We start from the raw sequence: 140,193 nt of genomic DNA, 5'->3' as shown, positions 1-140,193 counted from the left end.
ATACATATATGTAGTTGGTTTGTTTACACACAGAAAGATAAACTAGAAACTTTTCTAAGCTGAGGCTGCTATTTGTGACTCTAAGTGACACAATTTTGTACCCAAAGAAGGAGCAGAATTCCATTCGCGTGGGTGGAGGAATTTTATCGCTGCTGAGTAAACTTGAAAGAAATGACAGAAAACAAGAGGGAAATGTGTATTTTCATAATTTCCCCAAAAAAGAGAAGTTCGCGTTTTGTGAAGTTACAGACACTGACAGAAAGGTGCTCTAATAGGTTTATTCACATCTCGATAACCCAGATGTTCAGACACTGCACAGGCATCGCACACGTTGCTGATATGAGTGTAAGTTGGTACAGACGCTCTGCAGGGTGATGTGCCAGTATCCATCAACATTTCAAAAGCACACGCTCTTTAATCCAGCAGTCTCTCTCCTAGAATTTATTCTCTATGTATTCTTGCCATGTGAAATGACTGAGTAAAAGGCTATGCCTTGCAGCATTGTTTGCAGAAGACTGGAAACAATCTTCAAAGTCCATCAGTGAGGGATTATATATATATAAAGTCATATATACATATAGAGGTATACAAATAGATATAATTATTTATATAATTTATATATACCTCTATATTTATATAACTATACATTATAATATTACAATATACAATATTAAATTTCTATATACCATAGGTATTTATATTTACAGAGATGCATTATATGTGGTATATATTATTATATATATTATATATATGGTATAGTGTTCCAGAACAAGAATACTGTAGAATGCGCTAGGCCAGCAGAAAGAATGAGGCTAGGTATACGCGTGGACTGTCAAGTTCAGGTGGAGGGGCTGGGTGCACGTGCCCATGTCACAGCGCCGCTTGCCCTCCTCACCCATCCCCCCCTCCCACCCCTCTGCCCCCTTTCTACAGAGTGACCTCTGTAAACTACATGGGCAGACTCCCTTGGTCTCTGGCGCAGGTTGGGTTCAGCCCTCGGGGCACAGGGAGGGAAGAGAGCCAGGTCTTTAGGCCCTGCCTCCTCCCTGGGTTGCTCCAGCTGGCTTTGTCATTCACCCTGAGTCCCCCAGCTCAACTGTTGCTGACCCTGGTTACTGCATCTCCTTGGGCTTCTCCTAGGTCCTGCCCACACTTTTATAAGCAGGCCGTTCGATAAACTCAACTCAAATGACTCATATCTATGTGCACCACCTGTTTTCTGTCAGGACTCTGATACAGTATTTAGCACTTACATAAAAAAAATTTGCAAGTTGGGGAGATTGGGGGGCATGCACTTATGCATGCTAACAGCTCTGGAAAGCTGCACAGAACCTGCTAACGGTGGTGCCTCTAGGAAGTGGCGGCTTGGGTCAGGGAGCAGGATAGAGGGAAATTATCTTATTGTATACTTTTTTTTTCCTTCTGAATTTTGTACTATAAGCATGTATTACTCAAAAAATAATTTTTGTGAATTTTTAAAATGAATTTGACATGTAAAATTGCAGGTGTAAGGTGTGCACTGTACTACTCTGATGCGTTTATATATTGTAACATGACTGCGATGTAGCACTAATGATCACATTACATATTTATAGTATTATAATATCATATTGTCTATTCCTTATACTGTGTATTAGATCTTTATGGCTTGTTTACTAGCTGTTTCGAGTTTGTACCCGTAAATACCCTCACCCTGGGGCTTCCCTGTTGGCTCAGTGGTAAAGAATCCATCTGCCAATGCAGGAGACATGAGTTCGATCTCTAGTCCAGGAAGATCCCATGTGCCTCTGAGCAACTAAGCCTGTGCTCCACAACAAGAGAAGCCACCGAAATGAGAAGCTGGAGCACCACAGCTAGAGAGTAGCCGCTGTTCGCCGCGACTAGAAATAAGCCCAGGCACCGACAAAGACTTAGTGCAGCCAAAATTAAAATAAAAACCCACCCTCACCCTTAGCATCCCCCATCCCCTGGTCACCACCATTTACTCTCTGTTTTTTTTTTCCTGGTTTAACTGTCTTAGATGTCACATGTAAGTGATGTTATGTAGTACCTGTCTCTGCCGGACTTATCTCGCTTAGCATAAAATACTCAGAGTCCATCCACATTGTCACAAATGGAGGATATCTTCCTTTCTCATGGCTGAATATCAAAATAAATTTTAATTTTTTAGAAGATAACTTAAAAAAGCAAGACTGCAGGGGGGCAAGGTGCTAGAAGGCGTCACAGGCAGCTGTCCCTGCTCACCTAGAGCCTTCCTTCTGTAGGAACGGCTGCCTCTGCTGGCAGACACTCCAAGCTGCCAACCGAAGAGAGAAGAAAGGAAGGGAAAGAAGAAGGGAAGGAGGCACAGTTAGCAGGCTTCTTCCACTCTATACTACAGACAAGAGGCGCAATGTTTTAAGAAAAATTGACACATTAACTCTTAATGCATTTTCTGATGCTTATTGGCAGGCAAGAGGTTCAAGACACGGGCAGGAATTTCCCAACCCCCATCAGCGTGTGTGTTGGCCACACCTTGTCCACCCCCTGTGGAGATCAGAGTCACAGTGACCAGGACAGAGTCTGCTTGGGACATTCAAGTAAGCCCACTCTTCAGTCCTTCTCTGGCTTCCCTGCCACCCCCTCTACCAGCCTTGGTCTGTCTGAGTCACAGCGACAGAGCAGGGCGTCAGGCCGAGGGGCCCTGTCCACCTGCTCCGGGCAGGGTTCCCCCTCCTCCCACGCCTCCACTGTGGCCTGCCCTTTACTCAGCAAGTTCCTATTTTTATCACACTCATTATGCTGCAGGGCTCTTCATTTTCATCTCATTGTTGGTGGGGTCATCCGGAGACTTTGTCACCCAGGAGACAGGGAGGGAGGCTGCACTCTCTGCTCCTCTCCGGGCGTGGCCAAGTTGTCATCTGACAGCGCACAGTGGTCTGTCTTTTCTGGTTGTAGGATGACCACCAGAGCCATTGGCTGTTCCAGCTCTTCCTCTTTCCAGAGTGTCTGGTTCAGTCGAGGTTCCCTGAATTGGTCCTTCCCTGCTTATCCAGAAAGGGAGAAATGTATCTTTATTTTATAGGCAGATATATAATTGATAGAGAAAACAACATCCATACAAGCCCTTGGTGTGAATCATTCAGAGGAGAAAAATGTCTAGAGGTAACTGACTGCAGTATTAGGAGCATGTGGAATAGAAACACGCCTGCCCTGAAGAACAGGTGTCTCTGCCACTTCCGAGGGCCGGGGCTAGAAGAGGAGTCCCCAGAGCACATTTGCATAAAGACTCCTGGTACTTTTGCCCCAGACTGCACCGCAGCAACTGGAAAAACATTAGGATCTCAAGCAGGTGACCACAGGGAAAAGGAGGGAGTGAGGCACTGCTGTTGAGAGGAACTGGTGCTCTGCCTCTCTCCAGCACGGTTTCTATCTGAGGGTGCTGCCCCAACTCTCTCCCTCACACTAATGCGCTCCTGTGGCAGGGACCAGGGCCCCAGCCCCCACACCTGTACCTTTCCTCATGTGGCATCTCTGCTGGAGCTGCTCCTTCTCATCCTTTGAAACCCCACCACAGATGTCACTTTAGGGAACCCTTCCGGGACCCCTGCCCTCTGCCCCTCAGGCAAAGTTCAACATGCTTTCCTCTGAAATTTCTAGGATTGCTATGGTTGGTTTTCCACGGCCTGATTCTCCCACTGCTTTTGTATCGCCAGACTTTGCTGGGTGCCTGATGCACAGGACACAGATTTGTTGAATAGTACTGGACCCAGAATGATAATTAGAGATGATTATGTAAAGGGCCTGATGACTGATGGCTTGCTTTGTGCCAGGCACTGTGCTGAGAACTTCCCGGGCACGCTCCCCCTTAATCCTCACCACCACCCAAGAGGTGGGTGCTATTACTTCCCATTCTGCAGAGGCAGAGACTAAATGAGGGTAAGTAACACAGTCAAGACCACGCAGGTAGAAACTGATAGAAACTCAACTTCAATCCAAGTGTGTCTAATTCCATAGCATCTGCTCATTTCTTAAGCTTTTGAAACTCAGAAATAATACCTGAATGTGGTAAGGAATAAAAACAATCCAAACTCCATTAAAGGATAAAAAGTAAGCCATTCTGCTACCTGGATCAGCAGTCCCATTCCCCGAACCAGCTGCTCTTGTCAACTTTCTTCTCCTTCCAAAAGTAGTCTCTGCATACAACCCCCTATGGATTTGCCCTCACTGCACACACAGTAGCACACTCTATACACTGTGCTGCACACTTGATTTTTCCCCTTTTCATTGTTACCTTGGAGATTGTTCCATTATCGGTAGTTACAAATCTATGCCCTTTTTAAAAAAAAAAAAACCAAAAACAGAGCAGTCCATAAATGGATATACCATAATTTATTTAATCCTCCCCTGTTAATGATGTTGTGTTGAGGGGCATTTAGGTGGTTTCCTGCCTTTTGCTATTGTACATGGGGCTATAAAGTGTATTCTTGTCCATAAGTCTCAACACAAGTTACATTACTTTACATATAAATTCTTGGTCCTTCTGGACTTTTTGGCAAAATGAATGGGGTAGAGACCCAGTACAGATGTTGACCATTTCGCTCGACTATGGTCAGTTATCTCTCCTGAGACATAGTAGGTGCTCGTAAATGGTTATCAGGATAATTACAGCAGCATCCACTGGAGCATGCCATGAAGGTATGTTTATTGAATCTACGAGCATGCAGTTAATTGACATGACGCATTAAGGATGGCTACCTGGAAGCCTTGTAACTGTCAGAATGACTAAGTCCTAATAGTCACTTTCACCCATCAGATGAATGAGTTTGCAAAACCTCCTAAGAGCAGGTTTTGACATGAGGAGGGGCGAAAGACATCACATAGGTACAGTGATGGGTTGCACCAAACAGTGATGAGCCAGGAAAAGAAGCTTCTGATGACAAATTCTGGGTGAATTGACTGAGACCTGTCTCATGGAATGGTTCGGAAGAACCACTGCAGGCTAAGTGGGTCAGCTGAGGGCTGGAAGGAATGGAGGTATGTACTCGTGCTAAGTGAGGTGATGAGCAAAGAAGCAAGGCCATACAGGAGTCAGATCAGAGTGCTGAACGCAGAACTGATCCTTTGGTTATGTGAGAGTATACAGGGCTTATGGTGGGCAGTTAGAAGCTTGTGATCTGTGCTTGGTGGATAGAAGATGGAAGATGCCATGAGAGAGAAAGGTAATGCCATCAACCATAAAGACTGGCTGAGGGAGATGCTCTCTTATCCAAGATGGGTGGAGGTGCTGATCCCACCAGCTGGGGATCCCCGGGAGATGCAGATGAATTGCTCCGGGGTGAGATAGCCACTCTCCAGATAAGATAGCCACTTCCTACACAGTGGAAGAGTAGGCCAGGGGCTGCTCCTCAGCACTAGAGTTGATGGAAAGAAGCAAAGCCCCTGCTGGACAGATGCGGAAGCATCTACAGAGAAAGGCAGAAGGAGAAGGGGATGACAGAGGATGAGATGGTTGGATGGCATCACTGACTCAATGGACACAAGTTTGAGCAAACTCCAGAAGACAGAGGACAGGGAAGCCTGGTGTGCTGCAGTCCACGGGGTTGCAAAGAGTTGGACATGACTTAGTGACTGAACAAGTCATGTTCCCAAGCACTGTATGAGGACTTGGTAATAAGAATCAAAATAACAGCTGCAACCTACCATAAACCAGGCCCTAGTGTTAATTCATCTAATTCTCATCCCAGCCTTACAAGTTTATACCCATTTTGCACATGAGAAAAATGAGTCACGCAGAGCTTGACCCTCCAGAACTGGAGTCATGTAACTTGCATCTACTATCAAAATTTGGTTATGAGTTTAGTCCTAACAGTTGCTCTTAGAGACCATCTGCTGTCTATCCCCTAAGATGTAGCCTTCACAAGGATAGCTCCCAGTAGGACAAGCAGCCCTTAAGTCATGTCTGTGACTTTCCTTATCCCCTCCAGGAGCAGAGAGATCTCAGGACCACTCTGCTCCTCCCAGCCCTTCGGGATGAGGCCTGGTGTAGAGACACAAGCTGATTCTCTGAATAACCCAACCATGGAATATGGGAGTAAGAGTGCTGGGCTGGGAGTGAGGAAGCCCAGGGCCAGGGGACAGACAGAATGGAGAGAGAGCCTGGGAGGAAGGAAGGAAGGAGATGGGCAAGGCTTCTGAGCTTGTTCAGAAAAGTAGCCAGCTCCGGGCTGAACACAGAGGTCATGGGACCCCCATGTGTCTGGCAGGCTTCAGCAGGCATCAGGCAAGTGCCGAGGACAAGCAGGGAGGGGAGGGCCGGCCTCAGGCCTCAGGCCTCATACCACAAACATCTCACCATCAGCAAAGCCAGGATGCCCCAACACGGGAATCCGAGAGCTTCATGTCAACCTGGCAGCAAGCTGTCTCCACCCTGTTGGGCGGGATGGGGTAGTTTCTACAGAGAAGCACTTGTTTAGCCCTGAGACATCTCCTAGGGTGGAGATGTCTCCTAGATCTCACCCTAGATGTCTCCTAGGGTGAGAAAGCTGTTTCCTCCTTCTCACCCCCACCCCCCACCCACAGCCAGACAGATCTGCTCTGGTCTGGCTTTGTTACAGCTTCAGACACATATGAACTTGCCTGGCTGGGGATAAACACAGCATGGAGTCAATAAAAGAATGATTCTGACTGCCTTCGGTAGCCCCAAACCTCAACACCACCAGCCACAGGCCCACCATCACACCCATCCCTCGCTCACTGCTCACAGAGAAGGCAGTGAATAGTCAGGCCATCTCCTTTCATCAACCACACTTGTGACAATCATAATGTCCCCAGGCCTCTGTCCTTGCTCTGGTCTGTGAGGTACTTTGGAGCTCTCCTTCCAGCCCCCACAGGTTGTCATGGTGCCTGCTGCTCAGACTTTTCATTGGACAGAGCTGTGCAGACTGTCTCCATGGCAATAAAAAGGATCTGTGGAGAAACTATGCTGGCCTTGGAAATTAACTCACAGGAACACTCCTGGGAAATAAGCTCCTCTTAGGGGGTCAGGAGACAGTCCCCTCCTGAAGACGCAGTTTCTCAGCCGTTTCACTGGCCTGGGGAGCCTGGCTCTGTAATGGCCGTGCCACCATCCTTGTCTACTCTCCAGCCACAGAGGATGGCAGCTCCAGGTTTCTGGCTGCATCAGTAAAGACTACAAGTCAGGGGACTTCCCTGCGGTCCAGTGGCTAAAACTGTTCACTCCCAATGCAGGGGCCCTGGCTTCGACCCCTGGTCAGGAAACTAGATCCCACGTGCCAAAACTAAAGATTCTGTGTGCCTCAACTAAGACCTGGTGTAGCTAAATAAATAAATGTTAGGGAAAAAAAAAACCCTGCAAGTCAGGAGAGTACGGTTGAGATAGAGAACAACTTTGCCCTTCTTAGGGTCCACAGATAGCGTCCCTGCCCACCCCACTTCTCCTGGGTTGCACCCCTCCATCCTCCCCACATGACGGGACATGGGTTCTCCCTGCTAAGATACGAGCTGATACAGCTGGAGACGCTCTCTCCTCTCTGCCCAGATACCTGTGTATTATCCCAGAACCTTTGATAACAAAACAAACACAGACCTCTGCTGGTCCACTCCGGTCTTTCTCTGCCCTGTGTCTGCATCTTTCTCTTCGGCCTTTCATACCCAGCATCTTGGCTTTTGTACTGTTCAGGTTCACAGTCCAACAGGGAGGGCACTAGGGTTCTTTGAAATGCCTAGTCCCTTTCAAAACCAACACTCGCCCACCTGGAATCGAGCTGAGCTAGGTTGAGATGGCCTACATCAGGTCCCTAACCCCTTACCTCTCCCCAACACTACCTGCTTTCACAGAAGGATCAGAAGCCGATTCACACTTGAAGGTGACTAATAACAGACTGAAGTGTATCATCTCAGGGAGATCAGAAGTTAAATTGGGAGGAATGAGTTCCTATGTGGAATTTTAGGATTTTCAAGGAAGAGTTTCAAAGAGTAGAGTTTGGACTTCACTCTTAGAAAGGAAAAAAAGAGAAACTATATGGATTTTCTTGTCTCCAAAGCATTTCTTTGTACTTGGTGACTCACCTGGATGATAAAGGAAATTTGTTTTGTCTTACCTGCTATCTGTAAAGCCAGAAAAAGTGATTTCTTATAAAATCTTGCCACACTGGGGACTTCCCTGGTGGTCCAGTGATTAAGACTCCTAGCTTCAATGCAGAGGGCTCAGGTTCCATCCCTGATCGGGGAACTGAGATCCCACATGCCACATTCTGTGGACAAAATATAAAAATTGAAAACTAATCCTGCCACACTTGAGCTAGGCATGGTGTCCCCGTGGAGGACTTTGCCTCCACGGTCTAGTGTGATGATGTCCTTCCCAGCAGTCCAGAGTGCCGCCTTGTACCCACCACCTCTGATAGAGCAGCCCACAGTGAGCTTGGCCAGGTTCTGGTAAGGGCACCCTTCCTGGCTTGCAGCTGGCCATCTTCTCATTGTGTCCTCCCACGGCAGAGAGAAAAAGAGATCTCGTATCTCTTTTATAAGAGCACTAATTCCAGCATGAAGGGCCCACCTTTGTGACCTCATCTAACCCAAATTACCTCCCAAAGGTCCAGTCTCCAAACACCATCACACTGGGGTGAGAGTTCCAACACACGACTATTGGGGGAGGCACACAAACCTTCCATCCATCTCCCTGTTCAAACCCAGAAGCTGCTGCCCTGGAAAAGAGAACTTCCTGGGGAACATCAGTGCAAGAGGTAACGGGCCAAGACTACCTGGCACAGGACTTTCTTGAGATAAGCTCGGAATGAGGACCAGGAACCCGATTCAGGGACCACTTCTCCTGAACAGCCCATCACATTGTCAAGCTCCTCACCGTCCATGGGACTGTTTCCTCATCTGTAAAATGACAGAGGAGAGGAAAGGTGGGGTAAACCAGATCTTTTGTATGACATTTTCTATTTTCCTTGATTCTGGGGTACAGATGTTGCCAAGGCAGGTGATAAGCAGGTTTCAACCTCTTTTGGAAAAGATAAGAGACCAGGTGCACTGGAGAGAAGCCAGCAAATTCGGCAAGAAAAACACAGCCTCTGACAAGCAAGTGGCTTGGGTTTTGTAAATCCTCAGGGAGCCACACCTCCCCACACCTGCTTCAGTTCTTAACTACCATCAAGTGAAGCAAGGCAGGAGGGTGAAATGTTTGACGTGGAGTTAGATGATGAATGTCAGGAGACTGGGGAAGAGAAGGAAGGAGTTAGAGGAGAATGACAGACACAGATCCATCTAATGTGGGCAGTTGGGGTCTGTTCTGAAGTTGGGTGGTGGGGGTGATGGTTTCTTTTGCTTGGCACCCCATACTCCTTCCTGGTGCCTGTTAAAAGGAGCCAGCTGTACTCTCAATAAGCTATTTAATTGGCCAATGGGACCATGTGCTTTAAGTGATAAAATCTGACCCAGGACACTCAAGACCCAAAATGCCCAGTGCTCTGGTCAGGATTCCTATCAAGGTATCCAGGTACTAGCCCCAATCCCCCGCCATCTCAGTCCCACACCTGGAGCACATCAGGTCACCAAGGCCCCAGCCTCACCATCAACATTTTCTGTCCATTGTCTCCAGAAGCTGGGTCACCAGAAATGAGACAAAAGGAAGCTCTGTCTTCCTCCCCTGCCAGGTCTTCACATTCTAAACTGTCCTGATTTTTACTCAGGGAAAAGTAAAGGGAATTGTTAATATGTAAATTTCACTGTATTAAATGTTGCATTTAAACGATTCTGGGTTTTTTTGACAAGTTGTTCAACAACATTCAGTTGTTGAAAGACCCCAGCCCAGCTCTCTTTGTGTGTAATGAGTTTATTCAGACCTTCCTTTCTCATCTTCCTTCCCTGCCTCCTCATATTTTTTTTTAATTTATTTATTTTAATTGAAGGATAATTGCTTTACAGTATTGCATTGGTTTCTACCAAACACCAACATGAATCAGCCATAAATTTATCCATGTCCCCTCCCACATGAACATCCCTCCCACCTCCCTCCTCACTCCACTCCTCTGGGTTGTTGCTGAGCCCTGGTTTGAGTTCCCTGGTCATACAGCAAATTCCCACTGACACTCTATTTTACACATGATAATATATGTTTCCATGTAATTCTCTCCATTCATCCCACCCTCTCCTTCGTCCCCACAGCCCAAGCCATGTTCATAAGTCTGTTCTCAATGTCTGCGTCTCCATTACTGCTCTGCAAATATCTCCTCAACCTTTTAATCCTCTGGTTTCTTCTGGGAATCCCATGGGACAGTCACGTGGACCACTCAAACCATTAACCACAGATATGAGATCTGGCAGCTCTAAAGCCTCTAGTGAAAATTTCTGAAGGCTGTCACTTGGGGGAAGTGGACTAATTGCTATTTGGGGAAGAGGAGAGATTGTGTTTCTCCCTGGGGCCTCAGTGGAGCAATGGTTGAGTGTTTTGTCCCTGAAACATACTTGAGACCACAGATGGTTACTTCCTGGAGACCGGAGGTAGACACTTGTGTGCCCTGACTCACCCCTCTTGCCTTCCTCCTGATTTCTGACATGAGTATGTGGATTGCGCCTGTGGGTCTTGACTTGTCACACTGCAGAAAGCATCTTCCTCTGATTGGAAGAATGAGAGTGTTGATAAACCCGGTATAGCCCTCAGTGGATAGGAGATGAAACACTCGGGTAAACATTCTGCCTACCAGCCTTAGGGTGGACACTTCCAGTCTGAGAGGCATTCTCCACTCTCCTTGGAAAGTTGGGGGTGATGGGGGGAAGGAGTCTGTGCCAGGAATGACACCCATCACTACACACCCCTGTATGGGCTTTCCTTGCTTCCATGATCACTCATCACTCACTCCCTCGTCCTGCTTCCTCCCATCTCCTGTCCAAAAGCCCTTGTCACTGTTTTCAAAAGAAGCCAAACTAAGACAGATCTGAAGAGAGAAGTGGACTGACAGAACCTGGCCATCACTTTGTCATGGAGGGTGGTTGAGAGACAGATGTGGATTCAAAATCTCAGCCTTGCCTTTTACAAGCTACATGTATTTAGACAGATTAACCTCTGGAGCCGTCAGCAACTGGAAAACATCAAAGATTGATGATAAAATGATCAGCAAAGGGAGTCATTTTACTCACTGGGATTCATAGGGACCCATCCTGCAGAAGAACAGCATCTATTGACTTGCAATGACTAAGGCAGTGGAGACTCTAAGCGGAGTCCAGCCAGGGCACACGCAACAGCCCCATCCAGCAAGGCTCCCCCAGTCCCTCCCCGACCTCCACATGGTGTCCCATCCCTAAGGAAGCCCAAGGGCACACTATGGCCTCTAGCCTTAGTTCTGAACCTTTTCCTTGATCACTCCTGTCCTCCATTCCTATTCTATTCCCAATCTTTCATTTATTCTGTTAATAAACTAATGTTTTGGACTTCCCTGCTGGTCCAGTGGTTAAAACTCAGCACTGCCAATTCAGGGGGCGTGTGTTCGATTCCTGGTTGGGGAAATAATATCCCACATGCTGCATGGTGTGGCTAAAAGATTGAAATAAAAATGAATATGAGGAGGAAAATTTTTTTAAAAAAACTATAAAAGAGTGGGGCTTTCCTGATGGCTCAGGGATAACCTGCCTGCCAGTGCAGGAGACACAAGTTTGATCCCTGATCCAGGAAGAGCCCACATGCCATGGAGCAACTAAGTCCATGCTCTACAACTATTAAAGCCTGTGGTCTAGAGTCCAGGAACCACAACTACCAAATCTTGCGCCCTGGAGCCCGTGCTCTGCAGCAAGAGAAGCCACTGCAAAGAGAAGCCTGTGCACTGCGACTGGAGGAGCCCCACCAGCAATGAAAACCCGGTGCAGCCAAAAATAAACTATTTTAAGAAAAAACTATAAAGGAGTATTTTAAATAAAATAATGTTTGGCCCACTGCTTAATCGACCAAAAGGAGCATTCCCTTTAGGTGAAAGGGTCATGCAACTTCTTGGTAAATCTGACCCAGGATCTGCACCACACAGCAGATTTTTACCCTCACCCCACAGAACCCAGCCTCCATGAAAACTCGGGTAATGGACTCTTTAGCCCAGGTACACTGCCTCAGGCCAGCCAGGGACTGCCTCTTCTGCTCCAGTGCTGCGCCAGGACTGTCCAGCTAGGCACTGGCCCTCAAGCTGCCTCCTGCCTGTAAGTTCAGCCCCACGAGTGGGACCTGGGCAGAGGCAGCCAGGGATGTCAGCACAGGGGTGAATGTGGCATTATAGGGGACAAGGGACCGACCACCACAGTAGTCTGGGGTAAAAACAAGAGAAAAATGACCAGAGGCTACAACTTATGCCACTTTTTATTCCCAAGGGGCCCCACATCCAAACAAGACAGAGAACCCTCAGGCTGGAAGGGCGTCACCCCTGTTTATCATAACCCTCACCTGTGACCATCTCAGGACACCCCAGAATTCCTCTTTGCCCTAAGAGTTCTTTCCAGATCTTTCTTAAGGGTTCCGAGAGGAAGAGGTTAACCTGAAATGTATAAATGCTCCCAGGTAGACAAAATGCTCCCAGGTGGAGTCACTTATGCCAAGCCTCAGGGCCAGAGTCTGACCCATCCTGAGGACCTCCCTCCCACATCTGTAGGAGCTGCAAGCTAACTAGTCCCCACCCCACCCCACTCCGCCTTCCCTCCCAAACAGGCTTCATGCCTTCTCCTCCCCAGGCCCCCCAGCACACAAATATCTGCAGAACAGCAGGAACTCTCTGATGTGCCAAACTCGGTGGCTTTCTGTTTTTCACTTATTAGTCAGGATGAAAGCATCTCATACCACCTCAAGGGCTGTTGGGAACCAAATAAATACTGAGGTGGTTTATTCTCAGGAAGCACTTGGGTCTGGTTATCCACAATCCACGGCCTCTGGCTGGAAACTTGACCTGAGGAGGACTCTGGGGGGAATGGATGGAGAGACCCAAAGAGTCCAGCCCCTGTTCTCACCCAACCCGGGCAGCTGCCTTTCCCGCAGCCCCTGTCCCCTTGTGAGGCAACGAGGTGAGAGCCAGGTGAGTGGTGGACACGAGGGCTGGTCCTTCTCTCTGCCCTTCCGCCTCTCACAGCCGTCTCCACACTAGGGACACTCCCTCATCCCACAGCGCTCTTGAGGGAGCCTCATCTCACAGGCAACTTGAGCCCAGGCTGGGCTTTTCCAGACAGAAGAAGGGGCAAGGGCCATAGATCAAGTGCCGACCCTCCCTCTGCATCCCTACCCTTTCTTCTGCCCTCTCCCTCAGCCCTTCCCATCCCTGAGGTCTTTCCACCAGAGATACACACCAACAGCCACACACACAAATCCCCTCTCTGAGCATTTCCTTATTGGAAGCCAAGTTCCCTTCTCTCTCTTGAATCCCTGCCTCCTGCACATGGGACTTTTCTCAATGACAGCCATCCCCACTGCTACCCTGGCAGTCAGCACCTTCCCTCACTCACTGCAGGAGGCAAGGGGTCAGCAGCCCTGACTCTGCTGTCAGGCTCCTATTGTCTACCTCCTCTCTGCGGCCTCTCTCTCCCGGGAGGCCCCCTGCACCACTCTCAGTCTCTCCCCTGCAGGCCTGCAGGGCACTGGCTTGGCTTGCCGGCGACTGTCCTCCCCTGCCTCAGCCCGTTCAGAGTGTGGAAGACAGTCTTGGAGCTGGAGATCCAATGGCAAGATTCTGCCCTTGGCCCTGGCTACTAAAGGGCTGGGGGACACCCCACCGAGTCCCCTCTCTGGGCCTGGCCTTCTCATGGAACCATTCTGTCCTACCCTGCCTGTCTGCATCTTCCCAGCATAACCACCCCCTGAGGCCCCAGTTCTTCCAGGTCTGTTAACCTACTCTGCAAGGACTGAAGCCTTTGGCCCAGAGACTTACATACTTTTGGTTCACTGGTAAATTCTGACTCCCAACTTCTGAGCCCTCAGTCAGGCTGCTGCAGGTGGCACCCTGCCCTGAACCTGCGGCCCGGAACTGTCCCAACCCCAGGGAGACTTCATGGCTTTTTCCTAAGTGACAGTAGTCGTAAAGGTGTCTTGATCTTCATAGCGAATCTCTTTCAACTACACCTGAGTTTATGTTAATAAGCAACTTGGAAAACACCTAAGGATGGGGGCTGGTTGCCAGGGGAACCAATCATGTGATTAGAGGGCTGGAACTTTCATCCCCATCCCCTTGATCTCTGGGGAGAGGAGAGTGATTGGAGGTTGAATAAATTGCCATTGGTCAATGATTTAATCAATCATGCCTGTGCAATGAAGCTTCATAAAAACACAAAGGTCAGGATTCAGAGAACTCCTGGGTTGGTGAACACATGGAGATCTGGGAACAGCGGTGCCTGAAGAGGTCAAGAAAGCTCTGCACTCTTTTCCATACCTTATTTTTTTTTTAATATTTGTTTATTTATTTGGCTGTGTTGGGTCATAGTTGCTGTGCACAGGCTTAGTTGCCTCAAGGCATGTGGATCTTAATTCCCTGATCGGGGATTGAACCTATGTTCCCTCCATTGGAAGGCAGATTCTTAACCACTGGACCACCAGGGAAGTCCTTCTGTCCCTTACTTTGCCCTGTGCACCTCTGCGGAGCTCTGTGAATCTGAAGAGGGTGCATGCTTGGGGAAGGGATGGAGGAGAGGTGGGCGGGGTAGGAGACGAGAGATTTCCCAGTCAGTCGGAGACAAGGGCGTCTGCCTGAGGGTGGTGCACAAACGGGACCGCGGATAAGATGAGCAAGGAGAAATTCCCCTCACCATACAGTGCCCCCCCCCCATATTTTTTAATTGCATTCCATTGAAAGCAGAGCAGCTTGTTTTGTGAGCATTTCACCTCTGTGGTGTCAGAAATGATGGGGGACAATTTCTGTCCCGTAGCCAGAGTTGTTTGTAGAGCATCAAGCCCTTGGAGGACAGGAGGGCAGCAGAGAAGGTAAGGCGGACCATCATCGAGTGTGCTCAGCTTCACGAGGGAAGATTGCACACAGTTCCGAGAAGAGGCATGATCCCATGAACCGAGATGCTAAAAGGGAAAACGACTCAGGAGGGTTAGTAGACTGTCAGCAATGAAATCTCAGTTACAGACTCACAAATGAGCCTTTGGAGGCATTAAGGAAGCTGAAGAGACTGGGGAGGCCACAGGGAGCTCGGATTTCAGGTCATCTCTGAGGATGGAGGCAAGGGCACTTGGCCAAGGGCAGATACACAGGAGGGACCAGTCTGAGAAGGGTGTTGGCAGAGCACAGAGAACTAGGGAGGCAGAAGGCAAACTCTGACCAGTGCATAGGCAGAGGGGGACGATAACAATGACAGAACAATTGTGACCTCATCATAGTCCATCTGGCTTATCAGAGGGGCTAAGGGGCAAACCCCTCGAGTGAACAGAACATAGTTGTAGGAGAATAACAAAGCCAGAGATGGACCTCAAGGCATTTTACAAGGTCTCTCACGGACCCAGGTGAGCCAAGTGGCAGGACGGCTAGGTGGACTGTAGTGGGTTGGAACGCCTGAGCTTATGCAAGGCTGGGGGCAGGTCTAATGCAAGATCCGTCTGAGAGACACTGAGAATCCCTTGTCTAAAAAAGGTGGAGAATCTTAGTGTCAGGTACAGTCACCAAGGAGGACCACAATCACCAATGTATGTCCCCACCAAAGGATGTGAAAAACATAAATTGTTGGCAGAGAGCGGACACCTGTTCTTGACTCTTACCAAGAGCAGAGACTTAATCCACAACTCTACCCACGGAGGATGGAACAGGGCCTAGCACAGAGCAAGCCCTTGAAAAATATTTGCTAAATGAATAAATGCAAAAGACATGAGAAAGGAGAGCAGAGAGTATAGGAACCAGCTTTAAAAGCCAGAAAGGATCATCATGGCACATTCCCAGGGACACGTGGTTTGTGCCTGCTTTTACAGGTCTCAGTGGGGAGTGCCTCAGACCTCTTGCCAACTCCCAGGGGCAGCCTCTCACCTGTCCCCCATCTTCTCACTGATCCCCAGGGTGCTCCCTACCAACAGGCTGACCACTGCATTGCACACCAGGAAGTCAATGCCCCCGCAGTGCTCCACAGCAGGGTGGCATGTAAGGCTGGGTGAGCTGGAGATGGCTTGAGCAGGCCTTGCCCTCCCAGAGCAGTCCAGTCAGTGAAAGGGGCGTCGAGACAAAGCTTGTTAATTAGATACCGTCTCCAGTAGGAATGGTGTCAAGGCTCTGTGAGAACCAAACTCAATGAAGGTAAGTGCCTCGGAGAGGCCCAGGCCAGGCTCTCTGGAGCCAAGGTCCTCAGGGGAGGAAAGTCCTATCCAGGAGCCCTCTGGGGGATGAGGATGGGGGAATCCCTTTAGAGCTCTCTTCAACCATAGATCTCCCAGCTTGGGTGGGAGTGAGGCCCTCCCATCAACAGGCCCCGTTACAGAGTGCCAGCGTGAGCAGTGAGGTGGGCTTAGTTAGATCGTGAGCAGTCATGGTCTCAGGCCACATTCCAGGGCCTCCAAGCCCCCATCCCAGTCCCTGCCTCCCCACTCGCCCCCAGGGCTGAGCAACGAGGGGAAGGCTCTTCACGTTCTCCTCTCTGTGTCCTTCCACCTCCATGGCCTATTACTGTAGCCACCAGCCGCTCCTGATCTCTGCCATCCCCTGGGGCACATGGTGCCCGTCATGCTCAGCCCCTCGCCCTTCAGCTCTGCCACCGCCTAGTCCATGTTCTGCTGCCAGACACTGAATCATGGTGAATCTGATCCTGTGGCCGAGATGGAAGGAACAAGGTAGCCCCAGATCCCTGCTACCATTCTCCTTTCCCCTCTGAAAATCAACAAAGCCATGCCCTGCCCCGCAGCCCTGAGGTCCTTTTGTGGTAAGGATCCCTGTGAGGGGTCAGGACCCACGGGACAATGGGGCGCTCACCCATTGGACACCCATGGTCAGTGGACGCCGTGACCATGGCTACCCAACTGGCCAGGATGCACTTTTGTTTTCTTCCTCTGATGCTACATTGTCCAGAGAGCTCAGCAGAGGATGGAACAACCTCTGAGGGACCCAGGCCACTGCTTGGAGCATGGTGGCCAGTGACTGGCCTGCTCCCTGCTAAACTCTACCCTGGGGGAAAGAATCAAAAACTTAACACTTATTACCCCCAGCTCCTCCAGACAGACAAGGGCCAGCAGCAGAGTGTAAAATCAACAGGTGAGCCTCAGGCCAGGGAAACTTTTCTGAAAATTTCCTGTTTATAAAAGGGGCAAATTAGAATGGGAGACCCAGAATTCGGTAGACAAGGCTATTTTCCTATTCAGTCCATAAACAAGCACTGAGCACCTGCAATGTGTCAGGTACCAGGCAATAGACGTCATGACCCTGGTGAACCATGCCCTCTGATCCCCATCCATGGTGCTTCCCAGTAGGGTGAGGATGCAAGATACCAAACCAATAATTATACCAATCATCAATTTTAATGAGCTGCTAATGGTTGAAAAAACAGAATTCAATGAAACTCTCAGTCAAAGCTGGAGAGAATACAAGCACAATCACTTTGGAAAATGGTTCGGCGCTGCCCAGGGAATTTGAACAGACAGCCCTCTGATTCTGCACTTTCACAGCACAAGAGGGTGGTCATGTGTGCACCACGAGCCTGCACACGAGCGTTCACAGCAACACGCTTTGTGATAGCCTCAAACTGGAACCAAGCCTAAACGTCCATTAATGGTAGAGTAGACAAATTGGGTTGCACTTATGTACCAGAATACTACACAGCAATGAAAATTAATGAACTGAAGCTACATACTGAACAGCATATATGAATCTTAAAAAAAAATAAATAAAAGATATCCTTGAGGGAAAGAAATCAGACACAAAATCATCCATTATTATGTGATTGTATATACATGAGTTTCAAAAGCAGTCAAAACCCCTCTGTGTTGTTTAAGAATGCAAACAGGTGGTAAAATTGCACAGAAAACAACAGTACACAAAAGTCAGGACAGTGAATATTCCTCGGGTAAAAGGAAGGTTACAACTGGGGAAGGGCAAATCTTGTGGCTCCTGGGGTGCTGGTTGCGTTCCACTGTGTGACTATGGTGTCAGTTATGATATATGTGACTTGAGGGAGGGATAATTAAGGAATTTGGGATTAACAGACACACACTACTGTGTATAACATAGATCAACAACAAGGACCTACTGTACAGCATAGGGAACGATATTCAATATCTTATAATAACCTATAACAGGAACTTCCCTGGCGGTCCAATGGTTAAGATTCTGTGATTCCACTGAAGGACTACAAATTCAGCCCCTGGAAGAGGAACTGAGATCCCACATGGTTCCACATATTGCACTGCAAGGCTAAAAAAAAAAAGCCCAGCTCCTCCGCACAGACAAGGCCAGCAGTAAAGAATGAAGGAAAAGAATCTGAAAAAATAATATATGGAACTGAATCATTTTGCTGTACACCTGAAACACTGCAAATCAGTTATACTTCAATAAAAATGTTTAATCAAAAATATAAAAATAAATAAAATTTTTTAAAAAGAATATACCCCCACAAGAAAAAAAAGATACATGTGTCTTGTGTGTGTATATATAGTATATATATGTGTGTGTGTGTGTGTATGCATTCATATACACTTTTATGTATTTATTATATTTCACAATCAAAATGTTTAAAAAGTTAAGATTATCTACTCATGGTAAATTTTTAAATTCAAGCAGTTCAAAGCTAACTCATAAACTAAATCTCCCAGTTCTCTTCTTGGAGGCAAACATCCCAGTGTCTCAAACACTTTCTCAGAGATGTTCTGTGTAAAGGGCTTTGTTTGGAACAACAAGCTTTTGTGTATAAACATTCGATCCACAAAGGGTTTCCTGGGAGCATCCTGCCAGGCAGTGGAGGAAGCAGAGGATCAGTGGGCTCCTTGAGGGCAGCTCCACTTGCTTCCTCTCTGGGCCCGAGATCCCTGCCAGGCCTGAAGCCAGGGGTGCTTGGTCAGGCCAACTCAGTACAGGGTGCCTGGCTCCTTTCTGCTCAGGCTGGGAGAACCGTCACTAGGGAGACTGCAGAAAACAGGACCTGGAAGATGAAGGGGGTCTGATGAGGGAAGTAGCTGGATGGGTGCTCTAGTCCAGGGGCACAGATTGAGAGGCAGAGCAGAGGGGTGTGAATGTCCATGGTGGCTGGGACAGAGTAGGGTCCTGTCTGTGCCAGGGGAGCAGAGAACGAGGGACCCTTGACTGAGAAAGCTGGCTGTGGTTCCCAATGCCTGCGTGATGACTCCACCAGGCTGTGCTGAAGTGAAGCTATCTGAAGGGCAGCTGTGGGAAGCCCAGGCCAGTCAAAGCAGCCCCAAGCCAGACTGGTGTGGAGACCCATGCTCCACGGAAACACTCAGAAAGGAAAGAGGTGTGCCACCCTAGCTATGCACAAGCTGAGAACTGGCATGGGAGAATCACGTATTCCCAGTTCCCCGTGAACTGGAAATACATCAGGGATGCTTGCCTAGGGGACCCGCTTTCCCTCCAACCTCCAATTTCCTAGCTCCACATTAGTGTGAGACGAGGCTCCTGCTTCCCCCAGCATGAGATTCCATTTGCTTGCTGAGGAGCACTGTCCCTTCTTGAATCTAGGATTTGATTAGCTTCCTGCTAAGGGAGATGGGGAAGGCATGGTTGGAGCAAGGGACTGTCAAGGACACTCAGGGACTTGGGGTATACTTTTGGGGTATGGAGAGTCAGGGAGCTGAAGAGAGGCAAGCTCTGGCAGCTCTGAGTCCAGGGGCCAACAAACATACCCTTTCAGGAGGCTCTGGTGTGGGCTGACTCTGTCCACAGACCCCTCATCTGTTCCAGACCTGCTCTGGCCACTCCATCACAAGGGACTCTGGTTACTAAGCAACCCCTGCCGTACCTACTGCATTTCCCCTCGTTCCTTAGCAACCCTTGCATAACCCAGTTCCTTGGAGTTAGGGGTTGGTATCTATACATGATAAGTGAATGGGTGCTGCTCAGGAATAGTGGAGAAATTTCAGAGTAAATATCAGTTTACGTCAGTGTCATAATGCAGGTGATCAAATGGTCTGCTTTGGCAAGGAAGGCCTTGATAGTCAATTTTGGTCTCTCTTCTGGTACCATACTTCCAAAAACACCCTTTGCAGGTCCTAGATCTCCTTGCTTTTTTTGTTGTTGTTGTTGTTAAATCCCAGCTGCTTTCACTCTGCTCTCTCTCTCTTCTCTGCAAGGTCATAATACAGTCTTTCTTTTGAGGGGATGAGGGGTTTCAGGTTCTGATGGTTCTACCTTTCCTAAACAGGACAACAGATTCTAAATGTTGTTCTGACCCCTGGGGGACTCCTCTCCCCTGCAGCTGCGATCACAGGTTAACCCCATCGTGTGCCAGGGGAAATCACTCTCCTTGGCAGGGAGGGCAGCAGGAAAAAGAGGATTCGCATTTTGTCGGGGCAGGACACCCCCTGCTGGAAGGCTGGTTTTATAGCACCTCAGGGAAACAGGTCCCATTGCTCAGCAAGTCTGCAGCTTCCAGCACTTCTTACCAAGCCTTCAACTTGCAGCAAAGTAGTTTGCGGGAAAGCTGCCCTACTTGTAAGGAAAAGCAGCTCCAGGAAAGACTGGTGAGACCTCCTCTATCTCCTTTGGTTCCCTTTCCTGTTCAAGTTCCCCTAGATCAAGGCCTGAGATTGAGTGACTTCCATGGGCTCAGACTCTGGCAATTTCTCCCTTCATTCTCACTCATCTTCACTCTGAAGCACAGGTCCTGGGAACCTAGAGTGGCCTCTGAGCCTGGCACTGCCCACTCTGATTCCCCTTCCCATGCAGATCAGTTCAGATGCCCAAATGTGGAGGATGGGAAGCCAAATAGACATACCCTCAATCTAGTCCCAAGTGGAGGTGGATGGCCTTCACTGATGGGACCAAAGAGAGAAGAGAGTGGTAAAGGAAAGAAAACAAAGACTAGGGAAAGATGCCCGGTCATTAGAAACATTGATAATCAGGAGAGAGAAACGAGGGACATGTCAACAAAAGCTGCGTGATCTTGGGCATTTATTCCTCTCTGACTCCATCGGCACCTTGATAAGAACTAAGTTAGGTGGTCCTAAGGGCTGTGACTGACGCACTAAGCGCGGCCGAGAGGAGCTACCCCACGTCCGAGGTCAGGGGCAGAAGCCAGGAGGACCCCATGCCCAAAGGGTGGCGGCCAAGAGGAGTTACCCCGCGTCCGAGGTCAGGGGCGGCGGCCGGAAGGAGCTACCCCACACCCGAGGCCAGGGGCAGCAGCCGGGAGGACCAACCCCACGTCCAAGGAGCCATGGCTGCGTGGGCGCAGGAGGGCCTAGAGGAGCTATCCCACGTTGAAGGTCAGGAAGGGCGGCGGTGAGGAGATACCCCTCGTCCAAGGTAAGGAGCAATGGCTGCGCTTTGCTGGAGCAGCCATGAAGAGATACCCCACGCCCAAGGTAAGAGAAATCCAAGTAAGATGCAAGAGGGCATCAGAGGGCAGACACACTGAAACCATACTCACAGAAAATTAGTCAATCTAATCACACTAGAACCACAGCCTTGTCTAACTCAATGAAACTAAGCCATGACTGTGGGGCAACCCAAGACAGGCGAGTCATGGTGGAGAGATCTGACAGAATGTGGTCCACTGGAGAAGGGAATGGCAAACCACTTCAGTATTCTTGCCTTGAGAACCCCATGAACAGTATGAAAAGGCAAAATGATAGGATACTGAAAGAGGAACTCCCCAGGTCAGTAGGGGCCCAATATGCTACCGGAGATCAGTGGAGAAATAACTCCAGAAAGAACGAAGGGATGGAGCCAAAGCAAAAACAATACCCAGCTGTGGATGTGACTGGTGATAGAAACAAGGCCCGATGCTGTAAAAAGCAATATTGCAAAGGAACCTGGAATGTCAGGTCCATGAATCAAGGCAAATTGGAAGTGGTCAAACAAGAGATGACAAGAGTGAATGTCGACATTCTAGGAATCAGCGAACTAAAATGGACTGGAATGGGTGAATTAAACTCAGATGACCATTATATCTACTATTGTGGACAAGAATCTCTTAGAAGAAATGGAGTAGCCATCATGGTCAACAAAAGAGTCCGAAATGCAGTACTTGGATGCAATCTCAAAAATGACAGAATGATTTCTGTTCGTTTCCAAGGCAAACCGTTCAATATCACGGTAATCCAAGTCTAAGCCCCAGCCAGTAACACTGAAGAAGCTGAAGTTGAACAGTTCTATGAAGACCTACAAGACCTTTTAGAACACCCAAAAAAGATGTCCTTTTCATTATAGGGGACTGGAATGCAAAAGTAGGAAGTCAAGAAACACCTGGAGTAACAGGCAAATTTGGCCTTGGAATACGGAATGAAGCAGGGCAAAGACTAATAGAGTTTTGCCAAGAAAATGCACTGGTCATAGCAAACACCCTCTTCCAACAACACAAGAGAACACTCTACACATGGAAGTCACCAGATGGTCAACACCGAAATCAGATTGATTATATTCTTTGCAGCCAAAGATGGAGAAGCTCTATACAGTCAACAAAAACAAGACCGGGAGCTGACTGTGGCTCAGATCATGAATTCCTTATTGCCAAATTCAGACTGAAATTAAAGAAAGTAGGGAAAACCACTAGACCATTCAGGTATGACCTAAATCAAATCCCTTATGATTATACAGTGGAATTGAGAAATAGATTTAAGGGCCTAGATCTGATAGACAGAGTGCCTGATGAACTATGGACTGAGGTTCCTGACATTGTACAGGAGACAGGGATCAAGACCATCCCCATGGAAAAGAAATGCAAAAAAGCAAAATGGCTGTCTGGGGAGGCCTTACAAACAGCTGTGAAAAGAAGAGAAGCGAAAAGCAAAGGAGAAAAGGAAAGATATAAGCATCTGAATGCAGAGTTCCAAGGAATAGCAGATGAGATAAGAAAGCCTTCCTCAGCGATCAATGCAAAGAAATAGAGGAAAACAACAGAATGGGAAAGACTAGAGATCTCTTCAAGAAAATTAAAGATACCAAGGGAACATTTCATGCAAAGATGGGCTCGATAAAGGACAGAAATGGTATGGACCTAACAGAAGCAGAAGATATTAAGAAGAGGTGGCAAGAATACACAGAAGAACTGTACAAAAAAGATCTTCACAACCCAGATAATCACGATGGTGTGATCACTGACCTAGAGCCAGACATCTGGAATGTGAAGTCAAGTGGGCCTACAAACAAAGCTAGTGGAGGTGATGGAATTCCAGTTGAGCTATTTCAAATCCTGAAAGATGATGCTGTGAAAGTGCTGCACTCAATATGCCAGCAAATTTGGAAAACTCAGCAGTGGCCACAGGACTGGAAAAGGTCAGTTTTCATGCCAATCCCAAAGAAAGGACATGCCAAAGAATGCTCAAACTACCGCACAATTGCACTCATCTCACACGCTAGTAAAGTAATGCTCAAAATTCTCCAAGCCAGGCTTCAGCAATATGTGAACCGTGAACTTCCTGATGTTCAAGCTGGTGTTAGAAAAGGCAGAGGAATCAGAGATCAAATTGCCAACATCCGCTAGATCATGGAAAAAGCAAGAGAGTTCCAGAAAAACATCTATTTCTGCTTTATTGACTATGCCAAAGCCTTTGACTGTGTGGATCACAATAAACTGTGGAAAATTCTGAAAGAGATGGGAATACCAGAACACCTGATCTGCCTCTTGAGAAACCTGTATGCAGGTCAGGAATCAACAGTTAGAACTGGACATGGAACAACAGACTGGTTTCAAATAGGAAAAGGAGTATGTCAAGGCTGTATATTGTCACCCTGCTTATTTAACTTCTATGCAGAGTACATCATGAGAAACGCTGGACTGGAAGAAACACAAGCTGGAATCAAGATTGCCGGGAGAAATATCAATAACCTCAGATATGCAGATGACACCACCCTTATGGCAGAAAGTGAAGAGGAACTAAAAAGCCTCTTGATGAAAGTGAAAGTGGAGAGTGAAAAAGTTGGCTTAAAGCTCAACATTCAGAAAACGAAGATCATGGCATCCGGTCCCATTACTTCATGGGAAATAGATGGGGAAACAGTGGAAACAGTGTCAGACTTTATTTTTGGGGGGCTCCAAAATCACTGCAGATGGTGACTGTAGCCGCAAAATTAAAAGACGTTTACTCCTTGGAAGGAAAGTTATGACCAACCTAGATAACATATTCAAAAGCAGAGACATTACTTTGCCAACAAAGGTTCATCTAGTCAAGGCTATGGTTTTTCCTGTGGTCATGTATGGATGTGAGAGTTGGACTGTGAAGAAGGCTGAGTGCCAAAGAATTGATGCTTTTGAACTGTGGTGTTGGAGAAGACTCTTGAGAGTCCCTTGGACTGCAAGGAGATCCAACCAGTCCATTCTGAAGGAGATCAGCCCTGGGATTTCTTTGGAAGGAATGATGCTAAAGCTGAAACTCCAGTACTTTGGCCACCTCATGCGAAGAGTGACTCATTGGAAAAGACTCTGATGCTGGGAGGGATTGGGGCCAGGAGGAGAAGAGGATGATGGAGGATGAGATGGCTGGATGGCATCGCTGACTCGGTGGACGTGAGTCTCAGTGAACTCCGGGAGTTGGTGATGGACAGGGAGGCCTGGCGTGCTGCAATTCATGGGGTTGCAAAAAGTCGGACACGACTGAGCAACTGAACTGAACTGAAGGGCTGTGACAGTCCCAAGAGCTTTGTTATGAGAATCAGAGAAGAAATCAAGATTGAGCTGCAGATAGAGCCAGGGAGAAAGAAGCCCCAGCACAAAAATTAAAAAGGAATGAAGTGGACAGTTCTGGCATCACAGACCCCAACCTGGGCACAACATTCCTGCCCTGAGCTGAGGTGAGGCCAGCTCAGCCTTACCCTTCCTGGGCTGTGCTTCTGTCTGTCCTGAACATGGGTCAGGGTCTCCTCTGCTGTGGAGTCTGCAATTAAGTGCAAAGATGTGAGCAGGCAGCAGGCTGGGTTTCAGGCACTGCTGATTCTATCAGAGGAGCTAAAGGATGCATGGACTTTACAGCTCTAGAATTAAGATTGGTGTACAGTAGAAACTAACACAACACTGAAAAGCAACTGTATGAAAAAAAAAGAAAGATAGAAGTGAGAAAAGCTCACCCCCACGGCTAGAGAAGAAGCTTGGGGAGGGCGACCTTGGGGGAGTACAGAAAGCATTTGTCTAATATTCTGCAGAGTACTGCACAGACCACTTACCAATGACCCAGTCCTTCCAGGCCAGCTGTCCCCAGACTCTCACAAACAACAGAAACGGACAGATCTGTGCATCCAAGCAGACTCCAGACCCCACACTGGGCAGGGGTGGGGTGGGAGGAGTGAATGGCGGTATGGGCAGCCTACAGATTCATCTGGCTGGGGACGCAGAGCCGAGTACAAAGTAAGCCCCAAAGAGAGACCATGGGCCTCAGTCCTAAGGCCAGGGATCCCACCCTTCCCCACTAGCTTGGGCCCCTGTAGTTTCCCAAGACTACTGGCTACAGAGCGGCAGGTGCTGTCACTCAAGCTGTCACCTGGGCCCAAATATTTAATGAGCACACTTCATGCTAAGCACTGTGTCAAGTACTGAGAATATCAAAATACTGAAGACAGAGTCCCACCCTCGATAAGCTTACAGTTTATTGGAGGAGCCAATAACTTACAGTTTATTGGAGGAGTGCTTTGTACTGCACGGCAAGGGAAGGAGGTTTGAGACTCAACCTAGAACCCAAGGATATTTCAGAGGAGGTACCCAGGCAATTGGATAAATTGTTCTGGCACTCAGGAGCACAAGCTAGCGATCAGAAGAACGATTTGCGAACTTTTGATCATAGGTAGAAGCAGTCTCGTAAAATGGATGAGATATCCCAAGGAAGTGAATCAAATGGAAAGAGAGGACAGCCAAATTTGGTATGTGGTTGCCCGCCTCTGAGAGGGTCCCAGGGATCCTGGTGGGCTGGTCTTCTCAACCTTGTTTAGTCCCCTCCCACATAATGCCAGGCTTAGCAGAAGTCACGGCATGTCACCTCTGAGGGTAGGATATATTAACCTGAGTGTTCGTCTTGGGCCCTCGCCATTTGTTTCTTTCCCTCCTGGATTAGTCCTGGCTACCGTGTTGTGAGCAACCTGATGGCAAGACCACATGGCAAGGAACAGAGGGTGCCAACAACCACACTGCCTGGGAGCAAACCTCTTAGCCTGAGTTTTGAGATGCCCAGCTGGCAGCTTAACTACAGCCCTACTAGACACCCTGAGCCAGAGCCCCCGGCTATACTTCTCTCATTCCTGTCTCTCACAACCTGTGAGATAATAAATTTTGAAACTGCTAAGTGTTAGGGTAATCTGCTATGCAGTAACAGATAACTAGTACAGGAAACTTGGAGAAATTTAGCTCATTGAAGAGACAGAACAGAAAATTCTAAAATATAATATTTTAAAAAATAATGTAGTCACAGTTAAAACAGTGTTGTATTGATACATGGATAAACAACTCAAAGGAACAGAAAGGAAAGTTCAGAAAGAGATACATTATGTAAAGCAATTATCCTTCAATTAAAAAAATAAGGTGGAAAAAATTTTTTAAAAAGGAAGAGATAAAAACACATTTGAGAATTTAATATATTATAAAGGTGGCATTTTGAATCAGTGAGAAAAAAGATCACGTGTATAAATAAATGATGTTGAGACAACTGGGTAGCTCTCTGGGGAAAAAAGAAATTAAATTAGATCTGTGTCTTTCACACCACACACCAAAATATATATCAGATGGATCAAATATTTCAATATTAAAAAAATGAGACCATAAATATAAAAAATCATAGTAATTTTTTTTTTTACTTCTACATGGGGAAAAAACTACCTAAGCCAAGGCAAAATAAAAGTCCAATTTACATAAAGTTCTAAAACAGACAAAGCTAATATATAGTGATAGAAATCAGATCAATGGTTGTCTGAGTGTAGGGACACAAAGGAATTTTCTAAGGTGGTGGAAATGTTCTGCATCTCAATTGCTGAAACTCCAATACTTTGGCCACCTGATGCCAACCCATTGGAAAAGACTCTGATGCTGGGAAAAATTGAGAGCAGGAGAAGGATGACAGAGGATGAGATGGCATCACCAACTCAGTGGACATGAGTTTGAGCAAACTCCAGGAGATGGTGAAGGACAGGGAAGCCTGATGTGCTGCAGTCCATGGGGTCACAAAGAGTCGGACATGACTGAGCGACTGAACAACAGAGAGAGAGAGAGATGCTGCAATGTGCAGCTTATGGAATCTTAGTTCCCCAGCCAGGGATTAAACCTAGGCCCCAGCAGTGAAAGCACCAAGTCCTAACCACCGGACCAACCACCAGGGAATTCCCTATAAAATATATTTAAAGGACACCAGTAATATAGGGAACATTCTTCTAGCAACCGTCTAAAAAAGACAAATAAAGCAAAAGTTCTCCATTAGTAAGCCACCAAATTCCCGTGTACTTCCCCAGAATAACCACAGTTAACAGTACGTACTTCTAGAACTTTTTTATGTGCTTACATATATATATATATATATATACACATATATATACACATATATATATAAGTACAGAATATGTAGAGTTGTTTTGTGTGTTTGTATGTATCATATTACAAATGCTACTTCATTGTTCTTTTTAAAAATAATTTTATCTATTTATTTATGTAGTTTATTTGGGGCTGTGCTGGGTCTTGGTTGCTGTGGGAGTTTTTATCTGGTTGCGGTGCTCAGGCTTCATTTTGTGGTGGCTTCATTGCAGAGCACAGGCTCTAGACTTCAGTAGTTGTGGCTCCCAGGCTCTGGAGCACAGGCTCAATAGCTGTGGCGCATGAGCTGAGCTGCTCTGCAGGTGGCATGTGGGGTCTTCCCAGATCATGGATCAAACCTGTGTCCCCTGCAATGGCAGAAGGATTCTTTACGACCACCCACCAGGGAAGCCCTATCGCATCGCTCTTGTTACATGACAGTGCATACAGATCTACCTCACAGCTTTTTAAAAGCTACATAATATTCCACAGAACAAATACTACCCTAGTTTAGCAGATCTCAGAGTGTGGTCTGGGAACCCTTTAGGGGATCCTTTCAGGGGGCCTATAAGATCAAAATTATTTTCATGACAGTAAGACATTATCTGCCTTCTGCACTCTCACTCCCTCAAAAATACACAGTGGAGTTTTCCAGGGGCTCCACAACACATGATGACGTCATGGCTCTGACAGCTAATGAAATACGTACGTGTACTTCTAATATTTTCCAAAATGTTCTAAAGCAGTAGATTTGGGGTAAAAAATATGTGCATTTCCAAGAGATGAACTCAGCTTGTTCTTGAACTTCTACTGTGTTATTCCTCACTAACTTCAATTGTACCTGCTTTAATTTCTGTATGATTGTACAATATTGTTATTCTGAAATTCTGATGTTTTCCTTGGACCCATGCGGAAACACAAGAAATAAGTACACTTTATTTTGTTCTGTAATAATATTTTTAATGTTTTTCAAAAACCTTTCTAAAATTTGTCATTTTGTGGGACTTCCCTGGCTGTCTAGTGGTTAAGACTCTGAGCTTCCACTGCAGGGGGCATGGGTTCAATGACTGATCTGGGAGCTAAGATTTCACATGCTGCTAGGTGTGACCAAGAAAAGTTTTTTAACTTAAAATAATAATAAAAATCTGTAATTGTATCTAAAATTCATACTTTGAAATGTTACAATATTTTATTCTAACACACATCATCACTTCTTTATATGTTTCTTATGTTCAAGAATTTGCCATTGGCTTAAAAAAGACAGATTAGAAGACTTGCTTCTTCAACCCACAGTTGCACCATTCGTGTCTAAAAATACTGGAAAAGATGAAACTGACATGTCAGAGTTCTCTGAGTAGCTAAAAGGAACAATAGATTCCAAAGTAATTCGGCAAAATTAAGAAACAAAAATATAATGAAAGTTATATTTCCCTCAACTATATAGATACCAATAGTTTATTTTATTATGTCTTATGCAACAGAACATTTTGAATAGTATTATAGCATTAGGTATACTGCAGCATCATTATGAGACTAATTGCTCAGAGTTTAGAGAAAAAGGAATTGCCTATTTTAAATGTAGATATGTTGAGTTCTTTAAAAGCTAAAAATTGTTTCTTTCAGCCCTTCAAAGAGGAAATGAAAAAGTTACTGAAGCATCATACAGGATAAGTTATCGCATTGCATTCACTGGAGAAGGGCACACAATAGCTGAGAGATAATAAAGCCTCGTACCTTGACATCACTGAGCACCTGCTGGATGAAAAGTCATGAAAGAAATCTGAGTGCTGCCACTTAACAACAATACAGTCACTCGTCAAATTAAAGATTTAGCAGCAAATATGAAGACTGAGTTAATCTCGTCTGAAGAATTGTCCTTTTGCTTCATAAATGAATGAATCAACATACATAGGAGAAACATGTTGTTTTCTTGTATCCATCTCATGTCAGCACTAACTAACCATTAAAGATCTTCTTTATGTGAATACTTGGCAGCAAACAAAAGTAGTGGTGAATTCTCAGTGCTGACTTCTTGAATCTCGTGGTTTCTCCTGAAGCAGTTGCTTTTATATTTAGTTGCTGGCCCTTACCTTAGCACAAATAAAACAGTGGCACAAAACTGTCATTAAGTTCTTCACTGCACATACTTGCGGTTTAGGAAAAAATGCCAACTTCACATAAGATTATTTCATTAAGTCTTAACCTTTTAAAGAATATGTGGTACATACATATATGTACAATGGAATATTACTCAACCCTGAAAAAGAATGAAATAATGCCATTTACAGCAACATGGGTGGACCTAAAGATTATCATACTAAGTAAAGCAAGTCAGAGAAAGACAAATATCAGATGATATCACTCATATGTGGAATCTATGATACAAATGAACTTATTCACAAAACAGAAATAGACTCACAGACAAAGAAAGCAAACATGATTATCAAAGAGGAAAAGGGTGGGGATAAATTTGGAATTTGGGATTAACAGATACACACTACTGTGTATAAAATAGATAAACAAGAAGGACCTACTGTATGGCACAGGGAACTATATCCAGGATCTTGTAATAACCTATAATGGAAAAGAATCTGAAAGGAATAGAGATAGACATGCATGTATATGTAACTGAATCACTTTGTTGTACACCTTAAACACTGCAAATCAACTATACTTCAATTAAAAAAAACTAGTTAGCACACACACAAAAACCTTGATCCTTGAGAACACATCTTTTTATCATTTTTGTGAAGACATGGAACAACAGACGGTTTCCAAATAGGAAAAGGAGTACGTCAAGGCTGTATATTATCACCATGCTTATTTAACTTATATGCAGAGTGCATCATGAGAAACACTGGGCTGGAAGAAGCACAAGCTGAAATCAAGATTGCCGGGAAAAATATCAATAACCTCAGATATGCAGATGCTGCTGCTGCTGCTAAGTCGCTTCAGTCGTGTCTGACTCTGTGCGACCCCATAGACAGCAGCCCACCAGGTTCCCCCGTCCCTGGGATTCTCCAGGCAAGAACACTGGAGTGGGTTGCCATTTCCTTCTCCAATGCATGAAAGTGAAAAGTGAAAGTGAAGTCGCTCAGTCATGTCTGACTCTTAGCGACCCCATGGACTGCAGCCTACCAGGCTCCTCCGTCCATGGGATTTTCCAGGCAAGAGTACTGGAGTGGGGTGCCACTGCCTTCTCTGATATACAGATGACACCACCCTTATGGCAGAAAGTGAAGAGAACTAAAGAGCCTCTTGATGAAAGTGAAGAAGAGAGTGAAAAAGTTGGCTTAAAGCTCAACATTCAGAAAACAAAGATCTGGCATCCACTCCCATCACTTCATGGGAAATAAATGGAGAAACAGTGGAAACAGTGTCAGACTTTATTTTGGGGGGCTCCAAAATCACTGCAGATGGTGACTGCAGCCATGAAATTAAAAGACACTTACTCCTTGAAAGGAAAGTTATGACCAACCTAGACAGCATATTGAAAAGCAGAGACATTACTTTGCCAACAAAGGTCCGTCTAATCAAGGCTATGGTTTTTCCAGTAGTCATGTATGAATGTGAGAGTTGGACTATAAAGAAAGCTGAGCACTAAAGAATTGATGCTTTTGAACTGTGGTGTTGGAGAAGAGTCTTGAGAGTCCCTTGGACTGCAAGGACATCCAGCCAGTCCATCCTAAAGGAAATCAGTCCTGAATGTTCATTGGAAGGACTGATGTTGAAGCTGAAATTCCAGTACTTTGGCCACCTGATGCAAAGAGCTGACTCATTTGAAAAGACCCTGATGCTGGGAAAGATTGAGGGCAGGAGGAGAAGGGGACGACAGAGGATGAGATGGTTGGATGGTATCACCGACTCAATGGACATGAGTTTGAGTAAACTCCGGGACTTGGTGATAGACAGGGAGGCCTGGCGTGCTGCAGTCCATGGGGTCGCAAAGAATCGGACATGACTGAGCAACTGAACTGAACTGAACTGTGAAGAAATGGGAAGTATACATAAAACATTGCTGCTGCATGCTGAAGAACAATGGTTATCTCAAGGAAAAGCACTTGTGCAGTCATCTGAGACAGAAACTGAACTGTCCACTTTCTTCGTGTAGCACTATTTTACTGGAAAGAATGACTGATAGGCAAACTATGATTATTTATATTGGGATATTTGGCAGGTATTTTCTCAAAAATAAACAAAGGAGACTGTCACTTCAAGGAACATAAGTGACAATACTTGCTGCCATTCACACAATTTGAATTTTCCAACAAAAATTAGAATTGTAGGAAATCTGCATCTGCCATCCTGAATTTAACAACTGCCTGACACTATAAGAGTTTTCCAATAAGATCCATATTGATATTAATAAATGTGATTTTTAGTATTGTGCAATAAAATATATCAGTGTTTGGAGGGGTATGCATAGCTCAGTGAACCAAAATTTTCCAGAAGACCAACACATGATGTTACGGCATCACACATAGGTGAATGATCCACTCAAAGTATAAGATAGATCAAAGAATTTTAATATAACAGAGCTGAAAAATGTGTTGATATGGTTTCACATTCCACACTGAAACTAAGCTTTAAGAAAACTACCAGTTTCCCTGGTGGTCCAGTAGTAAGAATCCACCTTCCAATGCAGGAGACTCAGGTTCCATCCATGGTCAGGGAACTAAGATCCCACATGAGGGCAACTAACCCCGAGCACCACAACTGGAGAAAAGCCTACACGCTGCAAGGAAGACCCAGTGCAGCCCAAATAAAGTAAAATTAAAAAAAAAAGAAACTATCAGTTGTCAAGTGTTGCTGTAGTATGAAAGAGAAATACTCACAATTATCTGAGAAAGCTGATACTCCTCTCTTTCCAACTGTGTACCTATGAGTCCAGATATGCTTCATCTACTTCCATCAAAACAGCATATTATAACAGAGTAAATGCAGAAGCAGGTATGAGATGCTAGCTGTCTATTATTAAGCCTGACATTAAAGAGGCTTGTAGAAATGTACAATAATGCCACTTTTCTCACTATATTTTTGCCTTAGAAAGTATAGCTATTTTTCATTTAACATGGTATTTATGAAAAAATGCCTGGTGCAGCCACCATGGAAAACAGTGTAGAAGTTCCTCAAGAAATTAAAAATAGAACTACCATTTCATCCAGGAATTCTGCTTCTGGGTAAATATCCAAAGGAAATAAAACAATTATCTTTTTAAAAATATTTTAATTGAAGGATAATATAACTGTTATCTTGAAAAAAGTATCTGTACTGTCACGTTCATTGCAGTATTATTTACAATAGCCAAGGTATGGAAACAATCTAAATATCTGTCAATGGATAGATGGATCAAGAAAATGTGATATATATGTATAGTATGGGATTTCCTCGTAGATCAGTCGGTAAATAATCTGCCCGCAATGCAGGAGACCTAGGTTCAATTTCTGGTCAGGGAAATCCCTGGAGAAGGAAGTGGCAACCCACTCCAGTATTCTTGCCTGGATAATCCCATGGACAGAGGAGCCTGGCGGGCCACACTCCATGAAATCACAAGAGTCAGACACAACTTAGTAACTAAACCACCACCACCGTGTATATTATATATACACGCAATATTTTAGCCTTAAAAAAAAAGAAAACTATAGTTTAATAAAAAGTTGTTTTAAAAAAAGAAAGAGAAAGAAATATTGTCGTTTGTGACAGCATGGATGAACCTGGAGGGCATTATGCCTAGTGAAATAGCCAGACACAGAAAGACAAATACTCCATGGTATCACTTACATGTGGAATCTAAAAAGAAAAGTCAAACTCATAGAAACAGTAAAAAAAAAGTCTTTTCCAAGGCTGGGGAGTAGGGGAAATAGGGAAAGATTGGTAAAAGGGTACATTTTCAATTATAAGATGAAAAGTTCTGAGGATCTAATATATGTATAAAATGGTGGCTAGAGTTGATAAACGCTACGTTGTATAATTGAAATTTGCTAAGAGAGTAGGGAGAAGGCAGTGGCACCCCACTCCAGTACTCTTGCCTGGAAAATCCCATGGACGCAGGAGCCTGGTAGGCTGCAGTCCATGGGGTCGCTAAGAGTCGGACACGACTGAATGACTTCACTTTCACTTTTAACTTTCATGCATTGGAGAAGGAAATGGCAACCCACTCTAGTATTCTTGCCTGGAGAATCCCAGGGACAGGGAAGCCTGATGGGCTGCCGTCTATGGGGTCGCACAGAGTCGGACACAATTGAAGCGACTTAGCAGCAGCAGCAGCAAGAGAGTAGAACTTAAATGTTCTCACCAAAAAAAGTTAATTATGTGAGGTGATGGATGTGTTAACTCAATGGGGAGAATCCTTGCACAATGTATACATATATCAAATCATCACATTGTACACTTTAAATATATCTTACAAATCTTTTATCAGTTATAACTCAATAAAGCTGAAATGTTATATATATGAACATATAATGGGTTTTAATGAATAAGTTAAAATTTCTCAGCTTTAATTTCTATTACAGTAAATTTTGGGACTTCCCAGGTGGTGCCAGTGATAAAGAACATGCCTGCCTATGTAGGAGACACAAGAGATGTGGGTTCAACCCTTAGATCAGGAAGATTCCCCTGGAGAAGGGGATGGCAACCCACTCCAGTATTCTTGCCTGGAGAATCCCATTGACAGAGGAGCCTGGTGGGCTACAGTGCATGGGGTCGCAAAGAGTTGGACATGACTTAGAGACTAAACAACAACCTGCCTGAGACTTCCCAAGGCTACTTCGCATCAGCCTTCCTGCCCCCAGCCTCAGATCTGAGAAGCCCACTCCACAATCTTCCGGGCAGAGCAGTAGCCCTGTGACAGTCCTGGGGTGGAGGGAAACCTGGGCAGAGAGTAGGCCCTTGACAGCTCCTCTCAGATTCCCACCACCCTGTTTCTGCCCCAAGGAAAATTTCTCAGAGGGCAGGCTCCCTACACAGCCACCAGTTCCTGCTATCCCGCCAAGGACGAAAAGCTCCCCGCTCCTCCCCTGGGAGACTCTACCCTCACTAACGGTCTATTAATCCCTATCTATATCCAAGGCCTCTCCAGTTGAGCACAGGTCAGGCTCCTGGAAATTATAGGTTGGTTTAAGGAGAAGATTGATAGTGTGTCCTCCAAGGCTGCATACCAAGGACATTCCAGACAAAGCATTTGACCCCCATCCTCCTCTTTCCTGAGAATATATTCTCCCTGTCAGTCCTAAATATTGCCTCAACAAACTGTTGCCGAGTCATAAATTATTTTTCTCACTGACGTTCATCTCACAACATAATACACAGAACGTCCCAGGACTCTGCTCACATCCTGAGCTCCCTCCTGCCCTCCCAGCCTCAGCATCTCATCTCCCTCCTGGGTTTCCAGCTCCAGGCGTATTCATGAAGTTGGCCATTCCCTAAACCTCACGTGGTACACAAAAATTAATTCAAAATAGCACACAGATTTAAAAGTAAAACATAAAACTATAAAACTTAAAGAAGAAAACATACAGTAATCTTCCTTAGCCTGTTAATATGATAAATTACATGGACTGATGTTTGAACATTGAATGAGCTTTGCGTCTTGGTTGATTATGACGTATAATGGTTTTTGCTGCTGCTGCTGCTAAGTCACTTCAGTCATGTCTGACTCTGTGCGACCCCATAGACGGCAGCCCACCAGGCTCCCCCGTCCCTGGGATTCTCCAGGCAAGAACACTGGAGTGGGTTGCCATTTCCTTCTCCGATGCATGAAAGTTAAAAGTAAAAGTGAAGTCGCTCAGTCGTGTCTGACTCTTAGCAACCCCATGGACTGCAGCCTACCAGGCTCCTCCGTCCATGGGATTTTCCAGGCAAGAGTGCTGGAGTGGGGTGTCATTGCCTTCTCCGATAATGGTTTTTAGGCATTGCTAAATTCTATTTGCTAAAATTTCATTAATATTTTTCTATTTGTGTATCTATATTCATGAGGGTTCTTTTTTCAACATTTATTTATTTGGCTGTGCCAGGCTGTGGCACGTGGGATCTTGGCTCTCTGTTGTGGCATGTGGGATCTAGTTCCCTGACCTAGGATCAAACCCAGCTCCCCGCATTAGGAGCACAGAGTCTTAGCCAGGAAAGTCCCTCATGAGGGTAACTGGATTGTCGTTTTCTTTTTCTTTTCTTTTTTCTTCCTATGTTCCGTCTGGTTTCAGTATCAAGATAATCTCTTTATTAAAGAAGTTGGGAAGTTTTCTTTCCTTTTCCATTTTCTGGAAAAGATTATGTAAGACTGGTCAAATCTACTTAGCATACTTCAAAAGGAACAGGAGTTCTTCCTTCCTTTCTTTTTTCTTTCACAATGGCAATGATTACCTGGAGGAGGCAAACCACTCGTCTACTCTGAGGTTCAACTATGACCTGTTTGTTTTTATATTTCTATAATACTAGTATAGCTTTTACTATGTGCCAGGGACTATTCCAAGTATTTTGTAAATATTAATTCTTTAACCCTCATATAACCATTTAAGGTAGATACCATAATCATTCCTACTTCACAGAAGAGAAAACTGAGGCACCAGATAAATACAGTAACTTGCACAAGGTCACCAGCCACTACAGGCATACCTCAGAGATACGGCAGGTTTGGTCTCAGAGGGGTGACAACTTTCCCAAAGACACACAAAGTGTATGTACAGGCTCCAGCACCCTCTCTGATAACTGTGCTGCTTGGGAAAGAGCTCCCTGCAGGATAGTCAGCGCCCACCTGCCCACGCAAAGGTCTGCCTGCCGACCAAAGAAGCGGGGTCTGAGGTAAAGCGAAGATGGTTACTGGAAAGTTAAATGTTGAGCGACTTCACCTCCCTTTTCAGGGGCCCCAGGCCTCCTGCCCTTCCCACCGTAAAGCCAGCACATCCCAAACTCATTTGATAATGGTTTTCAATAGCATGAAAGCATGCTAGAGAAGCCTCTCTCCCTCAACGGCTAGAGGCTTGAGCCAGCCTCTAGTGCCTCCTGCCTTCTTTGTCTCCCTCCCACCAGCATTTCCTCTCCTTTTTGCACCAAATTCCTGCATCAGAGTCTGGCATAAGGAACAGTCCCCAGCTCCCACTAAAGTTCCACAGCAGCCCTCACCCACCTCCCCTTCACTGGCTGCCTCCTCCTCTCCTGGGTGGCAATTTGACTGAAGTAGCTTGAGCTCTGACTTTTAGAACAAATCCAGATGACCAGGCTCTGGTAGCCCAGTGGGACCTGGGAAGGGACTGGTAGTCCCCGGGGCCGTGTGACAGCCTCTGGGCTCTAACTGCACCTTGTCAGGCTTTGCTTAACCCTGGAATGGAGCCCCGGGAGGCCTAGGGATGGGGTGAGGGAAAAACTACTGCAAACAACACGAGGGCGGAAACCCCAGGGCCACCCTAAGAACAGAGTCCCGTGTTCTGCTAGGAGAGCTGTCCAGAAGCCGGTGAAAGTGTGATGGACGGGGCTGTTCAAGGGGGAAGCTCACAGAGACAAAGGCCCAGAAATCAAATCTGAACTGAGGCAAAAGCCGAGGGCCTGGCGTGTCATTGGCCAAAATGAAAACTGGCAGACTCTCTCCTGAGTTGTTCAGGGCCCTCCTGGGAAGGGTTTGGGGCAAATCCTTCCCGTCCACAGCCTGACGTCACCACTGTCACCGGTGTCTGAAGGCCAGAAATAGAAATGAGACACTTGGCCTTCTCATGTGCTTAATCTAATGCTTGATTTATTAAAGAGGAGACAGTGGCCTTTGGCGGTGGAAGCCTTACTAGGCATTGGAGCTGCTGGATGTGGCATGTGGGTCCTTATATTCATGTTGCTCCTCCATGATGCTTTCTGTCACACCACAAGGTCAGCCACTCCCTCACTCCCACCCTAGGACTTTGCTCTGGCAGGGGAGGGGCTGCTAAATACTAGGGCAATAAAAGCCTCCTGAGTCTCATTTTCCTGTACTTAGCACAGGGACACAGTGGTGGATAAAGTGAAGGGAAGCCCAGCTCCAAGGATGGGATTATGATCTTATATATATCCCCCAGGTGATGAATGTCCAGTCACTCTGAGCATATTCAGGGCAGCTCCTGCCCTTGCTTAAACAGCACTCACTCAAGCAGGGAGGGACCTGCAAGATTCCAGTGGGCAGAAGGACAGCACAAGAGTGGTCTGGAGCATGAAGTCACAATGACAGACCTAAAGATACAAAGGAATAATAGGCTCACCGCAACACCAGCCACCACAGGCCTTGAAGCCAGGTTAACAAATGGGAATCATCACTCCTCCCATCCATGGGACAGGAGCAGGAGTGCTCCCAGAACTGAGGGCAGAGGTGAGGGAGGAATCGAGCTGTTAGGCAGATATTCCCACAGGGTGACAAAGCCACAAGGAAAAAGAGCTGAGAAACTGGGACAGGTCTTTCCAGGTGGGGAGAAAGCTATGGATGTGATTGGGGTCATTAGGAGGAAGCTGACTGCCCTCCTCACCCAGTCCATCCCCCATCAAGGGCAGTGTTTGGGGGAATCTGCATGGAAAAGTCTACAAAAAGGCAATGTATGCAGTGGCTAGAAAAACAGGCTTCAGGGACTTTCCTGATGGTCCAGTAGCTGGGACTCGGTGCTTTTACTGTTGGGGCCAGGGTTCAATCCCCGGTAGGGAACTAGGATCCTGCAAGCCCCAAGGTGTGGCCATAACAGAAAACATTTGCAAACAAACAAACAAAAAACCCACAAGCTTTAGACACCAAAGAAACTGTTCTAAAGGTGGCTCAGTGGTAAAGAATCTGCCTGCCAGAGCAGGAGATGCAAGAGACTTGCGTTGGATCCTTGCATTGGGAAGAGCCCCTGGAGAAGGAAATGGCAAATCTCTGCAGTATTCACACCTAGGAAATCCCATGGACAGAGAAGCCTAGAGGGCTATAGTCCATGGGCTACAGACACTAAGCATGCATGCTTGCTTACTTGCTAGGCTTAGTAGCTATATGGCCTAGGGCAGTGATTCTCTAAGTGCCTTCCTTGGTCCAACACTGTTAGCCTTACCCAGGAACTTAGGAGAAATGCAGATTCTTGGGCCACATCCCAGCCTTCTGGATCACACTCTGGGGGTGAGGTCCCACTCACTGTTTGATCAAGCACTCCGGCTGATTCTACTGCATGCCAGAGTTTGAGAATTGCTAACCTAGGACAGTTACCAATCCCTCTAAGGCACAGTTGTTCTCATTGGAAAAGTGAAGATAATAGTGCCTACTTCATAAGGTTACTGTGAGGATTAAATAAGATACTGCAAATACAGAACTTGGCCCAGAACTTGGTAAGCCTTCCGTGAATGTCAGTTATTTAGTACTATCATCTCCCAGCTATTCTGCAAAACGAAGGGAACCCAGGGCTTAGTGTTGCCCTCTTCCTGGGCCACCTCGTCAGTGTCATTTTCAAGCATCCAGTGCTAACAGGAAGATACCTAGCGCACCTCCCTCTCAGGGGGGTGTTCACTGTGTGCTGAGGGAAGGGAAGGGACTGGGAGGCCACCTGCTTCAGGTCCCAGCCAGGGAGCTCAGCTGTGTGTGGGCTTCCCTTTGTATGTCCCACACCAGGGGACCACGGACACACTGGCTGCTCCATCCTCACTGAAGGGTAAAAATCAACTTCTCCAAGCCTCACATCAGCCTGCACCACCACCACCTCTTCCAGAGTTAATAGAAAACTGTGACTCAAATAACGGATTAGATAGATAAATGTGCTGGTGCAGAGATGCTTTTAGTTGAAACATGAGGAGGGGAGGCTTTTCACAGTGTGAACGCCCTTGCTCTCCCACCTAACGCTAGTGCAAGGGCACATCCTGGTCTCTATGGTTACCAAGAGCAGCCTCGTCCAGGAGGACCAGAGGGTAAACAGCAGGAACTGAGTCCATGGTTGCCACAGCGGGAAGAAGGGATCCCACAAAGGCAAGGGAGGAAAGGGTGGGGCCATTTTCCACCAGCTCCAAGGGGCAGGATGAGAAGCCTCTTAACCTGAAAATGAATTTCACAGAGAAGGATATTTCCCTGCATTTATTCCTGGCACACTGTGTTTTGAACAGTTGTTCCCATTTTTCTTCGAAGATGTCACTTAAAATTTTTTTTTTCAATTTTTCTATTTTCATCAGAGAGAAAGAGTCAAGTAGATGTGAATCTGTCTTTAACACATGCTAATTCTCCGTTTAATAAGGAAATTCTGTGGGAAGTAGCAGTTGCAGCTGCAAGAGGTGAAATTCCACCCTGGAAAATAAGATGGGGGAGCACAACTGAGTCCAGAGTGAACATCAGAAACTGAGACACCTGAAGCAGAATGCCAAGTATTCACACACATGCGATGACCGTAGTTTAAGGTCTCCACCCTCTACCTCCTGCTGTTCGGGCAGTTGCCCAAAAGGAATGTGGGGAATGATTGGATTGGCTGTATCCTCAGGTTATCTTCATGTACAAATATAAACCCTTATTATGAGTTAAAACAGGATACTAGTGTGGGATTTAGGAAGGCACAGGGGTTTTTTTCCCCTTCATATCTGATATGCCGGATGACTCTGGCCTTGAATCTCAGCTTCTCCACGCCCCCAGCTCCTCCCTCTGCTGTAGGGCCAGCCTGCCCTGCTCTGAGAATCTCCAGGATCAGAATCCCACCTCCCATCCACACATGCACGGGGCTAGGACTCAGAGCAAGCTGTGATGAAACAAGGCACAGACCAGTGCTGTAGCAGAATGGAACCTGGCTGGTTTCTTTGCCTATTGGGCATCTTACCCTGCCACCTCCCATGGCTCAGAGGTACGGGCTCCAAGACCAACGACCTGGAAGATACCCAGGCCTTTCTTCCCCTGATCCTCTGATCCCCACACCAGTCATTTAAAGCATACAAACATGTGCTCCTCAGTGTGAGGCAGGGTACCTCAGTGTGCACCCAAATCTAAGTCAGCCCTAATGACAGCCTGTTATCCCCTCTCCTTCCCATCCCACACCGGGAAAAACTTAGGTTCTTTTTCTCAGCTCCACTGGATGATGTTGAAGGCGCAATCCCACAGCATAACCCCCAGGACCACCCCTCTTTCCAACACCAAGCTGCTCCCTTCACAGCCACCATAGGAAGCAAATGAGCTTAGGAGGGATGAGGGGTACCAGATGATGCTGGACTTTGCCAGGCATAGATCCCTTCAACAGAATCTGAAGTTCTTGTCCTCTCCCACAGGGGAAAAATGGATATCCAGGCCCCATTTGCCCATGTTCAGAGGATTCACAGTCCCTGAAGGCCCATCCTTGGGTCTTTTAGTCCATAGACTTTGGGTTAAAAATCCCTGCTCTGTAGAGAACCCAACCCCACAGAGAGTGTGGGAAAAGAAACAGAAATAAGGTCTTAAACACCCTTTCCCTTCTTGGCAAGCCAAAGCCAGGAGCAGGGAGAGGCAGGAGGAGTGGCCACACAGGGAAAGACAGCATCCTGAACATTCTAGAATCATGATCTGATGAGCAGGGGAAGCTTTGTGTCCCAACAGCTGTGGCCAGACAGAGGTAATGCAGTGTCTGGACCCTGGCCATTCTTACCCTCTCTCCCACCATGGGGATCTCTGGCCCCATCCTGACCCCTGGTGGCTGCCAATGGGATGAGGCGAGAGAGCTTCCCAAGCTCCCCTCTGCCCCGTGGGGGTTGGAAGGGGAAGCAACATTGGAAGATGAACTTCCAAGCCTACAGGCCCCTGCTGGTGTCCCCAGGAGACATCAGCATGTTTCTCAGGGTGCTTCAGGGGGTTGACTCAACTACAGTGCCTTCTCAGTCTAAGTCTGGCAATCAAACAAATGTACATGAAAAAAAGCATTTTTCACCTGTCAAGTTGGCCAAAGGAGTGTGTGTGTGTGTGTGTGTGGGTGTGTGTGGGTGTGTGTGTGAGAGAGAGAGAGAGAGAGAGAGAGAGAGAGACTGAAAGAGGAAATAGACAAAACAGGCTCTATCTTGAAAGCAGGACTCCATGTTGGGCCAGACCATGGACTTTGAGCTATATGCCCAGTATCTATGGAAACCACACACAAACCAGAAAACCAGGCCCCAGGGCTCTTCCCTAGACTCTCCTTAGCCTAAAAGAATACGCTAATTATCTGTGTAACTGATTAGAATCATACATTCTATTATACTTATTGGAGTATGACCACAGGCCTATTGATAATTGCCCACTGTTAACTACCTAGGCTTAAGGCATATGAATCATGGTTAACTTTGATTGTATCTTTGTTCAGATTAGTTTCAGGGAATTTGGGGAGGTGGGTTTGGGCACATACACTTAGGGTATATAAGGTTTTCACAAAAACTGGCTGGGGTCCTTGGCTAAGAGGAGACTCTGCCTTGGGCCCACCGGTGTAATAAACTGCACTCTACTATCTGCACTGTCTTTCTGAGTGAGTCTGTTTCCCGGAACACGTGGCTACAACATGACAAATACATGAAGGCAATAAGACCAGCATTCTCATGCACAACTGGTGAGAGTACAAATTTGTGCAACCTTTCTAGAAGTGATTCTAGCCAAATAAATCCAAAATCTTACCAAGTGTTTCTATCTTCTGGTCCAGTAATTCTGGGAAATTCAAGAAATCAACAGACTGAAATAACATGATGCCTGGGTTTTGAAATAAATAGAAAACAAGATTAGCCAAAAGTGGTAACTGTTGAAGTTGGGGGATGGGCATATAGGAGTTTTCTATTCTATTTTTTGTTTATCTTGGTATAGGCTTGAAATTTTCTGTGATAAAACTTTATATGTATTTTTGGTCACACCATGCAACTTGCAGAATCTTAGTTCCCAGACCAAGGATTGAACCCAGGCCACTGCAGTGAAAGCACCAAGTCCTAACCACTGGACTTCCAGGGAATTCTCAAAACATTTTTTAAGAAAAGCATCAGAAATGCAAGGATTTGTATAAAAGGTGTTAATCTGGGGGAATTGCCTGGTGGGCCAGTGGTTAGGAGTCTGCATTTTCAATGCCAACAGAGTGGGTTCAAACCTTGGTTAGGGAGCAAGAATCCCACAAGCCTTGTGGCATGGTCAAAAGAAAAAAATTGATGTTAATATTTAATAATAAAAACTATAAATAGCATAAATGTGCTATGCTAGAATGGTTCAACAATTTATGTTGCATCCAAACAGTGAAATATTACACAGTCATTAAAAATTCAAGGATGTTTTAATGATATGAAAAATTGCTTACAGTGTAATGCAAAGCAAATAAGTTGGATACAAAATTGTTTATGCAGTATTTAAATAATTATGTTAAATAAAAAATGCACAGAAGAGAAGACAGTATGAAAACATTAATACACTTGATTGCTAGTCATGCAATGACTATGGGTGATTTTTACTCTTGATACTGTGCTTTTGTATTTCTACATGTTTAACTTTAATAGGCCCCCAAAATTGCATTTGTTAAAATAATACTCTCTTGAGAGTCTGACAGATATTCAACTCTAGCTGCTGCCATATATTAGCTGTGCAACACTGAGCTAACCTCTGGGTCTCAGATTCCTCACCTATAAAACTGGCATAATGCCACCTATTTTTCAAGCCCCATTTACTGGGCATTTACTATGTACAAGGCACTAGACCAAGTGGTTTTGCCTCTCTGTATAATCACACGTGCTACTCATACATGATCATTTCAATCTTCACAATAAGCTGAAGTGTAGGTTAGGGTGTTCCCATTTTAGAAATACACAAACTGCAGCTCGGAAAAGTTAGGGACTGTGCTCAGCTTTACCCAGCTAGCCGGCAGTAGAGTCAGGGTTCAGACGGAGGCCTGTCCGTCTTTGCCAGCCCAGTTCTTGGCCTCCTGTCTGGGCTGCTCAAAGTTACAGTTTTGTCATGAGGATTGAATGAAGTAACACAGGTGGAAGACCACCCACAGTGGGGCTCCAAGTCCAGAGCTGCTTCATTTCGTATTGGTTCCCATTTCTACGACCCTCCAGGCCTTAGTAAATTGTGACAGAACAAACCATTGCAACCTCCAAAGGAAAAAAAAGGCATCTTGACCCTAAAAGAAGGGTTATAGGATCTGTAGAGACAGACCAGGGAGGGGCTGGAAAACTGCCTTTCAGGGCAATATGAGGGTCTACGACTGTGTGTGCCCCGCAGTTTCCAGGGTAGTCCTGCCAGGGACTTCATCAGACGATACCTTGATTTGCAGCTTAGAATTCAGTACTGAGTCACCCTGCCAATAAGCATTGCTCCCCACTTTTCACTTACCCTGCCACCATTCCTCCCTAAAACACAGGGCACAAGTATCCCCAGACCCATAGTTTTGTTTTTCTCTTCTTGTTTCCTACCCCACTTTTTTTTTTTTGGAGAAAAGGGGGATCTTAGGGTCTGAATAGTACCGTGTGCTGTGTGGAGAAGGAAGGCCTTAATATCTAGGGGTGAGTGATGCAATGCAGTTGAGCCTATTTCACAACTCCCTTCTGGATTCATCTTCAATGCTCTTTCCCTAGGGAGCCAGCGAAAGTTAGGCTATTCTCTATTTCTACCCCTAGTTCATGGTAACATGAACTACTCTAGAATTGCTTGTTAGTTGTCTGTCTTCTCTACTAGATAAGCTTCATGAGGGCAGGCACCACACTGTTCACCACTGGATCTGTCTCCCCTGCAACATGCCTGATACATCATAAACTATGTACTTGTCTCTCCATTCAGCAAGAAAGAAAGGGAGAGAGAGGGGAAGGGAGGACCTCTCCATCAGCAGCCTTGTCCCAAGTAGACCCACAGTTGCCCCATTCCGTGCTAAGCTCTTAGATGTGGTCCCAACCCTGAAGGCTTAACATGTTTCTCCAACCTCATATCCACCTTTAGAAAAACAACGTGCAAGAGAAATTTCCTTTTATTCCAAACTTCATGCTCTTTTACCTCAGTACTCAAAATGGATCTCCTGAGTTTAAGGGCAGATTCCAAGTACAAGGGATTCCTGGGAGGAATTATTCCTGGGAGGCTCAAAAGGCATCTCAAGTCTGTCCTAATCCTAGTTCTGCCACCTCTGCTGTGTGACCTTGGGTAAGTGATCTCCCCTCAAACCCTGGCTGGGCCTTGTTCTCTTCTCTGTAAAATGATAGGGTAGACCAGAACTTGTATGAAAATGAAAGCACTTGAGAGAATTCCCTGGCATCCAGTAGTTAGGACTCAGCGCTCTTGCTGCTGGGGCCCTGGGTTCAATCCCTGGTCCAGGATCTAAGATCCTGAAAGCAGCCAAAAAAAAAAAAAAAAAGAAGAAAAGCATTCATTTGCAGTTGACTCTCTACCCTGTTGTGGGTAACTGGACAGCTTTCTCCTTCCTAATGCTTAGGGGCAGGGTAGATTCAGTGTCTGAGTAAGCTGAGGAGAGGAAAGATGTGCCTACTTCTGTCTGTAAACTGGAAGACCCAGGCTGTGTGGCCCCTCTGGTCAGGGAGCCTCAGGGAGCAGTGGAAGGCTGAAGGGGACCTTGCCACAATAAAGCACCCCCCAAAAAAACACGTCATTGCCTCTAGGTTTGCAAAAGAGAAGACTCCAAACACCCAGGTTCTTCGTGGCACCACCCAAGCAAGACCCCTGTTCCTTATTTAAAAACAATGCACGCCCTCATGCCTGCCCTTCCCCTCCCTGGGAAGAACCCAGGGAGAAACAGTTGGAGGGGGTGGAGAATTGTGCAGCCAGGCCTCCTGGCAGGGCCCCATTTCAAGCTCGCTCAGAAAGCGCAGGTGCAGAGCCTCTCGGTCCACTGCAGCGGTTTCTTAGGGAGGACAGTGGACTTGGTGGACACAGGCGTCCAGGCCCAAAGGCTTCCTGACTTCAGTCCAAGCAGCTGGCAGGTTCATCCTTCTCTCCAGGGCCCCACAAACACCACTTCCGGCCCTCCAGCCCCTGCTTGGGCTCCTCCTGCCTAGATGTCTCCCCAGGCCCGCCCTCCCCGTGCAGAGCTTTCTCCTTCCCTCACAACCCTTATTTCACTCTCTCAGTCTCCATATCTATTTCTTCTCCCTCCTTCTCCTCCTCCCCTGCCTCTCTTCTGCTTGCCATCCCTCACCAGCCCCGGAATGGGTCTCCCTCCCCTTCTCCCTCTCCGACAGAATCTCCCCCCGCCTTAGCTCTCATCCCTGCACCTCTTTCTTTGTATTCTTCTCGCCCTCTCCCGGCCCCGCCAGCATCTCTCCTCCCCCGGCTGGCTTCGGCCTCCCCCAGCCTCCCCATCTTCAGCTCAGTCTCCTCCCCCTGGCTCCTCTCCCCTCCCCTCAGCCTCACCCCACTCCCAGCCTGCACCCCAAGGTTTCTTTTCACCCTGTGGGGCTCGGTGCCTCTCTTCGTCCACTCTACTGGCCTCCTCCCTCAGCGCAGGTAGAGCAGGCACCCATCCTTTCCTGCCCCGCCCCCAACGCTAACACCGCCGCTGCCTCTTCAGCCCGGTCTCCTCCTCTCCCCACCCTCTCCTCTCTTCTCTCTGCCGCTTTAAATCTGCCTGGCCCAGCCTCCCCCGCGATGCTGGGAGGGAGCAAACATTGATTTGTGCTGGGATGGAATCAGAATTTTGATTTTTTCCCCCCTCTCCCAACCATAAGAAGAAAATAATAAAAGCACCCCCTCTTGATAGCCCCCTCTTTCTTCCCATCCAGCTCCCAGCTCCTCTTCCTTATCTCCATCCAAGGCAGATTTTTTTTCCCCTACACTGTTCTCATCTCTCCCTACCCCTGCCACTGCCTCGCGCCCCCTCCCTCCACCGCCTGCTCCTCCAGCTGGGGAGAGAGGGGACTCTCTCCTGCGGCTCCCCCACCTTGGCTCTTTGGGTTGGAGCAGTCTCTCCGGAAGGGGAGGGGGCTTGGCTTGTCTGGGCGAGGTGGGAGTGGAGGTCTCCGGTCATGGATGCTGTGCCTGGGAGGCAGCCTGAGCCCCAGCCCACATGGTGAGTAACCTGCCTCCTCCCTTCTGCCTGTCTACCATCCCTACCCTTGCCTTTCCCCTGCAGAGCCTCCCCCAGCCCCATCCTCTCCCCCACCAAACCCTCTATCCACCTTGCTCCGATCTCCCCCGTACATTTTCAACCACCCCCTACCCTTGCCAGGGAAGCCAAAGAACCGGGGCAGAGAGGTCCTGACAGCAGGCAGGGAAGCGGGTGGCCTACGATTCTGCCCAGCCCCCGTCTTAGGACCCCCGCCTACTGCCATCCACACTCGATACTTTGGGGTCCAGGTTGGAAAAGTGGGACTCCCGCTAGGGGTGAGGACCCCAAACCCTGGGAGCGGCCCTTTATAAGAAAAGAGGGGTGGGGGAGCGCTGTGCCTCCAAAGCTTAGGAGCTGCTGGAAGATGCTGCCGAAGGGTGGGGGGTTGGGGGGCGGTGCTGGTGCCCCGGAGCCACTGGGCCAGGGAGCGGCGGGCAAAGAGGAGGGGCCTCCCTCGCCACTTCCCCCCTCTTTCTCCGCAGCCACTCAGGATGAGGGTCCGGCCCTGCCAGCCCGCGCTGGGGCCCCCCCGCCCGGCCCCGGTCTAACTGCCCCCGCCCCCAGGCCTCGCCCGGCTCCCAGGCCCCCAGCCGGCTTCTCCAGCCCCAGGATGCGCTGAGCCACCGGGGGGCTGAGGCCGCGCCAACTACATGCATGTCCCCCGGGGGCAAGTTCGACTTTGACGACGGGGGCTGCTACGTGGGGGGCTGGGAGGCGGGGCGGGCACATGGCTACGGCGTGTGCACGGGGCCCGGCGCCCAGGGCGAATACAGCGGCTGCTGGGCGCACGGCTTCGAGTCACTGGGCGTCTTCACGGGGCCCGGCGGACACAGCTACCAGGGCCACTGGCAGCAGGGCAAGCGCGAAGGGCTGGGCGTGGAGCGCAAGAGCCGCTGGACGTACCGCGGCGAGTGGCTGGGCGGGCTGAAGGGGCGCAGCGGCGTGTGGGAGAGCGTGTCCGGCCTGCGCTACGCCGGGCTCTGGAAGGACGGCTTCCAGGACGGCTACGGCACCGAGACCTACTCCGACGGAGGTGCGGGGCCCTGCCCACTGTCTGTCTGCTCGTCCGCGTGCGCCTCCCCGCTGGCCTGCCCCGCTTATGCTTTCCCCAGCCAGACGCCCCTGTGCTCCACTGTCGTCCTACACTCCTTCCCCATCGATAAGCGCCCCTGCGCCCATCTTTCTGCCCTCTCCCCCCATCATCACACACGCCTCATTTGCCTGTTCCCTGCCTGTTTTTTCCTCTCCCCCATCTGCCTGCCCTCTCCCCTTCCTTGTATGCCTGACCCTCACATCCCGCCTCTCTGACCCTCACCACCCCGTCTGCCAGTCCCCCCCCACTCCCCCCTCCACCTGCCTGACCCTAACGCCTCTGCTCTGCCTGTCCCTTCACATCTCCTCGGCCAGCTTGCCCTGAGAGTTCTCTTTGCCTGCCATGTGTCATCTATACAGCCCGTCGCCCTGCCCCTCACGCCCTCTGGACTGCCTGTCCTTCACACACCCCAGCCTGCCTGTCCCTTCCCCTTTCCCCTGTCTACTCGCACGCCCCTAATCCATGCATCTCCTGCTACCTGCAGAGTCTTCACTCGGCTCTTCCACACCTTGCGACCCAACCTGGCCAGTCTCCAGTTCCTAGTGCCCCTCCCCGACCTCCACGGCAACTGCCCCCACCTCTCCCACCCGACTCTGAGGCTTCCAGGGGCGCATGGGGCTGGGGGTGCAAGGAACGGCAGGTCCTGACTCTTTCTCCCGCTCCTACCCCGCCCCCCGCAGGCACCTACCAAGGCCAGTGGCAGGCGGGGAAGCGCCACGGCTACGGGGTGCGCCAGAGTGTGCCCTACCATCAGGCGGCGCTGCTGCGCTCGCCCCGCCGCACCTCCCTGGACTCCGGCCACAGTGACCCCCCGACGCCGCCCCCGCCCCTGCCCCTGCCCGGCGACGAAGGAGGCAGCCCGGCCTCTGGCTCCCGGGGAGGCTTCGTGCTGGCCGGGCCCGGGGACGGTGACGGCGCGTCCTCCCGAAAGCGCACCCCCGCGGCCGGCGGGTTCTTCCGCCGCTCGCTACTGCTCAGCGGGCTCCGGGCGGGCGGGCGCCGAAGCTCCTTGGGCAGCAAGCGGGGCTCCCTGCGCAGCGAGGTGAGCAGCGAGGTGGGCAGCACGGGACCCCCGGGCTCCGAGGCCAGCGGGCCCCCGGCCCCAGCGCCGCCCGCCCTCATCGAGGGCTCGGCCACTGAGGTGTATGCGGGCGAATGGCGCGCCGACCGGCGCAGCGGCTACGGCGTGAGCCAGCGCTCCAACGGGCTACGCTACGAGGGCGAGTGGCTGGGCAACCGGCGGCACGGCTACGGGCGCACCACCCGCCCCGACGGGTCCCGCGAGGAGGGCAAGTACAAGCGCAACCGGCTAGTGCACGGGGGGCGCGTGCGCAGCCTCCTCCCTCTGGCCCTTCGCCGGGGCAAAGTCAAGGAGAAGGTGGACAGGGCGGTCGAGGGTGCTCGTCGAGCCGTGAGCGCTGCCCGCCAGCGCCAGGAGATCGCCGCTGCCAGGTGGGCACCCAGTGCAGAGCCCGAAGCTAGGTTAAGGGGAGAATGTACGCCGTGGATACGGAAGGGTGGGGCGGGGAGGCGTTGCTTAAAGGGGGACCAAGACCCAAGGCCTAGGACCTGGCAGTTGTAGCCCTGGGAATTTGTTGTGTTTATATCTGAGGCTACAGGTGGACTTAGGTGTAACTGTGGGTGGCTGGGTATTTGAGGGAAGCCCTGTTAGACTATAAGTGTGTCTCAGTGTCTTTTGTAGGGAGTGTGTCATTGTTGTGTGTGGGAGTAGCAATGAGCGCTGCCTTGTGCCGGCCCAGGAAACCTCTTGGAACTCAGACATGTTCCTAGTCTTCCTCGTCTTGTAGCTGATCCAGCCTCCAGGACTCTGCTGCTGGGAGCAACAGCCCCGGGCAGAGAGACAAGAGGTGTACATTCCTAACTACATCCAAGCCAGCCCACAGTCTGATAACATTTCAGCCTTAGGCCTGGGGAAGGTCTAGTTTGTACAACTGATCTGGAAAGTGAAAGTCGCTCAGTTGTGTCCGACTCTTTGTGAACCCATGACTATACAGTCTGTGGAATTCTCCAGGCCAGAATACTGGAGTGTGTAGTCTTTCCCTTCTCCAGGGGATCTTCCCAACCCAGGGATTGAACCCAAGTCTCCCACATTGCTGGTGGATTCTTTACCAGCTGAGCCACAAGGGAAGCCCAAGAATATTGGAGTGGGTAGCTTATCCCGTCTCCAGCGCATCTTCCCGACCCAGGAATCGAAACAGGGTCTCCTGCATTGCAGGCGGATTCTTTACCAACTGAGTTATCACGCAAGCCCACAGCTGATCTACCCACCTGAAAAAATAGTCCCTCTCAGCTCTGACTCCTCGAACTCCCTTAACCCAACTGATAAAGGTTGGAGGGAAGCAGACTTGCCTGTAAATGAAATTTTCTTTCTGTAAATCAGATTACATTTCATGCATCAGGAACCTCATTATCTCAAGCAGTGCAGTCCATTAGGAATATAATGTAAGCCTAATACATAATTTTGAATCTTCTAGTAGCCATGTGAAAAAAATGGGAAGAAAAAGATGAAATGAATTTAAATAATATATCTTATTTAAACCAATGTATCCAAAATATTATCATTTCAACCTAAAATAAGTATGAAATAATTAAGGAGAGATTTTTATATCACCCCCTCTTTTTTTTTTTCCTAAATCTTTGAAATCTAATATATATTTTGCACTTAGAGTACAACATTCAATTTGGACTAGCCTCATTTTAAGTGCTTAATTTTAAGTGCTTAATGGCTTGTGACTGAAGAAAGCCAAAAATCTATTTGTAATGAGTTCATAAGATCCTAATTATACAATTTACACATAGGAATTTTTAGATATTGTTTTTTCTTGAAAGGGGAGGGCATAGTTGAAGGATCTTGTTTGAAATTTGAGAGGGTTTCAGAGTATGAAAGTCAAGATATGTCCAAATATGCTTGGGTGTAAAGTGTGTGTGTGTGTGTGTGAATAGGTCATATTCAGAGTAGAGGCCTGAACCAGAGAATGTCTATGTGTGGATATATGTAAGTTTCTGGATGGTTAGAGTCCAGGGCCTTGAGCCAGGGAAGGGGGAGGGCAGAGCACCAGGGAGCACTTTAGGCTGGATAGGGAGTGGGCATGTGCAGGAAAAACTGGTCTCAGTAGCCAGAAAGATCAGGCAGTAGGAGGAAGCTGGTTGATCTCCCCAGCAACAGGCCTGGCAAACTTGATTGGCTGCTGGTTGCCATGGAAACAGCAGAGCCTCAGCAGCAGGTGCACATAGACTACATCATTCAGGTAGCCTGAGCCTGGCCTGACTCTTGAACACAGACTGGGTCTAGTGGCTAGGCTCTGACCAACCATACCCTCCGAAGTGAAAAGCACAGACCCTTGTCAATGTTGCAGTTTCCTGGCTGCCAACAGAACTCAATGCAACCCCAAACTGTGATCCTAATCCGCTGTCTTAAACTCTGAGACCAGCTCAGTTTCAGACCAGGGCTAAGCATATAGATCCTGAAAGCTGTAAGACAGAAGAACAGGGGTATCTGAGATCCCTCCAAGCAGGTTCTAACAGTCCTTGACCGACCAGGTCTGAGGGGAGGAAGCTAACCATATCTCCCACGGTATATAAAAAGGAAGTAGACCTAAGATGATAGGGGACACCATGACCCTCTCCATACCCTGATACCCAGACCACTTTCCTAGGCCAGATAAAACAAGCCCAGGGCCCGAGGAAGTCACAGGTCTTGATACATTCAAGCCCATGGCAAGTATATCTGATTACGTTTACCTCTGGTCCTTCAGTCAAGATTACCTCTGCCTCTGATCCTACGCCCCATCTTCAATCAAGATTACAGAACTAATGCATTAATGAATAAGGCATCTATGAATAACAGCAGAGGGTAAAAGGGAGGGGAAAATTGAGGAAACATCTGACATCAGATGGAAAACTGAGAAATAACAAAGAGGAAGGGATTGATAATGCTTCAAAGTTACCTGTAACTGAGGAGCAGAGCTGGGCTTCCCTGGTGGCTCAGATAGTAAAGAATCTGCCTGCAGTGCAGGAGACCTGGGTTCGATCCCTGGGTTGGGAAGACTCCCAGGAGGAGGAAATGGCTACCCAACCCAGTATTCTTGCTTGGGAAATCCCATGGACAGAAGAGCCTGGCGGGCCACAGTCCATGGGGTCACACAGAGTTGGACACGACGGAACAACTAACACACAAGGAGCAGGGCAGTGTTGAAGGCTGGTTGTGGAAGGGAGATTAAGCGCTCACCCAGAAGGTATGATCACAATGGTGAGAAAGCATGCATGTTAGCAGGGAGAGGGAATAGGTAGTGGCAGGAAGGGGAGACCCACCCAGTTCCAGAGCTCAGAAAGGAGGAGATGGGGTGAGGGGCAGTGACAGTGATCAGGGGCAGGAGAGAAGGATGTGATAACAGAAGTAGCTGAAGAAAAGATTTTAAATTCTCATAACACAGGAGGTATCAACACAGCAAAGTGGCATAGCTTCTGAGCACCAAGCAGGTGAGCTGCAGAGAGGTGCTAAGAGAGTGAGGCCTCATTTGTCATTGGGAGGGAGCAGGACAGGAATGGAATTACAGGGCTGCAGGCAGCAGGGAGGGCCTGGCCCCTGCAGCTGGAGGAAGGGAAGTGTTACTATTGGGTGAAATGGTTGGAGGGGTGCGAGAAGAACGGGAAGGTGTGATAACAGCAAACTCAGCCCAGGTATTGGAGAGGAAAGCGAAGGCCAGCTGCCCTGCCAGGCCGTGGAAGGGGAGCAGCTGGCAGAGTGTGAGCCAGCTTGAGGCCGCCAGAGGTGATCTCAGATCTGGGGGCTGTGACATGGGGGGTGGTGGGTTGGGAGGGAGATGGGTCAAGGGACTGGAGTAGGTCTATTAAGACCCTGTCCCTGGAACCCGACAGGGCAGCAGACGCCCTTCTCAAGGCAGTGGCAGCCAGCAGCGTTGCCGAGAAGGCTGTGGAGGCAGCTCGAATGGCCAAACTGATAGCCCAAGATCTGCAGCCAATGTTGGAAGCCCCAGGTAAGGTGTGGGTAGCCTGAGGCGGGGTAGGGGGTTGGCTTCCTGGGAGCTGGAGGGACCTGGGCTTGGAAAAGGGGGCAGTGAATCCCTGCAGGGGACTGGGGATGGGAAAAGCCAGGGTATGAGAGTCTAAGGGGACAGAGGGTGGGGACCAAGCCCAGTTGTTTGAGAACTAAAGTAGGCGTTTGAAAAATAGAGTAATAAGGACTGGGGGTTGGAACCTGGCATTGAGAAGCTGTAAAGTTGGGGTACCAGAGTCCTGGGGGGTGACCAGACAGAGAGATAAAATTGTAGCTTTGGTAGCCCAAGGCTAGTTCAGCACGTCTGATTCATAGCTGTCCCTACCCCAGGCCGCAGACCCAGACAGGACTCTGAAGGTTCCGACACCGAGCCCCTGGATGAGGACAGCCCTGGGGTATACGAGAATGGACTGACCCCCTCAGAGGGCTCCCCTGAACTGCCCAGCAGTCCTGCCTCCTCCCACCAACCCTGGAGACCCCCTACCTGCCGGAGCCCACTGCCTTCTGGAGGGGACCGGGGTCCCTTCTCCAGCCCCAAAGCTTGGCCTGAGGAGTGGGGGGGCCCGGATGAGCAGGCAGAGGAACTAGCTGGCTATGAGGCTGAGGATGAGGCTGGGATGCAAGGGCCAGAGCCCAGAGATGGCTCCCCACTCCTTGGAGGCTGCAGCGACAGTTCTGGAAGTCTCCGAGAGGAGGAGGGGGAGGATGAAGAGCCCTTTCCCCAGCTGAGCACCCCAGGGGGCTCGGAGCCAGAGCCTGCAGCTTTGCCAGTCCTGAGGGGCCTGTCCTCAAGGGGTCCTGAAGCCAGGTGCCTGGTGGAAGAGGCTGAGGAGGCTGCTGCAACGGAGAGGCCCGCCCAGCCGGTAAGAAACTCTCCCCCCACCAACCTTGTGCCTTCTGAGTCTCCCATCCTTTCTGGCCCTGCTACCCCTCAAAGTTTGGCCTATCATCACTTCCAGGCCTCTCTCTGACCCCCTGTGGGGCTTTGATTTGCACTTAGCTTTCTTTTTGCCTACCCAGTCTTGGACTATATCCTGCCTCAAAAAAAATAGAAATAGAGAATTTTCAAGCTGGGAGGAACCTCCAAGACCTTCACATTCCAACTCCTTCACTTGACACATGGAGAAACTGAGGCCCAGAGCAGTTACAGTAACTCACCAAGGTTACAAATGAATAATTATCAGTAGAGCCAGAACATCTTCCCGTGCTCTCCTTTCATATCATTTCCACCCCCACCCCCACCTCCACACTTTCTCTCTTTGGTGCCCAGGAATAAAAAAGGAAAAGCTTGTTCCCTCCCTACCCTGACTCTCCCTCCCTCTCCAGGGAAGAAGGGAAATAGGGAAGAAGGCAGAAAACTGGGAGGGTGGAGTTTCCCTAGAACCCTCTACTCTGATTGGACTCCAGGCCTTCTCCTGTTTCCTAGCAACCACATCCTCACCCCTTCATCCCTCTCTGCTTCACTGCAGTAAAGGCGCCTGCTGCCAATGTCTGCTTCTAAGGCCAGGCACCTTCTGCCTGGGCCACGTGCTGCAGGGAGGGGAGAGGAGCGGGGGATGGGCTCACTTGAGGGAGCCAGAGGGAAGGCAGGGCTCTGCCTGGGAGTAGAGGGCTGTTTTGCAATCCAAAGCCAAAGTTGGAGATATCCCTGCTCTCCTCTGAGGAAGGGTGTCTGGGACCCTTCTGCTTTGCCACCTCAGCCAGGGCAGGAGGTGGGACTCGTAGCTGCACCTGGTCCTCAGGCACTGAGACTGCCTTTTCCCCATCTCTCTAGGGAGCTGCCAACCCGCTGGTGGTGGGAGCCGTGGCCCTCCTGGACCTCAGCCTGGCATTCCTGTTCTCCCAGCTCCTCACCTGAGGCACCTGCCTGGCCTAGTTCCGGCTTTGGGCGCTGCCTCTTCACTCCTCTGACCTGCCTTTTTTCTCTTTTCTTCCCCCTGGTTGTTTTTTTCTTCTGTCTTTCTTTCTCTTCTCCCTTCTCTTTCTTTTCTGTCCCTCTCTGGTTTTATCTCTTGCTTTTTCTTTCCCTCTCTCCTTTTAAATTCTCTCATTCCCTCTCGCTCTGTCTCTGTCTTTCCCGCTCCCTTCCCTACCCAACCCTTCTCTCTCTAGATTGTTTACATACGAAGGGCTTTTCTCGCTCAGAGTCTCTTCTCTGAGACACACAATTCTAAGTCAGACCATTGCCCCCACACCCTCCCTGCCTTTTCTTTAGACCTGAACTTGGATGAGGGTGGGGGTTTGGTGTCCTGAGGAGTCTCCTGGAAGCTGAGTGGAAAGGAAGGAACATGGGGAAGGGGTACACTTGATACTGGAGAAGACCGTCGACTGGGCAAGGCACTGGCCGTGCTGCTAGGACTCCGCGACCCAAGGAGCCTGGTGTCCCTCTGAGGCCTAGTGACAAATCTGGAAGGGGTGCAGCCTCCCTCTCTGACCTCGGAGGAGCCTATCTCACCTCCAAGCACTGAGCTAGGTTCTTACCAAACTCCATCCTTCCCTGAAGGAGATAAGGGAAATGAAAAGTAGAACAGCTCCCCAGCATCTTCTCCCTCTTTCTTTCCCCAACAGCCAGCCCCTCACCCAACCCCCTAGGGTGGCATGCCATGTCAAGAGCAATGTGTAAAGGAAAGATAATGTCCCATGCGGCCAAGCCCACCTGCTGACCTCTCCCACCTTTCTCTCTCCCCCTAAAAGTTTATTTGGTTGGTCTGGACTCACGTGTGGCCTTTGATTAAATTCCTAAGGGACCTGAAGAAGACATTTCTACTGCAGAGGGTTAGGGGCACCTGAGCAAGGACCCCACTCCCCAACTCTGGCAGTAGTGGCAGGGGAGGCAGTTCTGGAAAAGGAACCACACAAGAAAATAGGAACTCACAGGGCAAGAGAAGCTGGTCAGTAGTCTCTAAGTGGGTTAGATCCCTTCCCCCATCATATCAGAATCTTGTGAAATGGAAAAAAACAGGAAGGAGGGGATCGAAGGAAGCCAATCTCTCACACACTTGCCAGGCAGAGCAGAGAGGTGAGAGCCAAACCCAGGTGAGAGGTGGGTAGAGAGCTCTGTTGGAGGTTGTGGCTGATCCCTGGTACTAGCTTTTCCCCTGGGGACAGGAAGCCCTAGGAAGAGGGGGCTTGAGGGTCCCCAGGGGATCTTTCCTCCCTCCCCTGCATGAGGCAGAGGCAAGCTGCCTGCCAACCCCCTCCCTCAAGGAATGGCCTTGCCTGGGAATGCCCACCACACACAAACTCTTCTTTTTTTTCTAGTCAAACTCTGTTTACTCCTTGGCCTGCCTCCCTCCTTCCTCCCCTCTCAACCTTTACTTCTGATTTCTATTTCATGGAATTTGGGATTGACATTAAACTACAGCAGTGCCGCCAACACCAAGTCTTGCAGGAAAAAAAAAAAAAAAAAAGAAATTTAACAAAAAAAATATATTAATAAAAAAGTTCAAAAAAAGGGGGGGGAATTGTCCTCTCCTTTGGGTGCGATGGATTCAAACCCAAGCTCTCAGAAGCTCTCCAGTGAAGGAGCCCTCTTGGGAAGTCCCAGGCCTGTTAGACAGTCTCGCCGCCTCGAAGTAGTTAAAAAGATCCTTCCCTTAAACTCTAAATCACAAAGGCCTGAGGTCAGAGGATTCAAGATTGCTCTGCACGGCGGCCAAAGAGGGGCGGGGTCCCACAATAGGGGCGGGGAGACGGAAGGATCAGACCAAGCCCGGACCTTCCTCGGGGCTTGGACCAGGAAGCGCTGGGGGGAGAGCAGCGGAGTTGAGACTGAAGCCAGGTGAGGCTGGCGTCCTGGTGTGGGGAAGCTGACACCGCCTGAGAAGGGGACGGGGGTCTCTGCGAAAGAAACAGCGCCGGGCTCTAGAAGGAAGGGAATAATTGAACTAGGGATGGGAAGCCAGGTGGAGACCCGCCTTTGGGGGGGAAATAGGCGGGGTTCCAGCGCAGGCTCGGTAGCGACGGGTGCGGGGTGGGGCGAGGACGCATGCGTAATGGAGGTCTCGGGCGGGATTTGGGGACAGGGATCAGTTTTAGGGTGTCTTGGGACCCGGGCCCTCAGGAATCTGGTTTATTGCAAGCCTGTGCAGAAAAGGCCGGATGCTTACTGCCAGAGGGTTAAGGCCCTCTCCGTTTCCGGGCTCTGCCCGCCAGGATGGTGGCGTCCTCCCTGAAGCTTCAGGATCTAATCCAGGAGATTCGTGGGGCCAAGACCCAGGCCCAGGAGCGGGAGGTGATCCAGAAAGAGTGCGCCCACATCCGGGCCTCCTTCCGCGATGGGGACCCCCTGCACAACCACCGCCAGCTGGCCAAACTGCTCTACGTCCACATGTTAGGCTACCCCGCCCACTTTGGACAGGTACTGGGCGTGGACGCCTCCCGTCCGAGTTTGATGAGAGAAGCTAGTGGGGCACGGTAGCGAACACCCCCTCACTTACTTGTTTCTCGATTTCTTTATTCTGCGGAGTTTCTGGGCCCTCACAGGGTGTACCGCAGATCTCCTTGCCCTTACAACCCCAACTGGTCATCAGATGGACTGAACCCCTCATTCTCTGGCCAGCGCCATTCAAGGCCCCTCCTCTTCTCTCCCAGTCTTCGGTTTCCTTGAAACTAAATCTCCTAAACCTCTATTCTTGTTGAACGGGGCGGTCCTGGGGTATGCTGCCCCCACAGGTTAACCTGGTGTAAAGGAGAAAGAAAAGCCACGCTAGTGCCTCCGGTTTCACCCCTACCCCTTCCTGGTCTGCCCGCTTCCCTGTAGATGGAGTGCCTGAAACTGATCGCCTCCCCCAGGTTCACAGACAAGAGGGTGGGCTACCTGGGGGCCATGCTTCTACTGGATGAGAGGCAGGATGCCCACCTGCTCATTACCAACAGCATCAAGAAGTGAGAGGGTTCTGGGAAGCACTTGGAATCAGGGAGATGGGAGAGTGGGGAACTGGGAAATCCCAGGGGTTTGCCTGCTGTAGGTACTGGAGGACTGGACTTCTCAGAGGCTTGACTGACTGTCCTCCCCAAACTCTGCAGTGACCTGAGCCAGGGGATTGAGGCTGTCCAAGGCCTAGCCTTGTGCACACTGAGCACCATGGGCTCTGCTGAGATGTGCCGGGACTTGGCCCCAGAGGTGGAGAAGCTGCTCCTGCAGCCCAGCCCCTATGTGCGCAAGAAGGTGAGACAGCAGGTTCTAGGCTCTTGCTCCTGCACAAACTGTCCTGTCTGCCACATGATAGAGGTGGGGGATTCCATCCTGGCAGAGCCCCGCCCTCTCTGAGCCCCCTGACCTCTGCAGGCTGTTCTGACTGCAGTACACATGATCCGGAAGGTCCCTGAACTCTCTGACATCTTCCTCCCACCCTGTGCCCAGCTGCTTCATGAACGCCACCATGGTAAGGCCACAGGGCTCCTCGTCCACTGCCTCAGCTCTGGCTGTGGGCAGCAGGGAGCCCTAGGACAGGAACAGTAGCTCCCAGGTGAAGGGCAGCATGTGCATGCAAACACGCACACAGTAGACTCCCCTGCGCCCTGTCCACCATTCGCTCCCTCGCCCTGACCCAGGCATCCTGCTGGGCACTGTCACGCTGATCACCGAGCTCTGCGAACGAAGCCCTGCAGCCCTCCAGCACTTTCGAAAGGTGGGCTGGTGAAGGGGTGGGCCCCGGGCCAGGAGGAGAAGGGCAGTGGGGTTGGAGGGGGCTGAAGGGAGAGAGGATTAGGAAGAATGCCCAGGTCAGGCTCTGCCCTCCCTGCAGGTGGTACCCCAGCTGGTGCACACCCTCCGGACTCTGGTGATGACAGGATGCTCCGCAGAACACAGCGTGTCTGGAGTCAGCGACCCATTCCTGCAGGTGGGCTGATCCTTCCCTGCTGCATCCCTGGAACAAAAAGCTTAGGCAGCCCATGGCCAGTGGTCCCCTCCCAGACAATACTTTGGTTCATCAGTAACTTGGGCAGGAGGGTAGCAGGCACCAGGTCATCCCAGGTCCAGTGTAGGGAGGGGGAGTGCCTGAAAACTAGAAAATCCAACTTGGTAACAATTTTTTTTTTTCCAAAGACTGTCCCCAGATCTCCTGGCCTCACTCATCTCTGAACCCTCCCAGGGCCCAAGGGGACAGAGGAGGCTGGGAGGAGGGAGCGCAAGGAGGCCGTTGGGAGCCAGCCAGACCCCTCACAGTGCTCTCAACGTTGGATTTCTGTCCTCAGCCCCTTACCCCCAACTTTTATTTAACCCAATTTCAGGTCCAGATACTTCGTCTGCTTCGGATTTTGGGCCGGAACCACGAGGAGAGCAGTGAGACCATGAATGACTTGCTGGCCCAGGTTGGGGTGGGGGCCTGGGTTATGGGTGTTGCTCTGTGATCCCACTGGCCTGGGCGTCCCTCCCATGACCACTCCCCATGCAGTGGCCAAATGATCGTGTCTCCATTTCTTTCTGGACTGTGGTCTCTCCTGAGGTCAGGGACACAGTCTGTTGCAGTGCAGTAGTCCCTGGCACATAGTTGGGGGGGGGGGCGGGGGTGGAGGGGATGGCTAGACTTCTGTAAGCTGTTTGAGGCATGACATGAGGAAAGGACGGAGCCCCTTAGAGCTTCTCTCCCATCCACGCAGGTAGCCACAAACACGGACACCAGCCGAAATGCAGGCAATGCGGTTCTGTTTGAGACGGTGTTGACCATCATGGACATCCGCTCTGCCGCGGGCCTAAGGGTACCGTCCCCGAGGCCCCTCCCCTGGGCCCCTCCCACCCACGCTAGCCAGGGAGACAGGTCCTGTTCTCCAGTTTCTCCTCCCCACCCTGGGCACCCTGTGCCATGCAGTCCCCACTGCTGAATGAGCAGGCTGCTCCTTCCCTGACTCCCAACCTCTGCCTCCCATAGGTTCTAGCTGTCAACATTCTTGGCCGCTTCCTACTCAACAGTGACAGGAACATTAGGTAATAGGCCCAGGTGTCTGGCAGGGCTGTGCCACTGAGTCCTTGACCCTCTGCCCTCCTTCTTCCAGAATCTCCGGATTCACCAGCCTCTTATTTCCATGCCAGGGCAGGACGGGTGGGTAGAGGGCTGACGGCAGGGTATGCTAAGGACCCTCGTGCTCTGACCAGATATGTGGCGCTGACGTCCTTGCTGAAGCTGGTGCAGTCTGACCACAGTGCCGTGCAGCGGCACCGGCCCACCGTGGTGGAATGTCTGTGGGAACCTGATGCCTCCCTCAGCCGGTAAGCAGGGCAGAGGAACCATAGCAAAGAGTAGAGGGCCCAAGCACCAGGCCAGCTCAGCAGCTGGAGAAAGGGGACTAAGGAGACAGGTGCCTGGGAAAGGGGGCCCCAAAGAATGTCATGGGGTGACCTGGGAGACCTTGTCTAAACACACGTTTCTTCTCCAGGCGGGCCCTGGAACTGAGCCTGGCCCTGGTGAATAGCTCTAACGTGCGAGCCATGACCCAGGAACTGCAGGGCTTTCTGGAGTCCTGCCCCCCTGATCTACGGGCCGACTGTGCCTCTGGCATCCTACTGGCAGCAGAGAGGTGAGAGGATGGGTGCCCAGGAGGTAGAGAGGGTGGAATCCAGGGAGGGTCATTGCCAGGACTGAAGAGCCATGATGTTCCCTAGGTTTGCCCCAACCAAGCGGTGGCACATAGATACCATCCTCCGTGTGCTGACAACGGTGAGGCAGGGGCTGGGCTGAGAGCTGGGTGGGAGCGGGCAGGGTTCACCACGCTGACCAAGCCACATTCACCCCTCCAGGCAGGCACCTATGTGCGCGATGATGCAGTGGCCAACCTGATCCAGCTGATTGGGGGCGCCCAGGAGCTCCACGCCTACTCTGTGCGCCGCCTCTACAGCGCCCTGGCTGGGGACATCTCCCAGGTACTGCTCCTTCCACCAGGCGCAGGGCTGTCCACCCGTCTCATCCCTTCCTGGGCTACCTGCTCCATACACCAGATTCCCAACTGTTTTTCCCCTAGAGTCACAGCTCTGTCTCGCTCTCTTTTTTATCCTCACAGCTTTCTACTTAGTAGAGGAGTCAATGAAGTACAGAGCCCTGCTTATAGTTAGAACACCTGGACTTCTGTCCTGGTTCTGTTACTTACTGTCTGTGCAACCACAGATGACTCATTGAACTTTCTTCATACCAGGTCTACTCAGCATTCTACCCTGCCTACCACCCAGAGCTGTCTTGGTCAAACAGGATACAGATAAAAGCTCTTTTTGCATGTATTAGTTCTTATTACTACCTTGAATGCTGAGTGAATTCACAGATGCCAACCAATAACCAATATGCCAATACCCCTTTCCATATTACTTTAGTAGGCTAGGCAGAAACCACCTACCCCTTCCTCAAAGGAGGACCCCCTCACTTCATCCTCACCGCACCCCTTGTGGTTAGGCCATGGGAGGGGGGCGGGGTTGTTTTGTTTTTGGTATTTCTTTCTGAATTTTATCCTACAGCACTTTTAAAAACTGAAACAATTGATTCACAATACTGTGTTAGTTTCAGGCGTACAACAAAGGGATCCAGTTATAAGATGATTATTTTCCTAATGTGGATCATTTTTTAAAAATCTTTATTGAATTTGTTGCAATATTGCTTCTGTTTTATATATATATATATATATATTTTTTTTTTTGGCCCTGAGGTATGTGGGATCTGAGCTCCCCAACCAGGAATCAAACACATACCCTCTGCATTGGAAGGCAAAGTCTTAATGACTGGACTGACAGGGAAGTCCCAAGATTATTTTCCATTATAGATTATAACAAGATATTGAATGTAGTTCCCCGTGCTATACAGTAAACCCTTGCATATTTATTTTATATATAGTAGTTTGTATCAGTTTATCTCCATACTCCTAATTTATCCTTCCCATCCTTTGCCCCATTGGTAACCATAAGTTTGTTTTCTATTGCTGTGAGTGTTTCTGTTTTGTGTATGGATTCATTTGCAATATCTTTTAGATTTCTCACAGATATCATACCGTTTGTCTTTCTCTGGCTTATTTCACTTAGTATAATCGTGAGATCTGTTGTAAGCCATGTAGTTCTTATACTTGGCCACTAGAGGGCAGAGGAAGCCCAGGAGCCAGGACAGAGCCCGGAACTAACACAACTGCTCATAACTGCTCCCTGTGCCAAGGCCCTTCCCTTTCCCCACCCCTGCAAACTCTACTATCTCTGCACTGCCTAAAGGGATGTCACGGGGTCTGGAAGTGAGGAGGGGACCCAGACGCTGTTTCTCAGCATGTTTCTCATCCCCCACAGCAGCCACTGGTGCAGGTGGCAGCCTGGTGCATCGGGGAATACGGAGACCTCCTGCTGGAGGGGACCTGTGAGGAAACCGAGCCCCTGCAGGTGGGTCCTGCGTTGGGGGTACACTGAGGAGGGACATGTGAGGGGAGTCAAAGCCGGCCCCAGGATCACTCTCTGTGTGCTCCCTGGAAGGTGGAGAAAGAGGAGGTGTTGGCACTGCTGGAAAGGGTGCTGCAGTCCCAGATGTCCCTGCCAGCCACCAGGGGATATGCCCTCACGGCCCTCATGAAGCTCAGCACCCGGCTCCATGGGGACAACAAGTAAGACTGGGTCCCGGCCCCTCCCACAGAGCCTCTTCTTCGTACCTCCAGCGAGAGATGTCCCTTCACCACGGCCCCCAGTTTCTGAGTTACCCTCCAGGCCTGCACCTCCATCCCCAGCCCCGTCCTTGGGTCCTTTTGAGCCAAGTATCGTGGGTCTCTCCCTGCTCTGTGGGGGCCTCTTCCTTCCCTGCTGCATCCTAGAGGTGAAGGGCAGGACAAATGGCCCGTCCCAGTCACAGACCATCCTGTGGCCCAGCCGCATCTGCCAGGTGATGTCCATCTACGGGAGTTGCCAGAACGTGGAGCTGCAGCAGCGGGCGGTGGAGTATAACGCCCTCTTCCGGAAGTACGACCACTTGAGGTGCGCCGCTGACGGTGTGGGACCCAACCCCCAGCTCGCTCCTTATGTCCCTTTCTGGGTGCAGGGGTCGCAGCCTTACCTGTGCCCGCCCACAGTTCATGGACGCTAAGTGGGCTTCCCACCCTCCTTGTTCATCTGAAAGCCAGTAAAACTGTTCCGTCGTAGGAAATCAGAGGGGTACTTCTGACCCACCATGAGCCCAGGTCTCTCATATTCTTACCCCTCCTCCCACACATCTCTTGTGAAAACCCCAGGGTCTACCCAGAGGGGTACACCTGCCTTCTTCCTCTCAGGGCTGCCGTCCTGGAAAAGATGCCTCTTGTGGAGCGGGGTGGCCCTCAGGTCGATGAGGAAGCAAAGGAAAGCAAAGTAGCCCAGCTTTCGGAAGCAGCCCCTGTCCCCACAGAGACCCAGGTGAGAAGCCAGGGGAGCCCTGGGGGAAGAGCATGGTCCAGCTTCCATACCGAGCCCTGACCCTTCTGCCCTCTCTCCAGGCCTCAAAGCTCTTGGATCTGTTAGATCTCCTGGATGGCCCTTCTGACAATGCCCAGCACCCTCCCCCTCTGGATCCCAGCCCAGGAGACACTTTGATACACCTCCTTGACCTTCCCTGCACTCCCCCACCCCCTGGTAAGCCTCAGCAAAGGGGAGATGTCTTAAAGAAGGGGCGGTGGAAATAGGTGCTTCCCCTTCTAAGCTGAGGACCGAGATTCGGATTCCCTCGTCCCTGCTGTGTGCTCCCATCACATCCCCATCTTAGTAAAAGGATTCATTAGATCATACAGTCCCCTCCTGGACACCCTCCAATGTCTTTGGCCCGGGGTCCTGCTTCCTCCCTGCCCACCTCACAGGCTTTCCCACTGCCCGCTCCACTGGCCCCTCTCAACTCGCAGGCCCTCTCACCTCAAGCCCTTGGTGTTCATATTCTTTTCACATGGAATGTTCTTTCCCCAGCACATTAAAATAACTGGCTCATTCTCCATTTTCAGCCTCAGCTAAAATGTCAGATGCTTCCCCTCCCTCTCCTGCTTAAGTTAGTTCCCCCCACAGGTTATTTCCTTGACAGCACCAGTTACAGACTGTGATTGTTTTCTTGTTTATTGTTTTTCTTTCCTAAGCTATGAGCTCCACTGGGGACCTCATCTTCTTGTCCACTCGATCATTAGCATCTGGAGCAGTTCTCTGCACCCAGTGGGTGCTCATTTAATTTTTCTTGCATGAATGAATGAACTGTTATCTTCAGCCCATATACTGAGTCACTTCTCTCTCCCTACGGTAGCTCCCATCCCAAATCTCAAAGTATTTGAGCGTGAAGGACTTCAGCTGAATCTTTCTTTTGTTCGACCCCCTGGAACCTCTACTTTGCTGTTAATCACTGTCACTGCCACCAACACCTCAGGGGGTGACGTCACCCACTTCATCTGCCAGGCGGCTGTGCCTAAGGTTTGTAGAAGACCAGGACTCAGGTAGCCTGGATACTCCAGGAGAAAAAGCCACTAAGTAGAGGAGGTGCTGGGGGTGGAGGGAGGGTGAGATGAGAAGGGAGCGACTGCAGAGACAGGCACTTGGGGAGTCGCGGGAAGAGGGTGTAAAACTACTGGGTGTGGAGTGGTTGCCTGAGCCAGCCAGCTGCCTTACTGTGTGCTCTGTCCAACCTCCTGTGTTCAGAGTTTCCAGCTGCAGCTACAGGCCCCCAGTGGAGACACTGTTCCAGCCCAAGGTGGCCTTCCCATGACCCAACTGCTCAGAATCCTCAATCCTAACAAGGTGAGCTCCAGGAGCCCCTCGAGGCTAAGACCTAGGGCAGGGAGGAGTCATCTGTGCTTACCCTGGTCTTCGCTCTCCTATTCCTAGGCCCCCTTGCGGCTGAAGTTGCGCCTCACCTACGACCACTTTGGCCAGTCGGTACAGGAAATCTTTGAGGTGAACAACTTGCCGGTGGAGACATGGCAATAACTCAGCCTCCACTCAAAGCCTGAACTCCTGTGCCCCCAGATCAGGAACTACTTGGATCCATATCTGAGGGTGACCAGCAGGTGGCACTCTGGTCCTGTCCTTGCTGCTGCAGAAACTGGGGTGGGGGGAACCCCACAAATGATGAAAGCCAATAAAGCCCGAGGGGGCAAAGCCATATTTGAGGTAGAAAATGTATGTGAATAACAGACAGGGAAGAGCCTTCTTACACAGGAAGTAGGTATCTTGCCCTAAGCTTTTGGAACTGGTTTCAACAAAGGAAGGTTTTCCTTCTACCCCTTTTCTGGCTGGGGAGCAGATGTGCCCCTAAACCTCCACAGGAGGCACTCTACTCTCTAGGCCAGGGCAGGGCACAGGGGTAACGTCAAACCAGAAGTTCTAGATCTCTAACAGGAATCCTCACCAGCTTCCCCAAGCTGCTGCTGTTCCCTGTAGCCCCGGGCAGGGAAATCCCTGCTGCCTCCCCTCCTCTCTAACTCAGCTGTAAGGCAGTTTAGGAGCCGCTGGCAGAATCAATGGCATCGACCAAGGGAGGGGGGTGGCAAGGGATTTTCCTGTGCTTAACTACTGATCACAGCTAAGTGGAAATCCTATAAACACGAGCGGAAATCAATGGAGGCTGCTTAGCGGCCAGGGGAGAGGGGCAGCCCACAGATTGCATCTGACGGATGAGGGAGAGGAGGCAGCCAGGGAAGGCTCCAGGAAGAATAGCAGAGGGTAGGGTGAAGGAACAGGCAGAGCTGGAGCGAGAGGAGTCACTGTGGGAAGGGGAGCCAGAAGGGAAGAGGCACGGTGAGCCCAGGAATAAAGCTTCTCAGCCCCGTGTCATGTCCAGATCTCCAGTCCCCTAAGGCTTCTCTTTGGAGCTGTACACTTCTAGCAGGCGCTGGTAGTCCTGGGGCCGGAAGCGCTGCAGGTACACAATCAGCTTGGCAGGTGCCCTCTCCTGCGCCAGCACACCTACAGGCAAAAGGAGAATGAGGAGAAAACCAGACAGCCACAAATACTGTGCCTCTCCCTGCCCACGAAGCTGGACCCCAAGTTGTTTCCAAGGCAGCACTGGGATTCCGAACGCCAGCCAACCAGCTTATCTAACCCACCAGCCTACTCCCTGATTGGCCTGGGGAAGCGGGGCCGAAGAGGACCACTTGAGGCAGAAGTGGGCCTAGGAAGCCAAGCACGAGCCTCTCCTCTGGCAAGGAGAAGTGGTGAAGGGCACTCAGGTGCCAGGAAGACAGAGGGTGCCTCAATAGCAACTCATTTCAGTTACTGCTCCTGCCCCCCAATCAAGATTAAAGCCTCTCCAGGCAGGCCAAAGCTCATTAGCTTGGTAATGAAGCACATGCAGAGATGCACACACAGAAAGAAACCAAGGGGTGTAGAAAGGAGAAGCAGCTACGACCATGAATGAGGAGGGATTTGCAGAGAATTCTAGCCTCTGTGGTGTGGAGCCACAATTAGCCAGTGTCTGATTGTTAGTGCCTGGCAGCATGCTGGGCCGATAGCAGGGAACTCAGTGTAGGTTTGCTGAGGAGGCAAGAGCAACATCCCAGGGCTGTAAGGCCCCGTGGGAGGCACAACCCTGTACTTGCATGGATGAACTGTGTACAGGGGAGCTAAGCCTGGGAACAGAACCAACCTGCTTTGCCCCGCTTTCTGTCGTATGGGAACAACATTCTTGACTTTTACTCAAGCCAGTAGGACCAATGAGGATTTCATTATAAAAATCAGAGGACAGGAGTTGAGGGGAGAAAGGATGGATGGAAAGATTGAAGAAGAGAACTGACAAATGGAATCGAAGGATACCTGGAGGGGCTGGAGGTATGAGAATGACATGAGCAAATGGCTGGGGAGGATTAGAGACACACGGAAAGATTCAGTGCAGGTTACCCAGCTACTGCAAAAGACAAACCGGATTTGATAGAGCCCTGAGCAAACTGGGTCCTCTAGAAAACTGCTAAAATAATTCCTCTTAAAGAAATAGCCTCGAGACATCCCCGACAATTGGCCCAGTGGGTACACTCAGAAGAAGAACAAGGGAAGGACAGAAGAGCCTCTCCCTCACCAAGCAGGCTGCTGAGGTGGTGGATCTTCTCCAGGGCAGCTGGGACTTCAGCCTCCTTGTGCACCAGCGCCTCTACCTCACCCACAGCGTAGCCAAAGTCAGCTGTATCCAGGTCCACCCTGAGTAGCCGCTCCTCTCCGTCAGCTCCGGACAGCACCAGTTTCCAGGCACTGCGCTTCGTCACAAAACTAGCTACTAACTGCAGCCCCAGGGGGCCCAACACAGGCGCCACGCCCCCAGCCCCCGGGACCTCAGCCCCCAGCACCTCACACAGCTGGACCACAATTGAAGGCTCAGCTGTGAGTTCCGTGTACTCAGTGTGGGGTCCTGAGACACTTGCCGCTCCGGGACATTTGAGCTCCCATCCACTGCCTTCTCGCTGTCGCAGCCAGTGATCAGCTCGCATGAGGCTCAGCTCAGGGGTGTCATAGTAGCTGTCTCGGAAAGTGACTCGGTGCTCCAGGGTACCCCCCAACTCCTGCAGCCGCTCCTCTGTGCCGGGCCCGGGAACGAACTTTCGCTCCACTTCAATCAGGCCCTGGGCCATGCTACCTGCAATCAATCAACAAACACTGATGAGCTCCCGAAGATCCCTCCCCCCGGAAGAACTTGTGAGGGGCACACACCGTCGCAGGGCTGTCTGTCGGGGGTCCTTCCTCCTTCTGTGATGGATGGCCCTGTCTGTCTCTGATGTTTTTTAAGGCTCAGCAACAGGCACAAGTCTCCAGTTAGATCCCTTCTCCTGCTGATGTCCTAAATCCAAAGGATTCCCTGGAAAATCCAAGGGGTCTCTAGAAAGCAAGCCGTGTAGCGGGGTATCCTTTCAACGCCCCTCGCTCGACATACGCTACCCCGGGAGTACGGCTACTCACTGCGGGAGATGACCCCGCCCGATCCCCCCAGAACACCGACCCGCGGAGCCTCGGGTCTCACCTGAAAGCCCTAGGGTCTCCCTCTCGCGGGACCTGGAGTAAGGGGAAGGAAGCCCACGCCACGCCCGCGAGGAATGCCGGAAGCAGTTCCTGGCTCCGGACCTCGGCCCGGTTCTCTGCGCATGGGGGAGGTCCCAGCACAAGCGGCCATATTAGGCCCGATGTAGCGATGCCGAGGGCAGGCTTGGGCCGAAAAGCCTGCTAAGTTGTGAGGGGCCGCAACCTCCACGGTGGGCCAAGAGCAAGGATGGCCCCCTCCGCTCTGCTCCTCATTCCAGACCTCTCCCAGCTCCCGAGGGGCGGCCCGGGTCTCAGGCCGCAGGCTGAGCCTGACACCCTGGAGCCCGGGTGCATGATGGGAGATGTAGTTCTGAAGGGAAACTTTGCTTTCTTGCCCCACTCGTCGCTATGGTGACAGGAAAGCTTCGATTGACGCCTGTGGGAGTCTATCTAAAGTTAAGTCGGATGGAAAAGGAACTCAGACCCCATTCCCGCCTTCAACCCTCTCACTTCGTTGGCAGATGGGCCTGGAATACAAGCCACTCACTCAGACCCTGTCCAGCAGATACTTAATTGACTATTGTGGTGGCCCATTAAATGCAGGCAATGAGCTGGGGGAAGAAAAAAGATAGCTAAGACCAGTCTAGTTACTCTAGACTCTGGAGTTTTAAAGGGGAGTTGAAACATCCCCAAGAATGTTCAGGATAACGGTGGATGGGAGAGTTGTTTTGTGTGTGTGCAGCTTCAGGGATCTCAGTTCCTGGCCAGGAATTGAACACCAGCCTCCCACAGTGAAAGCCAGAATTCTAACTACTAGGTCACCAGGGAAGCCCCCTCCCCCAACGACTTTCTGTAAGAGGAGGAAATGATATTTTGGATGAAAACTAAAGACATGATGGGATTGCAACGACTGGAGGTAGAAACAGCATGAGCAAAGACCCAAAAGCTGGAGAGCACCTGGCCAGTGTTTAAGGGAAAAGAGATGAAGCTGGAAATACCGCTGAGCAGACTGGAAAAGGCTTTTTCATGCCAAACTGAGCAGTTTGTCTGTTTCCTGTGGCCCCTGTGCAGGCTTTGTCAGGAATAGGAGAAACACTTGTATTCATTTAAAATATAGGAAGACATGAGAATGGCCCTCTGACTGCTTTGGGAGACAAAACAGAGAATGCTGCTTCTCCTTACTCCCTCCCAGGGTTATGATTACCTGGAGGCATCTACTGTATGTCTGGTTTTTTGGGTAAGGTAGCTTACTGAGAAACAGTGGTTCTTGTCAACTCCTGGCTTCCCTCCTATGATGGGTGAGAAGGGCTAGGTTCTTTACACTTATCCTTTACCCAGTATGTTTTTGGAAACACATGACTCATGGGAAGTACCGTGGAGAGGACACTGGTTTACAGACATGGTGTCTTGAACCTGGCATGTTTTGAATGTTTATCTGCAATCGCCCACCCCCCCACCCCCACCCACCCAATGACAGGAACCAGTGTGCAGGGAAGAGAGGGATCCCAGCCCCTAACTCCTTTCATTGGTCTGCTTTTCATCTGTCCTTTGCTTTTAAGTTTTGTTGCTCAAAGTAAGAAGACTTAATCTCTTCCTTGAGTTATAGGGTTCAAATCCAGTAGGGCAGAGGCAGCAGTTTAAAGAGAAAGAAAGATTAGACTCTGAAGTCAGTCAGACCTGGAGTCAACTCCGGTCTTCACTTTATTGGTGTTTGGTGTTGGGAAAGATACTCTACCTCCTGAAATCTCTGTTTTGTCTTTAGTAAAATGTGGACTCCCTCACAGATAAGTGTGAGGATTCAGTGACATACTGTCACATCATAGAGATTCAAAATATTAGTTTCTTTCTCCTTCCTTTTTTCCTGTGAACTCTAGGACTTTTTTTTTTTCTTCTTCTATTAATAGAAGTAGGCTGTAGCAGCTAGTATGGGCTCTGGAGTCTGAGCATCAGGATTTGGATCCTGGCTGGGTCATTTACTGGCCATGTGACCTTGGGCCAGTGAATTGTTTGTGCCCTGGTTTCTGGTGCCAGGGGAAAGAATCTGCCTGCTGATGCAGGAGACACAAGAGACACAGGTTCAATCCCTGGGTTGGAAAAACCCCGTGAAGGAGGAAATGGCAACCCACTCCAGTATTCTTGCCTGGAAAATCCCATGGACAGAGGAGCCTGTTGGACTATATAGTCCATGGAATCTCTAAGAATCAGACAGGGCTGAGCATACATGCAGGCCTTCCTAACTGTAAAATGAGACTAGTTGTGGAGATTAAATAAGTTAATATATGTTAAAGTGCTTGGTACTGTCCCTAAGCACTCATTAAGTTTCAGCAGTTATTAGAATATAACGGAGTTTATGTGAGCTGATAAACTGAAAATAAGGATGGGGAACCAGGCCCTCTCCCCACCCCACCCGCACCCAACTCTGGGGACTATGTGACTGCGTGAAGGAGACAGAAGCTCCGGTGACTCAGAGTAATTGCTGCGGCTGACAAGGTTCTATAGTGCCCAACTGGAAGGGAGGGGAATTAATAAGGCAAAAAGAAGGGAGTTAAAGTGAGAAAAAAAAAAAAGAGAGAGAGAGAGAGCGAGGTCTCTGGTGGTTCTGGAAAGCTCGTAGAAGCCATGGCTTGCTCTAGAGCTGATTAAAAAAAAATAGTAATAATAACAAGACACATGTATATTTCTGTAGACAGAAGAAAGAGGAGGAGAACTCGGGAAAGTGTTTAAAATGCTCTTTGCAGGCATCGGCTTGGACCTGGAGCCACAGTCAAGCAGGTGGCCAGCACCGCAGTCCGCCTGTCATAGGTTCCGCCTACAGTCTGGGGAAGCGGACACCAAGCTCTAGGGCCGGCGGGCGGGGGCGGGGGCGGGGGCGGGGGCATCCGGACTACAACTCCCGGCGTACTCCGCGACGGGCGGGCCCCTGCACCTGCTCAGTGGGGCCGCCCCGGGCGCCTGGGTATTGATTATTCCATTGTGTGGGACGCCTAGGCTCCAGCCACTGAATGAGGCGGAGGAGTGAGGGCGAGGAGGAGGAGGAGGAGGAGGAGGAGGAGGGCGAGGAGGAGGAGGAGGCAGGGAGCGAGCGAGTGCCCAGGGTGAATCAATGGAAACCCCCTCACGAAGCCGGGAAAACACTTCAGCCGCAGCCAAATAGCATTGATTATTTTCCTTCACTTCCCTCACCGCCGTGAATTTATTTATTTATTTTTTCCATCTCCGTCCCCGACGCCCCGGAGTGAGCGCTGGAGGGAGGGAGGAGGAGGGGAAAAAAAGGAATCAACACATCGGAGAAGTCCCTTCCAAGAGCCACCCCCTCCCCTCCCCGCCTCGCGCTGCTCGGCGGCCGCGGTTCGACTCCCGTCCCTGCTTCCAGCTGAGGTGTAAGTGCATCGATTTCCGATGCTGCTGGGTTGGTTGTTTTTTTTTTTTTTTTCTCCTCCTCTCCCTCTCTTCTTCCCTTCCTTGCTCTTTGGAAGCTTGAGACGGAGGGGAGAGGAGGCGCTCGGAGACTGCCGTTGGAGGGCACGGAGAGGGACCGAAAGGGACTGGGGGAGGGGACCCAGACCGACAGACGGACAGACCGAGAGCCTGAGAAGGAGAGACCGGGTTGTGGGAGGGAAGGAGAGGGCCTGCGAGAGTGCGAAGAGAAAGATGCCGGGGTGGAGGCAGAGGCGGGGAACGGAAAGGCATCGAAGCTGGACTAGGAGCCAGCCGGACGGGCGGAGGGTAACGAGAGGCTAGACGGGTCGCGCCGAGCAGTACCGGGAGCGGGGATCCCGGAGGGAAGAGGAGGCCAGGTGACTATGGGGGCTCGGAGCTGTCAGTCTGGAGGGGCCTGAGTCTCGGCGGCCCCCCGCCGGCCTCAGGATGGGTGAGGAACGGCGGCTAGCAGGCAAGCTCACCACGGGTGGGAGGATGGGAGGGGAGGTAGGTACCCTTAATCTTTGATTTTTAGGTTTTGCCTGAAGTTGGGTTGTTTGTTGCTTTTTGGTTTTTGAAAGGTGCTACTAGTAGGTGAGGGGAGGCCACCGCTCCTGTTCAAGGTGAAGTGTGCCTCTCCTGGCCCCCCAACTCTCCTTCCGCTCTTGTCTGTCCCTCTCTCTGAATAGCTCTATCATTGAGCACTGGACCACGCTGCGCCTGTTGCCCTGCCGATCGCTGTCCGTGTCCCTACCTCTGGATCTTGCCACTCTCATTCATTCTCCCCACCCTCCGTCTCTGGGTCCGGGTCCCTCGTGTGTCACTGTCTCCGGATGTGACTTCCTATCCGGGCGATCCTCTCGCTGTGTGTTCTTGTCACTGTGTGTCACACCTTGGCTGCCTAACTGGTCTACCCATCTAGGACTCCGTGCCCTTTTCTTCAGGGTCTGAATGGATCTCTCTGGCCTTTTCAGGCTGCCTTGGAGTTTGCTTATCAGTCATGATTGATGATTGTGGTAGTCACTGGTCAGGGGCCTGGAAGAGTGGAGGGATAGGTGTAGCTCCCTCAAGGATTCAAGTGCCCTTTCCGCATAGCCAGGCTGGCCTCGTCTTTGGCCTTCACCCCGGGAACTTTGGAACTTCCTAGCATTGTTCACTGTCCCCTTTGCCATGTGCTTGTGTCCCCCATCAGGACCTCACCACTGGTCTCCTGCGTGTCACCCACCTCTCCAGGAGCTTCCCACCACACAGCTCTTCATCACTGACTCGATTTTCCTCCCTTCCCTAACCTTACCATTATATATTTTTTTCATTTCCCCGTTTTGTTTCACCCCCTTTTTTCCCCCATCCCCATCTCCCATGATCTCCTTTGCCTATTCTTCACCTTTGTTCCTGTAATCTGCCCTCTTCCTCCCTTTTCTCTTTGGTCACCCTAAGTTTCTTGTATTTCTTACCCTCTCACTCAGCATTTTAACTGCAGCAGCAGAAAATACCAGGGAGCAAAGGGGCTGGGAGAGTTGGGGAGTATGGTTTGTGAAGGCACATAAACAGGCCAAGAAATCAATTTAATGGGCTTCCAGGGGCATATAACCCCTTCATCAGTCAGAGCCATTATGTTTCATTCACTGTCAACTTTGATTTTGTAAGGGGACATTCTCTGGGACTCAGAGCTCCACCCTGCTTGGTTGCCCCTTGTCCTTCAGTTCATTCTAGACCCTGGTGGCTTTTTCTCTACTTTCTAATTTGTCTTCTTCCTGGGTCCTTGATCTTATCATATTTGGATTCAGTGTGCTTCAGGAGGCAGTTTTCATCCATGTCACAGAAGCTATCTTATGCAAAGGGCCAGGTTCATTCAGGCCTAAAGAATGGGAAAGGTGGATAAAGAGTGGGAGAGTTTACCTTGTTTTAAGCTCATTGTTTTTCCAGACTTCAGGGGCTTGAAGGGTAAAAGGAGGAGGTGGATATGGGCAGAAGATGGAAGATTTCAGCGGTGAACAGGGACAGAAAGGAAGAGGAGAGAAATAAATGCACAGGGTAGAGAAATGCATGATGTGAGGAACACTGCAAAGGAAGAGAAGAAAATTCATGCAGGATGGGGGCAGGGGAGGAATCAGGGGGTGATTCATGAAAAATTGGGAGAATGAAACAAAGTATGAGTTAATAAATGATACAGAAGGAGACAGGGAGAGAAAGGATAGACTATTTCTCAAGAGGAAGGTCAACAGAAAAAGCAATATGAAATGAATAAATACAGTGTTAAGATGGGGGAAGGGAGGAACTGAAGAATAAGATGAGGTGGGAAAACATGGTACAAAGAAGGGGAATGGAAGGCAAAAAGAGGACTGCTGAAGCAGATCAGAGCTGCACGGAGCTTGGTAGGGAAGAGAAGAGGATGAGGTATCAAAGGAAACAAATGCCTATGGAGTGAGGACACAGCATGATGGATGCAAAGAGAGCACCGCAGGAGGGGCAATTTGGAAAAAAGGCAGAGCAGAAATACCATTGGGCGAATCCCCAAAAGAGAGAGATGCCAGAGGAGAGGAGAGGAAACGCAAAGATATCTGGTGAAGAGAAGGAGAGATTTGGCTCATTCTGTTGGCCAAATTCTTCACTAAACTACTGGAGGCCTTTGCATTTCATTCCCAAGCCAGGGCAACAGTGAGCACAGAGATTAAAAAAACACTAGAAATTCCCATTTACTTTAACTGATAGGAACTGGAATCTTTCTAGCCCCTGAGCACCAAAGACCTACAGCCTCTGATGTCATAAATTGCTGGTGTTGCCTTGGCAACCTGACAGGGTTCCTCCCTCCATGATGTCAGAGCAGCGGGTGTTACCTTAAAACCCACAGAGGAACAACTTGCTGCTTTGCTGGGGATCTGTACACATATTGGCGAGGGCCAGAGTCAAATCTGTAGGATTCCTAGGTTGGTAGCTTGACCTTGCCTCCCTGCAGCTATTCTTAGCTCTAAATGAAGTCTTGTTTGTGGGCACCTGAGGTTCACTAGAGCCTGCAGGAGCAAAAGGAAAGGATCTCAGGAGACCAGGGCATTGAGGATGGGATGGTAGGACTGAAAGACAGGCAAAGAAGGAAGAGAGTGGAAATGGGCAGTTACAGAATGTGAAAGGAGAAGGGCTTTGTGAGCAGGAAGGAGAGTTACTAAAAATGTAAGATGAAGCTCGCTTTGGGCTTTGGGTTTAGGAATAGACACGAAGCTGGAAATGCAGATTAGAGGGGATAGGAGCCATGTGAGAGCCGTGTGAAGCAGAGATACAGAAAAAGGAAGGATCTTGAATGGAACTTGGCTGTGAAGGTAAAAGTGGGGGTGGGGTGGGGGGACTCTGAGAGAAGCTGTCAGTGAGAGACCCAGGGTTAGTCCTGATGGCCATATGAGCCAGCGCTGCCTGTGTCTAGTTTCTGATTGTTTTCTAGCACCTAGCACAATGTCTGTCACACAGGGGATGCTTAATATCTGTTGATCAAGATGGTGAATAAATAAGAGGAGGCTAAGGAAGAGGTGCCCGCCTTCCTTTCACCCCAGCTTTCAGGCCTAAGTCTGCATAAATGGGCAAGTTGAGAAAGCAGACACTGGAGGAAAGGACTGGAGGGCAGTTACCAGAAGTGCCTGTGAAACCTGAGGCAGAGAGAGGAGACACTGGGTTAGGGGCACACTCAGAGGCATCCAGGGCTGATTCTAGGGGCTGATCTGGAGATCAGCAGATCTGGAGATCAGTCTGCAGAGATCCTGGGAGAAAACATGAATAAACAGTCTTAGAAGCCCAGGAGGAAGATATGGAGGAGTGTTCTTGCCTGGAGAATCCCATGGACGGGGGAGCCTGGTGGGCTGCCGTCTATGGGGTCGCACAGAGTCGGACACGACTGAAGTGACTTAGCAGCAGCAGCAGCAGAGAAAGGAGGTGGTTTCCAGAAAAGGTTAAGAGTTGTTTCTAAAGACAGATTTGGAGATTTGAATTGGAAGTAGCATCCTTAACCCACCCCATTCCCAGTCATGAAACCACAATGGAATCTGCCATATGTAAATACGTAAATACGCATGCATGCGTGCAAACATGCTAGCCACAGAGTTCATAAATCAATACAGACCCAAAATTTTGCCCAAATCTAGGCAATTACAAGGAAGTCAATGTTGGCCAAGTGGGCCAAAAGGCAGAAAGAGGCACAGACTTAGATGCAAGAAGCCCTGAGAGGGATGGCCTTGACCTCTGACTATGCATTGCGTTGTTGGAGTCTAGAGGTATAGAGTAAAACAGGAGATGGCAAGAGATGCACAGCTCATCACAACTCTGAGATCTGTGAGCAGGCTGCTAAACACAGAAGCCGTAGAGGAAAAGGATGCACCCAATCAGGAATTATAACTTAACCTGTGCCTGTGGTGAAGAGTCAAAAATGCCCTGAATGGATCAAAGGAATCTAGGAAAGAGGCCCTGGAGGAGAGGTCGCAAACTGGGAGCCCTGAGGGAGAGCCTGTCTATAATAAGAATGGCCAGGGCAGCTGGAGAAGGGTCTGGCGGGCGGGGGCCTCCAGCGAGGACGGTGGCGGTGGATGCACTGTCAGCCGCTGCCATGGACTTGGGCAGCTCATATTTTGCAGCAGGCGACAGGCTGTCGACACGGCGGTCCTTTACCTCACCGTTAGAAACTCATTTCATTGATTTTTCCATCTTTCTTCTCTGGCTTCTCAGTCATCCCACCACTCACTTTTCCAGAGCCCCTTGCCTCTCTGTGGAAAGCTCCAGGGGACTGCCTGCCCACCCCTCCTCCACCCTAGGCCAGTGAGATAGAGTGAAGGATTTAGAGGTGCCTTTCAGCACCCTGAGGTAATCCCATTGGCTCTCACTGCCCCCCTCTTACAGGCACACGTGCAGACCAGGGCCTCTGTGTCCAGTTGTCTAGGGTACCCAGCTAAGGGGCTGACAGAGCCGAGATCCACCTGTTCTCCTGTCACCAAGCTGTACATACTTGGAAGAAGGCACCTTTTCCTAATCCCTCCCAAGACAGCATGGCACCCCCTCAAAATATCTCTTTCAAAGTCAAATGAGAGAATAGGAGCTGCCTCTGCACTGGGGCAGGAATACAAGGTTCCAGGTTGGGAATCACAGCAGGGCCATCCACTGGAACAGTGATGGCACTGGGGCCTGAGCAATTAGAAAGCATAAGTAGCACGCGGTTTCTGCAGAGAGAAGAGAGCATTCATATGCAATGTGGTCCTGTGTAGCATGTGGAAGTGCGCAGTTGGAAGGGCAGGGGTGGGTGAAGAAATGTTTACTTCCTGTGTAGACATTTCTGTGGTGCCTCCTCCAGTCACAGCCAGCTACCTTCAGTTTCTCCCTTTGGGGCTGGGATTGGGCTAAAGGTTAAGAGTCAATTGTCAGTCATTTGGCTTCTCAAGGAGGAGGGCAGAGGGTGGGAGGGGAGTGTTAGTCTGTGTTTCCCTGGGGAACTGATGGGGTGAGCACCATTTCCATCCTCAGATTTCTCATTCCCTGTCTTGTCGGTAACACCCTCCCACCCCCCACCCCAAGGCCCTCTGGCCCATCTTCCTCTGGTCTTGGTAAGGTGGTTTCTCTGGAACCCAGTGTGTCTTGAGTCTCTGAGTCTGGATTCTGCTGCTTGCCTTGACTCAGGTGCCTGTCATCCCTTATCACAGTTGTCTTCCTTTCAATCCAGCCATTTCCACCTTCTGTATCACTTTTCTTGCTTGTACCACAGACTCCTTCCTCCCATTCCCCGCGTCACCAGGCTATGGGGTCTTCAAACCTAGAGATAAATCCCAGTGCTTTAGGGACAGGAGTGTGCTTGAGGTTAGGAAAAGGGAAGACTGAGGAAGGCCAGAACAGGGAGGCAGGGAGGCAGAGCAGGGAAGGGTGGGAAAAGGGGAAACCGGCAGAATAGAACAAGAAAGGTAAAAACCAAGTGTCTTGGAGCCAGGAGAGCCGGAGGGAAGGCCACAATTTAAATGAAAAAGGAGGGCGGTAGGCTGAGGCTGCGAGGTCTGCGAAACGGAAGAGTAAAACCCGGAGCCTGACCCCCTGCAGAGAAATGAAAGCCGAGAGGAGGAGGGAGGCCGTGTGGCTGTGGGAGAGGCTTAAGGCGGAAAAGGCAGGCGGCCGGCTCGGCCTCCGCCTCAGTCCTGAGTTCAAGCAGTGCCGGCTCTGACCCTTGTGGGAGGAACTGAAGTGGCAAATTAACGACGATAATGAAGTCACTGCTCCTTGTTTGTCTTTGCAGGTTTCCCCTTGAGATTTGTCCTTTGGCCAGACGGGGCACCATGGGGGAGGGGAGGGCCCGCAGCAGGGAAGCGCTGGGGAGGGGAGCGGAGAAGGGGACGGGGGATGGAGACGCAGCGGACGGACAGACATACCGGGGGTACGCAGAGGGAGGGGTAAAGGAAGCCAGGAATGGAGGAGAGGAGGGCAGGGGAGGGAAGCGCGGAAAGATGGGAAGGGAAAGAACAATGGGGAAGGGGAGAGGGAAGCCTGGGAGGAGCAGAGGCCTGGGAGAGAGAGGAGCGGTGGCAAGGGGAAATGGCGAGCCGGAGGGGAAGAACGTGGCCGGGGCTGTGGGAGCTGCAGCTGGCGGGGCTGGGGGCGGGGCCTCATCTCCATCTCTAATGGCTGTGAAATGAGGTTAGCTCCATTAGAGGCGGTGAGAGTGTAACGAGATCACACTCATTAGGGCTGGGCCATCCCAGTAATTACCACCACCCCAAACACGCCCGCGCCAGCCGGGCCACCGCGCACAAACAGGCACGCGGCAGCACACCCGCACAGGACACCCCTACCTTTAAATGGGAAACCCAGGGCCCCAGGGGGTGTAACCGAGAGCCTGGGGAGCCCCTTCGCTAACCCCAAAGAGGTGCCCGGACAGGGCTATAGCCAGGCCCTCGGCCACACATAAGAGCAGAAAGCAGTAAACACACACACACCCCAGCTCAGGGAGTTAGGTAGGTGGATGAGCAATTATCCTTCCCATTTATTGATCACATACAAAGTGCCAGTCTCAATAATGATCATCTCACTGGGCACAACTCTATAAGGAACTATTCCCCATTCTATTTATGAAGAAACAAGCTTTAAGCAACCCACCCTGAGGACATTTACATCATAGGGAACAGAACTAGAATTTGATTCCAGACAATACCATACCGTTTTGTTTTTTTTTTTTTAAGTTCATATTACTATTGAGACTTCCCTGGTGGCTCAGACGGTAAAAGCATCTGCCTACAATGCGGGAAACCCAGGTTCAATCCCTGGTTCGGGAAGATCCCCTGGAGAAGGAAATGGCACCCCACTCCAGTACTCTTGCCTGGAAAATCCCATGGACGGAGAAGCCTGGTAGGCTACAATCCATGGGGTTGCAAAGAGTGGGACACGACTGAGTGACTTCACTTTCAATTTTCATATACTATTATGAATACACGTGTAGACTTTCAGAATTTATCACAAATCTGTGGTACCTATCTCCATTTCACCTCCAGTAGCCAGACAGACACAGACATGCACCCAGAATGGCCAGGGCCCCTGCACAGACAGCAGTGGCCCATCTTACTGTAACAACTGGGAGAAGGCCCTGACAAGCGCAAAGAAGAGCTCGACAGCACGTATGCTCAAGGCAACACACACAAGGGTGGAGGAGCACACTCAGACTCAAAGATCTCATTCAAATACTTACCAGCCCAAGCTTAAAGGCTTACAAATTAACTTGAGAGCAGAGTGCTGGAGTCAGGATACCTGAGGCCAATCTCGACTCTATTTTCCAAGTAAGAGACCTTGAAAATTATATAACCCATCTAAGTCTGCTGCCATGTTTGTAAATGGGAATGACTAGCTGTATCTATTTTATCAGATTGTAGTGGCAGATTAGGTGACGTGATGCTTCCAGAGGGCTCAGCACAGTGCCTGACACATGATAAACATTTAAAGATATTATTTGTTGTTGTTGTTGTTTTAATAGCATTTAAATAGTCATTACCATCACAAGGGTTCATGAGAATCAAAGAACGAGAAGGATTTTATATAGACAGCCATTTACAATGGTACCCTTCCAAATAATTCTAGAAGAATTGCATGTAATTCTTTTCAAGCTCAGGGAGATCAAAGATCTTCCACAGAGGACCCCGTGCCAGGATCAGACAGGGTCCGGAATCTGAATTCAAGGGTGCAGCCCCCTGTTCTCACTGTGGAGTGCTGATACAGAAGAAGAGTTCAGCGCTGACTTGGTGCGGTTATCTAAACCTGGGTCTCTCCAGTGCGCCTGAAGACCACACAGCTCCGCACACTGCTGTCCTAACACTTGCAGCATCATTGAGGGAGACACATTGGCAAGAGGCTCCTGTTCTTTCTGGGACATCCTCAACTCCAGCAGCCGGCATGCTGCGGCACATCTCAGCAAAGTGACGCAAGTGTGCACGGATGTCCCTCTCTGCTTGTGGTTTTAATCCGTAGCTTCCCTTTTAGCCCCATCTCCTCCCTCCCTCCCCCATCTTCTTCTCAGCCTCTCCTTTCTCCTCACACCCCACCTATTTCCCTTCTGCCCACCTTCAGCATCTTGCAAAGTGTAAGAGATAACCTCCTTGCTCCATCCTTCTCAATGGGGACAGGCCTCTGCCCAATATGATGCCAAAGCTGGGAGGTCTTGAGGAGACTCGGATTGCAGTATTTACCTGTGCAGATCAAGACCCAACTCCCTGCCCCTTCCCTACCGCTCCCTCCCTTTTCCCTCCCTCCTCTTATCTGCCTTGGCTGTCCCTTTCTTCACTCTCTCTGATACTCCTTTCCCTGCCTGCCTCAATCCCTGCCATTCTTATTTTCTCTCTTGGACAAAACTTCTCTTGCACAAAGTAAGCACTCCCTAAATGTTGGGGTGCCAGGGAGAGATCTAAAAGAGATAGGTAGAATTAAAATGGAGGAATAGGAATACCTTTTTTGTTGTTTTCTTTTTAAATATAGAAGGTGAGCTTTAGAGACAGAGGCAGTGATAATTTTAATGCAGGGAGAAGACATAATAGTTTTGATCCAAGTGCGAACCTGGGCAGAGCTTCCAGTCTCTGGTTCGGGATAATGGGGTGTATCTAGACCCAGCCATCAAGAGGGCCTGTGAGAAATGAACAGTGCTGCTGGGCAGACTAGATTGAAATCCTACTCAACAAAGAATTGCCCTCAGTTAAAGGGCAGAGATGAGAGGAAGAGGCCAGGTCAAGAAGGGGCAAGACCAAAGAAAGCATTGGCCTAGCTGTACACATCTTGCCCAGCTCTTCGTGGAGAGGTGGGGTGGAATGGGGGGCAGTGCAGGGAAAGCCAGAGAGAAGGAAAGGAACTGACCTGATGGACACCAGTATGGGCACTTTTCACATGTTACCTGCACTAGTCTTCACAAAAGCCAGGATAGGACAGCTGTGTGATCCTGCAGATGCACTGGAGAGACCCATGCTCAGCAAAGGACACGAAGCCAGCTCTGAACCCTTCTGTGTGAGCACTCTAGAGGGCCAGGGAGTTTCCAAGTGAGGAAACAGACTGGATAAGTAACTTTCCAAGGCTGCACGACTGGTGAGTGGGGACAGCCAGGACTGAACCTGGGTCTGCATGAATCCTTAGCCCATGTTCTTCCACTGCCTTAGAAAAGAAATCTCATCTGGTTAGAATTTATTTGCTGTTGGTACCAACTGATCCCCCTAATGTGGGCTCACAGACTCCCATCTTCCCCTTCCCTCTGTGGCTGCCTCTTGAAAGCAACAGGTTGAAACCAAAAGGAGAGAAAGGCAGGACAAAGTGAGTGTGGAGGGGGCAGCTTGGAGTCAGGGGTTTCAGAGAAGGAAAGGAAAGTTCCCCAAAACAGGCTCCAAGGAAAGAGAATAGATGGAACAATTGAAAAGTCGGCAAACAAGTCTAGAGGGCTCTGACTGGAAATCACTGTATGCAAATTGTAAGCAAATATGTCTGGTGCCCTCTGGCTGACTTTGCTGGGAAAGACTTTGCCCTGCCAGTGGGTTTGAAGAAAAGTGAGAGGAGGCTTTGTTTTTAAAAGGAGGGGAGCTGGGTGGAGAAAGCCACTGTATCACCAAGCAGGTGTCCCCTCCTCAGTGATGTTCCCTTTGTAGCCACTAGGGAGCACTCCTGTTGCTTTCCCCCTCCAGCTGTCCCCAAGATGGGAGGGGGCTCCAGCTCCAGAGCAAGCGCCCCTGGCCAGCCTGGCCCCACGCCCCTTGGTGAGGGGCACATTCTTTCCTCAGGCCTCACTTCTTTGGTCCTTCCTTTGCCCTTGTCCCTTTGGCTCCTTAATTCTCAAGATTCTGAAGTCTGTTCTGCCAAGTGTGGTCTCAGAGACCCGCTTTGCAGTTTTCCGCTTCACATCCAAGCCTTTCTGTCACTCTCGTAACATCTTCAGTAGCTCTCAGGTCCTACAGGCTGTACTGAAGATTCCTGGAAGTTCCCTGGCTTCTTCCTGTTCTAAGTACAGTGTATCTGCCCCCCTGAACAGCGAGGGCATATGTCTAGCTCTTTATAGGGTGCTTCTCGGCCCTCCTCCCGTTGAGGAATATCTGTTCAGAGATTCTCGTGATGGGGCAGCTAGCAGCGCCACCCCCCCACCCGGCTATGAAATTTGAAAGCAGCCCTCCATCCTTTCCTGCTCACCTTGAGGAACAGCCAGGGAGTGGGGTCTGCACCGAGGAAGAGAGAGGCAATACCAAAACCAATCTCTTCTGTCTCCCACAGCTTCCTCTCCATCTTCCCCTCTCTCCCCACCCTGAGAGGGAAGGAAGCGTTAGGGAAGGAGATGGAATGGAGGGGCAGCGAGGGAGCTCTGGAGACTGAGGGCCATTTTGGAGCTGGAAGATTCATCTCCGGGGATGACTACACCCTCAGAACTCTCCACCCTCCCTTGGCTCCAGGCCTGCCTCCTCCCATCCCCCTCGGTGGCAGCAGCCTTGTAATTTAAAGCTCTCTCTGTCGCCTCTAATGTGATCCTCTCGTTTTATTGACTCTCTCTGCCGTCTGTGGCGCCCCTTCACATCAATCTCTGCTCTAATCACACTGCCGCCACCGCCTGCTCTGTCTCCCCTAACCCCTCTCCTCAGGGCCCCCGGCCCTCGCCTCTACCCAGGTCCTTCCTTTTGACTGCCCCCACTTCCACCCTGCACCTGATTTGCCCTCTTCCTCCTTCCGTCCTCCACACACAGGAATGCCAAGACCTTTGAGGGCTTGCCTTCTCCCTAGCCCCACAGCTAAGATGTACCCTGAGGGAGAGGAGAGGCTCTTAAGGAAAGCCTGGAACCACAGCAGGGATGTCCGTGGTCTGAGGGAGAACAGGACTCTGGTCCTGGGGGTGGTGAGTAGGGACCTGTTATGTGGTTCCATGCTACGGTCCATGGGCTCGCAGAGAGTTGGACACGACTTAGAGACTGAACAACATCTCCAGAAGGAGGTGAAAACTGAGGTCAAGATAGGCAGGGCAAAGAAAGGGTCACAGATTCAGAGCGGGGCAGAAGAAAGGATTGAGGCGGAGGAAAATGGAAGGAGGGGAAAAAGTGAAAAAAAATAATTGCTGCAGTTAAAGGTTTGTAATAAATAGTGGGTGATGGGAGAAGCACAGAGAAGAAGGTGGGGGTGCGGAGATGCACTGAGGCAGAGATAAATTTGCAATTGAAATTCTTTCCTGTTGAGGAGGAGGGGGAGGTGGGGAAGAGATTTGCAATTTTAAACAGCTGCAGACCTACCCTCCCTCCACTGATCCAGGTCTCACCCACTAGCTAGCCCAAAGCTAAGCTCCTTTAGTTTCTAGCTAGGAATGAGCTGTCTTTCTTCTGGGAAGTAGAAGCTTGGAGAGAGGATTTGGGGCTTAGGCCCTCGTAGCCCTCCTCTGCAGTGTGATATAGAGTTTGTGAGTCTGGGGCTAGGGAGAAGTTGCTGATGGACGTGAGGTGGGCCAGCAGGGACACGGCACCCACCATGTTCAGCCCTCAGCGTCTTTTGCCAAGCCTCAGCTTTTCCTAGCAGGTGAGCCCCCATTATGGGGGTGACAGTGGAATATCAGGCCCTCCAGTCCAGCACATGTATCCCCCACATCCCCCTGCTCCCCAACAATTCCATAGGAGGAATGCCTGTATCCCACAAATTCAGGGCCTCTGCTTTCTGGTTATCTAAGATAACACCCCCCACCACCTTCCAATTCCTTTACTTCCCTGTTAGCTCTCCAGCACCCCCAACCCCCCATCCTTGGCCCAGGTGCTGATTTGAATTTTCATTAGCATGCGGAGCCAGCCCCACGCGGAGCTCCTTAATGGCTCCTACTCTGACTTCACGCCTGGCTGGTCCCCCAGGAGGAGGAGGAAAGTGGGAATGGAGGCTTCCAGGCTGACTGGGGCCAGATGGAGGACCCATTCCAAATCAAGGAATCTGAAGGTGAGGGTAAGACGTGGTCCAAGCAGGGAGAAGCCCCAGCAGCCCCACCACTTTCTGGAAACACTCTGGCCTGAGCACTAAAGGTTTAATCATTAGGGACCTGCTGATATTACAAACTGAAGAGGAGTTAGGACACATGGGACACTGAAAGAGGTATGGGAAGGTGAGGCGTGGGAAACTGGTGAGTTAGAGGTGGGGAACCAAGATTAAAAAGTTTGGGAGCAGCATGCAGGGCTGCGTAGTTTTAATCAGCTGGAGGGAGCTCAGGAATCCTGGTTTCTAGACTTGGAGGCTCATTTTGCCCGTACTCTGTCTGAGGGCCAGTCCCAGTAGAGGGTGGAGCCCAGGCCACAGCTTTGGGGTCTAGCTCTGCGCCCCACCAGTCCTTTTCTAGTTTCACTTTGGAATTTCGTGACAGTCAGCAGCTCATTCAGCCTCTCTTTCTTGGTCACCCATAAAAGAAGGTTGCAGTGCGGGGACCATAGTATATGTACCTTGACAGCTTAATATTATTACTGTTACTTTTTTTGTTTTAATCTCTGGGGAGGATGATTATCTCAGACAAGCGTTTGTCTTTCAACTGGCCAAGAAGCTCCCACCTGTGACCAGAGATGGATCTGGAAGGCATCTGAGAGTAGCATGGGGTCTGTGGGCCAGAGGAAATTCACTGTGGCCTCTCTGGCAAGAGGATCTTGACTTAGGGAAATTACCTCTTCGGGGTGTAGAAAATCTGAGGGTCTTTTCCAGAGTTCATCTACTCAACAGATACGTATGGATATGTGGCAGGCATCTTTCTTGGTACCCATGATGGAACAATCAATAAAGCAGAGTTTCTGCTCTCATGGAATTTAGTTTCTAGAAGGGAAAAATAAAGAAACCAGGAAATATCAGGTAGTGATAGATCTCTGGAGAAAACATACCCCCCAGGCTGTGTTAGCGTCTGTAGAGAGGGGAGGCCTGTTGGAAGAGGCGCTGTTAAGCAGACATGACAAGGAGCCGCTGGGCAGAGACTGGGGGAAGAGCACTGCAGGCAGAGCCAACAGCTCCGGCCGCTGCTAAGGTGGGATGAGCTTGCTGTGTTTGAGGAACGAAGAGCGTCAGTGGGCTGGCGCTGGCCAGCCAGGTGGGGTGGAGAGTATTAAAGATGTGCGGGAAGTAGGCAGATGCCAGATCAAACAGGCCTTTTTGTAGATCAGGGAGTGGAGTTTGGGTTTTATTCACTTTGCAGTGAGAAATCACTGATGGGTTCTAAGAATATAGTATGGTTTACATTTTGAAAGGTGATTATAATGTCTGAATTTTGCTTTCAAACAATACAGGGAAAGGGGAAGTGCCTGATGATACAGATGAAACAAGACTGGCCCCGAGTTAACAAGACCCTAATGTATAGCACAGGGAACTATATTCAGTATCCTGTGATAAACCATAAAGGAAGAGAATATAAAAGAATGTATATATGTATATAGCTGGGTAACTTTGCTGTATATCAGAGATTGACTCAACATTATAAATCAACTATATTTCAGTTAAAAAACAAAAAACAGGGACTTCCCTGGTGGTCCAGTGGCTAAGACTGTGCACTCCCAATGCAGGGGGCCCAGCTTCGATCCCTGGTCAGGGAACTAGATCCTGCATGCAGCAGCTAAGAGCTGATGCAGCCAAATAAATTAATTAATTTAAAAAAACCCACATTGGCCCAAGTTTGAAGACTGTTGAAGCTGGGTGATCAGTAAAAACAAAGGGATTCCTTATATTTGGTCTATCTTTATGTTTGGCATTTTTCATAATTAAGAATTAAATAATTAAATGAAAGGTCATTCTGAGTGGAAGGAGGGGCTGTAGTGGAAATGGAGGCCAACGTGGAGTCTCTTGCACTAGTTTAGGAAAGAGACAGTTGTGGCTTTGGCCAAGGTGGTGCTCGTGGGGAGGATGAATGGAGGACTGAGCTCACTTGAGAGGTTACTGTCGAATGGCCTGCCTGTGGGCAGGGGTGAGAGGAAACTTTGGGTTTTTAGCATAAGCAACCAGATAAATGTGCTACCAATTTTTGAGATAGGAGAGATGGAGATGAACAAGTTCTGGGCAGAAGTAGAGTTCTGACTTTGGACATGTTGAGTCTGAAGTCTGTTAGACACTAATGAAGCTTCAGGTTGGCAATGGGTACTTGAATGGTGCCGAGGGAAGTGGGTGGGCCTGGAGTATCGGGAGAATCAGCCGCCTGGCTGAGTGTCTCTCCTGCCACCTCACTGCTCCGCTCTCTCCATGTCTCCCCCACAGGGTCCTGGCTGTCACGCTGAAATGAACCCCCAGCTCTCCTCCGTCTGCCATGGCCACCCTTAACCTGTCCTCTGTCACTGGCACCACACCCTCCCCTGGACATGATGCCCCGTCCCTGCCTCTGGACACCTCCTCCCCCAGCACCCCTTCTGATCCTGTCACCAAAGATCCCCCTGATGCCCCCTCCCCCTCTGAGAGCATGAGGTCCTCGGAGGCAGGGGGGCAGCCCCTGGAGTCAGGCTGTGGCCTTGTCCCACCAAAGGAGATAGGGGAGCCCCAGGAGGAGCCTGGCTGTGGTGGCTTCCCACCAAAGGACCTGGGGGTGGACGAGGACAAGGAGCAGGAGGAGGAGGAGGGAGAGCTCCCTCCTGTGGACCTGAGTGACCACTTATTCTTCACAACTGGAGGTGAGGCCTGCCTAGTGGCCAAGCTGTTCCCGGGAGGTGACAGTGAGCTCCCATTACCAAAGGGCTTCCCCTGGGGTGAGGCAGGCGTCAAGCAAGAGTCCAGCCTGCCCCTCCTTGCCCACCTGCCCCCTGTACACCTCACTGCCCTTCACGTCCAACATGGCTTTGACCCAATCCAAGGCTTTAGCTCTTCTGACCAAATTCTGTCCCACGATACCTCAGCGCCATCTCCGGCCACCTGTGAGGGAAGGGACGGAGCCTTCTGGAGCTACCAGCTGGCTCCAAACCCACCCGGAGATCCCAAAGATGGCCCCACGGGGAGCAGGGGAGGAGACCCCAGGGCACTCTTCTGGCTGTGCCTCCTGTGCCGCCTGGGGTTCAGCAGGCCCCAGGCCTTTGTGGGTCACACACGGTCTCACGGGGCGAAGCTAACCGCTGCTCAGCACCAGGGCCTGCTAGGCAACCCAGCCGTGCTCCAGGAGGGGGACGAGGCCTGCATGGCCCTGCTGAGCTTCCTGGAACCAAAACCGCCTGCTCGCCCTTTAGAGAGACCCCTTGACAACAGCAGCACCGTGAACGCGGAAGCCAATGCAGCCCAGACCAAGAACGGGCCCCCTGCGGCAGAAGCCCAGGCGCCTGTCCCGCCCATGGAAGAAGTCACGGCCCTTAGCCCACCCTCTCCCGAGACCACTCCAGCCACCTGGGACCCCAGCCCAACCCAAGCCAAAGAATCACCAACACTGGCAGGCGAGGCGGGGCCAGACTGGTTCCCCGAGGGGCATGAGGAAGATGGCGGGCTCTGCCCCCCACTCAACCAAAGCTCACCCGCCTCCAAGGAGGGGGGCACTCTCCCTGCCCTGGGGGGCTCCCCTGAAGACCCTGGCGACCCGACCCAGCCCTATCGCCTGGCCGATGACTACAGCCTGGCCCCGTCAGCCTTCCAGGGCCTCAGCCTGTCCAGCCACATGTCTCTGCTGCACTCACGCAACTCTTGCAAGACGCTCAAGTGTCCCAAGTGCAACTGGCACTACAAGTACCAGCAGACCCTGGATGTGCACATGCGGGAGAAGCACCCTGAGAGCAACAGTCACTGCAGCTACTGTACTGCAGGGGGCGCACACCCCCGCCTCGCCCGGGGAGAGAGCTACAACTGCGGCTACAAGCCCTACCGCTGCGAGGTCTGCAACTACTCCACCACCACCAAGGGCAACCTCAGCATCCACATGCAGTCTGACAAGCACCTGGCCAACCTGCAGGGCTTCCAGGCTGGGCCCGGAGGCCAGGGGAGCCCCCAGGAAGCCGTGGTCCCGACCCCTGCAGGGGACAAGGAGCCCAAGACCAAGTCATCGTGGCAGTGCAAGGTGTGCAGCTACGAGACCAACATCTCCCGCAACCTGCGCATCCACATGACCTCTGAGAAGCACCTGCAGAACGTCCTCATGCTCCACCAGGGGCTGCCGCTGGGCCTGCCGCCCGGGCTGGTGGGGCCCAGCCCCCCTCCCCAGGCGGGGGCTGCCCCTGCCACCCCCCCTGACCTCTTTCAGTACTTTGGACCGCAGGCCCTAGGGCAGCCTCAGGCTCCCTTGCCTGGCCCCGGGCTGAGGCCAGACAAGCCCCTGGAAGCCCAGCTGCTTCTCAATGGCTTCCACCACCTCGGAGCGCCTGCCCGCAAGTTCCCTGCACCTGGTAAGCTTCCTGGGTGCTCTCCTCTTTTCCCTTCCCCAGAGCCAAACTTGGTTCCCTGCTTTCTCCTGAGGGCCAGCACCCCCGCCCTTACTTAATGCCAGCTCCCTCAGCACCCACCCCTCCATTGCCACACAGCAAGCTAATCCTGCCCCATTCCTTCCCAGGGTCACTAACCTGTCTCTGTTCCCTAGCCCCTGGAAGCCCTTCCCCAGACACCCACCTGCCTCAAAGTCAGCTCCTGGGAGCCTTGTCTGACGGGCTGCCCACCTCGCCGCCCCCAGACGACAGCCCGTCCCTGAAGGTGTTCCGCTGCCTGGTGTGCCAGGCCTTCAGCACAGACAGCCTGGAGCTGCTGCTCTACCACTGCAGCATGGGCCGGAGCCTCCCGGAGGCCGAGTGGAAGGAGGTGGCCGGTGACACCCACCGCTGCAAGCTCTGCTGCTATGGCACCCAGCTCAAGGCCAACTTCCAACTCCACCTCAAGACCGACAAACATGCTCAGAAGTACCAGCTGGCAGCCCACCTGAGGGAGGGGGGTGGGGCCATGGGCACCCCCTCTCCAGTGCCTCTGGGAGATGGGGCTCCTTATGGCTCTGTCCCCACCTTGCACCTGCGCTGCAACATCTGTGACTTTGAGTCCAACAGCAAGGAGAAGATGCAGCTGCATGCCCGGGGGGCAGCCCACGAAGAGAACAGCCAGATCTATAAGGTGAGAGTGGGACAGGAAGGTCTGGAATCCGAAGGACACTGTGCAGAGCCTGGGGGAGAGAGAGGAGGAAAAGGGAACTGGGATGGAATGAGGAGATGCAGAGTGAGAAAGTGATAAAAACCCAGGGGAGCGGAATTGGAGAAGAAAGGCTCGGGCACCAGGGTGAAAGCTATTTGGAGTCAGATGTGGAGAAAGAGAACAAGGATGGTGGATTGTGACCAGGTGACTCCAGTACTTTATTCAGCTTTTCTGGTGTTTGGGACTAGGGAGGAGGGTTCTCATGTCTGCTCAGTCCATCTCGTCACCGGAAGTTCAAGAAGACAGAACCGATTCTATTTGTACAACTAGGAGGAAATCCAGGATTGGTGGGAGGAAGAAAGGGAGGCGGAGGAGCAAAAGCAGTCACAGTAAGGGGACCAAAGGAAAGAAAAGGGCTCAAGAGGGAGGAAGGGACGTGGGGGTGCTGCTGCTGGTCAGGCTCCCCTGGGGGAAGCAAAGGAGCCCCCTGGACTTGGGGGCATCCGTCCTTCTGGGCCTGAGCAGCCTCTTTCTGTGCTTTCAGTTGCTGCTGGAGATGGAGGGGACCGCGACCGCGGGGCCGGAACTGGGGCTGTTCCGCTGCCTGCTGTGTGCCTGGGAGACGCCCTCCCGCCTCGCGGTGCTGCAGCACCTGCGGGCACCTGCCCACCGCGACGCCCAGGCCCAGCGGCGCCTGCAGCTGCTACAGAGCGGCCCCGCGGCTGACGAGGGGCTCCCGGCTCTTCAGAGCATCCTGAGCTTCAGCCATGGGCAGCTCCGGCCTCACGGTAAGGAAGAGGGGACAGGAGAGGAAGGGAAGGGCAGCCCGGGCGGGAGCGGGGGGCCCAGGAGAGAGTGGCGCAGGGATGAGAAACGGGTCTGTGTGCAGTCCAGAGCAAGTGGAAAGGTGCCGTGAAGGGTGCTGAAACTGGCTTTCAGGAACACTGGGGCAGCCGAGGGAAGTGGGGACAAGAGGCTATTGGAGGAGAAGGAAGAGAAGAGCAGAGATTTTGCGGGGTGGAGAAATAGAGCAGGGAGGGAGGTGAGAAGGAACCACCCAGTGAGTCTTGAGTAGTGACCTGTGTGCTGGCAGTGCTGGCGGGGTTGAGGGTGGGGGGGGGTGGCAGGAGCTGGTTGGAAAGGAGGAGGGAGAAGAACAGAAAAACAATAGACAGCTTTGGGCTGGGCCAGGACTTGTCAGAAGGAGGTGGGAGCCAGGGGTATGGCCCGAAGGCAGCAGGATGGGATGCTCTTGATGAGCTCCCCAGCCTCCTCCTGTCTCCGAGGAGCTCTTCAGCCCCAAGGCTGAGCTTAAGGGCCCCCCTTAGGCAGCTGAGGTTGTACCAGAGAGACTGGGAACAGCCTGCCAGGTACCACTGATCCAGGCAGTGCAGAAGAGCCTGAAAGGGACTATGAGATGTGGGCACAGGCGTCTGGGCTTTGCAGGGGCCGGCGGTGGGTGAGGGTGAGGGCACAGGCAGCATTGACTGGTGCTAATTGAATTGCCAATACGCTGGCTGGAGTTAAGTGCCGGAGGGGCCCAGATCAATAGCTAACGATTCTGGCGCAGGGCTGAATGGAGTTAAGGAACTTTAACACTTTAATTAGGCCGCCACCGAAAATAAATTCCTACACATCTGTCAATTCTTGCTTGAGTGGTAATCTCCTTTCCCAGCCAGACCTGCCGCCTCCTACTCACCACAGCTGCTTCCCTTCAACCTCACCTCCCCACTTTGGTGCCTCTCACTACATTTCTGGGCTCCCTTGCTCCCAGGATCAGTCAAGACAGGGAGCTGAGTTTGGTCTTGTTCCTGTCTACTGCTGGGCTTGTTCCCTCGTCTTTAAGTGTCCAGGCTAGACTCACAAAGATTTCTTGGGCCCTGCAGAAGGAAATGGCAATCCACTCCAGTATTCTTGCTTGGGAAATCCCATGGACAGAGGAGTCTGGCAAGCAACAGTTCAAGGGGGTCACAAAAGAATAGGCTACAACTTAGCGACTAAAACAACAGTAACCAGTCTTAACACTGTAATTTTGCCCCTCATTCTCTGTATTTCTTTTCGGCAGCTTTTTGTCTTCTCCTGCCTACTGATTTATCTACCCATTTTCTCCTTCATTGCCTGGCCGCTTGTCCTGCTTCCTCTGCCCTTTTTCTTCCCTTCTGTAGTGCTTCATCCTTTTAAATTGACTCTCCCTTCATCCTACACAGGGAAGACTCCTGTCACCCTCTTAGCTGGGCCACCCACCCCTGAGAAAGATGCCCAGAATAAGACAGAACAGTTGGGTGAGTTGCTCATCTGGTCCATTTTTCCCTCCATCCCTTGTCTTCCTCACCACCCCCCAACACCCGCCCCACAATTCTCATACATTCTGAGGTGCTCATGGAACCTCTTGGTAATCCAGACACCCAGCAAGGCCTCCTGTCCAGAAGGAGCTACCATGATCAAAAGAAATGGCTCATCAGAGGGAAGGGAGGCAGAGCCACAGAGAGCTGGGTGCTTCCGCCCTCTGGCCATCCCACCAGCCTGGGGTCAGCCCTGCCAAGCCCTGCTCCCTGCATGAGTGCAGTTCTGTAGTTTTCTGCTCTTTCGCCCTTTCTCCAGGGCCCACCCTCTACCTTGCAAGCCCTGCGCTACACATCAGACCATCTTAAGGGCCCGGGGTCTGTGAAAGGAAGAGGGAGGGCTGTCACAGTCTCTGAATCTCTCTTTTCATCTTCAGTTTCTGAAGAGGCAGAGAACAAGACTGGCCCTCCTGGAGACAGTGCCAACCAGACCACGGTCAGAAATGGGGTAACGGGGAAGAGCTGGGGGGGCTCTGATTTTACTGAGATCTGCTCACACTCTAAAGGCTGAACTGTAGATCTTTACAGACAAGGGATTTCAGACCAAAGGTAGACTTAATTTTGTCATGCTTGTGACTCATGTCACTCTGAATACAGTTCTGCACCTAGGTCTGGTTACAGATGTGAGCACAGTTGACCCTGAGGGGTGGAGCACAAGGGAGATAACAAACAGGAAGCGATGGTGGGAATTTGAGGGAAAGGTGACAAAAGAAACTGTATTGAGGGGAGGAAAGACTGGAAGTAGATGGAGGGAGGAAAGAAAGAAATGAAAAGAGAAAGGCAAAAATAAAACATTAGCTGCTGCCCAGTTCTTTATTTCTGTTGGGAGCAGAAAGATGAGACGTGAAGTTCACCTCCTTGAGAGCCCTGGGTGGCGCTGCCCTGGCACCTCCTTCCTTGGGCAGAGGAACTAACCCATTGACCCAGGTGAGCCGGACAGCAAGCTCTGCCAGTCTGGATGCCTACCTAGGCAGGACCCAAGGGTAATTTAGGTTGACTCTGGGGGGATCCCCAGCCTCTGGTCCTGAGGTGCCACCCCTGCCTCCCAGCTCTCCAAACTGGACCGCACACCCCGTGTGTGTTACGACTGCAGACACTGCAGTAACGGCGTATGTCCTCAGCTCCCTTGCATCCTGACTTCGAGATGTCCGCTCCCAGGCCTGAGTGCATTAGGCTGAGCATCTGGATACCCTTCCATTCTGGCCATTCCCTCCCTCACCTGCGGTCCTGGACCAATGGCACTGGCAAGGGGAGGAAGTGAGCCAGGAAGACAGAAATGCAGGCTGGAGATCAGGCAGTCAGGTGACGAAGGCGGAAGCAGAGGGGCCTCCCCGCCCCACCCTCTGGAGGTGTGGGCAGGAATGTGCCAGCCAAGCCAGGCCAGAATTCTCCTGGGCCACTGGGGGAGCTGTCGTGTTTGTTTACATTAAAAAGGAAAGGGGAGAAAAAGGCAGGCGGAGAATGTGGGAGCTGCTGAGTCTCTGAGGGAGAATGAGGCGGCTTCTGAGCAGACAGGTAGGGAGCCCCGCTCCTCAGAGAGGCAGAGCGGGCAGGGAGCCTGTGGGGTCCAGGAAGTGCCAGAGGGAAAGGGGGCCATTTCACGGAGGAGATACAGGCAGGGCAGGGGCAGGTAAGAAAAGAAAACTAAACCAGAGGGGTAGGGACAGGGCCCTGTGTCGGCTGGAGACCTGAGCAGGCAGCAGAGACAGGGAGCAAGAGGAACCGGAATGAAGGAGACCGGAGCGGAGGGCAGGCTGAGGAAGGCAGGCGAGAGCAGTTCTGCCTGGGCCTTTGTTCCCGTCGGAGAAAAGCGAGGGCGGAGTCAGCTTTCAGGACTGGGGCTCCTCCTCCATCAGGAGTGGGGGGACCCAGCCACATCCACAAACCCCAGGGCCCAGAGGTGGTGGGGCCCTCCCATCCCTGACACCCCGCCCGTGTGCCCCCAGGCATTCTGCTGCCCATTCTGCAGCTTCCTGAGCCCGGAGTCCGAGCAGGTGAGGGCTCACGCGCTCTCCCAGCACGCGGTGCAGCCCACGTTCCGGTGCCCGCTATGCCAGGAGCAGCTGGTGGGCCGGTCTGCCCTGCACTTCCACCTCAGCCACCTCCACAACGTGGTGCCCGAGTGTGTGGAGAGGCTGCTGCTCGTGGTGAGTCCAGGGGGCGGGGGCCAGCAGCTGTGTGGCTGGGAGTGTGTGCTGAAGGAAGTGGCTCTGTGGGGATCTGACAGGAGTTGAGAGCTGGAGGCAACCTGGGGGCTGAACCTGTCCAGCAGCCTCTGCTCGCTGGGGAGGAAGCACCACTGAGGCGTACGAGGAGTTGGCTTCCACTGCAGGCACGACTGAGGCTGTAGGACAGTAGAGGCCGCAGCCAGGGGTTAGGTGGGAAATTAGAGGAGCCCAGAGCTAGGCTGGGCACGACCAGGTGTGGAGCCGGGGGTTCTGGAGTAGAGGGCCAGTGGGGGGACGTCACTGACCTGTCTTCCATCTCAGGCCACAACTGTAGAGATGACCTTGACGACCAAAGTGCTGCCCGGGCCTGCTCTAAGCCCTCTGGGGGATGGCCCAGAGCCCCCCTCTCCCGCACCTGAGCCTGTGCCCAGCAGAGCCCAAGCCGCAGGTAAGGATTGGATGGCAGATCTCCCAAGGTGGCAGGAAAGGGGACCTGGGGTCCTTGAACGAAGTAGATCTGAAGACAACTGAGGCAAGGACCATGTGTGCTAAGACCCTTCAGTCGTGTCCAACTCTCTGTGACCCCGTGGACTGTAGCCCGCCGGGCTCCTCTGTCCATGGGGATTCTCCAGGCAAGACTACTGGAGTGGGTTGCCATGCCCTCCTCCAGAGGATCTTCCCAACCCAGGGACTGAACCCACGTCTCTTATGTTTCCTGCACTAGCAGGTGGGTTCTTTACCACTAGCGCCACCTGGGAAGCCCGAAGCTAGGAGGAGTTACCCTAGATGTTAAGTGGGTGGGGTCTGACTCAGAAATGGTTCCCTTCTCACTGCAACCCCTTCTCTCTCCCCTAGAAGGCCCTCACCTGACCCCAGAAGCCAGTTCCGATCCTCTTCCCGAGCCTCCCCCACCCTCAGTCGAGGCCCCAGACAAGCCCACGGGAAGCCCTGACCAGCCCCCATCTCCAGCCCAGTCTCCAGCCCCTCGTCCTGATGCCCAAGCTGAGGAAGTAGCGCCTCCACCTGCCATGGCTGAGGAGGAAGAGGGGGCTGGTGGGGAGCCCCGCCCTGCAGAGCCTGCTCCGGCTGACTCTCGGCATCCTCTGACCTATCGGAAGACCACCAACTTTGCCCTGGACAAGTTCCTCGACCCTGCTCGGCCCTACAAGTGCACTGTGTGTAAGGAGTCCTTCACGCAGAAGAACATTCTCCTGGTCCATTATAACTCGGTCTCCCACCTGCACAAGATGAAGAAGGCCGCCATTGACCCCTCTGGCCCAGCACGAGAAGCTGGCACCACGCCTGCCACTGCTGCCGCCACAGACAAGCCCTTCAAGTGCACAGTCTGCCGGGTCTCCTACAACCAGAGCTCCACCCTGGAGATCCACATGCGCTCCGTCCTGCACCAAACTCGCTCCAGGGGAGCCAAGACCGATGCCAAGGCCGAGGGGCCAGAGCGAGGCCCAGAAGAGCCCAAGGAAGGCGAGACTGAGGGGGAGGCAGGCCCTGAGAAGAAAGGCCCTGAGCCTGGTGGCTTCCTATCTGGACTGCCCTTCCTGTCCCCTCCCCCACCTCCCTTGGACCTGCACCGATTCCCAGCCCCACTCTTCACCCCCCCAGTCCTGCCCCCCTTCCCTCTCATGCCCGAGTCACTGCTTAAGCTCCAGCAGCAGCAGCTGCTCCTGCCCTTCTACCTCCACGACCTCAAGGTAGGGCCCAAGCTAGCACTGGCTGGGCCTGCACCCCTGCTGTCCCTGCCGGCGGCCGCCCCTCCTCCCCCACCCCCGCCTCCGAAGGCTGAGCTGGCCGAGCAAGAGTGGGAGCGGCCCCCTACAACAGAAGAGGGGGCTGAGGCAGGGCCCCCCTCACCCCTGCACCCAACGCCCAACGAGGCCGCCCGCACCGCAGCCAAAGCCCTTCTAGAAAACTTCGGGTTTGAGCTGGTGATCCAGTACAACGAAGGAAAGCAGACTGGGCCCCCACCCCCGACCCCGCCCCCCCCAGAGGCCCTGGGGGGCGGGGACAAGTTGGCCTGCAGGGCCTGTGGGAAACTCTTCTCCAATATGCTTATCCTCAAGACTCACGAGGAGCACGTGCACCGCCGCTTTCTGCCCTTCGAGGCCCTGAGCCGATACGCTGCTCAGTTTCGAAAGAGCTATGATAGCCTCTACCCGCCCCCTGCAGAGTCCCCCAAACCACCTGATGGGCCCCTGGATTCCCCTGCTCCCCAACTGGGCCCACCTTTCCTGATCCCAGAGCCTGAGGTAGGGGGGGCCCGTCCTCCTGAGGAGCGAGGTCGGGCTGGAGGACGCTGGCCCCCAGAGGAGGATGAAAGCGCCAGAGGGAATCTTCCTCCCCTGGTGCCTGCAGGCCGCCGCTTCTCCAGAACCAAGTTCACAGAGTTTCAGACCCAAGCCCTGCAGTCTTTCTTTGAGACCAGCGCCTACCCCAAGGACGGCGAGGTGGAGCGGCTCGCAAGCCTCTTGGGCCTGGCTAGCCGCGTGGTGGTGGTATGGTTCCAGAACGCCCGCCAGAAAGCTCGTAAAAATGCCAGCGATGGTGGGCCTGCGCCCAGTGGAGGAGGCACCGGGGGAGCCTCCGGCTGCAGGCGCTGCCATGCGACCTTCTCTTGTGTTTTTGACTTGGTGCGGCACCTCAAGAAATGCTATGACGACCAGCCTGCTGACGAGGAGGAGGAAGAGGCAGAAAGAGGGGAAGAAGAGGAAGAGGCAGAGGATGATGCAGAGGAGGAACAGGGCCCGGAGCCCCCAGCAGGGCCTGAGGGCCCACCACCAGAACCCCCAGACAGGGAGGAGCTGGGCCAGGCAGAGGCCACAAAGCCAGAGGGCAAAGAGCCCGAAGGCAGGGCCCCTCCCTCGCCTTCCCCAGTCCATACCTGTGACCAGTGCACCCTGTCTTTCCCCAACCAGGACCTCCTGGCCAACCACCGCCGGCTCCACTTCCTGTCACCTGTGCAGCCCAGCGCTGCCCCCCACCTCCTAGACCTGCCCATGCTTGTGTTTGGGGAACGAAACCCCCTGGTGGCAGGCACTCCGCCAGTGCCACCCCTCAAACGGAAGCACGAGGACGGTAGCCTGTCCCCAACGGGCAGTGAACCAGGGGTGGGTGGGGAGGGCGAGCCCCCCAGGGATAAGCGCCTGCGTACCACCATCCTGCCCGAGCAGCTGGAGATCCTGTACCGCTGGTACATGCAGGACTCCAATCCCACACGCAAGATGCTCGACTGCATCTCTGAGGAGGTGGGGCTCAAGAAGCGAGTGGTGCAGGTCTGGTTCCAGAACACCAGGGCCCGGGAGCGGAAGGGCCAGTTTCGAAGCACCCCTGGGGGAGTGCCCAATCCGGCAGTCAAGCCCCCCATTACACCCAGCCCTGCACCCTTCCCCAAGTTCAACCTCTTGCTGGGCAAAGCAGATGATGGGGCTGGGAGGGAGGCCCCTAAGAGGGATGCACCTGCTCTTCCCTACCCCACGGTCACCCCGGCTGCTGGGCCCCTGCCTTTCCTGCCACCTGGGAAAGAGCCCCCCACTCTGACACCAGAGCCACCTCTACCTCTCCCAGCTCCCCCTCCACCCTGTGAGGACGAGGGCCCGGAGGAGCCATCAAAAGCTTCTCCAGAGAGTGAGGCCTGCAGTCCATCAGCAGGGGATTTAAGTGATTCGTCAGCTTCCAGTCTGGCCGAACCAGAGTCCCCTGGGGCTGGAGGGGCCAGTGGGGGCCCAGGAGGTGGAGGTGGAGTTCCAGATGGGATGGGGCAGCGGCGCTATAGGACCCAGATGAGCAGCCTGCAGCTGAAGATCATGAAAGCCTGCTATGAAGCCTACCGCACCCCAACCATGCAGGAGTGCGAGGTGCTGGGTGAGGAGATCGGGCTGCCCAAGAGAGTCATCCAGGTCTGGTTCCAGAATGCTCGTGCCAAGGAGAAGAAGGCCAAGCTCCAAGGGGCAGCAGTTGGTGGGGCTGGGGGCAGCAGTGAGAGCCCCTTGGCAGCCCAGCGCACTGACTGCCCCTACTGTGACGTCAAATATGACTTCTATGTCTCCTGCCGAGGCCATCTCTTTTCCCGCCAGCACCTGGCCAAGCTTAAGGAGGCAGTCCGAGCCCAGCTGAAGAGTGAAAGCAAGTGTTACGACTTGGCACCGGCACCTGAGGCACCCCCGGCTCCCAAGGCTCCGCCCGCCACTGCACCTGCCTCTGTGCCCCTCGGGGCTGCCCCGGCCCTGCCTCGCCTGGCCCCGGTCCTCTTGTCTGGCCCAACTCTGGCCCAGCCCCCACTGGGCAGCCTAGCTCCTTTCAGTTCAGGTGAGTGAGAGCTTGGGAGGAGCTGGGATTCAGAGGGCATCTCCCTCTAATGGGGTGTCCTTCCTTTTCCTTCCTGACTCCTCTGCCTCCAGTCTCCTCCTGGGCCTCCCTGTGTTTCCTACTGGTGCGGGAGGGAAGGGAGCATGGAGGCTAGGTGGTGGAAGGCGTGAATGTGCAGGAGGTCATCTCCAGCAGGCAGGATGGTGGTGCTGGGAGGTGGCTGATCGTCACTCTTCATCTTCCTAGGCCCTGCAGCCTCCTCAGGCCTCCTTGGCCTTGCCACTTCGGTCCTACCTGCTACCACAGTGGTCCAGACCACTAGCCCAGGCTGCCCTTTACCTCAGAGACCAGTTCCTGACCAAACCAAGCCCTCTCCAGCAGGCACCACTGACTCTGCCCCGGGCCCACCTCCTGAACCCTCTGGGGACAAGGTCTCTGGTGAGCGAAAGCCAGTCGCAGCCCCCACCAACTCCTCCGCTGACGCCCTCAAGAACCTCAAAGCATTGAAGGCTACTGTCCCAGCCCTGTTGGGGGGCCAGTTCCTGCCCTTCCCATTGCCTCCTGCAGGGGGTGCCACACCGCCAGCGGTCTTTGGCCCCCAGCTGCCGGGAGCCTACTTCCAACAGCTCTATGGCATGAAGAAGGGGCTGTTCCCCATGAACCCGGTGATACCTCAGACCCTCATCGGACTGCTCCCCAACGCACTCCTCCAGCCACCGCCCCAGGCGCACGAGCCCACAGCCACAGCGCCTCTGAAGCCACCCGAACTGCCTGCTTCCAGGGAGGGGGAGGCTGGGGAGGCTGATGAGCTGCTGACGGGCAGCCCTGGCATCTCCACCGTGGATGTGACCCACCGCTACCTGTGCCGCCAGTGCAAGATGGCGTTTGACGGGGAGGCCCTGGCCACTGCTCACCAGAGATCCTTCTGCTTCTTTGGGCGGGGCTCTGGGGGCTCCATGCCCGCCCCGCTGCGGGTGCCCGTCTGTACCTACCACTGCCTGGCATGTGAGGTGCTGCTGAGTGGGCGAGAGGCCCTAGCCTCGCACCTGCGCTCCTCGGCCCACAGGCGCAAGGCGGCCCCGCCCCCGGGGGGCCCACCTGGCACGGCCACCAACGCTGCCACTGCCGCCACGGCTGCGGTGGCTTTTGCCAAAGAGGAAGCAAGATTACCTCACACGGACTCCAACCCCAAAACGACTACTACCTCTACACTTCTAGCTTTATAAACAGATAAACCAAGATGTGGGGGAAGGGTGGGCCTTAGGTCTCCTTCTCTTCCTCCAAGGGGTGTGTGGGGAGCGCAAATCCTTCACCCCCCGGCCCCGCCCACCTCACGAGAATCTCCGTTCCCACCCCCAGTGGGCTTCACACCTCACCTCCAGCAGAATCCTGCCTCCTCCCCCACCCCCACTGACACGCCGATCCTTCGCAAATTCTTGCCCCTTGGTCTCCATGGGCGCACACACCCATCTTCCCATCTTGACTATCCATTAAGGTCTGCCTGCCCACCAGGCACAAAATCTCTCCTTGGTTTCATCTTCCTACAGCCTCTTTCCTACTGAATTCCCAGTCACCCCTTAACGCCTATAACCATGCAAATACATGTTATCTCATGCTGTTCCACTGACTGAGAAAACGCCAAAAGAAAGAAAAAAAGAAAGGAAAACAAGAAAACCCAAGACAAAGAAGGGGAAAGGAAAATAAACTTTGCCACTTCCCCTTCTTCCTACCCTCCTCGGCTAGAGTACCATACGGCTCACAAACTCTTCCCAAATACTCAGCTGGCTCCCAAGGATGAAGCCTGAGATGGGCAGGGAGCCCACGAAACTCTAACCAAACTGGAGGTGAGCAGGGAGAAGTGCTCCGGCTTACTCTCCTCACAGCCCTCCCTCCTCACCTGACAGGGGAGCCCCTGCGGCCTGGACTCTAGACGAAGCCGGCACCAGGAACCCCTCTGCCAACCCCCACCCTGCACCCTGGGAACTGCAGTTAACTTATTCTCAAAGGCTTTAAACACAGAGATCCTCTCAGCAGCCGTGGGCCTGCCCCTTGTCCCAGCCCTGCCACATGGGGATCCAGCCTCCGGGACCGGCGCTGCCCACCAACGGCAAATCCAAAGTTCTTTTGAAAAAAACTGAAACACACACACAACCAAAAAAAAAGAGAGAGAGCACGAACTCTCATGTGGGAGAGATGAAGAGACCAGACCAGAGGAATGAACTAATGACAAACTTGGAAAACAGAAAAAAAAAAAAAAAAAGCCTGAAAACTCTCCCATCAAACAAGTGTTTTTTTTTTCCTGTTTGTGTCACTCCCCACCCCACCCCATTTTAAGGGTTTCTTTGAACCACCTTGTCTCTGGAAGATCAATGGCTTTAGTCCTTGCTTGGGTACAGCGGTCCTGGAGACTGCCAGCGGTACAGCCCTGCCCCATACTGTGCCCAGCCACAAGCTGGTAATGGGGAAAATGTTAAAGGTTTAACCTTTAACCACCTTTAACCTGGAAGCTGGGAGAGACCCATCCTTGCCCCCTGAACTGAGTATTTTCTCAGGACAGGTAACATCCCCTCATTCTCAGCTGCGGGTTAGAAAAGTCAGTGTCACTCACAGTGGCTTGGCCATCTCAGGAGGAAAGGGTGGACTGGACTGGGCAGTTAGGCATGTAGTTGCCTCCATCTACTCTCATTCACTTCTTTCACAAAACTCTTCTGTTGCCTTCCTGGTGCCCCCTTCACATTTCTGGCACTTCTTGAACTTTTTTGTTTGTGGGGACCCTTCCTCTCCATCTGTGTTCTTCCCCCCCGCCCCAACCCTATCCTCTGCCCTGGCTTCCAGCTTCCTCCAGCCACATCTACCTCCAGGAACCAGAAGCTTCTGGGGGTACCCCCCCAAAGGAGGTGCTCCCTATGAGGCTCATAGGGCATAGAGCCGATGACATCCAAGGGGCTGGGTGGGCAAGGAGATGACTGAAGCTCAAGGTCAATCTTTGATAGGGTGAGATCCCCCAGGGAACCAACAGATGAGGAACCAGCTAGAAGAAGGGTTTAACCTTTAACCATCTTTAACCTTGTTTTTCTGTAAGAATCAAGTGGTAACTGTGGCAACCCCAAAGCCTACCTGCAGTGGCACTGGGTGGAGAAGCAGGTATTTAGCAGAAGCCTGCAAAAACTTTCCAGTCCTCCAGATGGCTTCTCCTCCAACCCTTGCCCCTAAGACCTCCCCTTTCTAGGTGGTTTCCTTCCACATGCTCCTTTCAGGCTGCTCTGCTACCATTAACCATTCCATACATACACACCGCTCATCCAGCCAGCCCTGGGACTGAGATTTCGTGGTCTGTCAGTCACTCCTCGAACATATTCATGCTGAAGCAGTGCAGAAAAGACAGGAGGGGAGAGGGGAGGGAAAACTGCTCGGTCTCTAGTCCCCATATGTTCTGTGAATCTCACTTCCGGGCCCATTCATTTCTGAAATTAAAAGCTCCAACTCTAGCAAATCAGGGGTTGGCTGGATTAGTTATCCTGATGATGCTAAATATGCCAGTTACAAATGCAGGCAAGAGGAGTGAAACTGCCCAACCACGGGCTTGCTCTTGCGGCCCCCACCTTGCCCCACCCCAGCATCTCTCATGCACACCGCCCATCCTTTGCTCTCTCCTGTTGAAATTCTGTGTATAAAATTATTTTCTTAGCAGCATGTATATAAGGAAAGAAGCTTTTTCACTCTGTGCTTTCTGGGAATGTGATTTGTGTATAAAAGTTACAAACAAAAATTAGAAGAAAAAAAAAGGAAAAGAGGAAATATTTTATAAAACACACTGGCAAACAGCTGGTGTGGCATGATTAGAGGTGTGGTATCATGCGTTTTAGGGATTTACAGCCAGGGTAGGTTGGCTTTAGTTTGAACTATGAATATTTTCTCCAGGAGTTAATATAGCCACAGATTCATCCTCCTCTTGCTCTTCAACACAATCTCTTACACCCAGATTCCCTGGTGCGGAGACACCATGTCCATTCACAGTCGTGAACTGGAGCTGACTACAGAGCTGTCCTTACCAGGAATCCTGTAATCTGGGGACACAAGAGTCTGGCCAACTGCTGACTAAAGCCAATCAACATGCTTCTTTCTGGAAGGTGCCATTCCACGTTCCCAGTGGCGTGAAGCATTCCTCCCCAACCCCTTCCCGAGACAAGTCCTCCACTTATGCTCTGGAGATTACATGAGTGGGTAGTTCCGTGGAGAGAGGCTGAGTCGGCATGGCCCCATGAAGAACGCTACAGGTGAACGCCAAGTTGCCCAGATTAAAACGTGTAGCTTCTGTGAAGCAGTAAACCAACTTGCGTGCACTGTACCTCCACTCCTGTGGTGGACACAGTACCTCCACCGCATCCTGTAGGACCCGCCCCCCCCCCTCCCCCCAGCTCTAAAGTGAGCCTGAATCATGGCTCCCAAGATTGGTCTTCCACGGCTTAGGGCAAAGGCCTAGGGTTTCTGACATACATAAGTCCTAAAGCACCCAAATTCTGGTCCATCCTACTTATTGTGATCTTAGCTGTCTTTGCTCTAAGCCAGAGCCTATGTGGAGATAGCTTAAGGTACCCAATTCTCAACTAGGAGCAAAAATCAAAGTCTGTAGAACATGAGAAAATCTGAAGACTTGTTGGGCAAATGGGCCAGAGTCTGCCAAAGGACCACAGAAAGAGAGCTGTTCTTCCCTGACCTGCTGGCCCCTGGCACAGACTTACAGAAGCACACGCAAGAACCAAGAAAGCCAGTTACTCCTGGCACAGTGGCACCCACCTGTTTAATTCCTTCTATTTGTTCCTTCCCTATATTCAGGGCTTTTAGACCACATCACTGATCCCCAAATCTTGGCCACTCTGATCACTCGATCATCTCATCATTCACCCCTGTATAGATACATACACCTGAAATACAGCACGCTGCAAATGCAACTGCACCAACAGAACAAGCAAGCACACCTTCAGAAACAGCATCAGAACCACGCAGAAAGCTGCATGGATACACACGGATGCCAGCAAGGAGAGGCTGCACGGCTTACAGGCACAAGGGCCATGAGTCTCCAGCGGCCCTCCTGTTCAGTAGAAACACCCTCCAATACACAGTCATTTTCTTCACACAACACTAATTCAGAAAAGCTTATAAACAGAGAAATGTAACCAGTATCAGGAGGAGTGACCAAATGTTGACCACTAATCCATGGAGAGGACCTTAAACTCCTCTGCTGTGTGATGCTGGGAAGAGGGAGGTAGAAGAGAAACCAGAGAGAAACTCCGGGGAAAACACAGGGATAAACTAGGCTGGGAGCCTGTGTTACAGGAAGGACCAGGTATTGGGGAGCAACTAATAAGAAACTTGTAAGACCTCAGGATGTCATTCCTAGAGGATTGAGTAAGGATGAAATGCCCTGATTCTAACGAAGCTCTGGCTCCGATAAGAAAGTCTAGTGGCCCAGCCTCAAGGGGTTACAGCATTATAGCGTGGCTACACCGTGAAAAGATTAAATGAAAGAAAACCCAGAGAGGATGTCTGCAGAAGACCTAGACCACCACTCATTAAATTTAGAGCAAGATGGGAAGTGATCCTCAGGGGAAGCCTCCCAGGGAAAGACATAAACTCTGAGAAGAACATACAATTGAGTGAGGACCCACCCCACCATTCTCCTTCGTGTAGAGAATCCCCACAACCTCAGACAAAGGAGACACAAGGGTTCAACGGCATTATTCCCTGTCAGCAGTCTGAACCTCATGCTTCCTTTAGCTCCCAGCCATGGAGAGGTGTCTGATAGAGACTAGCAGGGAAGCAGGTGGATTATCAGTGGACCAGAAAGACAGTGAGGTGGGGAAAGGTGACCAGCATTGACTCATACCCACCCTGGCCATACACAGACTCTTACACAGACAGTGGCTAAAAGCCTGGAACAAGTCATCAGCAGGAGCTCAGCACTGCCCACATCTATAGGCCGTCCCTGATATCCCAGCCCACAGCATATTCTCTCTGCCAGCTTGCCCTCACTGTGCTCGAACCAGGACCGCCCCGCTAAGTGCTCAAACAGCAGCATTGGCTGCAGCTCACTAAGCACTGGCCTCTGCCAAGCCCTGCTTCCACTTCCAGGGACCTTCACCTGCTTCCAGAAAGAAGCGTAACTAGGACCCAGCCCGTACTGAGCTGCACGGTCCACACCCAATTGCCTATGCCGCAGACAGCCATCTCCCGACAACACTCCTAACCTAAGGGGTTCTCAGTGGTGAGGTTTCAGAAACAGGGCGGCCAACCATCAAACCTGGGGGTTGAAAGCGTCCCATGAGGGATTCTTCTGCAATAATGCCTATCAGTGAGAAACCTAGTTTTCACAAGTTAAATCTACCTGATTTGACCTCATAATCTCTCCTTTTCCTCCTGCTGCCCACACCTAAAACACACATTCCCCACAACCCACAATACGTATATCCCACCACAATGACCACATAAGGACACAAATATGGTTGGGGAGGATGAAGGAAGATGCAAAAGACATGGGAAATCCAGACCTGATTAACTGTCCTCTAAGGTGACTGCCATCTCTTAGGACAGTGTTCTCAAGAGTTTTGTCCCTCTGCATCACAGTCACCTGAGAGCTTGTCTTAAATGCACATTCCTAGACCACACTGCGGACCAACTAAACCAGCCTGCAGCATAACCTCTCTGCAGGCCTGAAGCGACTGTGCTTTCTGAAGTCTGAGAATGACGGGTGTGTATTGCTCAGCCCCACAGACATCTGTGACCTGTCACCACTTTCCAGCATCCAAGGCTCAACCCTGCTACACCCAGGGCTGCCACAGGGTCTAGCATCACCTCAGATTGTCTTCCTCATTACCCTGACATTTGGAAGTCTGACTGTGTCTTTTGCTCCTGGTGGCTGTTCTTGAACAGGAAAAAAGTTACAGGCATCACCCACTCACCCCCTTGGCTGAGTCCTCCCTGTTTTCTCCTCTGCTGTGGAAACCACCTTCTGGAGCTGCATCCACTTCCAGAGGTGTTGAAATCAGAATACCCCCAGCCCGGGCAATGGCTTTACTGGCCTCTGGGCAGGTCCTGCCCTCATCAGAGCCACCCAAGCTCCCATGACATCATCCAGAGCCACCAGTTCTTCTACTTGAAGACCTTCCTAGTCACTGACTACCCTGGAAGCAAGGAAAGCCCAACCTGCTGCATGGAGGCCCATAGTCCAATTGAGCAGGACTGCTGATGGCACTGCATCTGGAGGTGTAGGGACAGTCTCTGTTACCACTGATGCTTGGGTTCTGCTCCTAAGAGCTTCCGTTCTACCCCAGAGGGCTCACTGCTGATCTGTTGTCTCTCTTCCAAGAGTGGACTTCAAAAATAGAAAAATCTGTCCACCTTGAACTGGGAAGCCAAGGAGAAATTTGTAAACACAAAATCTCCCAGAGTAGTCTTTCTGGAAGGATAAGTTCAAGGTGCCTTTGTCTTCCCTACACCTTTCCACCACTCTAGGCCTTGATCACTTCTCCATCTTTCTAGGACTGCTATTGAATATGGGCCTTATCGCAAGGGAGAAAGAACCGGTTCAACTCAACCACAGATAAGCCAATCACACACAGAGGGCAGAACGAAATCCACACAGGCACCAGCCACCCCACGACCCAACAGCAAGGCCTGAGGACCCCTCCCTCTTTCTCGTCTTTCCCTTCAAGTCTCTTCTGGCACCATCTTTGTGACAATAGAGCTGGCTGACCTCTCTCTAGGATCTCATTTTGCCCTCTTAGGATTTTTTTTCTTCTGTCCTTGCTCCCCAGACAGGAGTGGAGTCCACCAGCCTGGCGCCTTGGCTGTGACTCTTGAACATGCCCTGATCCCTCCATGCTCTAGCTTCCCTTGGAATTCTGCTCAGATATGGATAGTGGCACCATCTCAACCCCTTTCTTGGAGGTGGTGGGGGTAGAAGGCAGGGGGGTCTGGCTGGGAGGAAGGCGGAGTCGAAGCTGACTAGAGGGCTCAGACCCAGCCCCACAGTGGAGGACATCCTTGTGCTGCCCCACAGCAGGGCTCCACCCAGTACCTGGCACGCCCGTGTGCGCCCCTCTCCCTGCCACCAAGTGGCGGTCGTGAGCATGTTCAGCGGCTTTGGGTTTGCTGCAGTGCCAGGGTCTGGGATGCCGTTCACGTGCCAGTGCAGCGCTGCCAAGTGTGGCGGCATCTAGTTGGTTGGGTGCCAAGCGGTAGGACCCAGGTGGTGATGGAGATGAAACGGGGCTGGGGTGGAGGGAGGGGGGAGGGGCGGAGGGCACTAGGGAGAAGACCAGACATCTCACTTGTTAGAGTGGAGCGTCCAAATGGGATCCACAGCAAGATGCCCTTCTCATTCCAGACCCCGGCTAGCAAGCAAGCCCTTCCCTCCCCCGCCACGCCCGCAGAGTAACATATACAGACCAGGCGAGAGGATCTGGCCATCTTTAGCAGGAAGCTGGCTGGGGGCCAGGCGGGACTGCCAGCCTCTCCATCCTCCTTCCTTGGGGTCTTGGCAATGGCGTGCTTTCTCCTTTGTGTCCTCACGCCTCTCTCCGTCTGTCGCTCTACTCCCCATGCCTAAGAGGGAACGGGAAGGAGGTCCTGGCAGAAAAAAGTCTGTGTTCCCAAACAACTCTCTCTCTCTCTCTCACACACACACACACACACACACACACACTCTCACACCCAACATCTTGCCTCTTCCCTTCTCACTCCTGGCACAACAAGCCTCTCAACCAGATTGGCAAGAGGCACTGCCACCCTCCCCCGCTCCACACAACACCAGAGCCCGTGCCAGGCTCCCTGGGCATTGCCAGCACCCACCCGCCTCCTGCCGGGTCCCCTTGCCTCTTCGGTGCCCCAACAAAAGGCCGGCCTGCCAGCTCAAAGAGTCTCCCTGGGGAGCGGTGGCACAACCTCTCCTCTTGGCTCTTAGAAGCTCTCTGGGCACTTGCCTGGCCTCTCCCTCCACCACTTCACGTTCCCAGGCTAGAAGAGGACTAACCACCTCACAGTCCGACCAGTTCCCAGAGCTGAGCTCTAGATGGACAGCAACATCAGAAACATCCCTGCCCCTCCTCTCTGCCTCCTGGGGCCCATTCCCGCGGCACCCGCTCGGAGCGCCAGCCTGACGGATGTGATGCCAATGGCTCCTGGGTACCGAGCCTTCCTCCCAGAGCACCAGGACTCCCGCCACTGCCCCCTCCCCATTTGCCTCCTTCCATCTCCACAGGCACAAGGGTGGCAGCTGCAGGGCCATGCCTGTAAGCAGGCAGCGTGAAGCAACTCAGGCACCTGCTTCTGCTCGCCCAGGCCCCAAACCTCTCCCCTCCTTCCACCCCATCCCTCTGTCCTTCGGGTGGGACACTAGACTGGCGACCGCAGTGCCAACCCCCACCCATGCCCAGGAGGCTCACATATAACACTCACTTCTGCGTACACATACGCACGCGCGCGCGCGCACACACACACACACGGCCCCTTGAGTGCCAGGCAGCGGTGGCAGACACACAGCAATGCATAGTGACTGGTATACCCGAGGAGGCAGCCAGATTCGGCACCTGATCCAGCACCCATTTGGGATTGGGTGGGTAGGCGGGCAGGCAGGCGGGCGGAGGGGTGATGGAGGCAGGCGATGGCCCTAGGTTGGCAGCCGATGGAGCTGGGAGAATGGAGGGAACAGATGCTCTTTGCCCAGCCTCCCTCCCTCTCTCTCCGAGATCAGTGCCAAGCTGGGGGGATGGGGATAGGGAGGATGGGGGAAGGGTGGCATTTGGAGGCTGGCAGAGGGGGGAGCTGGGTCCGCCCAGGCTGGGCAGTGCCGGCACTGGCTGCTGCCTCTCCACTCTGCCATCTGTCTCGCTTCTCCCCCCACCCCCTTTCTCTCTCTTTCTCTCTCTCCTTCATCCACAGCAAAACGAAGAGAGGAAAACAGGGTCCTCATCCCGCCCACCCCCAACCTCTGCCGGACCCCTCTCGTCCTCCCACAACTCACCACACTACACCACCACCAAGCCATCTGTGCTGTCTCCTTCTGGCTCGGTCACCTTCTTTCCTTCGCTTTCGCCCTCACACCAAGACGGGTGCAATGTTTTTAAAAAACAGATACATGTATATTTTACAAAGCAACTTAAAAGGAAAACTATTTTCTTTGGGAATGTTGTGTCCTTCTGAGTCTGGGTCCTCGGTGCCAATGTTTATGGCAGGCAAAGGGAGGGCACCCTGTCCTCAGCTGGTGCCCATGAATCCCATGCCAGGGAGGAGGGGTGGCTGGGGTGGGGTGGGGGTGGGGTGGGGTACCGGGAGAGCTCTCTTCTCTCTGCGCCTGTGGTGGTTTCTTTTTTTTTCCTCCTTTTCCACTTCCGGAGCAGATTCAAATAGACCTAGAGCCTTCCCCACCCCCAGTTCCCAGGGCCCCTGTGCCCTTCTCTCCCTGCTTTTGATTTTATTCCTCGATCACCCTTTCCTTTTTTGTGTATGAGTGTATGCGTGTGCGTGCGCGTGAGTGTTTGCATCCATGGCGGTGGGCACTGTGCCAGCCACCGCACAGCCATCTGTGATGCCTTCTGCAGCCTCCGCTTTTCCTCCCTGCCACCTCCAGCCCCCAACTCCCCTGCACCCAAGCTCTCCACTCCCAGCCCCCAATCATTAATTAGCTACTGAATTAATTAAACCATGAATGCTAATTAACATTCCTAAAGGGCAGGCTGCCAGGCTGGGGGGACAGAAGGGGTATGAAGAGGAGACTGGGATCGGGGAGGAGGAAAGAGAGCTTGTCTGCTTAGGAGCACAGTGGGGGCAGATGGAGAGAACCCAAAAGAAGAGGAAAGAGAAAGAGGACAGAGTGATGAGACAGGGGCGTGGAAAATGGCATGGAAAACTGAGTCCAAGTGAGAGTGACCCAGGCTTTCCTGCCCGAATGAGACACAGCTTATTGCTCGTCCCCATCCAGCCTGGAGAAGAATCAGTATATATTCCTAGGGTGGGAGACTCTGGCTGCTTTTATCCTGTCTCTTAGAGAAAACCAACTCCAAACCAGTCAACAGCTACTACCTGTCCATCCAACCACAATGACCCTCAGATTAGGTCACCAAGACCAGACTCTGGGCTCACAGGAGCCCTCTTGACTTGGCCTTCCCTACCTTTTGTCAAGGTGGGGGGCACCCTGTGAGCCTCTGCTGCTGGGAGACATGCGGCCGTGTATGGGGACCCATGAGGGGTGTCAGTTTCACAGGAGTCAACGGCAGTTTGCTGAACAACACTGCGTGCGAGGCTGCCCTAGTTAGACTGTGACAAAGACAGTCCCTTTAGGGTTCCAGAGGAGGAAAAGTGGACACTCCTACCCACCTTGAAGACCAAGAATTTGGGGAAAAGACAGTAAGAATAATTTTGAGTTGTTGTTTTTAAAGAAAAAGAGATGCCAGTCAGTATAGCAAAACTCCTGAGGGTGCTCTATGACATGCGAATCTGATGAGATGCGCCTCAGAAAAATGGATCTTATAATCAAATTATTTGGGAAATACTCTATATTTTCCATCTTAAGAGATTCAAAATGTAGAGTGGTGTGTTAAAGGCGCTGAGAAATTCTGTAAAAAAAAAAGTGTTGAATGCTTTTAACCCCAATTCTCAAACTCACTGGGACCTGGAACTCTGATTTAAAATCTTCCTAATGTAATGTACTTATTCCCATAGAAGCAGTGCCCCACTTTGGGGAAAGCTCTATCAAGTGCTCAGGGGTGGTCCTGGCCCGGAAGCCAGCAGCTCGAAAAGCTGGCCCCAGGTGTGGCATTCCAGAAAGAAAGCACAGCGCCCAGGCTCCGGTCTTCCAAGTGCAGCACAGCGAAGCACCAAACCAGCTCACGGAGGAGAAACGATATCACCCTTAGGGTCACAGACCTGTATCTTCAGAGCTGGAAAGACACCTCAGCAACCACTGAGCCTAATCCTTTCACTTCAGAGTAAGAGGAACCGAGACTCAGAGAGGTGAAGTGCTTTGTCCAAGGTAACAGAGCCTGTCCAAGGTCACTGAACATTTATGTTAGGACTGGGATTTTCTGACCTCTAGCTCTGCTCCTCTATTTTCTGCTATTAAAATTTCAGGCAAGGCCAGCACAGGTTTTATCACAAACATGTTATCTAGAAGTTTGACCCAGACCTGCTTCTTCCTCTGTGACTAAGGCCTGGGCCTGTCTTTCCCACCCTGCCCTGGCCCTTACGGCTCCCTCTTCTAAACACCCTCCCCGCCCCGCCCGCTTGCCAGAACCCACAGCATCCACCGCCTTCAGAGAGTGTACTCCCTTGGGGGTGTGGATGGGTGGCAGGAGTTCACATTTTACAGACTCTCTCCAAGTGTTCCTGGTACCCTGGGTTCACAACATCAGCTCTGAGCCATCTCTGCCCTCCCTTCCAGGACACCCCAACCCCACTACGCATCACTGGTATTGACCCCAAGCTTCTACTCCCATCACAGACTCCACCCTATCCTGGTCAGGAAATCCCAGATGTCTCTGGGACACCCCCTGCTATATTCCCAGCAACTTTCCCTCTTCCTGTCCTTCTCACTTTGGCACCTGCAGTCCCCAAGGTTGCTTGGCCTTGCCATCAGTCCTTAGGAGGATGGGCTGTCTTCAACCTGCAGGGACATATGACTCACGAGAGCGAGGAGACCCCAGAGCCAGCCTTGGAGACGTGCCAGGGCCCACAGCCCCCCGAGTTTCTGAACACCCATCCCTCTGCCACAGCATGGGCCTATCTTTTCCAGCATAGACCTTTGGGGAGCTGGCAGACAATGGAGATTGATGGGGTCAGGCACATCTCAAATGCTGAAGAACAGTATTAAACTGTGGGGTTTTTTTTTGGCCACCCTGCATGGCTTGTGGGATCTTAGTTCCCCGACCAGAGATCAAACCCGAGCCCTCGGCAGTGAAAGTATGGAGTCCTAACCACTGGACCTCCAGGAGAGCCTCACTATGTGGGAATATACAGGGGAATATGGGTCCTATTAAGGGCTTCCCCAGTGGCTCAGAAGGTAAAGAAACCCCTGCAATGCAGGAAACTCAGCTTCAATCCCTGGGTTGGGAAGATCCCTTGGAGAAGGAAATGGCAACCCACTCCAGTATTCTTGCCTGGAGAATTCCATGGACAGAGGAGCCTGGCATTGGGCTACAGTCCATGGGGTCACAAAGAGTTGGACACGACTGAGTGACTTTTACTTTCTTTCATGGGTCCTATTGTATGAGTCTGGCCCAGTTCACAGCCACCCATCCAATATATAAACTACCCAACAACTGCACAAGAATGATGGCCCTCTTCACAAGATAACTCACCACACCATTTAAAGACAGAATAGCTTTGATAATTTTGATTTGCTTAAGAGATTGACATCCAAATTTGCACATCACAAGGTCCCTCGAGCTCTAATCTCAGAATCTGTAAGTGCACAGGCTGACTCCTCTCCTCCTTCCCTCCCATGTGCCCAACAGGATGGCCTTTCGCCCCTGAGCTCACAGAGCCACTTCAGAGTGTGCCCCGCTGTCCAGCTGCTGGCTACGCCCCCAGCTGAAGAACGATGTGATAAAGGGGGGACAAAGTGGAGTCAACTATCCAACTAGGGTGGGCAGGAGGTAAGACCTAGATGTGGTCACGGGTCCCTCCCCCCCCTTTTTTTTACATTGTTTTATAGAAAGCATTTTAGGGCTGCTTTTATCCCTGGGGGACATCTCTGCTAAATTCTCCCCTTTCAGAGATCAGTGAGAGAGGCCAAAGTCCAACTTTCCAGGGTCCTGGATCCCAAGCCAGTTCACTCTCCCTTCTAGTCTGTTTTATCTCCCCAACACCCAGGCACTGAGTCGCTGTCAGCAGCAGAGGCACTCCGAGCTGCAATATAAATGATGATTATTCTATTATCAAATAACATTGCCAAGCCTGGCCGGCTCCCTCCTACAGTGGCAGCAGAAGCGAGCTACAAAATTCAATATTGATAGAGCGTATATTGTCTTCTAGAACCATTATTCTGCCTGACAGCCACTCTCTAGGGCTCCCACCATTGGCAGCAAAGAAGGGAGAGAGATTGGTTAGCAATGGCCTCGGTGCGGGGGAGGACCCTCAGGGAAGATGAAAAGTCCTCTGAATCCACCACTTCCACAGCCGAACGTGAGGGTTAATCCCAAAGAGAACTCCCCAGAAGAATCTAACACAGTGAACAGGAAGGGGGTTCCTCCCAGCACTGACCTCCAATTCTGCAGCTTAGCCCATGCCTACTAAGGCTACTGTCGGTCTCCTTTTTGGTCCCAAGCACGAAAAGAATTAGGGTCATGGTAGTAAGTTTCCTAGGAAAAGGGCTTAAGACTTTGAGCCACAGACTGAAGGGCACACCCGATCTGCTCCCCACTGCAGGCCTGGGCATTGACTGTTCTCTAAGCCCCGTGCACTTCCTTACATAACTGCACAGCCAGCTTGCCACCCTCCTCCTGCCCTTTACTCAGGAGGTCTCCCATTCAACACTGACTCCTGACCCCACCCAAGCCCTTTACCCTGCTCTACTTTTCCCTTTATCCATTGCATTTGTTACCTTCTATCTGACTTATTATTTATTTTCTACTCTCACCTCCAGCAGGTAAACTCCACAAAGGTAGGGATCTTGGCTTTGTTCATGAGTGAACCCACCAATAACAGTGCCTGACACATAGGTGGAGCTCAAAAGGATTTGCTGAATGAACAAAGCTGAAGTTAGAAGGGTGCGTGTTTTGGTCAGCCCCATCTGACTAATTCCATCACTTGGGGCTGGGGACAGGGAGAGATGGGTCATCATTTCAGTGCTCTCTTACCTTCCAGCAAGATGGCTGGTGAATGCCCCACATCCTCCTGTCTCCATCACAGCCTCTAGAACATGCTATTCAGGAAAACCTGGATGTTTAAGTGGGATATTTTCTGCCGAACCCCAAGCACATTGCTATCTGGTGCTCAGTCAGGTTGCTAAGCCTTCCTCCCAAGACTTCAGTCCCCTGCTTCAAGCTGCCCCAGACTAAACACCAACCTCTACAGCCCTGATTTTCCAGCTTGAGTAAGCACAGGAACCAACAGATAAGCTGGTTTACAGTGCTTATTCCCAAGCCACCTTCCTGGAGACTCTTGATTCAATAAGACAGGGGAAGGATCCAGAAATAATTAACAACACTCTCCACTCCCCAAGGTGATGGCAAGAACAGGTATTGTTTGGGCCACACCTTGAGGAACTCTGGTGCAGACTTACGCTATTAATAGATTAAGTGGGCTGTATTTCTGTTTCCTCTGCATCTCCCTAACTCCAGGATGTGGCTCTAGCACCAGAAGAAACGGACCTGTGAGGTGGGCTTGCCATTTTCTTTTCTACCAGAAACAAAGAATTAGCACTTTGGAGAAACACAGAAAGGGAGGAAGTGGAGGAAGGAGCAGTGTGGAGTGTAGAGCTAAGGTAAAGCATGCCCACATCCCAGTGTGTTGACCCTGTACCTCACATCCTGCACAGCTTCTTTAGCAGTTAGGTTCGAAGTTTAAGTATCTCACCTTGGAAAGTAAGCAGGTAAAAATGAGCATGTCTAGAATGATGGAATCATCTGCCTCTGTCCATTTTATATGGAGAAATCCAGCATATATATCATGGCAGTGGCCTGGGCCTGAGCTCAGCTGGAGTGCCTCCAAGTACTGGGTCCAACATACACTCCTGCCCAACAGGCTCTAATGGACGGGGCTGAAAGGGACTCAGTATTCCAAACACTGAGGCCACTGCTCCCTGGGCAACTATGACTGTCCAGGAAGGGTAACTGCTAAGCACAAGCAATCAGACCTCAGCACAGAGACTCCTGGATTCTCTAGGGTACAGGCCCGGGAGAAGAGAAACACGCCAGGAGCACGAAGGGGTATCATGGCCATCCCAGGGTCCGAGGAGCAGCATGAGGGCTCTGGGAGCCCAGGGTACAGCATCTAAGAAGAAGACGCAAACAGAGACAGGGGACACCCTAAGGGCTTCTTTAACCCCAGTTGTCTTTCTTCTACTCTTCAGGAACTTACTAGAGACAAGCATTACTCATGCCCATTCCACTGAGTCACTCAGACATGATTTGCTAGGTCAGACCCCAGGACTAGGGACTGAAAAGGAGCCCTCAGTTCCCTCTATACCTCTGCTAAGTTAAGCTCATAATTATCTGTCATCTGGAGGTCTCCTAAGGCCAAATGTTAATATATTTCCTTCAATAACGACAACAATAATAGCAACCAACATTTATTTGGCATGCCCTCTACATCAGGAACTATATTAACTCATTTAATTTAACAGCTGTGTGAGATAGGCACTATTATCACATGCATTTTACAGATGGAGAAACTGAGGCAAGAAGAGGTTAACGATAGGGAGGAGCTCCAATCAGGCAGCTTGGACTCTGGAAATCATTCTCTTAGCTCCTTTGCTCACTCACTGCTTCTGGGCTTGGGGATGGGATGGGATTTGCCCCAAGTGACAGATTTAAGACTAGGTCTAAGGGTTCTGAATCCCAGAAAAGAGCTGAGACTCAAGTCCTGACCACAAAATCAAAGAGCAGAAAAGAATTTTACAGGGAGTTCCCTGGCAGCCCAGTGATTAAGACTTGGTGCTTTCACTGCTGTGGGCTGGGGTTCAATTCCTGGTTGGGGAACTAAGATCCATAAGCTGTGTGGCATGATTTTCTAGTCAGTAGAGTCCACACACCCTCTCAGTTGGGGGAACTTTCGGGCTAAGTTGGTTCACTAGTATCCTATTCTAGAAGCTCCAACCCTGGGATACTTCTGGTTCAGTGGGTCCCATATTTATACTATTCACTATCATTTGACTAATGAGCACTTATTCTACTCCAGGCACTAGGCTACACCTGCAAAAAAGCAGCAGTGAGCGCATGGGACCAAGAGCAGATTGTTGCTGAGCAGCATAAAGTATAAGACACAGACACACAGGAGAAGGTCCAGAGGTCTCCTGTGAACACCACATTAAGAAACATCAGTGTTACTCTGCAGCCTATTAAGAGCAACTGAAGGAGTTTAAGCAGGGGGATAATGGTAAGATTTGTGCTTCAGAGAGATGGCTTTGGTATTTAATTGGAGGCTAGATTTGAATGACGCAGGGGTAACTGGAGGTTGTGGCTGGTAGAAGTTACAGCCGATTAGGAACTGAAACAGTGGAAACTGAAATAGGAAGGGGAAGTAGTTACGGCTTTCCTTAACTGATGGCATACGGGTAGAGTGGAGAGAAACATCCAGATGATGCTCAGGTTCTGTGATCAGGACCTGAGCTTGGGTGATCAAGAAGATAATGGAACCATCTCCTGGGAAAGTGAATACAAGAAGTAGATGAGATGGCAACATGACGAAGCTGGCTTTAGAAATGTTACGCTCAAGTCTGTTGGATCATCCAGACAGAGATTACCAACAAGCAGATGAATGAATATAGGGGTTGGAAGCTCAACAAGACATCTGAACTGAAGATAGAGATTTAGGAATTATTAGGAAATTCATGGAGTCAGAACCTTGGGAATGAATGATATCACTCTGGGAGAACATGTAAAGTAAGAAATGAAGAGGACAGACTCTTTAAGATATCTTAACATAAAAGGGTGGGAGAAGTTGCTTGAGCCAAAAGAGACCAAGAAAGAACAGAGGGACAGAGACTAAGAGGAGAGTGTGGGTCACAGAAGCCAAGGGAGAAGCATTTCAAGGAGAAGCGATCAACAGGTCAAATGCTGGGGTCAAGTGAGTTCAGGCAAAGCCCAGGATCTTCTAACCACTCTAATCTATACACCTCCCCAGTCCCCAGCTGTTGACAAAGAACACTGCTTAAGACTGCTGTGTTTCATGATCTCCATTTTAATACCACTGAATAACAAAATCTATTTATTTATTCATCTTGAAGCTCAGTAGAGAAGCAGTTGTGCCCCAAAGAACACCCAGGGCAGGGTCACCTGGAAGTCTCCTGAGGGCCAAGGCCCATGTCTGAGGAAGGAGCTCATGCAGCAGACCCAGAACCCTGAAAAGGTTCCTGACTGAGGACAAACCCCTGGGCCTCAGTTCCCTTGTCTTAAAAGTGGTTGTGAAGAATATCTGAGCTAGTTCTCCCAATGAAAACATCTTATGCTGTGGCTGACACTTGTTTAGTTGCTAAGTCATGTCTGACTGGTCTTGCAATCCCGTGGACTGTAGGCCACCAGGCTCCTCTGTCCGTGGGATTTCCATAGCTGACAGTTAGGAATCACCAAATAAGTGCTAATTAATATTCCTTGTCCTCCTTCCTTCAAAGGCCTTAAAGACCTTTAAACCTGTCATGATTCTTACAATCTGAAGAGACACAGGGAAAGCCAGCCTTAGAGAACTGACGTGCCTTCCATAAAGCCACCCAGAAGATGAGCTGCTGAGCCAAGATGAGAGCCTGGGGCTGCTAAGTCTCAGTCGAGGATTCTGGCATCCACAGCACACAGACGCCCAGAATCCTTTCATGAGTAATCCCTCACTCAATAACCATCACATCTTACGTAGATCTGAAGTTTATCCATAACTGGACAAACCTGTAGACTTCACTCTAGAGAATCTGAGCCCTCAGAGCCCTCCCGGCCCCCCTCACCACAACGGAGCCCAGGACCAAGCACAGGAGAAAAGGAACCCAAGAGTCCTACCACCCACATCACTTCTTCCGTATGTTATCTACTATTAGCTTTGTCCATGACCTGAAGCTGAGCTCAGCTAAGCAGACTTCCAAGACCCTTCTGCTCATCAGAACCCGCTTTCAGACAGAAGACAAGGCCCAAGACTGACAATGTCTTGGCTCACTCTGATCACTGTATTCCTTCCTCAGTTTCTGAAATGCCAGCCCCAAAGAGGGCTTGCCTACTGAACATAAGGCAATGTTCAGTAGGCAAGCCCTCTCTGCTGCTGCTGCTAAGTCCCTTCAGTCGTGTCCAACTCTGCGCGACCCCATAGATGGTAGTCCAGCAAGCTCTGTCGTCCCTGGGATTCTCCAGGCAAGAACACTGGAGTGGGTTGCCATTTCCTTCTCCAATGCATGAAAGTGAAAAGTGAAACTGAAGTCACTCAGTCATGCCCGACTCTTAGCGACCCCATGGACTGCAGCCTACCAGGCTCCCCCATCCATATAAATGTTAGATAGTGATAATGCTGTAGAGAAAAATAAAGCAGAGAAGGGGGGTTGGGGTCTCTACATAGAGAGAAGGGCAAGGGGCAATTTTGAATGGAGTGATCACAGAGAAGACAACATTTGCCCAAACATCTTTCTCAGAAATAAAGATAGGGTCAACTCAAAACATAATCTGGAAGTCACAGAGCCTTTCTTGGCCTCAGTTACTTCACCATGTACTGTTATGAGATGTGAGATGCCTATGTTTTCAGTTCAGGTCACATGGGGTAGAGAAAAGTGCCTTGGATCATGAATGACAGACAAGACACTTCCACCACTTACCAGCTGGGTGAATTTGGGGGACTCAGCCCATTTTTCAGTTGCCTCATCTATAAAGAAGGACTAATATCTACCTACCTATCTATGTCTGTCTATCACAGGAGAAGTCTTTTTCAGTAGCATGGGCCAGACTAATGATGGCATTCTGCCTTTAGTTCACCATCTCCTCCCAAGGATCCCAAAGTTGAGGGAGATTTCTTTTATTTCAAGGGATGCAAATCACTTAACCAAGGTCCTCAGAAATGACTTTCCTATGGCACTTCTCTGGTGGTCCAGTGGTTAAGACTCCAAGATTCCAGTGCAAGGGGTATGGGTTCAATCCCTTGTCCGGGAACTAAGATCCCACATGCTATGCGATGCAGCCAAAAAAAGTATTAAAAAAAAACACACACAACTTATCTTTCATTGATCTTACTCAACTATTTATTAAGAGCTTCCCTGGTGGCTCAGTGGTGAAGAATCTGACTACCAACGCAGGAGATGCAGGTTCAGTCCCTGGGTTGGGAAGATCCACTGAAGAAGGAAATGATAACCCACTCCAGTATTCTTGCCTGGAGAATCCCGTGGACAGAGGAAGGAGCCTAGCAGGCTACAGTCCATGGGGTCGCAAAAGAGTTTACATGACTGAGCGACTAACACTTGCTCCAAGTAAAGAGCTACAGAGTACTTATTAAAAAAGAAAGAAAAAAAAAAGGACATTATTATTTGTAACTGAATTCCTACCATTAAGTTGTTTTAATAGTAATTACTAAACATTCACCCTTCCTTTTTAGGTCCTACAAGCTTTGCCCTGAACTGTGGCCAGGGGCTTTTGGGGTCAAGGAAGGAGTCTGTACGTCTGATTCCCATATTCACTCTGCACACGACTGGTGCTCATTAAAAGTTATTCTCTAGGTAACAGCTTCCCTGTAGCTCAGACAGTAAAGAATCCACCTGCAATGCAGGAGACCTGGGTTCGACCCCTGGGTGGAGAAGATCCCCTGGAAAAGGGCATGGCAACCCACTCCAGTATTCTTGCCTGGAGAATCCCATGAACAGAGGGGCCTGAAGGGCTACAGATCATGGGGTCGCAGAGAGTTGGACACGACTGAGCAACTAACGCTGCACTACTGCCACTAGGTAAGAGGCCTGGGTGAGAGCACGTGGAGACTGTCCCTACCCCGGGTGTGACCGAACAATGCTATTAAGGCTTCTGCTCCACCAAGAAAATTCCTCTCAGATGCCAGGCTGTGCTTGTTCCAGCATAAACTGCCCTCAAGAGTTCTGCATCCACCACAGTATCAGGTCTTCGTCAGATTTTGAGTCCACAGACAGCTAAAGTGAGGCTCTCCATGGCTACCACCCAGGCCAGGACTGAGGCCCTGAGATCTCCCTGATTAATGGATCTGCTCAGTTCATCTCACATGGGGCCGCATAGAAATGGTCTGCTCCAGCACACACTCTATACCACAGTGACCATTTTAGCATGCCTGCCTCCTTTTTTTTCCTTTAATAACTTTATTTATTTTTGGCTGTGCTGGGTCTTCATTGCTGCGTGGGCTTTTCTCTAGCTGAAGCGAGCAAGGGCTATTTTCTAGTTGCAGTCTGCGGACTTATTGCAGCGGCTTCTCTTGCAGGGCACAGGCTCTAGGGTGTACAGGCTAAGTAGTTGTGGCACACCAGCTTGGTTGCTCTGCAGCATGTGGGATCTTCCTGGATCAAGGATTGAACCCATGTCTCCTGCACTGGCAGGAGGATTCTTTACCACTGAGCCACCAGGAGAGCCCCTGACTCCCTTCTAGACGTGGATTCCTCCATGAGGGCTGGTGTCTTCTCTCAGCACCTGACAATGCTGAATGGAAAAGACTGGGTGCGCGCCTAGCAAATGCCGCCCGCTGCAGACACCATCGGAGAAGGCAATGGCACCCCACTCCAGTGCTCTTGCCTGGAAAATCCCGTGGATGGAGGAGTCTGGTGGGCCACAGTCCATGGGGTCACTAAGAGTCGGACATGACTGAGCGACTTCACTTTCACTTTTCACTTTCATGAACTGGAGAAGGCAATGGCAACCCACTCCAGTGTTCTTGCCTGGAGAATCCCAGGGACGGGGGAGCCTGGTGGGCTGCCGTCTATGGGGTCGCACAGAGTCGGACATGACTGAAGCGGCTTAGCAGCAGCAGCAGCAGACACCACGCACCCCAGTGGCCCAGGCCTGGAGTGTTCCCTCAGGCCTTCTGCCGGCAGATGCGCTTCTCTTACCTAGGCTAGGTCATGGCATTTGGGACCTGGGAAGGATACCATGAGAAAGCAAACTCATTAGTAGTGACCAGCTGATTTCATTGTTTCATTGTCTCCTAACAAAAATAAGGCTTTTTGGGAAGAGGGGTGGGTATGAAAAAATAAAATATGATCCAGAAAGGCAGGTAAAGGTCTAGAGCAGAGGGTGCCAGTGACGTGAGTTCTGGCAGCCATGCTAATCAGCACAGGATCCAACAGTCCCTGACACAAGCTCAGGAAGGAGAGTGGGTGAGCGTTCCTGACTCCCTTCATCCAGGGCAAAATCTGTGCAGAATCTGGCCATAAGGGAGCCATAGATTCCCAGGCATTAGCATCTTCTTGCTGAGACCAGAGCCTCAGCCTTGGACGTTCCAGTTTCACCCCCTTGTACCATTTTTTCCCTCTGCAGACTGCAGAAAAATCTCAGAGTCCAACTGCACATTTTCCTCTCAGCAGCTCCTGGTGAGCAGGAGACAGAGGTATCCCATGGGATGCTGGCTCCAATCAGCCTCATCCATTTGGTACCGGCCAAGCGCAGCTGGCGGGAGCACAACAGGAAAGAAGGGAGGCGCTCAAAGTGCATTCCTCACCCTCAGAGCTGGAGCTGGACCCAGCAACACCGGTTTGCTGCCAGTTTTGTTAAGCTAGTCAACGAAGCCTGTCCCACTGAATACCGCCTCCTGTCCTGTACTTCTGGAGGGTTTCTGTCCCAGTTTGTCTCTCTACACCCAAAGAAGAGCAAAGAATAAGTAATGGAGGGAGAGGGGAGAGGAGCATTGGTAGCATGTTTTTTTCTTTTTCTACTTAAAGAATGAATGGGTTTTCCCCAGTGGCTCAGTGGTAAAGAATCTGCTTGCCAATGCAGGAGACATAGGTTCAATCCCTGATCCGGGAAGATCCCACTTGCCTCGGAACAACCAAGCCTGTGTGCCACAACTATTGAGCCTGTGCTCTAGAGGCTGGGAACTACTGAGCCTGTACCGCAATGAGAAGCCTGCACACCGCAACTAGAGAAAAGCCCTCGCAGCAACGAAGACCCAGCACAGCAAAAAATTAATTAATTAATTAATTTTTAAAAAAGAATAAAAAAAGACTACATTGTGTGGTGGTAGAAAGGAAACTGGGCTAAAAGTCTAGAAATCTAAATCTGGGGCCTGGTTCTGCTACTCACAAGCTCATGAACTTATGCCATCCACATCACTTCCTGAACCAGTCTCTGCATGCAAATGATGGTGCTGGTCCATGTGACAACCACATGTTCAAAGTACCTTCAATAAGCAAAGGAAGCAACTGAGGCTCAGAGCGACTTGCCAAAAGTATACAGCGAGGGAGTGGTTGAATGTCAAGGTCAGGATTTTTCAGATCCCCAAACCCATTAAGCCACATGCCACTGTTAAATAACCTCTAAACTTCCTTTCAGCTCTCATGCTCTGGAATTTCTTGAATGACCCCTCACTGTCACTTTTTTCTTCCTTCATCAGTTCATGGCACCAAGAGTTGAAAGCTAAATTATCTAACTGCTGTATGGTCAAAAAGGCAAATACGATAAATTATTCAAGGACACCCCCTCACACACACACACACACACACACACACACACACACTAAGATCCCCAGGGCTGCAAGAGCGCCTACCCCCTCCATATACTTATCCTTCCATTACTTACAAGGAAAATAATCATGGAAGCCCTTAAGGAACAGAAAGTGAAAGTTGCTCAGTCATGTCTGACTCTTTGTGAGTCCATGGAATTCTCCAGGCCAGAATCCTGGAGTGGGTAGCCTTTCCCGTCTCCAGGGCATCTTCCTAACCCAGGGATGGAACCCAGGTCTCCTGCATCGCAGGCGGATTCTTTACCAGCTGAGCTATCCGGGAAGGAACAGAAAGTTTCCTGAACTCACCTGTCTCCTTTCTTTTTTCCTCTAATAACTACTTAGGGCAACTACTAAGGAACGTTGTAATGTAGCAAACAATGTTTATTTCTCCTCATTTACCTTTAGAACTGTTTGTTTCTCTTTGTTGTCTACTAATGCCTGCTTTATGATCCAAAAGTCAGCAGGGCAGGCACACTTTGAGTCTGGGTGCCAGCCAAAGGTACCATATAATCAAGAGGCCTTTAGACGAGCTGGTGATGACCTTTGGTGCCTTCCACTCAAGGGAGCCTGACCCAGCCATTCTAAACAGATCACAAATAGCAAATAACAGCAGCTACCAAACAAAATAGTAAAGCAGAAAATAAGCCATGTGTTAAAACCAGGTGTCATGTAATTCTTCAACTCTCTTCTCCCTGTGCCAGTAGGTAGTTGAGAGAAGTTATTCTGGCTGTAAGCAGGGTTATGCCTAAACCAGGCGTAGTATTAGACTGCAAGAGGGAGATGCAGACAGGCAATGAGGATGTTCTAGAAGAGACACACGATTTAGACAATTAGACTCTTTTTTTTTTTTTTTGACAATTAGACTCTTAAAAAAAAAGAAGTCTGTATCTCAGAGAACAGGCCCAGAGAACAGGACGGAGGTCAAAAATAATAGGGGAAAAGTTACCCTAGAGTTTAATCAAAAGAGATCTGTCAATATTTGGCTTGTTCTGCAAGAGACCATCCAAGAGAAGCAATTAACATAAAGCAAATTCAGGGGAAGAGCTGTGGTGTGTCCTGTACTGGCAAGGGAGAGGGCATTCTCATGGACTGCTGGCAGAAGTATAAACTGGCTTACTATCCTTTTTGGAGAGCAACTTCAGTCTCCATTAACATTTAAAACTTCTATCCAGCAACTATAGGCATTTATGAGAAAAACTCAACACTCTTTACAACAGCAGTGTTTCCAATGACTCCCATCATTAGGGAAACAGTTACATAAACTATAGACATTACGGAGCAGTGAAAAAATTGAGAAAGATTTTTAGGCGGTGATATGGAAAGATTTTTCAAGATATATCATTAAGATAGAAAAGCAAGTTATAAAACCCTATGTATAGTGTGCTCTTATTCATGTAAAAATAAAATAATAACTATAAGACCCTCACAAGGGCTTCCATGGTGGTTCGATGGGAAAAAATTTGCCTGCTCATGCAGGAAACACAGGTTTGATCCCTGGTCCCAGAAGGTCCCACATGCCTCAGAGCAACTAAGCCACAGCTACTGAGGCTGTGCTCTAGAACCCATGCTGTAGAGGCCCGGGGCACCTCACCACTGAGCTCATGTGATGCAGCTACTGAAGCCCGCATGCAGCTTGGGCTGCACAACGAGAGAAGCTACCACAATAAGAAGTCTGCACACTGCAACTAGAAAACAGCCCCTGCTCAGCACAAGGAGAGAAAAGCCTGCACAGCAATGAAGACCCAGTACAGTAAAAAAAAATACACACAAAACCAAGAATCTAGAAGATATACATGAATTCGATTATAGTGGTTATAAGAACTGGGGAGTGAGGATCAAAGGGGGTTTCCCTTATCTGTATTATTTGAAATTTGTTTTAGAAATGTATTTTTGTGTAGTAAATAATGATTTAAAAAAAAACCTACAAATGAGCTAAAGTGTAAAAGCCACCTTTATGTATGAAACAAAAGATGTTCTAGACATATTTTTAGTGAAAAAAGCAAGTTACCAAACACCAGGTATGGTATAATCTAATGATAGTGAATGAACATCAGCTTGGAGAAGAGAGGCCTGAGTTCAAATCTTCACTCTGCCATTTAACAGTCCCTGGATCATGGGTAAGCTGCTTAATTTTTCCAAAGCCTTGGTTTAAGGATTACCTAGTTAATGAAGTTTAAGTGAAAATGTATAAAAAGTACTTTTTGAAAGGGCCTGGCATAGATAAGCACTCAGTAAATGGTAGCCATTATTTGTATTAACAATAATAAATTCAGTATCAAAAATTGGTTCTCAGGGAGCATTTCAAAGAGAATCTTTATGATATATGATGATTGAGTCTTAACATTAATCAATATTATTTTTCAAATTACTAATTCTGTGAGTTCTAGTCATTAAATTTTAGAGCTGGAGAGAATCCCAGGAATTCATTTAACTTGATGGTTCCTAAATCTGGCTGCCAACAAAGGTCCATATAGTCAAAGCTATTGTCTTCCCAGTGGTCACATACAATTCTGAGGGCTGGACAGTAAAGAAGGCAGAACGCCAAAGAATTGATGCCTTTGAACTGTGGTGCTGCAGAAGACTCCTGAAAGTCCCTCGGACAGCAAAGAGATCAAACCAGTCAATCTTAAAGGGGATCAACTCTGAATATTCACTGGCAGGACTGATGCTGAAGCTCCAGTATTTTGGTCATCTGATACAAACAGATGACTCACAGGAAAAGTCCCTGATGCTGGGAAAGACTGAAGGCAAAAGGAGAAGAGGGCGTCAGAGGATGAGATGGCTGGACAGCATCACCGATGCAATGAACATCAACTGGGGCACACTCCGGGAGATGGTGAGGGACAGGGAGGCCTGGCGTGCCTGCAGTCCATGGGGTTGCGAAGTCGGACACGACTGGGTGACTGAACATTGACAACAAAAAATCTGGGTACACAGGAGAATTAGTGAGAAAGCTTTAGGGGAGGAAAATAGACATTCCAAGGACCCACTTCAGACCACATTAGAATTTCTGGGAGGTGGGACTGTGGTCTCTGTATTTACAAACCTTCATCCATACATGTGCTTATACATGCACAGGACACCTCTGGGAGGGGAACTGAGGGATGAAGGTGGTAGGAAATTTCATTGTAGTACCTACACCCTTTTGTAGTGTTTATTTACCTACTCAAAAAATAAGTTATTTGAAAAAATAAATAATAAGCTCCTCCAGGGGCAGTTACTCCAGAGACCAGAATGGTGTTCTTTATCCTTTGCCCCTGAAATTTCATTTCAGGAAACTGCAAAAGATTTCTGTATAAAGATGTGAGTGTCCATTATAGAAGGAAAATACAACAAACCTGCAAACATACTAAATGTCTAACAAAAAGAAATGGTTTTATAAATTATAGTATATCCATGATAAGATATTACATGTTCATTTAAGCATTTTTTATTTTGAGAGAGATCTTTATTTGCTTTACACAGCATTAAAAATTATATATTATACACTGCGTGTGTGTGGGCTCAGTCACTAACTCATGTCCAACTCTTTTGTAACCCCCTAGACTGTGGTCCACCAGGCTCTTCCTTCCATGGAATTTTCCAGGCAAGAATACTGGAGTGGGATGCCATTTCCTTCTCCACATTAAGCACTTTAATCTGATTTTTTAATTGCATAAGAAAATGTGATACAATATGAAGTGAACAAAACAGGATACAAATGTGTACAAGTAGCCTAGGGGAGTGGGAAGATGGTGAGAAATGTATATAAAAACATAAAAGGAAATACAGTAAATATGAAAACAAGCCTGTGCCCTTTACTCTTCGCTCCACCACCTCTCCTTAGCCCTTGCCCCTCTTCAGAAACTGGCTTCAAATCCTGTTGAGGAAGGACTCCCTGGTAGTCCAGTGGCTAAGACTCCGTGCTCCCAATGCAAGGGGCCTGGGTTGGACTCCTGGTCAGAAAAACTAGATCCCACATGCTGCAGCTAAGAGTTCCCGTGCAGCAACTGAAGAACCTGCATGCTGCAATGAAGATCACTGCCACTGAGACCCAGCACAGCCAAATAAATAAATATGTATTAAAAAACAAATCCTACTGAGGAGCCGAAGCCACATTATACTGTGGAGTGACCTCCCTTAGTCATCATAGAATTATCTTACTTATCATACTTTTTGTAACTTTTTGTGTCCTCCATCCGGAGGACAAATACTTGCCACAACTGGGAATGTCACTGCTAAAGCAACTATGACACCTTGATATGTGGCTCTATGCCAATCAATACACTTGCTGAATAGCTGGGAATTGTCAGGCTCTAGGCTAGCGCTATGTGTACTTCACTCCAAGACCTGGATTTCTGCCCTCATGGAGCTAGCATCTCATCTCTGTGGACAGCTAAGACACACATACTCAAGAAAGAATAAGTAACAGTCTTGTTATTATTGTTTAGTCATTAAGTTGTGTCTAAATCTTTTGCGACCCAGTGGATTACAGCCCACCAGGCTCCGCTGTTCATGGAATTCTCCAGGCAAGAATACTGGAGTGGGTAGCCATTTCCTTCTCCAGGGGATTTTCCTGACCCAGGGATTGAACCTGCATCTCCTGCATTAAAAAGCAAGATTCTTTACCACTGAGCCACCTGGGAAGCCCAAGTAACAAACAGTACAAGAAGACCCAAAAGCAGCACGGGAATAGGTGCTACAAGGAGTTTGCACAGAGACACAGAATAATTTACTACCCTTTATTGGATATTCTTGTATATTCTATTTTCCCCCTGAACCAAAATATAAACCCCTTTGATGTAACAATTCTATCTCATCCCTTTTTTTCACATCTAAACCTAATGCCTTGTGTGTCTGGCAGATAGTAGGTGCTTAATAAAAGTTTCTTAAATTTATGATACTCTATGCTCTGTATAGTGAATATGCAAATTTTTGAGTGAATTAATTACTGCAGTATGAATAACAGTGGGAAATACCATCTAAGTGCACAGTGGTTAGGAGAATAGATAAGATAGAACTTGCTGCTGGTATATTTCAGACTGAAGAAGGTTGGGAAATGTTGGGGTGGCTGCTGTCAGGAGGCTCTGCTCACCCAGTAGAGTCCTCACAGACTTCAGTTCTTTAGTGAAGGGCTAGACAGGGGAGTCTAGATCTGCCCTGAATATAGTTTTCTTCACTCTTCAAAGGAGAAAAACAATGACAAGCAAGTTGTCCCTCTTTTTTCCAGCTTAGACCATGGTAGTGACCTTAACAGAGTCCTTGGCACCAGCTACAACACACCCTTGTCAATCCACACCCCAAACTCCCTTCTTCTGCTCCATATATATCTCCAGTTGTTCTCCTATTCTCCTCTCCAGCCCTCTGTCAAGGACAGAAGCCACGCTAGTCATCAGAGAGTCATCTCTTTGAAGTCTTAGCTAGGAATCAGTGCTCTAAACCCTCCAGGGAAGCAATTATCTTCTTTGAAGAGAAGTCCCATCCCTAAAATGTTGACAGACCACAAAGATCAAACTCAAAGTTCACCCTAAATGCAATGAGGAAAGGGAACTGAGAATGCACCCTGAATTCTCCTATCCTGGATTTTCTTGGTTCTCCAGAACACAGTACATATTTAAGGATGACTATGTCTATTTAGATCTGGCTTGGGGCAAACTTTAACCACTCTAGACAGATACGCATCTATCTCCCAAAGAGTTCTTTCACTAGAGCATGTCACTGACTTGCAAGGAGGAAGTTCTCCTTCATTTCTAACCTAAAGCACTCCCATTAAAATTGATATTTATTACTTTAGAAGATATTCAGGGCAGCAAATCGGCATCCTCTGTATCATTATTTCCCAGGCTATTCAAGCATGCTAATGTTTGCAACCCACAGCTCTACCTCTAACCTTTAGAAGCTTCAAGATGCTCTCATTTCTCCAATGCTACCAATTATTTTCCTCTTCAGTAAGTTCCACTTTCCATGATTTCCCATCTCTGTCTCTTCACAGCTCCCTCGGATTTCTTTCCACTCTTAGGCTGTTCTTCCCTCTTCAACCCTTCAGCCTCCTTCCCCCTACCTGCCCATCCCTAAGATTCCCATCCTGAATGGACAGAAGCCCTGCTTTATCACCTCCTACTTTTCTGACCTAGCATTCTTCCCTGTAGGAATGTTAATTAGCATGTGGGATTTAATTAATTCAGCAGTTAATTAAAAATGGGAGAGAAAGAGTGGGCGAGGAGGCGGGCGGGAGAGGCAGAGCCCGTCTCAGTGCAGAAGGCACTGCAGATGGTTCTGGGTTGGTTGGCACCATGCCACCGCCCTCCAACCCCCGCCCCAACAGCATGCACAGTGAGGGGGAGGGGCAAAAGTGAGGGGCATAGCCTGGCAGAGCCTCTAGACAGACTCATTCAGTCCTGCCGCCGCTTTGTGCTGGGGAGAGATAGAAAGGGGGAGAAAGCAAGAGAAAGAGCGGGAGAACCGAGGACAAACCACAGTCAGGAAGAGCAAAAGAAGTGGGTGTCGGAGCCAAATGACTGGGAGAAGCAGAGCGCTTGTTCATCCCCAAGAGAGGCAGCGTCTTGGGGCTCCCTGGCTTCTGAAGACCATTGAGGACAAGATGGGAAAAGACTGCCACTCATCCTCTGGAGAAAAAGGGATCGTCTATTCTGACAACCAGGGACCAACTCTGCAGCCATTCCGCCCCTCACATGCTGCTTCTTTAGTATGAGCAGGAGATGAGGAAGATAGCTCATGAAAATGAAAGATGGGGGTGTGGAGGCAGCGGGCACAGATGGGCAATGGTGAGCAAGTGGACGAGATTTAAAGGAAGAGGAATGAAGGGTATTCGTGAAGGGAAGGCAGAAATGGGACTAGATGAAGGAGAAGAAATAATAGAAAAGAAAGAGGAGGAAGTCAGGGGCAGAGCCACGCTTTGTTTGCCAAGAAGGATGAAGAGGGCTGGAGTGTCTGTGCGGAGGACTTTCACACCTAATCTCGCTTAGCCTAGGTCAAGAGGGGGGACAGCGACACTGCAGGGAGGGGCGGGAGCAGATCCTTCTGAGGGTCAACTAAGGCACTGGAGATGGGGGACTAATCCTGAAAGATCTTCCTAAATTCTGGATACTTCTGCCAAACCAGGACATCATCAAAAGCAATGGAGAAAAGCTTCCAAGTGAACAGAAAAGGAGGCTAGGATGACAGGAGACTGCAGAATCCGATTCCTGGAGCTCCAGCAGGGAGATGGGTGAGGAATGGGATTTTTAGCAGCACCCAGCTGGCTCTTACAGGATCCATTTGAGGATCTGAGGGATGAGAAAGAGAGGGAAGGTTGGGTTTCAGAAAGCACCCTTTTGGTGGGAGGCATCTAGGAAGCTTTGGCACTTAAAGCCTTGGGAGGGAATAAAAGGGCAAGTGAAGTCTGCCATCAGTGATAGATTACTTAAGGCTTGACTGAAAGAGACTGAGAAGGAGGGTGTGAAGCCAGATGAAGCTTCTCTGGTGTTAACTGCCATAGAACGGAATGCAATGCCAGACAAGGGTCACTGTAGCTAAGAGACGGGGTTTTCCTGCCTAGGAATTCTGATTTGATCTCTTTACCACCTAGGGCTTCCTGCAAGAGCTAGCAGTGAGTGAATCGAAATTGGGAGAGAAGAAGTAGACATTCAAGGGCTTTTTATTCTCCAGAGTTCAGCCGTGGGGCTAAACTCAAGGCTGGCAGATGAGACAAAGCCAGTTCTCAGAGTAAGCTGCTACAGGCTCAGTCCAGGTGGAAATATGTGAATGTTTTCTGAGCTTATTTTTTTAGCCTAGGCTTTCATTAACAACACAAACTGTAAGAACATGTAATAGAGGCAGCGTGATGGCTTTACAGTAGACAAATTCTTTACGATTGAAAATGATGAGCACTAGCAGGAGGAAGAGGGTGCTCCTCAGAGCCTTTTATTTTATTGATACCGAACCCAAGAGTTAGTTGAAAAGGAGCAGGAAGGCGAAAACGGAGATGTCAGAGCTCCCGGGCCACCACTGTGTGCTATCCAGTCCTGAGTTAATAAGGGGGAGAAGGCTCAGGGGAAGGAGTATATTAGCAGTAAAGTCAAATTAAAATCTGGAATGGGAAAGAGAAACCAGCAGTTTAGAAATTTTCTGCCTTTGGGAATGTCAAGGCCCCTCCAATAGGCTGCACTGTGTAACGCCTGAGGGAGTCCCAGCCCTTCCCAGGAGCCAGGCACCTGCTCTGCCCCATGCCACGCCTGCCCTCAGCCGGCGGCCAAAACTGGCTTCACTACAAAACCTGTGTGGCTGGCTCCAAAGCGGTCAGTGAATTTGGGGATGAAATGGGAACACTGGTTTCTGCGGGGCAGTCAGCAAAAAGTCAGACCCAGATGTCCAAAAGGATGTGGGTTCTAACACCAGCTCTGCTAATGACTTTACAGTTTTGGACAAACCACTTCTCCCTAAGTGGAAGAAAACAAAACTTTTAACCAACACAAATCTTAGCTGCAGTAACCATAAGCACCTAGATAAGATATAGTTAAAAATTTATAACTCTTGGAGAAGGTACCAAAGCTGAAAAGTCCCTACCATTCAGGCAACAAAAATTTACTGAGCCTTGCTTTCAAGAGGGACCTTGGGGATTCCCTGGTGGTCCAGTCATTAGGACTCATCACTTTCACTTTTGGGGGGCCCAGGTTCAATTCCTCATTAGGGAACTAAGATTCCACAAGCTATGTAGCACAGACAGAAAAAAAAAAAAAAGAGAAAGAGAGGGACCTTAACGGGTTTCATCTTTCATCGTCTAAGTTACATGAGTCCACAACCCTAACTAGAGTCCCTCAGACAGGGTGAAGGTCTCTGAAAAGGGCAGCATGAAAATCAGCTGAGGAAACAAAGAGACCACTGGTCCATTTGCCTCCATCGACATACACACCTCAGGAAGGCGGGAGAGGCAGGCAGAGGTTTCCATAGGTACCTCCAAATCTCAGGCAATAACGTGAAGGATGTGGAGTTTTGAATTGTGGCTCTTTCTAGGGCTCCACCTTGCAGGCAAACGCTGCCTGTCTCCGCAGTCCAGGAGTCAGTCTTGACTCACACAAGCATGGGAAATAGAAGCCACTCATTCTGAGGGTGCCCATTTAAGCTAAGAAAGGTCTCTTTCCACCCGGGAATGAAGGAAAGAAGCCACACCATCCATCTTGTGGACAATTCCTAGGTCATACACAAGGCAAAGACTCAATACTATTTTTCCAGGGAGCTACCAGGATGCTTTTAATCCACCAAAATAACTCAGTAAGTGGAAAATGAGCCATCCTAGAAACTGGGTAACTTTCCAACCAACAACAGCGCTGGCTAGCTGAGGGACTGTTTTGGTCACACACTGAATGAGTGGTCTCCAGATAAAGTTGAGAAGCAAGGCGGTGCAAGAGTGAGGGGACTGTCTGGTGACTCTGGATTATATTCTGGAAAGGTTATGGCTGAGTGGGGCAACCCCATAAACTTGGCTGAGATAAAGGACAGACATGGAATGACAGGAGGAAGTAGTGCCAAGACAGAAAATGAGACCCTGCAGTCAGAATTGTGCTCAGTAGTGACCAGACAGCCAGGGTGCCTATCAAGTAGGCCCAACAGCTGCCCTGGCGAGGACAGGACTCAAAAGATCAAAAACAGGACATTTCCTAAGGACCACAGAACAGGTTTTAGGGTGTAGCCTTTCTCCAGATTCTATAAAATACAGGATAACAAACACACAGCTATCCTTAGCCATCTAAACCAAAAGTTTTTGGATGAAGCCCTCATAATCTGAATTCATGTGACTCCCCATCTCCTTTTCCCAGCACGTGGAACCAAATTTTATAGATTCAGGTAACACAGTGTCCTTCATCAGGTGAACTCTATTTAAAATCCAGGCACTGAACAGACCTGAACAGCACAGGGTATCTTTACTTTCCCTTTTCCATGCATTCTCCTGTCTCGGCCCTCTCCTGACCTCGCTCTCAACACTGACCCATGAGTTCCTTGATGCTGCCCTTTCCTAACCCAGCCTCACTATGGCCCCTTTTCATTAGGAGAGTCCTCTGAAAGATGCCCAGGGCAGAAGAGATAAAGAAAAATAAAGGGAGTAAGGAAGTGTGTGGTCTGAGATAGGGGAATGAGATGAAAATCCTGCAGACAGACAGAGAAAGAGAGAGAAATAGAGACAGAGAAAGCAAGGGAGTTGGAGCAGGGGGGAGGGGAAGAAGATGGCACTGCGGAAAAAGAGCGCCACAAAATTAATTTGAGGAAGGGAACAGTAGAGGAGACGCTGGTGGAATAACAATCAGGCAGTAGAGGGCTGGGGGAAGGGGGAGGGCGCCGTGGGTGGGGAGGACCCTCCGTGCAGAGCTACCGCAGCACCACCTACGGGCATGGCGGAGGGTTACAGACAGCAACAAAAGAGGCCCCCCGCCTGACACGAAAGCCTGGGGTGCAGGTGGGGAGGGAGAAGTCACGGCTTCCGCCATTCAAGCCTCTCAGTAACACAACACGCAGGCTACAAGAATACATTCTATGCGGCTCTCCTGGGCAGACAGGGATTTTACAAGGCGGGGGCCAGGTGGGCGGTGGGCACGGACAGAGAAAACTCCTGGCTTTTTCCATTCCAAGGAGGTTTCCCTCTCAGAACTCCAACAGTAGACAAGAGAAGGGTAAGGAAGAGGAGGAAAGCCAGGTACTGGAGGCAGCGTGAGCACCTGCTTCTCCCTTCATTAGCTGGAGAGAGGGTTTTCTCTTTATTTCCAAGTGATTTCCTTTCCCCACTAGAAGCTGGAGTGCAGCTCCCTCCCTGGGGCACTGGCCGCCCCTCACTCAGCTGCTTCCTCCCAGCACTGCCCTGAAACTCCCAACCGTCATTAGAAACCCCCAGGGAGCACTGAGCTCTGAGAAGGGAAGGGTCCCCCAACCGAACAGGCCTGGGTGGGGTGGGGGACCGGGGAAGGGTGGAAGAGAATGAGAGAGAATGCAAAAGCTCTGCAGAGGGAGGGGAGAGAGAAAACGTGATCTGTTGTGCTTTCAGGGAGGAAGGATCCTTCATATTTTTAATAATAATAAATACATGAAGACAGATTTGCCAGCATTGCTCTGGTTCCTCGGGAAGTGTGGGGGAGGGGAGCCAATGCAGCGGCAGCACGGACCAGCATCTCCCCGCCCCTCCCCCACTACATGGGCTCAGTATTGCGGCTCCCCCTCCCCCTCCAACCGCAGTCCTCCCATCAGAGCCCACCCTTTCTATGGTCCCTTCGCACAGCTCAGCCCCTCCCTCCTCCACCTCTCCCTACTCCCCCAGCCCTAGATTCAGTCCTTTCAGCACCCGTCCTCACTGAACACAGTCTCACTCTAGCTCTGAGACGCCCTAGTACCCACCTCACACTCCCCTAATCTGAGGCCCCACTCTTTCCTACCAGTGCCCTTCACAGCTGATACACAACACCCCACAGAAGTAAGCCGGTACATTTCAGCCTTTCCCGGATCCCACCAAAAGGGATTGCTTTTCTCCCCATTTTTATTTCACTGTGACCTCCTTTCTCACAACCTTAAATATAATGGCCATCAAATGTGCTCAGGGGGTGTCAGGGCCTCGGGACTAGGTAGACTACTGCCACCTATTGACCCAAATTTGTTCAAGATAGACCTTTAATACACTTCTTACACAGTGGCACTCTGTTATTTCAAAAGCATCAATAGCTTAAACATGCAAAGGCATGGCTCTTGGGGCTTCTCTGAGACCCTCTGAACAATGAGATCAAAGAAATACAAAAGCGAGACTGGGCAGAGAGCCAGAGCAATGATGCCTTCTCCATGCAGAGGCAGAAAAAGAGCCCGAACCCAAGGAATGAAAAGCAACTTCAAGTCTCCTCAAGGGTCTGGAAGCAAAGAAAAGTAGGGGTTAGAGTTTTTCTCAAGGGCTGTTAAAAAACCTCGTGCATCACGATATGAATTATGTTACCAATAGAGCAGAAGGCAGGATTTCACTCACATGCCACTATCAAGCTGGACAAATCCTTGGGTAAGTCTCAACATGAATCTGAGATTTACACACCTAATAGATTGCAGGGAGTATGGGGACACTGAGGAATGCTGCTGCCTCTCACTGAATCCATACCAATCAGAACTGGAGATTGAGCAGATAAACTGGGCTATGCAAAAGGGCAGGTCTACACTATGCAGCTCAGTGGATTGGTTCAGCTCTGTACCTTCCAACAACCCAAGGCAAGGAAAGGCTTACGCTCTCCATGGTGCTGAAAAAGGATGTTATGGAGTCCTCATAAACATGTTCTCCTAGTAAGTTAAGACTGCTGTATACTCCTGAAAGACATTTCCCAAGCCCTCATAAAATCATAAAAGCTTTAGAGGCAAGAAACAGGCCTTGATCAAACCCTCTTCCCTCCCCCTCAGATGACAATACTGAGGCAGAGATGCTAAAGTACTTATCAGTACTGGATAAGTAGTACTGATACTTACACTACTGATAAGTAGCACTGATATGAGAGTAAGTACTCTATTGCTGGAGTATAGCTCCCTCGGTGGGCCAATGAACTCACTCAGCTGTTTCCACCCAGCACTGCCTTGAAATTCCAACCCCCAGGGGTCCTCCCACCAAAGAGACCTGGAGGTCGGGTGGGAGATAGGATGGAAAGAATGAGAGAGAATGCAAAAGGTCTGCAGAAGGAGGGGAGAGAGATGTGATCAGTGGTATCTGCTGTGCTTCTGGGGAGGAAGGCTCCTTCACATTTTTAACAGACACCACATGATAAAACTGAACAAGTACTCGTGTGCACCAATGATATACCTCTTTTAGTGAACGTAGGAAGTGATGCATTCTTTGCACTCATGAGATCTGACATTCATGTGGTCTGACCAAAGAACTAAATCTGAATAGGAAGAAGGGAAAGAATAAAAGCGAATGACAGCCATAAAGAAACCCTGAAATCTTAATTCTTAGCTTCCTTGCCATACTACTATAAAAGTGATTTTGAAACTACATGCTATGGAGTTCTAACGGTTCCTAGGAGCTCCTCAGAAATCATGGGAGAAGTGGGCCATGAAAACACGAAGCTCTAGAACCCCTCAGTCCCACTTCAAAGGAACTTCACTTGTCTGTTTTACAGGGTGAAAATCCAAGCAAAATTTTGTCAACAATGTACTTTAAACATTATTTGATAACTCTGGTGAAAATATTCTCAGAAATTACTCACTTTTTGGTTGGAAACCTCTTTCAAATAGCACCTGTCATCTAGAAGGCCAGGGATAACAAGATTTCCTGAGATTAAAGACTGGATTGAATTAATATAAGATCCACAAAGGCAGGGTTTCTGTCTGTTCAGTTCACTCTTATAACACAAAGAGGCCAGAACAGCGTCTGGAACTTGTGATTTCTTTGAAGGCAAGGTCTTGAATAGAAATGGTACAGTAAGGAGGAGAGAGCTAGAGGTCATAAACTACCATCTTTTTTTTAAGGAAAAAAGAAGAAAAACAAAACCCTGAAGACGTTCATAAACCCAGGACACTTGGCCACCCTTCTCCTCTATTTACCAAAGCACTGGCTCATTAGCAACATAAGCCTGGACAAATAACCCAGTGTTTCAGTTGTCTCATGATGATGACATGTTTTATAAGGATTAAGTATAAAGCACTTAGTTCAGTAAAACAAACAAAAAAAGAGCACCTCCTTTCCCTTGGTAGTTCCCACAATCCAAAAATCTTAACAAATTAGAAGCAAATGCAATAGCTAGTCCTAAAAGAGAATGTAGCGGTCCTAACCTCTTGTCCGGTTAGTTCAGCCGCAAAGGAAAAAGGCAGGCTCTGGGTACATCAGGCTTGCTCAGACCTGCCAGGGACTAAGTCAGAGACCCCAGCAGTAAGTGCATCTTGGTATTATCCATAAGAAACTCCTCTAGGCTCCTTGGTTTGCAGGAAATCTCAGATTCAGTCTAATACATTTATTTTTCAAGTGAGGAAAACTAAAGGCCAGAGATGTCAAGTATTTGCAGAACATCACAGAGTTAACAGAAGACAGTACTAGACTGTCTTTCTACCAAGCTATAGCTGACTGAAAGCAGACCCTGCCCCAGACCAGTGGAAGTCCAAATTCACAGGACTTAGAATCAACAAGGTTTTAGTGACATAGTGATCCAAATTATATCCCTCTCCATGACACATAATTAATTCCAAGGAATTATTTCTACAGACTCAACTCCCTTCCTATTCTTCTTCTCATTTTCTGTATTATCCAAGGCCAGAGGGATCTCTCACTAACAGAAGTCATTCTTTGAACCGAATATAAGATAGCAGATATGTAACTTCTACCAGTCTTCTGACTTGGGCTGATGTCTGTGGGATTTTTATTCTTTGGTTTGTTGGAGTTTTCTGCCTGCCTGCTTGTTGGCATTATTTCACAAGGTCTTTGTAAAAGGACTGGCTTTTACTAACTGGTAACTGAAGCCTTTGTTGAAGAAGCGTCAGCAAGTCAGAAAACCACAAGACTATCCTGATTCCTTACACTCCTCTTATTCACTCTATTTTCCCTAGATACACTCTCTCAATAACTGACCTAAAGACTGCCCTGTTTCCATGGTGTTTTAAAGAAAAACATTCAGAGAAGTGGAAACAAGAATAACTTGGTAATGAGGAAAGGTTCCATTGAATAGTATTTGATTCCAGTCAAAACCAAAGGTTTTCTGAACCACTAATGCCATCTGGTGGTCAAAAAGATACATTGCCTGCGTGCACAGTCCTGACAGACTCTTTTCCACCCCATGGACTGTGGCCCTCCAAGCTTCTCTGTCCATCTGATTTCTCAGGCAAAGATGCTGGAGTGGGTTGCCATTTCCTCCTCCAGGGGATCTTTCCTGATGCAGGGACTGAACCCACATGTCCTGCATCGGCAGGCGGGTTCTTTACCACTGAGCCACCTGGGGATTCCCGTAAGATACATAATAAATCTTAAAATGTCCATATATTTCAGATTATCTGTATTATCATTACATAAACCACACAGGAACTTGGGGCAACATGGGGGTGAAAGAATGTTATTACACTACTCTAATCCCTCAATATTTTTGACTAAATAGCCAATTTCTAGTTTCTGGGGAACATATTTATCAAAGAAAACCATATAAAGCCAAACTTTCTTATTCCCCCCAAGATCTCCTCTTTCCCTTTTCCATCACCCTCTCACCAAAAATACCCACACCCAGAGATTCCAGTCATATAATACATGTGCAAAAGGGGCTTGAATTTGTTAAGTAAAATCAATTTTATTAATAAAGATCTTTCCACATGTCCAGAGTAAATGATTAATGAATTCCAAAGAAAAAACCTACATACAATGAAATTAGAAGTATCCCGGATGACAAAAATAAATTAAGTATGTACACCCATAATCACCGCCGCCTCCGAAAACCTGAAAGGAAGGGAAACCAAGAATGAGGCAAAGGACAGCTGGGAAAAACCAAAGAGACAGACAAAAAGACCATCTAGAGAAAAGGGCTCCTTAGGAGTGGGTCCCCTCGGCAGTACTCTGTATCCCCCCCAGGATGAAAGACTAGAAGTAGGAAGGAAACTGACATTGGATCGCAGTTCCTTCAAGTGATGCTTTTATATTTATGTAAGCAAGCCTGCACAGGAGCTATGGGGACTTCAGAGACAGAATCCAGAAGTGTCTTTTGTGAATGATACTATTTTCATCTTGGAAAAGAAAAAAAAATAAAGGCCCACATCTAAAGAGATTAATGGCAAGTATGGAAGAGATACTATAAAGGTTGGTAAGAACTAGAATAGCAAATCCAGAGCTGGTATCTCAATTTATAAAGCCCACGCTGCACTTGATCACCCAGGTCTGAGCCATTCACTAACCTTTCTTCTTCCGACCTTTCTTAGGTATCTTCTTCCGCTTCTTCGTAGGATTTTGATCCTGGAGATGCACGGAGAAGGGAAGGAATGGCTGTGCGCTTTCAGTGTTAGTGTCCCTTTCCAAGTTCCCCGTGGTAATAAGCCCACGGACACTTAGCTGAAAGCATGAAGGTCACCTCCCACCACTGGATCAGCACCTCACCTCGTCAAGATGAGGGGTTCCTCCTGTCAGAGCACTGATGTCACTGAAGTGCGTGAGGGAATGAAGCTGTGAGCTCATGACATTTGCTCGTTTTCGCCGTCCTTTCTCCCGCTTGCTGACACTTAAACGCACCATCATGCTCTCCTCATAGTTAATCCTGCGAGAGAAACACAGACACTGTCTCCAGCATGCTCAGTCCCCTGAGGCAGAAAGCTGCAGCCAAGAACCTGACCCAGGTGTTTACTCAGCCATCATGCAGACAGTTCTCGAGGAATTTCATAGCTAGCCACTATAGTATTTGCTGACGTGATACTATATGCTCAGTACTCAATGTTCAATGAAATGCTTTGTGCTAAAACTTCCCTCCTCCCCAGAAATGAACTCACAGCCCATCCACAGGAATATTAAAATTATTATATAAGAAAATTCTTTGCATTCCAGCTTCATAAACAGGATCCCCTACACAGACCCTCTCACTGATACCTATCGACTGTAGAGATAGATACCTAGGCAAAGTTGACAAATCTGTGTTCAACAATTGCTTTTCTACTTTTCTTCCCTGAACTTATCTAAAAACCTGATTTTCTTGCTTTCTTCACAAAATAAAGAACAGAGATAGTGAAACAGAACTTTAAAGCCTTAGTCAGTGGCAATGCATATTTTTTTCTCCATGGAGCGTTTGCTTAGCTTGAACAGCTTGGGTCGGGGGTGGGGGGTGGGGGTGGGACAACATTTTCCCCCTAGTCCCCATTCTGTACTTCAAAACTCTAATTCTTAGAAATCATTAACCCAAGTTTAGTACTCCATTTCCTACATAACATGGGTTCTCTTGGAATCAGATTAATCATATTCATTCAAAACAAAAGGACAAGTCCCTACAGCATAGTAACAACTTCTAACTGCACCTGTGTTGATCCTCCTGACTCTGGCGAGTAACATGAGGATGCCGAGCATCTCGGATTTCCTCTGGAGCATCTGAGTACTGCTCCTTTAGCTCACGAATGACAGAGCTGCTCAACGCCCGTCTCTTGGCTCGTTCTAGGCGCTTCTTCTCCCGCTCAGCTTCTGTTTCATCTATGTGATTAAAAATCAGCAAGGGTTATCCCAGAACAGAGAAGAGAAACACAATTCACACAGAGAAAGCAGCAGCCACAGTTCATACCATAATGCACTGGAACCAAGCGTGGTGGGACGTATTTCTTAGCTGTTCCTTTTCCAGATTTCTTCCCTGAAGCCCCAGACTGGCCTTCCTCTGCTTCATCTTCCTCCTCATCCTCAGAGCTCAACTACAAGAGGAATATAACGTCCACAAACTTAGAAGTTAGTCAAATAAGTGACAAGGAAATCGAAAGCTGAAGTAACTGGGAAAGTGGGAATACAAACCACAAGGAAAAAGGGGAATCTCACATTCAACACTCTTAGGCACAAGCTGGGAGTCAACATTAATAAGAGAAATCCCAGGAGATCCAGGAGCACCACAAGGCTCACCCACATTTAGATCCCCAGGAAAATCAGGGTACTGCAGCCTCTTACCTTGCTCATCATATTGCTAGGATGAGGCTTAAAACGGAGTGGGTCATTCTCACCTACAATAAAAGATGCAAGAGATTTTACAAGACTTGGAATTTTCTGAATGGTCCCCAGAAAACCTTACAGTTTCCCCTACTTACTGAGGCTGCCTGTCACTGCAGTCTTGACCAGTTTGTCAATCTGATACTTCAATTTTTGGTCCAAAGGACGAAGCTTTTCCAAAACCTAAAATGTGGTTAAATACCATTACATGTCCTTCCCCTAAATAAGCACACACCAAAAGTTCCTATTTTAAGCTGCCAGATAAAGCTCCTAAAATATGCAAAAAGTAGAGGAAATGAAAACAAAAATGCTTTTTCTCCATTTGGTTTCCTCATTAAACATGAGAAAAATGAAAAAAAAAATAAAATAAAATAAACGTGTTAGTTGCTTAGTCCTGTCTGACTCTTTGCAATCCCATGGACTGTAGCTCGTCAAGTTACTCTGTCCATGGAATTCTCCAGGCAAGAATACTGGAGTGGGTTGCTATTCCCTTCTCCAGGGGATCTTCCTGACCCAGGGAACACGAGAACACCCACTTAAATGAGAGCAATCATGTCACAGTCCTGGAGTTCAGGATTTAGCAACTTAGAGCCCGTAAGATGCCAAATGCTTTGTACCGTGCGAATCTCCACCAGTCTCAAAACTGCAGGATGTCCCTGAAGAGAACCTCCTGAGGCTTTGTCCAGGATGAGATGGCTCAAATCCATAAGGTACATGAGCAACAGCTGATCTTTTACTTCCAAAAGGCTGAGACCCTGCGTTGAATCATAAGAGAAGCAAATTCAGTTTTAACCAGAGAATGAGGAGAGCGCCTAGGGAAAACAGGATAATTTTTTTCCACATTCAAGTTTTTTCCAAGCAGTTCATGTAAAGTATCTAGAGTAGTCTCAAGGAAGTGACTATACCTAAAATGGCCACAGAGGAAATTATGCTAATATGACAGAAACAAAGCTCACAGATTTATGGAAGACAGGAAGAGCAGGAAAATCAATAAGCTACCCCCAAAATCACTATAGCAAGGTTCTCAAACTCAAGGGCTACTGATATTTGGGGACAGATAATTCTTTGCTGTGGAGCACTGTTCAATCTACAGTGAACAGAGGAGGACTAGAGGGCATTCAACAGCAGCCCTGACCTCCACCCCCAAGCCCACCCCTCAAGGTGTGACTATCAAAAATATCTCCACACAGTGCTGAATTTTAAATTAATTTAACCAGTCATTATGATTTTATAGTGATTGCTGAGTCACTATAGTGAATATATATCACATATAGTGAATATATGATTTTATCCCCATATGATGAAATTATACATTACAGGTAAAAACAAGGATCTATACACAGTGACATGGACTTAATTCTATGTCAACACACTTTCTACCTACGTAGAAAGAGTGAATAATGTGGTTCAAATTGAGGAGGCGAGAAGTATGATACACATATTTTACATGTATAGAAAAATGAAGATAATACAATTAGCAAGCGCTACCCCTGGGAACTGAGATGAGGAAAAGGAAGAAATAGAGTGTACTATAAAAGTGATTTTCCATCAAGCACATATTACTTTTACAACAAACAAAATTTTTAAGTGTACCCCAGTGGTTATCTCAGAATGGTGATTACACTGATTTTTTTAATTTTCTTCTTTGTGATTTTATGTATCTTTTCAACTTTCTAAAAATTAAAATGTATTACAGGGACTTCCCTGGTGGTCCGTTGATGAAGACTCTGCGTTTCCACTGCAGGGGGCACGGGTTCAGTCCCTGGTCAGGGAACTAAGATTCCACATGCTGCACAGGTAGTCCACCACCAAAGAAGTGTATTACATTACAGTGTATTATGATTTGCTGCTGCTGCTGCTAAGTCACTTCAGTCGTGTCCGACTCT

At 50.1% G+C, this 140,193-nt stretch overlaps 5 protein-coding genes and 1 long non-coding RNA gene across 15 annotated transcripts in view; 3 read left to right on the top strand and 3 right to left on the bottom strand.

Annotated features, from left to right (window-relative positions):
- Positions 1-2,420: 2,420 nt before the first annotated feature.
- Positions 2,421-9,091, bottom strand: LOC112587902. The gene is made up of 3 exons (XR_006542951.1): positions 8,763-9,091; positions 8,103-8,255; positions 2,421-3,023 (listed from the first exon to the last, which is right to left on the bottom strand). It is a non-coding gene; the product is annotated as an uncharacterized LOC112587902 (long non-coding RNA).
- A 36,715-nt stretch (positions 9,092-45,806) lies between these two features.
- Positions 45,807-55,614, top strand: JPH4 (junctophilin 4). The gene is made up of 6 exons (XM_006065746.3): positions 45,807-46,508; positions 47,030-47,580; positions 48,321-49,092; positions 52,540-52,658; positions 53,009-53,541; positions 54,453-55,614. The coding sequence occupies exons 2-6, from the start codon at positions 47,202-47,204 to the stop codon at positions 54,534-54,536; spliced, it is 1,887 nt and encodes a 628-aa protein (XP_006065808.2). The 5' UTR covers positions 45,807-46,508; positions 47,030-47,201; the 3' UTR covers positions 54,537-55,614.
- A 708-nt stretch (positions 55,615-56,322) lies between these two features.
- AP1G2 (adaptor related protein complex 1 subunit gamma 2) lies at positions 56,323-64,739 on the top strand. 3 transcript variants are annotated; one of them, XM_025296105.2, is made up of 22 exons: positions 56,323-56,459; positions 56,834-57,038; positions 57,441-57,565; positions 57,707-57,848; positions 57,969-58,065; positions 58,235-58,311; positions 58,429-58,524; positions 58,916-58,996; positions 59,285-59,383; positions 59,554-59,609; positions 59,778-59,891; positions 60,059-60,199; positions 60,285-60,339; positions 60,420-60,542; positions 61,938-62,024; positions 62,115-62,242; positions 62,502-62,606; positions 62,900-63,020; positions 63,101-63,236; positions 63,886-64,049; positions 64,275-64,373; positions 64,461-64,739. In XM_025296105.2, exons 2-22 carry the CDS (start codon positions 56,835-56,837, stop codon positions 64,560-64,562), a joined length of 2,352 nt encoding a protein of 783 aa, XP_025151890.2. In that variant the 5' UTR covers positions 56,323-56,459; position 56,834; the 3' UTR covers positions 64,563-64,739. The 3 variants fall into 3 exon arrangements, with proteins under 3 accessions (XP_025151890.2, XP_006065810.2, XP_025151891.2); XM_006065748.3 differs by having other exon boundaries at positions 61,935-62,024; XM_025296106.2 differs by lacking the exons at positions 56,323-56,459; positions 56,834-57,038; positions 57,441-57,565; positions 58,235-58,311 and having other exon boundaries at positions 57,572-57,848; positions 61,935-62,024.
- Positions 63,687-105,967, bottom strand: THTPA (thiamine triphosphatase). 3 transcript variants are annotated; one of them, XM_025296107.2, is made up of 4 exons: positions 67,579-67,894; positions 67,272-67,416; positions 66,646-67,197; positions 63,687-65,540 (listed from the first exon to the last, which is right to left on the bottom strand). In XM_025296107.2, exons 3-4 carry the CDS (start codon positions 67,190-67,192, stop codon positions 65,428-65,430), a joined length of 660 nt encoding a protein of 219 aa, XP_025151892.2. In that variant the 5' UTR covers positions 67,193-67,197; positions 67,272-67,416; positions 67,579-67,894; the 3' UTR covers positions 63,687-65,427. The 3 variants fall into 3 exon arrangements, with proteins under 3 accessions (XP_025151892.2, XP_044781260.1, XP_006065811.2); XM_044925325.2 differs by lacking the exons at positions 67,272-67,416; positions 67,579-67,894 and adding an exon at positions 105,793-105,967; XM_006065749.3 differs by lacking the exon at positions 67,272-67,416.
- On the top strand, positions 70,559-101,080 carry ZFHX2 (zinc finger homeobox 2). Of its 5 annotated transcripts, none has more exons than XM_006065745.3 (11): positions 70,559-70,957; positions 85,695-86,101; positions 86,648-87,787; positions 87,979-88,496; positions 89,059-89,302; positions 90,722-90,796; positions 91,234-91,292; positions 92,803-93,003; positions 93,346-93,472; positions 93,880-97,344; positions 97,591-101,080. In XM_006065745.3, the coding sequence occupies exons 2-11, from the start codon at positions 85,744-85,746 to the stop codon at positions 98,568-98,570; spliced, it is 7,167 nt and encodes a 2,388-aa protein (XP_006065807.2). In that variant the 5' UTR covers positions 70,559-70,957; positions 85,695-85,743; the 3' UTR covers positions 98,571-101,080. The 5 variants fall into 5 exon arrangements, with proteins under 5 accessions (XP_006065807.2, XP_006065806.3, XP_006065802.3 ...); XM_044925324.1 differs by lacking the exon at positions 70,559-70,957 and adding exons at positions 82,685-83,012; positions 83,264-83,417 and having other exon boundaries at positions 85,695-87,787; XM_006065744.3 differs by having other exon boundaries at positions 85,695-87,787; positions 88,069-88,496.
- Positions 105,968-135,918: 29,951 nt separating the features above from the next.
- The window catches only part of NGDN (neuroguidin), a 7,270-nt gene continuing 2,995 nt past the window's right edge, over positions 135,919-140,193 (bottom strand). For both annotated transcript variants that reach the window (XM_006065739.3, XM_044925322.1), the window contains 8 exons: positions 138,925-139,062; positions 138,406-138,490; positions 138,269-138,321; positions 137,898-138,021; positions 137,641-137,809; positions 136,736-136,892; positions 136,537-136,594; positions 135,919-136,084 (listed from right to left, as the gene is read on the bottom strand). In XM_006065739.3, coding sequence (XP_006065801.1) covers positions 136,065-136,084; positions 136,537-136,594; positions 136,736-136,892; positions 137,641-137,809; positions 137,898-138,021; positions 138,269-138,321; positions 138,406-138,490; positions 138,925-139,062 — 804 coding nt within the window. In that variant the 3' untranslated portion in view covers positions 135,919-136,064. The remainder of the gene's footprint in view (positions 136,085-136,536; positions 136,595-136,735; positions 136,893-137,640; positions 137,810-137,897; positions 138,022-138,268; positions 138,322-138,405; positions 138,491-138,924; positions 139,063-140,193) is intronic.

This window comes from Bubalus bubalis, chromosome 11 (genome assembly GCF_019923935.1).
Source record: "Bubalus bubalis isolate 160015118507 breed Murrah chromosome 11, NDDB_SH_1, whole genome shotgun sequence".
NCBI classification, from domain to species: Eukaryota; Metazoa; Chordata; class Mammalia; order Artiodactyla; family Bovidae; genus Bubalus; species Bubalus bubalis.
This window is presented reverse-complemented; position numbering and strand designations above follow the sequence as displayed.

Coding starts and splice junctions, on each gene's coding strand:
- AP1G2 (XM_006065748.3), top strand. CDS start 56,835: ATGGTGGCGTCCTCCCTGAAGCTTCAGGATCTAATCCAGGAGATTCGT. Junction 60,200..60,284: donor ATCCTACTGGCAGCAGAGAG/GTGAGAGGATGG, acceptor GATGTTCCCTAG/GTTTGCCCCAACCAAGCGGT. Junction 63,021..63,100: donor CTGTCCCCACAGAGACCCAG/GTGAGAAGCCAG, acceptor CCCTCTCTCCAG/GCCTCAAAGCTCTTGGATCT.
- JPH4 (XM_006065746.3), top strand. CDS start 47,202: ATGTCCCCCGGGGGCAAGTTCGACTTTGACGACGGGGGCTGCTACGTG. Junction 52,659..53,008: donor GCCAATGTTGGAAGCCCCAG/GTAAGGTGTGGG, acceptor TCCCTACCCCAG/GCCGCAGACCCAGACAGGAC. Junction 53,542..54,452: donor CGGAGAGGCCCGCCCAGCCG/GTAAGAAACTCT, acceptor CCATCTCTCTAG/GGAGCTGCCAACCCGCTGGT.
- ZFHX2 (XM_006065740.3), top strand. CDS start 85,744: ATGGCCACCCTTAACCTGTCCTCTGTCACTGGCACCACACCCTCCCCT. Junction 91,293..92,802: donor ACAGTGCCAACCAGACCACG/GTCAGAAATGGG, acceptor GTGTGCCCCCAG/GCATTCTGCTGCCCATTCTG. Junction 93,473..93,879: donor CAGCAGAGCCCAAGCCGCAG/GTAAGGATTGGA, acceptor TCTCTCCCCTAG/AAGGCCCTCACCTGACCCCA.
- THTPA (XM_044925325.2), bottom strand. CDS start 105,946: ATGGGGAGTAGAGCGACAGACGGAGAGAGGCGTGAGGACACAAAGGAG. Junction 67,198..105,792: donor TGGCCAGATCCTCTCGCCTG/GTCTGTATATGT, acceptor GATTGATTGCAG/GTAGCATGGCCCAGGGCCTG. Junction 65,541..66,645: donor CCACCTCAGCAGCCTGCTTG/GTGAGGGAGAGG, acceptor TTTTGCCTGTAG/GTGTGCTGGCGCAGGAGAGG.